General features: G+C 47.2%; 2 protein-coding genes across 2 annotated transcripts; one reads left to right on the top strand and one right to left on the bottom strand.

The window, feature by feature from the left end:
- Nucleotides 1-44293: 44293 nt before the first annotated feature.
- IGFBP5 (insulin like growth factor binding protein 5) lies at nt 44294-64958 on the top strand. The gene is made up of 4 exons (XM_009557713.2): nt 44294-45602; nt 63687-63913; nt 64093-64212; nt 64626-64958. Exons 1-4 carry the CDS (start codon nt 45272-45274, stop codon nt 64755-64757), a joined length of 810 nt encoding a protein of 269 aa, XP_009556008.2. The 5' UTR covers nt 44294-45271; the 3' UTR covers nt 64758-64958.
- A 6801-nt stretch (nt 64959-71759) lies between these two features.
- Nucleotides 71760-134192, bottom strand: IGFBP2 (insulin like growth factor binding protein 2). The gene is made up of 4 exons (XM_054069866.1): nt 133775-134192; nt 77618-77841; nt 76030-76170; nt 71760-74792 (listed from the first exon to the last, which is right to left on the bottom strand). The coding sequence occupies exons 1-4, from the start codon at nt 134175-134177 to the stop codon at nt 74625-74627; spliced, it is 936 nt and encodes a 311-aa protein (XP_053925841.1). The 5' UTR covers nt 134178-134192; the 3' UTR covers nt 71760-74624.
- Between the last annotated feature and the right edge of the window lie 9487 nt (nt 134193-143679).

Genomic DNA, 143679 nt, shown 5'->3' with positions numbered 1-143679 from the left:
TTTCCTTTAGCACTATAAGTAACAACCTAAAGGAAGGTCGTTACTTACTGGTGCTTAAGGAAATTGCATCACAATACAGACAATGAAATGACACAGTGCAGGTGTAATTGTAAACAGCCATAGAAAATATTCTCTTGTGAAGAATTCCCAGGGCACTGCCTTCATTTGTCAGTTCCCAAGCTTACCTGGAATACAGGTAAGTAAATCAAGGAAGGATCACTTACTACTAAAGCTTTCCTCAATGTTTCCTCTCACTCCCATGGCCTGCTCATTCCCATTGGACATGTTCACTCACTTAGCCAACTTGTCTCTATCGTCTGTCTATTGTTTAGCTAATTCACTGAAGAAAATAGGAGGTATCAGATGCTGTCCAACCGAAACTTGAAACCAAGAGTAAGTGCAAGGGGGATATAGTATCTCTTTGCAACTTACAGACACAAATCAGTCTCCCTTCCTTTCTCTCCTGGTCACTCTTGCCTTGCTGAGGACTTGCAGGATTAACTGTTCATGCTCAAGACATGCTTAGTCCTTGAAACAGATAATTTAACAAGGACTTTTTGTGGCAAGAGAGAGGAGAAAGTCCCTCAGAGACAACAGGATATAAGATTATGAATTATTCTAATATGAAGTCACACACTATCACGTTCTTCATGCTGGGCTTTCGCAGAACCACCATACATATCTGCCTTAAACACAAATATATTGATTTGTCCACTGTAAGTTTTTGGCTATCCCAGCCTTACGTGGTTTGACATTGCTTGATACTTGGCAATCCAGTCCAAGCCTGAACCACACACAGATGGGCTTCCCTGACCTCTCCTGTGGTCCTAGTCTAATGGTCTGATTAGTCACCAGCAACATGTGGTTCCCACCCTCGTTTTCTGTGGGTCCTGGATGATCCCTCTTAATAGATACTCAGTCTTTGGGGTTTCTCAAACCCTGATTGGATAAAGCTGAGCTGAAAATTTTTTTTGTTGTTGTTGTCTTGTTGCTTTCTTTTCCTATGAAAAAAGGTTGAGATTTCACCAAACAATGAAAATGTTTCTTCAAGAGCCCTTCATTTTAGTTCAGAAATGGTTCCCCTATGGGAGCTGTAGCTGGTATGCTTTGTGTCCCTGTCCTTCTCTGTAAGCTGACATTCCTGGCTTGCCCACATCTCTCATGGTGCAGCATGGTTCCCGCTCTTGCTGAGACAATGCCGTGCACCATGGAAGTTGTATCAACATGGTGCTTTGTGAGAAACACATTTCACATGGCAAGCCCAGCTGCTAGAGCAGGATGGGGTCACAAAGCTGTGCAGTCACAGCCTCTAGGAGAGACTGTCTGAAGATCTCCCAGATGAATCTCAAGGCTTCCTGCCACACTCTGAAGCCTTGTTGAGAGATTGGTCATAACTTACACCAAACCATTTTGCTCTTATTGAAAGGCAAATTTTCCACTGAAAAATATTCTGATGGAAAATTTCAAGCAGCTCAGAGAAAGTTCTTTCCAATGCCATTTGCATTGTAGTTTACCAACTTAATCTCACTTTTGTTGGATTTCTTCTCTGTTGTGCTTGCTTAGTCTCTGATAATGGAGGGAAAGCTCCCCTTCAAATGAATGTGAGATCAGGGAAAGCTGACACATGTTACTAACAACATATGGAAGTGTTTGTACCTTTCTGAACAGACAGATTTACAAGGTGAGCTCTCATAAGTCCCTGAAGAGAGGAAGATATTCCCTGTCTTTTGTATGTATTAACAACGAAACATAAACCCTTTCAGATCTAAATCCAGCCAATAAAGATCCTTTCTTTTTTATATTTCCTTGCAAATGGTTTTGAACCACAGTATCCCAGTAAACTTGACGTTTTTCTTTCTTTTTAACTCATTTCAGACTGGTGAAATGTGCCAAACTGTCTAAGCTAGAGATCTCAGTCACTCTTTTTCCTTTTTTTTTTTTTAGACAGAAGCAACAGAAAAGTCCCATACTGTAGATGAAGACCTCCGAAGGACTGGACATCTTAGGTGCTTTCAAAGAGCTTACTTTTACAACCAACAACTACCAAACTACCTTAGTGAGGTAGTAAGCCTGTCCACCTAGGCTAGTAAGACCTTCCTTCTTCCCAGACTACCAAACAGCAGGTTCTGCTCACTCTCCTTCTTTCTAAGAAGGATGAAAGAGGTGATTGAGAGTTTAAGAACCATGTATTCCTTAGCATGGCATTGAGCTATATGGCATGCCACAAACTTTTCTTTAAGAGTTATGCTCTTTTTGCTCTTTTTCTTCCTTAAGTCCCTAACTTACGTATATTCCTGTCTGAAGTGATGCTGCAGCAGCTGCTAATTGCTTAGTAGCGTTTTTGCTGTGGATGCCCTCTAGATCAGCTGCATTTCAGCCTGGAAAGGGGGGTAGGGAGTATGTTTATATACTTGCGGGTGGGAAAATGCAGTAGACAGCATATTCTGTTCCAGGCTAGTTGCACAGTTCATCTCCAGATCCCAGGTTCCCCCATTAAAACCTACCCTCTGCCCCAGGGAACAGCCTGGCAAGCTCTTCTGACCCAACAGCACTGGCAGCTGTTTGGCAGCTTCTGAAGTGGATCCAATCTGGTATGAGTTTGCTACACTTTCATTTTGTCTAAATCTTCTAAACAAATAACTGAGTCCAGAATCCCAAGCTGTGTTTTACACTGGAATTGTTTCAATGTCTGAGAATTGCTTCTGCTGCAGGGAAGATAGAGAGTGTTGTTAACTGTTTAAATGGTCAGTGAAGAAAGGAAGGCAGTTCCACGTTTATGGGGCAAACACTTGTTTTCAGGGCTTCCTAATGAATGCCATGTGGTTAGGGAAGCTGGTGAAATCAAGGGAGCCTGGAGATGTCTGTCTCTCTGAGTCAGTGCCCTCAAAATTCTTGGATCAGCATTTTTCTGTTAATTTCCCATCTCTTCCATGAATCTTCTTTTACTATCAGACCTCTTAATTGGAAACACTATACCTTTACTGTTCCAGTGCAGCTCCACTGTATAACTGAGAGTCCCATTGCACAGCCTTGTAGATGACCAATACAAGTTGGGAGTTATCTTGGTTTTTAGACTGACATAACTCCTCAAGTTTAACATCACTGATCTTGAGCAGCAGAAAGGAGAACTCGGCAGTGTTCAAGATCGCATTGCTCAGTGATGTACCCACTTGTCTTTCTGTACCTGACATTTCTGTATAAACTAAGGCAAAAGAGTAAATCAAATAACAACTGATGCAAACTTTCACTTAAAGCTGGAAAACACCGGGGTAAATGTGGCTGTAGGAGGGTTAGGTTTTCATTCTTGCTTGTGCAGTGCTTGGAAGAAGAAAATTTAGGAGAGAAGAAATTCTTATCTTCTATCCAGAGGTCTCTAGAACTTTTGATGCCCTTTGCAATAACCCCAGAGCATCCACATGACTTGGTTTAATGGATTAGCTCAATTATATTACTGTATATATATGAAAGGATACTCTCAAAACTTCTCCAAGAAAATACGGTTGCCTTCTTTTACAGCTGGAGCATGGGAAAGGGAAGAGACTGGGCATTTTTCCCCAATCCACCTAAAAAATCAGCAATGACACCAGACATGAAATCCATGCACTTGCTTTATTCCCACTACTGCTCCTCCAGTCACATCTCTCCTTAACAGAACACTGCTTTTTAAAACCTAATTAAAAGAAAGAAGGTTAAATTATTTTCTTTTACAACTTCTCTTTAGAATTTCTTTTACCTCCCAATGAGAAATACTAACTGGATAGTTAAAAACCAAATCTATCCAGATTTCTGCTTTATTAATTAACATATGTTTTTATCACAGAACCAATCACAGTTCATTTCATCCCCCAATCTTTCCTTATGTTACCCCAGTGCAGCAACAGAAGGGCTGATCCAAAGCCACACAATTCCCTGTGGAAGGCATGTCAGTTCAAGACAAGTGTATCTTTAAACCAAAATTTGCCCAAATACAGAAGGATGACAGATCAACTCAATGCAGCATCTCTTCTTTTCCTGCCAGATTAAGTTTTATTCAACTTTCCAGCTGCTCTGACTCAGGTCAATGGTTTGCCAAAGGTCAAAAGCTGAGTCAGGAGTTTGGAAAACCCACAGTTCTGCTTGCTCCTAGCTCAGCTTAGACCATACAAGCCCTCTAGCTCAAACCCCTTCTCACTGCCATCAATCTCCTCTATCCCAGAACAAATGGTTTTCTTTTTGGAGGAGGTAATAACCCTTTCAAGCCCTTAACTGAGCAGAATAGGCACAGCTGCACTGGAACACACCTGTAGTTTTTCTAGCCAAGCACCTTGTGAGTATCTTGAGGGTGGCTGATGTCAGGTAAGCTCAGAAGAAAAAAATTATCTTAACAAGCTCATTTGCAAGACACCTAATCCCTAAACCATAACCAGCTTGATTCTCCTTTCATTCACAGCTCATCCCATAATGCTGCCTGCCCCAAGCTACATCCAGCCCCCAGAAATTCCTTCTGGCTCAGAATCACAACACTTCTCTGAAGACAGTGCTGGCAGGCAGAGGCCTGAGTTGTGTTTACCTCCTTTTTTGGGCATACCTCTCTCCCTCCATCCCTGCTGGAGCTCTGCCCTGATCACAGTGCAGGGCTTCCTGCAGCTCCATCACAGTCCTGGCCTAAGCTGCAATCCCAGCTGGTGGTGGGATGGCACTGGCTCACAGCCCAAGGATTGACAGAATTTGCATGGGACTCATCTGACATAGTGCTGACAGCCCCATCTCAATTAATAACGTTAAGCATTCTTTGCAGCCCATTGGGATGTAATCAGTGGAGTTAGTGGAGACTTAGGCAGGGATCACTACACCCAAAAGTAACTGTCTACATTCATACAGATTAATTGTATCCAAAAGTGACCATGTCTCCTCCCTAAATCTGGCTGGAGAGACTAGTTTGGATTGCAACCTCAACATCAGAGACATTTAAGTTCTTTATTGTATCCAATTGAACCAAGGGATAGGCAGATTTGTTTCACCATGCAAAATTCTTTTCTTCCTCAGCTTTCTCTGCGTTTACCTCTTCATTGCATCAGAGCAAAGAAAAAATAGATTTTCTCTATCACATGCTGTCCACAGAGCTTAGTCAATACTTACAGCTCTCACCTCACAGCCACTGCCATGTTTTTTCACAGAATAACTACCATATTATCTTAAAGTTCTTCACTTAGAAGATCGTTATTCTAGAACCTGTGTAAGCCATCTCAAATTCAGAGGTGAGACCACCCCTCTCAGCAACAGACTTGCATTAGATTGGGTTGTCCCATACACAAACCCCACTCAAGTAATCTTGGATTCACACACAGTTTCATTGAACCCTTTGGTAGAAGGAGGAAGATATACTTATGGAAGCCTCAGCCAAACTCAAAGCTATATTATGGTGATGATTCAGCAGGAGGCAATGGGAGTCTTTGCTCCCAAATTGCTATCATTTGATTTTGAAACAACGTTTTGATAGTGAAGAATGACATAAAACAGAAGAAAAAGGAGGGAAAGAAAACAACCCACATGGTATAATTTGTTTGGTTTGTGTTATGCCAAGTCACTGGAGAATGATTTGGTTTGGACTTGATTTGGGGAAACTTTTGCATTTCTTAAACAGAGGCATACAATCATCACTCCTCAATGGGTGCATTTGTACTGACTGATATCTTTGCAAAGTCTTTGGGATTATTAGATCAGAGGGTGATTCTTCTCAAGCAAAGAATTTCACAAAGGAGGATCCAAACACTATTTAGTTATTTTAACATATTCAAAATTATATCTTTTCTACTTCTGTGTTTGTTCTCCCTATAGAGCACTCAGAACAGCTGACAAAGTGTATCAAGAGCATTAATGTCAGTGGAGAGTCTTGGTGGGGAAACTGAGGCATAAGCTTACGCAGGCATGTTCTACCCTGTAGGTTGGTTTCAGATCTGAGAAGAGACTCCAGCTCCTCCTACCTTTGTGGATAGTGATAGCCAATATTTCCTCAGAGTTTCCTCCATGGCATGCCTCCAAACGGAGTCCTCACACCAAAGCTGGACTCATATCCCAAAATAAGTGCTGATACCCTCAACGGAATCTGTAATTATTCTCTTTGCTGCCTGGCTGCCCTCTCCTCTGTCTTCCCTCTGGGCCTGGACACCTGTGTTGCACTGTGATTGCCTCCTCATTTATGGCAAACAAGTCTGGATTCTCCCACTGTATATTTTTAAGACATTATGAAATAATCTATTTTCTTTTTTCTTTCTTTTCTTGCCTTGGTCTGTGTTTTTAATTTGATCCACTGCTGTTCTTCCCCTGCTTGCTAATGTATTTCTTTGGGGAAGCACAAGTTTTTAACAGCTCTGCAAATACTCACTCCTCTTTGCCAAGCCAAGTCCATTTCTTGGGGATAACCTGGCTCTAACTTACTTGTCAGTTATACAACAAATACTCTGCTTTCACATCGGCCTACTACTGTTCAAATCCATACCACTCAGCCACCTCTTGTACACCTGCAGAAGAGCAAATGAAAGTCACACTTGGCAGCTGGTTTCTTCATGAAGGCTGGGTGCTTACCCTGAGGGAAATCACCCACCTATCCCAACAGTTCTGACATTCGGAGACGCCCCTCATTGATGCTTGGCTCTCCTTTCAGCCCCCCTTGCAATGCCTCTTCTGCAGCACCTCAAGCCTGAGCTGCTGTCAAGAATTTCATCTTTTTCAGTTTCCCCGTGGTACTGTTTGCTTCGAGGAACATTCCTGTGGTTCCTGCCAGGCTTCTTTCCGGGGAAAAGATTCAGGTGGCTTCATTTCCTTTGTCTTTGCCAAACGTTTACATTCCTGCTGATGCCACAGGATAGCAGTGTCGTATGCAGAAGCACTGGCAGGAGAGCCTGGCTTCTGCTCCCTGGCCTGAGTTACATGGCACAGGGCATGGAGCAACTGAGAAAGAACCAATTCACACGGCTTCCACTAGGAGACCCATCAAGCACATTTTATACCAATGACTGCCTGCTAATTAACAACACCGCCCAGCCCAAAGGTAGAGGATTCTTTGACTCATTAACAATCGTAGTGATTAACTAAATTCCCTATCTATCTTCTCGTCAGAGCTTTGAGATCTTTCCTTCACTTCTGATTGCAGTGAAGGCACTCGAGGAAAAGTCTTTTGGCTCTCTCCATGTTGTTCCAAGAAAGAATTGCTGGAGCAGCACAAGCAGCACCTTCTACCTCATACCCTTGCTCAGCAGGCCTCCTTTGGATAGCTTCACTGTCTTACCACAGGAACAGAAGAGCAAATTTCTGTCCACATCCCCTAAATGGTTCTGGTCTGGGGAGCTGCAATGTCTTTCCATTTTCCAGGGCTGTGACAGAGATCCAAGCTAGGCATCTTGGAATTTTCAAGAGCAGGTTTAATTGTTTAATGTAAACTTAGGAACTAACCCACTGCCACAAGTACAGTGATTTAAGGCACTGTAGAGTGGGAGATAGCAAGCCAGAAAAAAAAATTCACAGGTTATACGTGTGATCAGTAGCCTCAGGAGCTTTCTATCCCTTGCAACCAGTTCTGCAAGGAGCATTTCCAGGCCTCCATAACCGTGCTTTGCCTGTCAGATCAAGAAAAAGTTGTTGCTATGACACCACAAACCATATTTCTCAGGCTGAAATGTGCCAGAATGTCAAACAGATGTGGCAGTGCAAACAAGAAGCCCCCCTGGGAGTGTGCCAGGAGGCTCAGACAATGCAACAGCATCCAAACGTGGTTAGAAGCCTTTCAGAGCCAACCCAGCAATAATGGCCCGTACATGTACTTTCTGGCCTGCCTTGCAGCCGAGCCCAGAGCAACTCAGCAAACAGTGGTACTGGAAAGCTTTGAAAGAAAGTTGCTGAGTCGGGAACTCTGCTGAAATAGCACCTGCCTTTTTTTTTTCAATCTGCCTTCTTTTCCTTTCTTTTTTCCTTTTTTTTTTTTTTTTTTTTTAACTTTTAGGGCCACATTAATAGCTTTTTTTTGCTACTTGGAAAAGCTAAACCCAGGTCTGTTTGGCATTTGCTCTTGGCCTGAGCCTTCACATGAAGATCCTCTGTAAATAGGCTAATGTTGGTTTCATTTCCACTCTGAAAGCAAGAAGAGATCCTTCTGTTTCACTAATGCTTTCTTCTCCAGCTGTAACAGAGAGGTCTGGAGCAGTGCAGGAGGGGGGTTTTGGCTGGAAACAACACCGGCCAGACTGAAGAGGTTCTGCGGGAACAGGTTGACTTTGTCAAACTGTTTGCCTGAAAGCAAGGTTTCCCAGGGAAGTGTGCCAGCTCATCTTTCACGTCAAAAGGTCAGAAACCCACTCACAGCAAATTTGGACATTTTGAGGTTTCATTGAGAGGTGGAATGAATTATTTTTATTAGAAGTGGGTTTTTCAAAGAGAAAGAATATCTCTCCTTAGCCTAACTAGGAGAGTTAGAAAAACAGATGCACTTTCAGGCTCACTAGCTCTTCTTCAGACCTGAAACTGGAGTGCACCATCTTCAGCTGCACACAGGTGGGAAACACTTGTTCTTGGTTTAAAGTCTCCATGTCAGCTGTTTAGACAATCCAAGGAAAGAGCAATCAGCTTCTCAGGGATTAGGGGAAGAGATACTAGCAAAGAGAGAGAGGTCAAGGTAATAGTGTGAGACAAAGAGAGGTACAGGTACAGAAGCTGCATCTCTGTTTAATCCATGTTTTTTACCTCCAGTTTTAGTGTCCAATATTTTTTGCATTTTTTTAATTACTTTTTTTCCTCTTGCAGCAGTTGTGGAACATTCCCAGGTGCAGAAATCACGGGCTTTACATCCTATCCTAATTGGGATTAAAGATCAACAAGTCTGCTGCTCTGGGAGAAGGCAGGAAAATGCTGGCATAAGAACAGACAGTAGAGAAATTTTTTTTCTCCTTTCTCTGAGGGCTAGGGAAGCCTGTGTGTTCCCCACAAGAGGTGTTAAAGCAACTAGAGCTACCCTCAGTTTTATTCCAGCTGCTGTTTGCTGTCAGTCGTTGCATTAAACTGAACTAGCTGGTACATGGAAATCTCCTGACCCTGAGTCTTCTGCATCTCCAGCTTTTGTCTTACCTCCTATGGAAATCGAATAGCAGGACCAGGATGAATTTAGCTCTATCAAAACATCACTCAAGCAACCCGTGTAACAAAGTGAAAAACAACTGTTCCCTTAGATGGTTTAGTTCTGCTGCTGGTGGTGCACAGAGGAAAAGGGCATTTGTATTTTAATATAGGGAGAGTTGGACACCTGGGGAGAGCACTAAAAGAAACAGCCTCTTTGCTGTCATGCATTTGGGTCTCCTGTGATTCTGGACACTGAGCTCCCTCTTGAATTCCCAGGAGTAGATGGGCTAATAAAATTGTTAGATCTCTGCTTATTTTATTGAGAGAGACTTCATGAGAACAGATCATGGATTACAGATCTGTTCTCTGCATTTTTGCAGGTGTGTCAGCAGCTAAGGACATGCCAGAGGAGGAAGGAATGGTGCATGGTTGTGGGACACCAGCTCCCAAACAGGAGGGTCGGTCTGGGGAAGCTTGAAGGAGCTGCTTGGAAGCATTGTGATATTTTTTTACTTTATGTGCACTTTATGTGCATGAGAAGTTCCCTTGCCACTGAATGCTGAGATGCTAGAAGCAGGAAAGAGGAGGATTCATTGAGGATGGTGTCTACTAAACACAATGGTCTACAGGGTAGCCTTCTCAGCAAGTCCTTTAAGGAGCTGATTCATAGGAGTTGGGAGGTCCCAGCTAGTGAATGGATAGTGCTGCAACTTTCTTTCTCATGCTCTTTCCCCAGGCAATTTGCAACTGACTATAGTAGAAGAGCCTACTCAGCTGGGTGGATATTCAGTCTGACATTTGCAGAGAACATTTGACAAAACACTTGGGAACTGGAGTGTCACTGGTACAGACAAATGGGGAAGCATAATGTCTGCCAGTGGGTTGCATTCAGCCAGGGGATAGCTTTCTGCAGTGAATCTGAACCCCTGCAGGAACAAACTCACCAAAATGAGAACTAAAATACTGGAGAAACTCATGCTGGACCTACCCAGTGCTGTCTGACCCTTCTGAGTTCATGCAGCAGAGAGATTTCACTAGCAAGAACAGGAGACAGTGACTGACTGGTCTCACAAAGAGCAGTCCAAATTCTTTCCTAGGGAATAAATATCATGTTTACCAGTGCTGTCAGCACCCAATGCCCAGCTCTGCACACCTGCAGATGACTTCCTCCTGAACTTAATTCCAGTCCCTCTCTCTTTCTTTAGCTAGGAAAGGTAGGAAGGGTGTCATTTTATTTATTTAATTTTTTATTTATCTATGTATTTGACTCTCTGCATGTAAATCAATTCCTCCTTTGCCATTCTGGCAGGGTTTCAGTGAGCAGGAGGTTGCGTGGGAGCGGAGGCTCCTGACTGGTTGCACACAACTCCCTGCCTCCTCCCTGGCACGGAAAAACGGTTTCCCAGCACTGGGTTTCCATATTGCTCTGCTGGAAGAAACAGAGCCAGGCATGCTCTCTCTGGGCCTGATCTTATCTAAAAATGCTCCCATCACTGTATTGCGTAGGTATGGGATGGCTGCGGAGAACCCTATTTTGGCAGTCTTCAGCAAGCTGTATGGGAGCTCTGATTTTCACATACCCTGCAGCACGTTTTGGATCCTTTACATCTCAACTTTTTTTTTTTCTCCCTTTGATCTAAGAGAGACAGAGCTTCTTCCATTATTCCCTTGTTAAGTTTCAGGCCTTGGAGTATTTATGATCATTGAGTCATGATCATACAGAATCTGATTCAAAGTCAGAGAGACTTCTTCTATCTGCCCTCTCAAAGAAATGAGTTTCCAACCTGAACCTGACCCAGGAGAGGGAGGAAAACTTACACAATCAGTATCGGGACAGAATCTGAAATTGCTCAGCAGGGAAGAAGATAATTTGCGTGAGAATAACCTGTTGGTATCTAACCCCAGCTGTCAATTAGTCAACAGAGACTCACAGTGGACGAGAGCCACAGAATCTGGACTCAGAGCTAGATCAGAACTCACCTCTTCCTTCACCAAAGTGAAACCACTGATATTTCTAAGGCTAGGCTCCCACTGGCAGTGGACCTGAGTCAGTTTTGCAGCAGTGTTCAATGTGGGAAACCTTTATCTGGACTCGTATACTTCTTCCTTTGAGATCAAGCAATTAGGACATGCCATTTAAAATAGATTTACTTTGCTCTCTTTTGCCTCCTCATGGCAAGGGGCAGGTGTCAGCAGTGTCACTCAAGAAAGCCAGAGGTCTGGGAGACACAGAAGAGTGGAAAGAAACTGCCTGAGACACGTGTCCTCCTTTTATCCTTGCCTTCATACAGATTTCTTCTGTTTCCTTCTGCTCCTGCATGTCTTCCTCACCCTCAGGCTACACCAGTGAACCTACCATTGGCTTAGCAGCCTGGAGAGGAACTCATCAGAATGGCTTTCTGATCAGCTGGAGTAAGGATGGTAGGATTTTCCTCAGATCCTTCTATACACTGCTTTAGAGCAGCTGAGCAAAATACCAGATCGGTAGGCATCCAGCAAAGCAGTGCTGGCACAGCCAGGTAACCACTGGTCTTTTTGCAATAAGGGTCTTGTGGCTTAGCTGAAGCAATGACAGGTTTTAGCCATGATCCTGCCCCTTCCTAGCAAACCTGCCTTCTGAATAGTAAATTGGCAGACACAGCAGGTTGGCTGGACACCAGGCCTTCCTGGATCCCTTCCCTGACTTCTCATCATGCGTGTTTTAAATTACTGTTTAAATCAAGGATGTCGATGATTCAGGCCAAAGGGTTTTGCTGAGAGGTAATCTCATACTTTTTCTCTGGCATCCTTCCTTGTGCTGATCCTAGCACTGAAAGCCTGGGGATCACAACGGGGCTGGAGGGGCTGCCTTTCCATGTTGCATGGAGTATGGCCCACTTCTTTAGAGAACCAGAGCATTTCATCTAACATTTCATTCTATAGGAAGGACATGGGGCAAAAATTATGTGCAGATCTCTCCTGGTTTTTGACACATCGCAAGCTGTAGCTTTCAGCTTTGCTTGCGATTTTTTTTCTTTGCGAAAGAGTCACATTTATTCCACGGGCTTGGAGAGAGTTCAGGGCGGGTGTACACAATGGTCTGAATGCTGTATGGACTGTTACAAGAGCAAAGTCGGTTTTGCAGGGTTCGACTTCGGTGACTCCGCTGCTTTGGTGTTCCTTTCTCTGGGTACAAGGTCACCTCCTGCTGATGTGAGATGCATTTACGCCCCACTAGCAATCTCCATGTGAGCAGAAGGATACTTTCAGAGTCACTGCAAGCTAGAAGTGTTTTAGAGAACTGCTCAGCTCCTCTGAATTTGGACTATAGGACCTCAAAACAGGGAGAAGAGCATCTGCTATCAAACTCTGCAGGAGAGTGGAAACTCCTCTATAAGCATAGTGGATATTAATATACATTCCCTTCCCTGATACCCTGACAAGGTATCATGCTAGTGACACTACCTATACCATTAGTGATGTCTGAATGCACAGGAATAACCTCTACTGTTTTGGAAGATGTTTCAGTAATTATCTGCAGTACCGAATTCCCTAGGTTGGATAGAAAGGGAAATGCATTTCCTTCCCTCCCACCTCTAATTGCATTGCACCTCCTCCTCATTTCTTAGCCACAGCAATGCTAATAAGGTGCCTCTGGTGGGATGGCTGGCATGGTGGATTGGTATTGCACCGTGCTCCAAGTCCAAGCAGAGCTAGCTGAGTAGGACCTGGGGGCTTTAATCAAGGTATAAATTTGCCTTTATTCTGGTAGAGAAATTAAAGTGTCTAAACCAGATACTTGCTTTGACACAGCTCTGCCTTGCCTTCAGTTCTGCCCAAGAAGTTCTATATGTGGCCTTATTTTTGCTTTACCCTAAGCTTGCTCTTCTCTTTTTACTAGTCTCTCTCAAGCTCCTTCTCTTGTCTCTCCTTTCTTGCACGTCTCTCTATCTCAGCCTCTTCCGTTAACCTGGAATTTTGCTAGACCAAAGTGGCCTTTTTATAAAAGCCCAATAAAATATGATCGTAGCTTTATAAAATGCATGAACATGAAAAACTCAAAGTTGTAAATGGGACTCCAGTTGAAAAATCTCAGCACACAGACTAATGCTTTCAAGCAAGAGTGAGGCTCCTGGAATAAGTCTGAGAGGCACAAACCCCTCTTATTTCCACCCCTGGCAAAATCTTCAATCTCAGCACCTCAGTAGTGATCTCTGGATCCCTTCCATAGGGGATGTTTCCCCCAGCACCAGACTTGGCTACAGTGCATCTGTGCTATTCTCCAGACTTCTATCCTCACCAGCCCCTGCCAGGGATTTGTATACAGATCAATCTTTTCTGGCAGTCTCTTTTTTTCTTCTGTCCTAAGGCCTGAACAGCTGCATCTCATTCTAAGAAGCAAAGAAGTCCCCAGTGAGTGAGAAGAATTTCTCCTCATTGTCATCTAACCTACTGTTGTCTTTTGACACCTTATTGCTTCTCTTCTGCTCTCTAAATGCAGAATCTAAATGGACCTGGACCTGACCCTGTATAGCCAGTCATGTCCTGTTTTTACACTGTTTTATAGACTGGACAACATTCAGCTTTAAAAAAATAATAATGTAAATATAGATATGTTAGTGTAGTTCACAGTAGGTTTGTTTTCCGTGAAAAAAAAAAAAAAAAGATAAATGCAGTAATGTACTTGTCTCATATCTGCCTTCTGTGGTCAGTCAACACTTTCCCTGGTATCCTAGGAACTTTCATGGAAATACTCTGGTGAACATTAAAACTACTGTGATTCCATGAGATTTCCACAGATAGATACAATCCAAGGTTTCTTGTAAGTCCTATTTTTAATGTTGTCTATTCAGACATGCAGCTGGGACATAAGCAATACTGAAAAACAACATAGAGATTTTCTCCTTCAGCCAGAAGTGCAACAGGAGGGGACACGCACCTCATGGGGATATCTGCCTTTTCTGGATTTCTAAATCAGTTGCTCCAATCAAAAATGACATCACAGAAACCCCCACACTCCAACAAAGTTTTAGCAAAGAAGTACTACTAGTCACATGCAGAGGATAAACCCTATTACTAAGGGTTTATCTGCATAACAAAACAGGCATTACCTGTCATTCTCTGGAATTTATTAAACTTAAGAATTAGGCCCAACTTTACATAACTTTTGAAGATTTCAAACCAGAGATCTAAGCAAAACTAGAGCATCAATCTCAAAAATCTTCCAGTTTGAGAGAAGGCTGAAAAGAGATATGAACCCATTGTCACAGATGATGTTTAATGAATTTGTCCCAGGTAAGGATTAACACTGTCTCCTTTGTGAAGCAGCATCTGGGCAGTTTGGGAGGCCAAATTAAGTTTATACACTTTTTTTCTCACAATGTTTCTGAAATTAGATTGTTGGTGCTGTCTTCCTTCTAGAGTTAGAGTGTCCATGCAAAGCCTTCCTAGCACTTATATGTAAAAGAGGAGAGCCTGCTTTCAGTTTTAAGTTCAGAAGGAAGCCAGAATACCAAACCAATATAAATATGGTGAGAAAACACTGCTCCTTAGATCTGACACCTGACTAAAGAACACCAAAACAACAGGGGGGATCTTGCTCCTCTCCCATTTATTTTGCCCTACCAGTTATTCTTAATTTTCTTGGAATGGGTAATTCTAATATTTGAGAGAGGTATAGACTCCCTACTTAGTCCTTGTCATCTGTACTGGGTTGGACAGTAAGTGTCAATGGCCAAAGGGCAACATATTCCATTTTCTGTTCCCATAGGGTATCCATTCCCTGAGAGAAAAGAAATAGCCAAGAGAAAACCATGGACACCTTGTATAGGCTAGAAGTTTATTTCCAGGATTCACAGCAATTCAATCAGCTGCATATGTGACGAACTCCATCCTGGGAGGAGATCTCTGGAGAAATGTCTTTGTATATGGAGAATATTGTGGTCTACAGTTTCTGCCTGATGCCTTTTTTTCCTGGATGACCAGAGACCTTCAGTTCCCTGTGCCACCAGTCTTTGGACCCATCTCACATCTCCCTCTCCAATGAAAGAAGTGAACTAATGATATTATAAGTAATGAAACTGGAGATGATAACTAAGGAAAGAGCAGAAATTAAATTTGTGTGAGGAAATTAAGGTCTAAAGGAACATTAGCTCTACAGTCCAGATGTGACCTCAGAGCTTCTGTACCAACTTTTTTTGCAAAACAACAGACTTGAAAACTATATTGGCAGGGGTTAGTCCCTGTTTTGAGGCCCCTCCTCTCCCTTCAAAAATATAAACACTCCACACCTCCATACCTTAATGAGTTGAGTTAGTGGAGAAGTTCAGGTTTTATTTCGTACCATCTCTGTTTGAAGGGTTCAGCCATGGGCTAACCCCAATGTCCTGTAACATTTCAGAGCAATCAGGGAAGACAGACAGATGGAAACTCAAGGGGATGGAGGGAAGCTGATTTATATGCAGCTGAAACACAGCCGTGGGGCCTCTGCCAAGCTATATAGATGTGGTGGCAACACAAACAGAGACATGCAGAACAGCCTGTGCAAATATAAACACCACCACACGTGATGAGGGTTCACTAAGTTCATGCAAACATCAGGGAAGGAAAAGAAAAGAGAGACTTAACTGGGGAGGCAAGTGTAAAGATTATGTCAGGCACAGGAGCTCTGTTAAACAAGAAAACAAAAAGAAAGTGCCTCTTTCTTGTTCTGCAGAAAAGCAGGCTTAGATGACAGGAATCTGCAACAGATTTAAAGGACACAGACCCGTCTTCTTGTGTCACCAGCAGATACTCTTAACAATCCCGTGCAGTTCTTAGCAGTGATCAGATTTCCTCTCCTGTCTAGATCTTGTGGGTGCTAGTTCATTAAATCATATGTCTCAGATCAATCGTTGTATTTGTTTCTCTGTCAGTTCAGGACTGTTTCCAAATGTAAAAGGCTTATTACCGAAAGTTGGCCTGGCACTGCCCACTCCCGTGGACTGGCATTTCTTCTCTAGCTTTCCCATGTGAATCTACAGCAAGTTCAGCAGAGACTAGAAGTCATCATCCTGCTAGAAGGGGTTCGCATGGAATGAATTTGTGGAGCTGTGTATAGTCCCTAGAGGTTACGAATTGCAGGGTAGAAACCACTGAAGTAATTATTGCTGACTGCCATCCTAGGACAGAAGGGACATGGAAACTAAACACTCAGCCATAGCTGAGGACATGTCCTCCACCACCACGAAGTCCTACTGGCCACAGATGTAATAACAAACCATGTTCTTGCTTTTGAGTATCGTGTTGCAAAGATGCCAGTGCAGCATATTTTAGCAGCACCAAACTGTAGAAAATATTGCATCCCAGATAGTTTGTTTTCCAGGATGGTATGCTTTTCTTTCACAGAAAAAGCAATTCCAGCACTTTGTCTATTGCACATACCCCCTCTACTCACATCCTGGTGTCCCTCAAACGTCTGCCTCTTTGCTGCCATCCTTTGGCAGCCTCCAGGTAGAAAATGGGAAGAGAGTCTCTGACTGCCATGAAACCTTCAAATATCCCCATCAAAAGCTAAGCACTTAACAAACAAAGCTGTGGTGTCTTACCAAGGGCCCACAGGGACACCACAATTTCCTTTGGGCTGGGAGATTAGATGGTTAGAGTGCAAGACTATAAGCCAGAAGGCTCCCATCCAAGCCCAGCCACTGACTCAAAGTCCATAACCACCTACAGGCCTTTGCCAAATATAGCTGTAAGCAGAAATTTATATCCATGAGATTGATGAAACACAGCGTCCTCTTGTTTATTGCCATCCATAATATTGGCCTGAGTAGGCCACGTTGGTTAGCTGGAATTGGTTCAGATATCCTTGAACAACAGGTCTTGCCATTTCAATACCCTTAGCTAAAGAGACACTCCTGGCTGTTTGCACGTCCTTTCTCCCCCCCACAGAAGTCAGCTCCACAGATGCCAACAATATTCCAGCTTTTTAATGCTCCAGCCTTACCTTTTTCATGGAGTGGTTCCCCCATGCAGGAAAGGAGGGATGATACCAGCAAGCCGAAGTTCCACCTATTCTGTATCCTATATTTTCTCGTTTCTGCTGAATCTTTTTACCCATACTGGTTTAGTTGGATACTCATCATTTGCATTCTCTCTTCCAGCTGGATGAGGCTGTGCTGGAATCTCTCATGTACTAATCAACCTGCCTGCAATAATAAACAAAAATACACACTATTCCAATATCTCACTCTATCATAGTGACTTCCTTCAGACTCTTATTTTCTTGATGATTTTTTCCTTTTTCTTCAATGTCTTAATCTCTCCAAGTCTTTCCCAACACTTATTAGGCACTGCTGTTAACTCATCTACTAGATGACTGTGTCTTTTGCTTTCCAGAAAGACTGAAATGAAATGAAATGAAATGAAATGAAATGAAATGAAATGAAATGAAAATGAAGTGACTATTGCTTTTTGCATCCTATTTTTGATAAGGAGATGGAGTGAACTCTAAAGTACAGCAGCACAAAACTAAGTTTTCTTTTTAGAAATGCATCAAAATATCTCCACATCTGTTTACATTCTCCAGTTCTACATCTCATCTCCACAGGGACTGAGCAACTCTGACTGGTCTCGCACTGAAGTCTGGATATTTGTTCTGACTCCTTGTGAAGGCTGTACAACCCAAAGTACAGTTCTTTTGGATACATCCCCATTCCAGCAAGATCACATTTCACAGGGTTTTTTGCATTTATGAAGTGCTCTCTGTAGTGTGAAGGAGGTTCAGTTGACAGCCCTGGAAATGGAGGTCCTCTGCTTAGCCGCAGAAGATACAAAATGACTTTCATCACTCCACCCACTGGCAAAAAGACCTTAACTTGGAACCTCAGCAAAAACAAGAGCAGTTAGAGCTCACTCTCCACGAACAAAAGTTAGCCCTTCTGCTGTTTCAATCAACAGAAATGGCAGTTTTGAAGCAAAGGCAGATCCAGGCAAGTCTTGTTAACCCTCTTTGGATTAAATACCATTTGTTCTTTCTCTTCTATTAATAATCAGTTCCAAACATTGAAGTTTCACCAACTTTTCTTAGTTCCAGGAACTCTCCTAGCCATGGTTCAGAGTTGCTCCCAAGCCAAACACTAACACCAACTTCAGTTCATGCAGTACTTTGGAGATCCAGAAGGCCAATAAGAAACCATATTTCTCTTAGTTACTCTATGAACATCACGCAGCTCTCACCATTTCCCAGCTCAGCTGAAATGCATGGGCAAGCCAAGACTGTTATGACACATAGGGCAAGTGGGAGGGCCAGTAGTGAGCATGACAGCAACCAGGGCTTCAAATTAATAACCTCTCCCCCATTAAAATTTAAAAACTAAATATCAAAAGAGGATCATCTTCTATATAAAACTTTTCCCTTTGGGATTTCCTCTGCCAAGAAATATCTTTGCATTTTAATACTATTATGCCCGTTACAGAGAAAGAATTCAGTAGAACAGAGAGGATTTGGTTAGGATGAAGCAGTGAAACATTAAAATGTAAGTAATCTGCTCGAAGCCAGAAACCTTGGAAATTATCTTGCAAGTCTCTGCTCCTTGACCCATGTAAAAACACTAGAATCTCAGACTAAATTTGACTGGGCTAGTGCCTCCATCAGCATTACTACCATAGCTGATACCATTTTGGGGCACTTGATACCCCACAGACAAAACTGGACAAGTGTTAGGAAAGTAGGAAATTGTTCTCAGGATTTCATAACCCATTTTTTACATTTTCAGACAACTCCTTTCATATTTCGTCCACACCACATCCCTTAGAGGAGGTCTCTATGAATATCTACAAAGTTACCGCGCTATCTTCTTTGAAATCCATCTTTAAAACTTCCCTTCGTCATAGAGTAGAAAGCAGCCTCAGCACTCAATAGACGTGTGATATTCTGAGACATGTGATCATTATGTTCCAGTCCCCATTATTCAGCATCTCTTTATCCATTTTTCTGTCCCCTCTCTTACAGAGGGCTCTTTTTTTTACATATAGTTCATAGAACACTCCAGTGCTGGCTTACGAATGAACACCAATGAGTATAAATAAACCCTATTTGTAACATTAATATTACATGTTTTGCATTTATTGTGTTCCTCACTGACAAAGACAGAACTATATTTTGTGGAAAAGCCTAGGTCTGGAAAATGTCCCTTAAGATGGGGAAGAGCAGAGTGGGAAACACTTAGAATCGATTCCTTCTTTCCTGAAATGACCCTTTAAAACCATTAGTGTTGGCACTGGAGCTACAGTTCAATAAAAGGAGGCCTTTGATTGTCTACATCACCACTCTTTTCAGTAGATTTGTGTCACGTAGATAAAGTATTAAAGGAAATGAAATCTGAAGGAGGACTCTGAACTGTTCTCCTGCTATATAGCCTCAGATCAATTCTGTCCAGACTAATTAAAACCCATAGGACCTATGCATCCCTCCCACCTAGAATCATTGTTTCAGTAATCAGAAAAGTGTGAGGACTGTTGTATGGTATTTACAGCTGGCAGTGATTTCATGAGCTGTTGTAAACACCCCTGCCAATTAAAGATCATGAGGCAAACTGAGAATATATTGACCATGTACTGTCACGGTCGGTGCCTTTTTAGTAGAAATGAAAATGCATCTAAGACTTTATGGCTGACTGTGATGGATTGGTTTCCACCATAAAAAGTGAAATGCTTTAATGAGAACATGTTTTATGAGTCTAACTGTTAGACATGAGGGTGTCATCACACTGTAACCTTCCAATTCTTTCCCTCTGGGATGAAATGAAGGCCACTGGACACTAATTTGTTACAAAGACAGTCACTAGAGACAGCAGAAAAGAAGAAAGCAAGCAAGCAAGAAAGAAAGAGTGAAAGAGAAAGCAAGCAAGCAAGAGAAAGAAAAAGCAAATAAGCAAGATGGAGAAACTGACAAACTTAACTACAAGATAGAATTTGCCTGGGCTGCAATTTGTTTGCACACCAGATGTCTGCATGGGTCAGGTTGACAGAATTGCAGAGGGTGGGAAGTTCAGAAGCCAAAAAGAAGGGTAGTAACAAAAATAAAAATTACTTTGCTGTTTAGTTCCTTCAGCAATGAAAACTGTGTCCCCCTGGTCACATAGTTGTCTATACCATGAGCTAACACTTTATACCATGCACTAACACTTTCTCTTGCAAACGTGGTTGGAGTCCTCCTCAGAATTTGGCCAGACCAGCTGAAAACATAGATTTTAATGCTCTGAGAGAGTTGTAAAATGTATCTCTCTAATTAGTCACTTTGAGAGTGAAGGATTTGGGTGAAAAAATGTAAATTATGTCAGTTCTGTGACATTTGAACAGACTTATTTACATTCCTCACCTTATATCTTTTCCTTTTCCATGCATCTTCCTCACTTCATGTCTGCACCCCGCCTCCCCCTCCACCATTCTTCTTTCTTGCTTCCTTCTTACCAAGTCCATTACGTACCTGCAGTCAATCAGACAGTTCTGCAGGTGGGTTGATGATACTGCAGAACACTCAGTATGAGACGTTTCTGTCTGGCCTACAGATGGGAGACTCATAAACACTTGATACACCCAGTCCCCCATTACTGGTTTAACAGCTTTTCTACTGGAAAGCCAAGAATTTCCCCAGGCAATGGAAGGAGTTGCCATATGTTCAGGATACTAATAGTCCCTCTAAAAACTCGTGTTTTCAGGCTAACAGAAGAAGTGAAATTATTTTCTTCTTAATATGTTTTCAGTGGTTGAGAAAGAGTCCAACTCTATGGGCTGTTCTGTGGGTATTGACAGGCTTTGCCAATTGGATGTGTGCAAGTGTGAATGATGCTTTTTGTCTTAAGTCATACAGACTGATTGCATTCAAAACATACTGCGTCAGTATCTTCTGTCCCTGATCATACCTCATCTCAGATCCTCAGAGAGACCACCACTTAATCTGCCCGAGTCAGAGCACAGTGTTTCTGAACAGTTGCATATATCCCTATAAAAACTAAGTGGGAAGAAAGAGGCTGCTCCAAACCTCCAGAGCTCTACTCCACCCTGCACAGAGCAATGAACCTCTTTGAAGCCTTACTGTACTGGAGTGGGAGATAATTAGGAGCGTCCTTTTCCCCAGTGAGATTCCAAATGTGAGCTTAGGACATCCACATCTGCCAGATGAACAAGTCCCAGGATATTCTTTCATCTGTGGGACCTAAAAGCGTTCAAGTATCCAACTGCAACAATCAGTTTTCTTTAATTCCTTTGGCTAACCTGAAATGGAGATGGTTAAATGATCAGGCACTGTAAGGAGCAGTGAACATGATAAAATACTGAAATATTTTTTCATGGAGTGCTAGGAAGTGAACACTCTGCCTCTGTCTGATGGTACCCCAAGGACAGAGGACTTAAGCAAAGACCACATTGGTTTGCAGTAGTGGAGGATTCCAGCCTGCATTTAGTAGGAAAAAGCTCACTGGCCTTGGTTTTCCAGCTGAGTTGCTGCAGAGAAATTGCATTCTTATTCCTGAATCCCTTTTGTGGTTTGAGATTGACAGAGCATCCTTCTTTCCACACCAGAAATACTTGAATGGTGTTGTTCTGTGCCACCTTCTGTCCTATCTATAGTCATATTTTTAATATTATATACATAAATCCCTAAGGAAACTCTAAAAAGTTCTGCAGACCTTGGTGAAAGCAAACTAGCTTTTCAGTGAGACAGAAATGAGGTGTGCTGAGAAAAGAACATCTCTGAAGGGAAATTTGGAGAGTTGTTCCCCGAGTCTTGTGCCAAATTCCTTTGTAGCCTCAAGGTCTTGAAGGCCAGCAGATACTACATCACTCTGTTAGGAAGAAGCTAGAAAACATGACTGAAAGTGCTAAAATGCCATTGTATACACAGCATCCCTGACCTCAAATATAGTTTGGATCACCAGCCCTCAGAAAATGTATAACAAAAGAGATCTAGAGCAGAAACATGGAAAGACTCCCACATAGAAAAGATTTAAGAAGGAACACTCTGATGTAGATCATTAGCAAATAAAATGTAAGAGAGGAATACAAAACTATGATTGAAATATGGCAATCCCTAATGCCCTTATCATACTTCCAGAATGAGGGACATTCACCTCTTTCCGAAGCATGTGCCTAGTTTGAAATAAGTGAGATGTTCTTGTAACATCTTCACGGGAGCAACTTGGATTACTCATAAGGTTTACATTTTGGCACCTGCCTCAGGACACTGCTGAGTCAATACCCGAGTCTGAAGAAGAGCCAGTGGACAGGACTGCCCCATCCACCGCACTGGGGCTCTGTGGACAGCAAAGCAGCACTTGTGACTTCCAGTCCCAGACCAACAAAAACATGAAATAAACATCTTGGCTTACCACCAAGTAACACTTCTCCCCTCATTCTGTTAATGATGACCAAGAGGCAAGGATTTTGTATATTCTATGAACAATCATGGCAGTTTCAGGAAGGGCATACTTGGGGTCTGTGGTCCATCCCACACAACATTCAGCTTAAGGCAGCTGCCAAGGAGGTAGAAGTCTATAAAGACATGAGGGAAGCTGAGCTAGGTCACACATGTACACGTACACACGTACATCTACCCTGCAGCCTGGGGAATTTATGCTGTTTACCTCAGGTTTGGCTAAACACGTTTAGTCACAGCATATCCATTAATCCTCAGTGCATTTCTTCTTCATTAACTCATCCAGTCTTCCCTGGAAGGTTTTCTTTATCTATGACATCCTCTGGCCTTTCATCTGACAGATCGACTACATGTCGTAGGAAGAACTGCCTCCTTTGGCTGGTTCTGACCCGGCCCCACCAGCTCCATCTGGTGCCCACCCCACAGGTGCCCACCTTGGTCCTTGTGCATCCTCACAGACAGCTCCACATCCCTCTGCACCAGTACTGTGGTGGTCAGTGAGCAGGGACCTTTGCAGTGAAAGAGATAAAGCTCAGCCATCCTGCTCCAGTGCTGCAGCCCCTCTTTTGCAGAGTTAATACTCCGCACATGGTCTGGACTAGGCAGGTATGCAAGACAAGATAGAGATCAGCTGACATGTTTTTGAGTTACAAACCAGGTGGGAGTGCTGTTCTCTGAAACCTCCTTCTGTGCACCAGGAGAAAAGCCACTGATCATGAAGGAAGGAGACAGCTCAGCATGTCAGAGCATGATGCCTGGTCCTGCTTCTACTCAGCACGAGTCAGGAGGAAGCAAGAACACTTTCTTCACGTTTTCCTAAATCAAAGTATGTGGACAGCTGAGGTTGGGCAAGAAGTTGCCCCTTGCCAACACACACAGATACAGAATTGTTTCTTCTATCCCTGACTCCTTGAGGCAACTGAGTTTCTGGTTAACGCCAGTGCTGAGTCACTGAGGTATAAATTTAACCAATATAAAAACCTTCCTTCTTGATAGCAATCCAAAAGAGAACAAATAAGCAGAAGAGATGGAAGGGGAAAAAAAGCTAGGAATGCATCAGGGCTGACAGCCCCAGAGAAGGTCCTACAGGAGGTAACTCAGCACTTTCTCTCTTCAACAGCCTGCCCTGGCAAAACTAGAGCCATCCCTTTCCTGACACTCCACAACAACAAATCCAAAAGGATTAATGCTTGTTCTTGAGAGATGCCAAGCAACCCCCTACTCCTGCTTAAATGAGGAGATTGCAGACAGCTTTACACCCAGTAGGATGAGGTCTTTTGGGTCTTGGAAGGAAGATCCCACTTTATGGCAGAAGAGGAATGACAGCCATCTGAGCCTTTGTCCCACGCTGTGACGGGTGGCAAGGCTGCTGTCTGAGTTGCTCTGGACAGTTTTTACAATGGTGCCATTATCCATCAGCCATCTGGCAGGCGTAGCCTCTATTTTTACTGTGTCCAGCCCTGTGTTGGCAGATGTTATGTGGAAAGTGAGGTTGGCTGGGAGAAAACGGAGATTTGATATCTCATCCCTTCTCCCCTTTGCTAACATTCCTTTGGCTTGTAAATCTGACAGACTAGCAATGAGAGAATATTGTTATCAGGTAAGCTCTTTGCAAGGACATGGGGTCATGTGTTTTTCAGCCATTTCTTTTAAGACTTCAATGGCAACATACAAGCACATTTCCCAGAAGACAGCAAGGAAAAGCCTGTTTGGTAAAGCAACTAGGGGAAACTCTAGGTTTCGTTTTGTTGTTTGTAAGAAGATAGTAATGATGCATCCTTCAAAACATCCTTGAGGTTCACTGGTACTCGTGGTTATTAGAAAACCTCTCATGAGTGTCAAGGGCAACGCAGCAGGGCTACTGCAGGGGAAAGGCAGAGGGGGAATGAAGGTCTTCAATGAATTATTGTGACACAGGTTTCATATTCAGGCTGCCGACAAGGACTGAGCTTCTCCACAGGCTCATTTCCTGGAAGGAAAGGGTGCATCCTTCCCAAATATGGCCTGGTTGCCTCAGTTGATGATGCTGTTATTCATTATTTTAAAACCCAAAGCAGGGATTGAGGTGCCATTGTTCTCAGCGCTGTATCAACAGAATAAGGACAAGACAAGCTCTGGTAATCAAATCCAGCAGGAGAGGGGCTCCCTTGCACCCAGCCCCTCCGCTAGGTGGTCTCGGCAGAGCTTGGGCTCTTCTGAGGAGACTGGGCTTGAGTGGCCAGCATTTCTCCAAGTGCAGTAGGAAAAGCAAGCAAGAGGAGATACCCAAGGCACTCACCCACACTGTGAAGTAGTGCTCCTCTCCAAATGGGTTCAGTGGCTTCTGCCAAGGGCAGACTCATCGAGAAGCTTGTCCAAAGACAGCATGTCTTGCTCTCTGAGTTTAACGTGACGCCTTTTTTGGTCTCCGCAATTCCCCTAGTACCTCTCAAAGGCGCATGGATTTGATTTTGGCAGCTGTTCAGTGGGCCACATGTTCGGCTGATCTGGATGATGTGATTGTTTTTGGGAGGACTTTCCAGGAACATTAAAATTGCCTGGAGGATGCGTGTAGCTGGCTGGAGCAGGCTGGTCTGAAAGCAGAAACCCATCCAGCTGTGATTAGTTATGGTCCCAGGTGCAGCCCATTGGTCATATCGTTGTCTTCAGCAGGGTGTGCCTCCGCATCCAGCCAGGACAGATACCCTGAACATAAACCCATTCCAGGAATGGCAGCTGAAAGGAGACACTGCAGCCCCGTATGAGGTGTGTAAGTCCTGATTTTGCTGTGTATTATCTCTGGCAAAAAAGAAAGAAAGGGAGGGAGACATGAAAGAGCAGCCTGGATCTGAATTCCCAAGACTGAAGATAGGCCTGCAGCAGCATTTTTTAAGTTCGCTTGCAGCACTCATGTGCACAGCAGTGCTAGGATGCTGGTCCTGTCGTCTGCCCACATAGCTTTCCTCCTCCAGTGGGGCTTGGCTTTTGGACCTAGGAAGCGAAGGCAGGCTGTGTCCCAGCCACAGCCAGTTCAGAGAGGTGGTTCAGAGCTGCACAGCCCAGCACTCACAAGAGACCAAAGGGAGGATTTTTTTGAGTTAGCTAGTGGTGAGGAAAATCAGGCAATGGTCTTTGGAGTGAGATGCAGGGCTCTTTTCCAGCAGAACAATCTCTAGCCTGAACATCAGCCCAAGGAGCTGTCATGAGCAATGGCTGTGTCTCACAGTGGCTACCTGCAGCCAGAGACACCGAGTCCCCTGGTCTGGCAGTAGCGCACGCAGATCACAGACTGCTCCTTGTAGGCGAGGAGTAAAGTGGATAATGAAACATACAGATTTCCACTGTCATGCCTGTCTGGTAACATGCCAGAAATAGGTCTCAGTATTAGGACATTTTCTTCTGTCCTTGGGGAAATAGAAGGCAGGAAGTACAATGCATGCTTCTAAAATATTATGGAAAGACTATTTTTAAAAAACTTATTTTTGACTAGCAAGATTTAAAACTACCAACAAGAGGAGGATTTCTAAGTGGGGACATTAGACTAAAATGAGCATAGTCCTTGCTCTGATTGCCTGAACCTGCATCCTGGAGTCAGTCCATTCTTCAGGAATTGTCTTCTTAGCCAGCTCCCTCCTGACCATGTCTCAGCATCTACTATGGACGCGGTCAGCTGACCGCCTCACAGGAAGGGCACGGACAAACCTTTCAACAGAGAAATCCTGAGCTCACATGGGGATACCTTTTACAGAAGTCATTTGTAATACAAACCTTCTCACACAAACACTTAACACTTCCTTGGAGCCTCATCACATTTTTTCCTTATTTGTAATAGGCTTCAGCTAAACTCATTGTATATCAGCTCTGTGTGTCCAAGACATAGTAGGAATCCTGAGGCATGTGTGTAAGCAACTGCATTTTGCTGTTGGACGTCTTAGCTAAAATGCAAATTATCTGTCACTCCTGGGTAAATTATATGGTACTAAGCTTTACTATGCTCCCTTCTTTTCCTTTGTGTTACAAATAAACATGCAGGAAGGATGGTCTCTCCTACACATCTAGAGATACTGATAGCTCACTTAGGCAGCAAGATTTGGCTGGCCCTTTCTATTTATAATGGCTTATAAATCTTCCAACTTAAAAACTACAAACCACACACACACATGCTGCTAAATCACTCAGCTCTGCAAGGTTGGGGGAACCCATCAAGCCCATGCAAAGCACAGAAACACAATAGAAAAATGAACATTGGATGGGGTATGAAAAGAGGACTTATAGTCGGGGAGGAGTTGGTCCACATACAGCTAGAAATCTGTTAGAAATTGCCTCAGGTAGCAACTGTGGCTCACTTCCTTACAAGTCTTTACTAGAGAGCTGTCAACTCCCATCTTTATATGCTGTCATGTGCTAGTTTTGGCTCCATCCTGGAGCACTTCAAGTCTCAAGCACTAGTCATCCTCAGATGGCCTGCCTCTTGCACCATCAAGACCCTCTGATGGGTGGAAGTATTGTTTTATTACTAGCAATTACAGCAAGACATAATAAATTACTTTCTGCAAGTTTGGGTTACAATAAAGCAGCTGATGCTGGGTCTCTCGAGACATTAATACAGTTCAGCTTGGAGAACCATATGACTGTGAGAGCTAACAGCCAGTTGGAAGACTGCAAACAGCCTAGTAAAATGGCAAAGTCATCAGTTACTACCTTTTCCCTGCTGGTTGCGTAGCTCATATCAAAGGGAGAAGACACCTTTGGTCACTTTACAGACTTTAATAGCAAACAGTGCATTCAGTAAGAGAACCCAACCCCTCACAGCTTTGTGTACTCTGATGCAGTCCCATAAAGCATCCCATGGCACCACATGCAGCTAAACACAGATTGCCTGCCAGCACCCTCAGCTGCACGATGTGGATGTCTCACAAATCAGCACAACAGTGTTTCTGTGCATAGTAGGACATTCATCCCCAGGTTCAGCCACCTGTAGAGTTAGATACAGTCCTTGAAAAACATATGAATGTGGTATTATTGCCCAGGCCCGAGGAAAAGGAGATCTTATTGCTGGAAGAAAGATTTTGAAGCCAGCACCAAAATCACCGTGTGCTCAGTGATCAAGGTGTGTGCAGATGGGCCAAAACTCCACACACTGCTGGAAACAAAAAGCATCAAAATCTGTGGTTGTTTCATGCAGTTATCTGGAACCTGATGGAGGAAAGCATCGTTTTCCAAGGCTGCTGTTCTCTCTCAGTCCCTCTGTCTAAGTGTGCTGTTTGCTGAGGAGCTCTGCTTTGCACCACTGCAGTCAAAACCTGAGAGATAATGCAAGACAGAAATATAACACATTGTACAACTGTCTACCAGGCATGTCTGGATGCAGTGTAAACCTCACTTCTTCATCAACATAATAGTATGCATTTATTTCCCCCTTTGGGGAAAGCAGGAACAGTTCAGGTTTGTGCAACAACAAAAAATCAAACCCAAACCGTGATTAGTCAGGTGGAAATGCTGCTACGGGAGGAGACTCTGTAAAACTTGGACCAGCTAAGATAAAGCAGGTGAAGTATCCAGCTTCATCCAAAACAGAAGCCAAAGCTCCCTTCATATAGGTTTTCCTTTCCCTAGGGGAAGGAAGAGAGAAGCTCTGAACTGCAAGACTGCTTACGATGGAGATTACCCCCACCTGCTCCCTCCTGGATATAACCTTGAGAATTACTGTATTCCATAGTTTCAATGAACTTCCCATTTCCCACTCTCTGATCCTAGTCACCTGCAATGTAACAAATGTGACAGCTTCTTTAGTTCTCAGCTGAATAAATATCCCAGCCACAATCATGACCATACTGATAAACCTCCTAAATTTCCCCACCATCTTCTTCCCAGCAACCCTTCCTGCTCTGCCTGTTCCACGTTGCCCACGTGGAACTGGCCACCCTCATCCTGCCATAAGCATTCCAAACATTTTTCCTACTGTCCTGCCATCACAGTAGGTTTCACATGAAGCTGACACCAGGCTCTCCTCTCTTCACATGGTCCACATCCAGGGGATTATGTATAAGCACAGATGGCTCTGCACCATGTGCTAACTGGGGATTGTTCCTTTTTATCTAGTCACTGGGGCTTGTCCTGGGCAGGGGTGGCCTGATTTCTTTCTCTTTGATTTCAGAGGGTTTTGTAAGAAGTTACCATGCAGAACTGAAGGGCTGGTGGACGAAGCTTTCATGAATGCCTTGATTTGTGTGGCTTTCCAGGTGGTCTGTAACTGTGTAGTCACACACACCAGTGGGGTTTCAAGGATCTTACCTTATCTGCCCTGAGCGGCGGGGTTACACAAGATGTACAGAAATGTACCCAACAAGTCACCAATGCCCAGGACAAGGATGAAAGTGGATTTAGAGTAGGGATGGCTCTGTTTGTCCTACCAGCTTATCCCCTCTGTCCAATCCCTGAGTACCAGGGGTGACTAAGCCCAGCATATGCCATAGGCCAGTGCGTAATTAGCCATTTTTATCACCCACTTCTCAGAGCTACCTATCATCCACGTACAGCCCTGCTCTGCTCTCCTGAGGATGATGCATGGGAAAGCTTCAGCTCAGAGCAGCTTATGCCTCCCTGCAGGCATTTCTCCTGTAAAGCAAGGGCTGGGGTGTTGTATGCAGAGAAGCAACCCCTTTGGATGCCTTTTAACAACCTTTCCAGGCCTCTACAACTCCTATCTCCCTGCTGCTTCCCTTCCAACCCAACCCATCTTAGCCTCTCTGGTTGAGGCAGCCTGGAGCACAGTGATGGAGCAGTACTCCCCACAGCAAGGGAGGAGGAGGAGAAGACATCAAAACCACAGTGAGGAGCTCCAGCTCTGCAGGAAGATCAGCTACAGCAGTCCCCTCGCATGTGCCAAACCCATAGCAAGGTACAGTCTTCACAAACTCCTCAGCACATCTGGCCACGCTCCACAGTCTAGCATGGCTCATCATACCATCTCCATTCCTCTTGTGAACACAGTTCATGAGAAGGCTGAGCTGATGATGAGATTCTTTCCTACGTTAACCTTTAAGATGGAGCATAACCTTCAAACAGGACTGAAAATCACCATAAAGAGAATTCTGACAATTTTCCCTAGACCTCACATTTTAGTTAAAAGTAGACACCAAACCTTCTGGTGGCAAGGGCAATTCTTATGCAGGCGAGGCTATTTGTGAGCATTTCCCAATGTGAGAACACCTTTGGCAGAGAAACGAACTGTCAGGTTTCAAAATATCATGCAGGTATTCCTTATATGACTGTGACCAAACCTACACTAACTTGTAACAAGCAATACAAGCAAATAGACCTCCAACTCTGCTGTCAAGAAGCATCTCAGCAGGGGAGTGCTCCTTTGCCCTTCTTGCAAGCATCCAGGCATCATTAGCATCCCTGGCTGTGGAAATCCTCATCGAGGACATGACCTCATTTTTTCAGTGGCTGCACAAATGCAGCTAAAAGATGGTCTCTTCCCCCAAAGAGCCCATAATCACGTGCAAAAAGCTGCATGGGGAACACAGCTTGATTGAAGGAGAGTGTAGAGGAATAATAAGATAATACTGTAATATGTCATTGGCCTGTCTCCCTTTCCTCAGTGTGTTACTCTCAGACCTAATGATGTGATGTCTCATTTACAGTTCTGGAAATGCAGACCATATATATCCTTGTAACTAAGAGATCAGGAATCATACTCTGAAGTCTGCCTGGCACAAATCAGCTCAGCTGGGCTTATAAATAAATTCTCTTCCCTCTTCCATGCTATGGTAGCCACCTCCACAGTCCTTACTGGAAATGGCTCTGGGTCATGCTATTCCCTAGGCTAAGCCCAGGAAACACAGGTATGAACTGGCCTACTAAAAGGAAATGTTTATTATGCGCACTGTATGAGGCTGAGAAATTGAGGCTAAGACTTGCCTATGGTCATGGAGAAAGTCAATGTTAGAGACCAGGCTTTCACTTCCAAGGGTCAGATCAAGAGACAAAGAAAAGCATTTTTCAGGTTGGGATTAGCCCTCGTTACATATCTGTTGCCTTTTTAACACATCATTCAGAATTGGTTGTGAGCTAAGGCTCAACTTTCTAAGAGTATGCAGGCACATAAATACTAATGCCCTCTGCTGCGTGCAGTTGTGGGTCGTGCCAAGCTGCAAGGCGTACTGGCTGCATATGCAAACAACTACTGCCATGCACTGTGAAGTCTTTTCGGCAAACACAAATGCTGTTTCACAACCTGTACATGGCTGGTACTGCATACAGTGCCCTGGCAAAAATAACCTGCAGCAAGTTCTTGCAATGTTCAGCAGAGGCCTTCTGGCATAGGGTGCTTGAGAAGGCTCAAGCTAGCTCCAGCTGATCCCCACATGTTCAGCCACAGCTTCTGATCCTGCACTCACTACTGAACTGGAGAGCAGTCATTATCAAATCTTCACCACTGGTGTCTTTGGCCACTTTTGAGTTATGGCTTGAAGTTAATCCACTGGAAGTGTTTAGCTACAGCGCATGGCTTGTAGTATAAGGAACTTGGATCTGGGAGCCCTGGATAGCACAGGGTTTCCATGAATCACTGCTTCTTTGAATCAGGAGGCAGCATTTGTTACACCTCCATTAAGCAATTATAATTAGCAACTTTAAGCTACAATATCACATTGCTGAGACATAAGGCTTTACTGTGTGTGGCTCCAACCGCAGAAACGTCACACTGTCTGCTTGCACTTCTGTCCTTCCTCTCTGCTGCTGTGCAGTATCTGCAGTGAGAGAGCGGGTAAGGGATTTATTTTTTGGGGTGATATAAAATGAGCGGGGAACAGTGAGAAGAGAACTGCTGATTTGACCTTGAGCGCTGAGCGAGCATAACACGCAGTCTGTATAAAGTTTCCTCTTGAAGAAAAATAATAACAATAATAAAAATCTTTTTTGTTCCTCTACCAGAGAAGACTATAAAAATCTGCTCCTGCAAAGCTGGATTTCACAGCCAAAGCAAGGTCGTTCAGAAACTGTTGCCAGGTCAAGTTTTCACTTTGAACATTTTCACAGTTAAAGGAGGATCCAGAACATGTAAGAAAACACAGCCCCAGACTTTCCACTTTAAACAGCTTCTTGTTTGAACTATAAGGTGCAAAGAAGAGAGGAGGACTGGGGGGGCTGGAGTGGTAGGGTTTGGGTGATTTGTTTATCTAGAAAATCTTTGCATCTGCTCTTTTGAGTGAAGTTCCTCTTGCTTTTTTTCCACTCCACTTTCCAGCTGTGTAGCACAAAGCACAGGCAGGTCAACGGCCTTGCTGAAGATCAGAGAGTGAGTCAGTGGCTCTGGAGAGATCAGAGCCAGGACCCCACTGTGTGCCAGCTCTTTGTGCTTCCCTCTGGTTTTAAAATTCATTTCAAGTGCAGGTGCTAAAACAAGGTGAAACAGGACAAATTCCAGACTGTGACTTTGGCAGAGGCTGACAAAGGACACTGTGAAAATGCCACCACAATGCTGTGACACCAGATACCACGGACTGAATGTTGCCCGGTCATATTTATGCTTAGCAGTATGGGCATTTCTGTGTCTCTGTGACTCTGCAATAGCTTTTCAACCCACTGGTCCGTTTCAACCCAATCTGACAGCACTGCAGGGTCCTCTGAGATGTAACATTTCTACAGTTTTCATAAAAACTGTCAAACAGATAAAGGAGAGATCTGGAAATTAAGTGCCCACTATAGGAAAACATGACTCAGCCACAGCATTAGTCACCACCAAATCCACCCAAAAAAGGGGGTGGAGGGGACACACAAACCAAAGGCAGTGGCTGCACTTGCACAAGCAAGTTAGAGAGGACAGGAGCTCAAGCACATCATGTGACTGTCTGCACTATTTAACTACTAGCACACTCCTCATCACAGCTGTCACAGCATCTTCTAAGCGTTAACAATAATTTTATTTATAGAGCTGTTTTGAGTTATTTGCAAAAAAAAAAAAAAAACTATTTGCCAGCAATGGATCTTGGTTTGTTATTGCAGGGTCACTCAAAAGTAATGGCTAGCAAGGGTGAAAGTAATTTGCAAGCCCTGAGGTACGTTGATTAATTGTGGTCAAGTTGCGCAGCAATAGTGGGGTCTTTTACCAGGAGGTCACCAAAGGGTACAGGGCTGAACAGAATGGATCATTACTGGAGGGCTTCTGGTTAACAGAAACTACAGAGCTGTTTATGAACAGGGGGGCTAAACTGATCTGAACAGCATATTCATGACAACTGTGCTACAAAATGGTTCGTTGTTGTGGTCATGCGCTCTGGGCTGCTAACATTCGTGGGTGCACTTGTGTGGGCATGTTCAGTTTATTTAGAAAATAAGGGCATTGAAGCACTTGTTTTCTGAGGGAGAAAAAAAAAAGCACAGAGTAAGAATTACTCCAACTGTACAAATATTGCTAAGAAAGAAAGGAGAATGTTTCATTCTCCATTTTGCAAGTTTTTAAATGACAAATGGAAAGATATGAAATGCTGGGCAGGGCTGTGCTTGCCATCGCCTGGGGTCCACAGCACAGCAGAAGGCCGTTAAACCAATAATCTTGCTTTCCTGACCTTGCAGCCTCGTAACAAATCCTTTCTACTTTAGCAGGATTTGTTTCAGAGAACTAGGCTGTGTAATCTGGTATTCTGGTAATGTCCTCATTTAACAGATACAAGGCTAAATCCTGCTTATACCTCCACTGGTGCACTCCGATCACTTTTGGTGCAACTGCTCTGTCCGAGAGTAGACCGTGTCATTTTTCCCCATTAATCTCATTCCCACTTCCTATTGTGTTTCATTTTAAGGTGCCCTGGAAACTGGGAAACCTGTATGTCTTCAGCCATTTTATGTACAGGAAATGTAGGCGCTTGAGTAATCTTCTCCCTCAACAAGGGGGGAGGTTTGTTTGGATTTTGGTTTTGTTTTTGTTTTTTCCCAGAGTTGGCCTCACAAATCTTATGGAAACTGGTTACAGTAGAGGAGAAAAAGATTAGAGATGGTAACTCAGCAGCCACATGCATCGTGCTCTGTTAAAACTGTATCCAGACAGCTCTAGGAACAGAAGTCCTGAGTCCAAACTTTTTCTAAGGCCGCTCTCCAGCTACCCTTTCGGCTAAAAGAGGAGCCTTTCTGGCTCATCCACCAGCTGGAACGGATGCAGGCATGACTGAGCCTAAGACATCCCGTGCAGGCTGCAGCTGTACCAGTGTGACTGCAGCCGTCCACCCCTGCCTGGTCCTGGAAGCTGAGTGGCTGTCAGCCAAAGGGCTCCTGAGCCTGCTGGAAAAGCAGAGGAGTCTGAGGCACAAAAGCTGAGCCTCCTTCTTTTTCCTTCTTTTTCCTTCTTTTTCCTTCTTTTTCCTTCTTTTTCCTTCTTTTTCCTTCTTTTTCCTTCTTTTTCCTTCTTTTTCCTTCTTTTGAAGGAAAGACTGAAGGCACTAGCCTGGTTAGCACTCGAGAAACTCTCAGTCAAGCAAGCCCAGAAAGAACAGAATTTCTCAACGTCCACTAAAACTCTCTGGTTTGTGGACATCTCAGATCCACTACACCCATCTTTAAGCATGAAAGAGCTCAACAACTACCTTCAACCAGATAACCAACTTTCAGATATGTAAAGAGAGGTGGGATGGAGTCCGTGAGCATAATTAGTTGGGGTACACAGGGTACTACATTGATTTGGAAGAGTGTGAGTGAAGTTGAGGATCAGATAGTGAAAGGATGGAGACGAAAGTTTTACAGGACTCTCACTGTGACCCCTCCACGATCTTGCAACACTGCACTTGAAATATGGTCAGATTCAGGAAGGTTTCAGTGGACAGTGAGACATACAGTGCGAGTTCTGAAAACTTTGCCCACTCTTTGAAGAGATGAGATTTTTAAGAGGCAGACAAAAAGGTCTTCAAGGAAGAGATGGGAAAACACGCAAAGTGATGTTCACAGACTTGGAGACCTCAGAAAAGCATCAAGGACCTGGCAACAACTAGTGGCTTTGGGCAGAGCTACAGTGGAGAGAATAGCTACAGGAGCCAGTCACCTGGGAAAGCTGCTACAGTAAAGTTTATATTGGATCAGGCTGTCCTGAGGGATTTCTGCAGGGAGATTGAAGAGACTGATGAAAACTCCAGGGAAAAGAGTGCAAATGGACATAAAAATCAAGGCAAGTGGGAGGCAGGATTTCTTTTTCCTTTGGCCTAAATTTGTACACAAGCTTTTATTGATAGATGAAGTTCATGTCCTGAGCTCCAATCTATCACTCCAGTACATGAATGTCCACAGAGTTTCATCATTGCCAGGACGCTTGTTTACTGTGCTACTTTCTACCATGACATTTCAACACCAAGAAAGGGCTCTTCATCTTTCTTACACTGCAGGAGAGGGAGATCCCCGCTCCGCTTCCTAACTCAGACGAAAACTGCCTGTTTGTTCTTCATGCAATATGTCATCCAAGTCTACCCTGTCAGGGTGGTCCACATTTCTCTTGAACCCTTAATCTCCTGTTGCCCTTTTTGCACACACTGGTTCAATCCCAGGTTCCCATCTGAAAAATTAACTGACCTAGAGGAAGTCCAATATCCTAAGGCATCATTTACACCAGACTTGCTCCAGACAGACGGACGGTGACCAAGGTCCATGGATCCTAGTGGAATGTGAGACCCATAGCTATGGAGAAGCTTTCCTGGAATTTCCTTTTGTAGGAGGGCTTGGCTTCCTTGCCCTATTCTTGTTACCCTCCTCTTGCCAAGCAGAACACAGTTGGCTGGCATTTTCCTAAGACCGCTGCAAGCAATGCCTTCAAAAACACGACATCACATGTGCTGGAGCGTGCCTCCAGTCTGAGTGAGTTCCTGTCAGTCTGACGTGCAGGGGGGATACTGAATTAGTTCCTGATGCCTTCACATGCATCACAACAAAAAGATGTCACCCACTGGCGTGAGCGCATTGAGTCACTACATCTCCCAAGGCTACAAAAGCACAAGACGCATGACTGTTTCCCAACACAGATCCATGAGGGTGCTGGCTTCTGCGAAGAGACCCACGTGCTCCACTTGACCCTCCAGCATTGCAAGGCACAAGTGGGTCTGCCCTTTCCCTCTCTCTCTGCCTATCATGACATAGCTGTGAAAGGAAAATAGGAATAGTCCACCTGCCCTGGGTTGTAAAACTTGGTTCATACAAGGCTACAGAGATGACCTCCCTCCCAAAAAAAAGGAGGTGGAGAAAGAAGAAAAAATAAATGATGGTTTGGACCAAGTGCAGGCCTTTGATGTGTGCTCTGAGTCTGGTAGCCCAAGAAGCAGTTGTACGTTTAATGCCCCACTATTTCTGTACCGGGCACAGGCTCCATTTTCCATCACCACCTCCTGGACTGCATCTGATCTTATTTCAACTACCTTTTTCACACATATGCTTTAATAGGACTTTTTAATTATTTATTTTAATATTGAGTGAAACGGTGACAGATTTTAGGGGCCAGTCTCAACCCTATAGACCAGTGTGTCACAGGGCTGTTCTTCAGAGTGTGGCAAGGACACAATCCCTCTACTGGGAGGGGCGGCAGGGCAGAAATGAGAGTCAGGATGCTTCCTAGGGAAAACAAAGGACAAGGGAAAGGATGTCTTGTTCACAGGGTGAAAACACCTCGCCAACAAGGCGAGTGAGTTAGGGTAGTAGACTGGTAGCAAGGCCCTACGGCTCTTGGTCTACCTACGCTGCTAGTGCACAAGCGGGACAACAAGGGGGACTGCAAGGCATTTGTCAGGAGTGCCAGAGTGATCTGTCCCTGGCTTACAAACACCACCCATTGCTCTCTGCTGTAATGACTGTTACCGTCTACGTTAAGCAAGTTGGCAACTGGAGAGCAGAGGAGGACGATGCAAAAGAGGAGACAGGAAGGCTGTTGGGCCTGGATGGACAGACAGATGGATAATTATTGCCTTTAGGGTCCTGGGGGACAGGTAAATTGTAAGGGAAGCTGTAATACGCCATAAAATGAATATATCTTGTTGAAGCTGCGATTTGGCACAGCCAGAAGAGTTATGAATTTTAGTTCAAGAGTCGGTATTATTTTAGCTTACCCTTGAGGATCAGTATTCACAGGCTGGAGATGAAGTGGATGTTGTATGAAAATGTTACCCCACTGTTAAGTGGGTGTTTCTGCTCTTCACTGAGTAGTCTGTGTGATATTCAGTTTTAGGAAGGGCATTTTGTATAAGGCATAAAATATATCACATTACAGGTGAGAATATGTGGGATTCAAAGCTTTTGATGGGTATGAAGTGAGACAGCTTTGAAAATGCATATAGCTGGGTCAACGACAAAATGTGTAATTTTAATGCCTTTGAGGTTTTACTTCTGATGAGTATTTGGTTCACCACACCTCCAGCTTAGGATAGGTGTGGAGGTTTCGAGGAAGAAATGTCACGCACAGGCAACGAGTTGGGCTGTGGTGCAAGGGAGACACTTGTCAGAAATCTCAGCACTGCAGGACAGAGGCACCAGAAGAAGGGGCTCATTGGAGGCCAGCCAAGTGACTTCTGACATCTTTGCTCTCTTTTCTAACTGCTGCCCCTCTGGATAAATCACTAATTGTCTGACTCACAAGGGCTGCTCCAAATTGCTGTGTTTATCCATTAGACCCGTTCACACAAGGGCAAGTACGCAGGAGACCTGAATGAGGCACTGCTGAGCCTCTAGCCAGGACATGGCACCCCTTCATTCTTCTTTGCCTTGAGTAATAGCGTTAAACAGTCACCCTTAGTCCTGCATCTGCCATGCTCTGAACTGTCAGGTGATTGGGTTAACGAAACATGGCACTGAAATTCAGCCTCAGGGGAGGCAGCAAACTAGCAAGCCAAGCTAGGACCTATTCACCGGAGCAAGCTCTGCCATCAAGGCGGTGAAGCCATCCACTCTCCCTGCACATGTATTTTACCCTCTCAACTCCACTGGGGATGTAGATGTTCCAGCGGTAGCAGCAAGTCACAAAGGACTTGTTCTAGAGTAAAAGCAAGTTCACCTGTATGAGCTGATCCCCCTGCTTGTCAGCAGTGCAACCACCCGGAACAGTGTAATTATCGTAAATGTAATTAATAATGATCTGGGAAGATTATAACTTTCTCTCTCTCCTCTTCTTCCCAACTCCTCTCCAAACTTTCTGGTTGTGCTTTTTTTGGCAATCCCAAAATAGTAATTTGATGCAAACTTTGGCCACAAATCCAGTGGCGCTTGATAGGCTTTAAATGAGGGGAGGGGGGGGTTAGGCTGGGGCAATTGCCTTAGTAACTGTTCTTGGAAGAAGGCCATTGATGCGTTTTCATTACTCAGAAGAAGAAGAAAGCCAGAAAGAAAACAAGTGGCAGGACATCCATTAGAAAATAACTATGAATAATTACAGAGTTGGGGTAAGGGGAAGTCCAGGGAATTACTTCAGAGATATAATCATGAGCCCACATCCAGGACAGTTACTGGTGGCTAAGAAGAGGAGGTATCCAAGCAGTGTTTGAGGGCCCCTCTGGTTTGGGTCTGTCTCCATCCAGTCTTGCATGAGCCCGCATCCCCTCACTGAAACTGTGTGTCCCCAGTGTTGCAGCACGGCCCCAAAACATTACATGCATTCCTGACCTTACAGCACTATGCAGACCTTCAGGGATGAAGCTCCATGCATCTGTCTAGAACAGGATACAGACAGAATATTTCCCTTTCACAGCGGGGAAGCTGAGGGTCTAAGCTGTGGCCTGCACTAGTTCAGTGAGGATCTTAATTGTCCTTTGAATGACAAAACTGCTCTACTCATTGCGGGTATTTAATGAAGGAGCCTGTGCGCAGGCACCCCACCAGGAGAAAACTGCAAGAAATCAAGATGTAATAGTCAAAGGGAAGAGAAAGGAGACTTTTCCCTAGTCAAAAAGGCTACAAATGGGAAGAGCCAGTTCTTCCCAACCCCACGTCCCAGAGTAGTTTGGATGTCCCTGGGAACTTCCGTGGCATCTCAGCACTAGAGACAGACTGGTTTCTGACCACTGTTCAGAGTCAGGCTGTAGATGTCATGTCTCCTCATCTCCAGAAAGCCTCTAAACCATCCACACTCAGGCCCATCAATGCTGCCACCAGACACTCGCCTATGTGGCTCACCATGAAAATTACACCTCCCTGCCCTTTGCAGACAGGTTTTGGTGTGTTCCTGGTAGTGATATCAGTTCAGACAAGAACTTTTCCAGACAAGTATCAATGCAAAAGAAAATCAAAACCCCAAACTCATCTTGGCTCATGCACAGAGCAGGAGGGAATCCAGAGTGTATGAAAGATGAAAAAGAATTAAAAAAAAAAAAAATCAGCAGGACACAAAAGGCTGTTTTCTCACCAGCTCCTCAGGCACTATACAAAGGCTTAGGAACAGCGGCTTGGAGGGAGCTCATGCTCACAGTCTGGAGTTATCTATACCAGGTAAAGCAGTGCTTATTGCCAATTCACAGGGCTAGACAGCATGTATGTGACGACAGAGGCACAGGGCATCCCATGTCACACTCAGCACAAACAGCAAGGGAACTCTGAATTCTCAGTCAACTCCGTGTGTATTTTCTATACTAAATCATCATCCTAATGATCACAGCAGAACCTGCAAAACATTACTGGGCAGAAAGAGGCATGCTCTTGCAGACAACTGCTTCTTCCAAGAGATGCCCCTCTCCTGCCACAGCAACAATCTACTGTATTTCTGGGTCACCCACCATCACAGCACAGCAAGGTCACTAAAGCTTCTTAGTCTATGCCAGAGAGACATGGAAAGACCCTGTATTTTATTGCACTACAAGGTAAATCATTAGACAATACCTCTAGAAGACGACAGGCTGGGGCATCTGTTCAAGTTTGCCAGAGACCATCTGAATTTATACTCTTCCTTTTATTTACACCATTTTTTCTTCTGGTTATTGATGATGTTTCTAATTTGTTTTTATTAGATGCAGGTGTTTTCTGCACTTCAGCTGGGAGCACTTTCCCTTTTCAGCCAATTCCAGATCTACTTTGTGTCTCAGTCACCTTTTGACTGTGATACTGAAGAGGCAGAGAAAGGCAGAGAAAAAAAGAGAGATACCAGGTTTTGCTGCGTCAGCAGATGTATGTTAAAGTGTTTTAGTGATTCAGCCAGTGCATCTGCCTGAGGCCAAAGGAGAGGCATTGTCTGAATCTAAAACAATTAATAACAAAAAAACAATGTGGGCAGCACAGAGCAGGATGAGGTGGAGGTGGAAAGCAAGTGAATCACAGGGATATTTCCAGCTTGCAGAGCACCTCAACAGAATCTCCATTCGTTTTCAAAAACAGCCCTTTAAACCCACCTGGTCTGTCCAAGACAGACTCATGAAGCCTGTTGAGCAGACAGAGGAAACTGAAACTTCATTTGCAACTCAATCCCAGTCACCCAGAGTCTCTGGAAGAAGCCCAGTCTTCTCCCCAGAGCCAGACTGCACTTTCCCAATGCCCCAGGGAAGCATGACACCATACATAGGCCCATGCCCATGGCACACATGGCCAAGGGGTAGGGGGAATAGTTGCTGGCCCCTGCATGTGTGCTGGACGTCAAGCCACTTGCCCCACACTCAGGGACAGCCTCCAGGTCCTTTGAGAGCCACCAGCAATGCAATGACCTCTGCTCTCTGCTCTGTCTGGGAAGGTGCAAAGGGGAACCTCTCTTGTCTGCTCATGATGAAATATCTGTCTTCTTCCTGTTAGCAGAATAAACTAATTTTGTCTGCGCTCAGGCAAGAGGAATTTGTCCCCTGAGACATTTCTGCTTCTATCATTTAATCATCCAGTACAGCCTTTATGCTTCAGTCTTTGTGAAAGACTCCAAGGACCTTGTGATGCTCAGGATGTGATGGCCCTCATTTACCAAATCCCTCCACTTTGCAAGCTGACTCGGGTGGGCCACAGGGAGATGGAGGCACCCCAGTCACCAGCTGAAATCTTGGCAGCTGAGACTAGATAATGTGAAACAGAGCCAACACAGCCCCGCAGAACACCCAGGCGCTGATCTGGTGAGGGGGGACTCCGTTTCTACATGCGGTTTAAAATTGATACCCCCATGAGGCGTGTTAGAAAGCAAAACATTGATGCTGTCTTCACTGGAAGCATCGGTTGCTTTGTTTTTTTTAATGACAGAGAAAGCTGCTTGCAAAGAGATAATTTCATTCAGCCTAGCCCTTGCTGGATGTGGAAGGAAGTCCTTGGAGGTGACTCTTCAACGTATCCAGTATGCCACCTAGCCCTCACTAGCTCTACTACACCCACCGCTGCAGGACGGACTGCTCCAGCCTGATGGAAAGGAGCTCCCAGCACAGAAGCTGTGAACACTTGTTGGGGTTATCACCACAACTAAGAAGGCAATGTCCAAGGGAAGGACAAATATCTCGGGAAGAAATCACATTTCACTTCCAACAGTGAACCCAGTTTCCATCTCATCCATATCTGCACTGCCTGCTGTTGCCCGTCTTCCTTTTCTCCACTGCTGTCTCAGACTTGCCTCATCAGTTCCACTTTTGACACTTGTTTTTCCCTCCATGAAATGTTGACTTTTTTTGATAATGATGCTTCAGGCATCCGATTTCACAACCTGTTGGTGTTTTTTAACATTTGCACATGAAAAAAATTCTCATGTGTAAGCATTATTTTGCTAATGAGTTTCAGATCTACGCAAACCGGACAGAGGTTTTGGAGAGAGAAGAAGAAAAAAAAAATCTCACTCTTGTATCTGTGATTCAGCTTTTTATCTTTCTAGATTTCCTGAACTTGTTTGATGTTCTAAGTGCCTCCAAAACACACAGATTACCCCAACCTGATTAAAGCATGTTCCATCCTCTTTATCATATCCAGGAAAGTCAGTGCTTTTGCACATTACAGACAGTATTGTAATGAAGTGTGACGTATGTGAGATGTAAAGAACAGTAACTGCTTTCCAAATAATTATTTCCTTTTTTTTTTTTGCAACAGAGCCCTTTGTCACACATAGAGCCTTATAGCAACGAAGTATATTAGAAGATGCCAACAAAATCCTTGTTTTCCCTGAATATTCTCTGTTCACTCCCCCAAAATAAGAAAGCATAAAAATTGATTCAGATCTCCCTTGGAAGAGCACAAGCCAGGAGAAATGTGATCTGTGAAGGCTGCAGGCTCTCCTACAGCTCATAACCAGCCATACACTGCACACTGCCCCACTGCTGTTTGGAGTGTCAGAAAAAGATGCCAAAAATATAGCTCTTGCAAGGAGCATGGACCAGGCGTTCATCTGCAACTCCATCCTGACTGCTGGGTTCAGTGGTTCAATGAAGTAGTAGCCTCAGGAACCCAAGGCTGAGGCTACTTTCATGATGTGGGAGAACCCACCATTAGGACACATCTCATAGCTATAACTATGTTGTCTTCTGGTTGAGGATATGACTCAGTTTCCAGGTGTGCTTTCATGGATGAAGGTCCTTGCAGCACAGCGTAGGAGTGAAATAAGCGTGGCCACTAGACAACATCACAGCACCTGGACTTTGGCATCCTCTGAAAGCTCAGAACAAGCAGATCTAAATTAGAGCAGCTTCCTCAGGTATCCCTCACAGGATCTCTACCCCATGGCAATCCAGCCATGCCCAAGCCTCCTATGCCAGGGCTTGCAGCTGGGCTCGATGGAGGCAGTTCTCTACATGCCTCACCATTTTGTGTCTCGCAGGCTGGAGTGCAAACGAAACCTCTCCTCCACCCCTCTAGATACTCTCGCTGTCTCTGTGTTAGGTATTAATACACAGGACACACTATTTCTTCGGAGGTGGAGGAGAGAATGAGGAAATCAAATCCTCTCCTGCCCTAAGCCCTCTCATGACGTGCTTCCAGATCTCCAGGTGAACAGTGCTCGCTCTCCACCCAGTGCTATTTTCTGCTAAGCACCCATTCAGACTGGCAGCAGATTCTCATAAAAATGAGGGGCAGGATGCAATTAATATGGTGTAAAAGTCCCAAGTGTCCAATGGAGAAACCATTTAAAAACACTTCTAGATAATATCCTAGGGGGTGGCTTTTCTTACCTTAGGGGTGCGAATTTTTTGGTAGTTAACTGTGATCTAAGCAGAGATTCAGTAGTATTAAATAAAATCTCTGGAAAACTTCTTGGTAGAAAGGAAAGCTTTGCAATGTGGATTTCCTTTTTGAAGGGAAGACAGGAGGGAGTTAATCTTTACCACAGAGCCCACATGGGGCAGGAAGGCAGTAAAACATGGAACACCTGAGAAGTGCAACAGAAGCCTTAAGCTTGGAAATTTTGGAGAAGAAGGAGTTAACACTTTTAAGCAACCATCCTCCTCTTACCATAGATAAGGGTGCATTCTAGTGGCAAAATCCATGCAATGCAGCTGCACAGATGACTGATCTAAAAAGAAACCTGGAGAATATGAGGCTTTGGAGTAGTGCGTGCATATGTGGAAGGAGGTTGCCTGGAATCGCACATAAGCCTCACCCAGAATTGGCTGATCTCTTTTAATTTACCACTCTCCCGGTAAAGAACCCTGTGCTTGTTACCGAACTCCAGCCCCATTCCTCCCAGCTGGGTTCAGTGTACCCTCCTGCCCCAGGTGTATCACCCCTGTGCGCAGCTGTCTGGGCGGGCCACAGGGCTGCACGCTGCAATTTTGGAGATTCCCTTTCGCCGTGCTTCCAGTTTCCCTGCTCCGAGCAATGAATGGGCACTGAGGGAGGCAAGTGCGAAGGACCACGGCCTGGAGAGCTGTAACCCTTAGGAATGCAGTGGTGGAACAAAAGACAACAAACCCCAAGCTGTCCAGGGCAGAGAATAAGCATTGCAAAGCACTTTTTTTTTTTTTTTCTCCCCACTTTGTGCAGGGCAAGAGGCAGAAGAAGAATGAGCTAAAACGTGCAAATTGGACTTCACATGGCAAAATTCCCCTTGTTTTCTGGCATGCTCCACGCAACAGTGAACTTTTCCAAAAAGGAATCTAACACAGTTCCTACAAGCAGCCTAAGCCTCCCTCCTGCTCACTGTCCAGCTGCATTAACCCTTGCTGTTTGGGGGGGGGTGTCAGGGGCACACCCTGGCACTGAGCAGAGCCTCACACAATTTTTACTCCTCGCACAGGGGCAGAGAGGCAGGAGAGCAGAGCTGGGCACCCTGCACATACAAAGGCTTTCCTGGACCAGGATGAGCAAGAGGGGCTTCCTGGGATGCATCCAGCCATCTCCCTGCTTTGCTCACCTCTGGAGCTGATGGGAAGGTGCATGCACCAGCTTCCCTTCTCTCTGAGGGTTTCCAGCCCACCAGCTGCCCAGGCAGCAGATGGGGATCCATATTCCCCCAGCACAGGGTACAGCATGCAGAATCAGGCCCTGCTAACTTAATATCCTCCCCTTCCTCCCCAAACTCAGAGCCCTGACCTCTCCCTCCCAGACTCTCAGCATCCCAGGCTGATGTACAGCCCCATTGCAACCACTTCTCTCCTTATTTTTTTTTTTTTTTGGTTTAAACCATGAAGATCTGAACTTTTTTTTTTTTTTTCACTCCTTCCCCGTGCTCGGCTTCCCCTTCCCCCTCCTCCTCCCCTTGTCTCTCCTCATAATATTATCCTTGATCGCTGCCCGAGGTTTGAAGCCCAGAAGTCAGAAGCTGTGCACCCCACCCCCACCGGCTCGAGTGTGCACTGATAGGGCCCTCGCTGCTGGCACCTCGTCAAGCTGAGGTGTCATTGGGATCTCAAATTGCAGCTAGGGGCTGGCAGGCGGCCAGAGGCAGTCTATTTAAAAGACAGCCTGTTCTGCAGTATTCAGTCTCTTTAGAAACTTCTCCAGGGGAAAAGTGTTGGGAGATCTACAAAGTGGATTTTTTTTTCCTCTCTTTTCTGTTTTTTTTTCCCCCCTTTCCTCCTGTTTTTTACCGCTCCTTTGCAGACTTTGCAACAAAACACTCCAACTTTGCAGAACACTTTTTTCTTTTTTTTTTTTTGCCTTTTTTTTGGCTTTTTTTTTTCCCGACTTTTTTTGCCTTTGCAAATCTCGGAAGAGGAAAGTGGGAGGGTTGAACTGAGCCGATCGAAACACAACTTTGCTTCATACCAAGCTTCCCAGCACCTCGCTGCGTCGAGAGAGACTTTTTTTTTTTTCCCCCCTTCTCCTGCAGAAGAAGAGAGGGAAGGGGAGATTTGCATCCCCTCTTCCTTCTCCTGCATCCCTATCTCCCTCCCCTCGCCTTGACCGCTTTGATGCATTAATAGCGGGACACTGGTTTTCAAGGAACTTTTTGCTCCCTTCCCAACCTGCCTTTGGGAAGAGTGTGTGTGTGTGTGTGTGTGTCTGTGTGAGTGTGTGAACTCGCCGTCCCACCCACCCAATCCCCCCCGGCTCCCCCGCGCCTCCTCCTGCAACCTGTAGGCTCTGCAACCCCTGCAGGCTTTTCTCCCTTTCCCCCCTGCCTGCCCTCCCTCTCTCTTTTTTTTCCTGCCCTCTCGCGGATCGCGGTACGAATTCTCCCTTTCGAGGCGAGAAAAAGCTGAAAGGAGAAAAGGAAAAAAAGGAGAAAAAGAAAAAAAAAAAAAAAGCAAACCTAGACGCCCCCCCCCCAACGCAAAAGAAAAGCAGGAGGGTCTCGCACCCCCAGAATAAACCCCAGCGTGGGGCGCCTGCAAGGAGGGGCTGCGCTTCCCGAACCTCTTCCCTTTTGAAATTTTTCTTTTTTTCTATATTTTAATTTTTTTTTTGTCCCCCCCGAAGGGGTAAGCGGGACAGCAAGCACCGCCCGCCCCGTCCGGCAGCATCCCCGCCGCGATGCTGCTGCGGCTCCTGGTGCTGCTGGGCGCCTGCCCGGGGCTGTCGCGGTGCCTCGGCTCCTTCGTGCAGTGCGAGCCCTGCGACGCCAAGGCGCTGTCGCTCTGCCCGCCGCCGCCGCTGGGCTGCGAGCTGGTGAAGGAGCCGGGCTGCGGCTGCTGCCTCACCTGCGCCCTGCCCGCCGGGCAGCCCTGCGGCGTCTACACGGAGCGCTGCGCCCGCGGGCTGCGCTGCCTCCCGCGGCAGGGCGAGGAGAAGCCGCTGCACGCCCTGCTGCACGGCACGGCCGTCTGCCTCAGCGAGAAGAGCTACCGCGAGCAAGCCAAGGCCGGTGAGTGCCCACCCCACCCCCCTTCTCCCGTCCTCATCTTTCCCGGATGCTTTTCCGCCTCGCCGGCTCGTTTTCCACCTTTCCACCTGCTTTTCCCACCCCTGACTGCTTTTTCTCCCCGTCTTCCTGGGTGCTTTTCCACGCCGCTCCACTCGCTTTTCCGCCTTTCCGGCTCCTTTTCCATCTTTCCGATGGCTTTTCTATTCCCTCCCACTGGCTGCTCTTCCCTGCCCTCCCGGCTGCTTTCCCATCCTTCCGGCTGCTTTTCTATCCTCCCAGGTGCTCTTCCATGCATCTGCTTGCTTTTCCACCTTCCAGGCTACTTTTCCATCTTTCTGGCCGCTTTTCCATGCTCGCCCTCCCCAGCCGCTTTTTCATCCCCCCCCCTCCCCCACCGTGTGCTTTTCTGTCTTCCCGACTGCTCTTCCATTCCCCCTCCACCACCAGCAGCTGCTTTTCCATCTCTTTGGCAACTTTTACATCTTTCTGCCTGATTTTTCTCACGCACACGTACGCATCCCGGCTGCTTTCGTACCTTTCCAGCTATTTCCCTGTTCCTTTACCTCTCACCCTCCACCAGCGGCTTTTCCAAGCCCCCGGTTGCTTTTCCAGCTCCTTCTGCACCACCATCACTTCCCGTGGCTGCTCTGTAATGCCCCTATTGCTCTTCCACCTTTCCAGCTACTTTTCCATCTTTCCAACTGCTCTTCCACCCCCTCAGTTGCTTTTCCATCTTTCTGGCTTCTCTTCCACCCCAACCCCCAGCTGCGTTTCGATCTCTGCGGGTACTCTTCCACCCCCCTAGCTGTTCTTCCATCCCTGCTGTGGTCGACCCTCCTGTTGCATCATCTCACAGCCTCCCCCACCCCCTCTTCCATCACCACCTCTGGGGTGTCCCATCCCCAGTGGAAAGCTTTTCTCCCCCACCTCCCAGCTGCACCCTGTTAGTCACAGCTGCATCCCAGTCCTTTCCCAGTTGCATCCTTCACATCTTTACTGCATCCCTTGTCTTCACCCTCTCCGTGACCCCTTTCTCTCACCATATCCTCCTCCACCTTGGTCTGGGGCCCGAGCTGGCCTCAACAGCTTGAGATAGAGGGGAAGGCAGGGGCACCTCCTTGAAGCCATCTGTCCCATCCGTAAAGTCCTCGCCCTCCCCCCAGGTTTGTTGCTCAGCCTCTCGCTTTCTCCTTGTGATCCTTGCAGCCTGCTCCTCCTGGCTGCCCACTGCTGGGTGTCTTTGTTGAGCACTGCATTTCAGTCGAGGAAGGTGCAGGTGCATTAGGGGTAGGGAGTATGTGCAAGCAAAAAGTAATGATGGTGTGGCTAATAATCAGAAAGAAAAGGTTAAAAACAAGCGCAAGGCTAGCACGATAGCAGCAGTGCAAAGCCAAGCTTCTGAAATGTTTGCACCTTGCACGTGACAGAAGCACGAAAGAAAGCGTTCCTTCGCTTTGGCACGTGTTAAACTCCAATTTCTGGATCCCGTAGCTTGGGCAAAGATGCATTCTCTATATTCTTCCAAATACATCTGTATTGCTGTCGTGGCGTGAAGGGGAGGCAGGGAGAATATCTGCATGCTCAGTGGAGTGGGGAATCACTTGGCAAAAAAAGCAAAATAGGAACAAGACCCTCACCTTTTTTTTGGTCCATAAAAGTCATTTTTGCTTGTTAGCAAGCTTCTGCTTATACCCACACAATGGGAGTCCGTTTCTCCTTTCTAGCACCTAATAAATCTTGGAGCTTTTACTGTTTTCCCCCTTAGCTGCTTGCAGGCAGTGGTTGTGTTGCTACACTTCATCCTTTACTGAAAAGCCAAATTCTGTGTGTATAACTTCCCCTTCACTCCCAAATGACAGCTAATGTCCAGACTCCCCTAAAATTGGCCAGAAACAGCAAAGGTGAGCTTGGTTCTCCGCAGGGGAGCTGGAAGGGGCAAGGGCTGGGAAGGGGACCTGTGCAGGGAGTCGAGGATGAAGCCAGCAACCACATTCCTGCTGTGGAGCCCAGGAAGCTGGGCAATAACCCACTGTGAGCTATGTGAAGTATCCTGCAGCGCGTCATCCTTGGTGTTTATTTACCCTGCACGTGTGTGTGCAGCCAGTGGGGGTGGGCAGTGTGGTCAGGAAGGCAAAGCTATGCAGCTGAAACACAGAGTGGTTGGGAGAGTGAGGCCGAGGGTGCCCCATGCAGACCAAAGGCACCCAAAAAAAGCTTCGGCACTTGGCTCCCAACATGAATCTCCTTTTGTTCCACCTGCCTCACTCTTCCCAAGGAAAGCGGTCCTGTGGCAGGTGCTTTGCATGAAAACTTTGGCAGGTCTGCTTGTAATATCGCAGCTTTTGGCTTCCTTCGGATGGGGAGCTCCTGTTGAATGAACAAGGAGGGGGATAGGAAAGAGGTTGCAGGTTTGTTGCAAAACCAACCACCTGCACTTCCAGTTTGGACTTCCCAAGTGCCGCAGGGGGCTCTTTTTGATGGGTTTTGTTTGCAGCCAGGAGATGAGCCTGGATCGGACAGGCTGCTGCAGGAAGCCACAAGAGACCAGCACACTCCTCTTGAGATTTGTGTGATTGCAAAAAAAGAAATAAAAAATAAACCAGGAATTCCTAAGGACGGGAGAGGGAAAAACTCTCTTGGCATTCGACTGGTAGCATGTGAGAACAAAGTATATTTTCATAGGCGTGTTTCTAAGCAACGGGACAAGGAAAGAAATTAAGTTCGAGTTGAACTTTCTGGTGTCTGCCAGTTTGGCCAGGAGTGCAGGGACTACGCGCTGGGGAAGCTGGCCTGGCCCTCCGATCTATCAATGACCAAAATTGGCCCTGAACTGTGAACCGCTGAGAAAGAATCAGCACTCTGTAAAATATAGTATGTGACAGTGGCAAGCACTAGATCAAACTGCATTTCTATCTATTTCTGCTCTTGCGCTGGCCGAGTTTGAAATCACAGATGCTTTCCTCCCTATAGTAGAGGTAGAGACGCAACAAGCAGTATTGCAAGAGTGCAAGCTCGAGAGGCTGGGCTTGGCTCTTCTGTAGACCAGATGTTGTGCCTGGGGACAAGATGCTCCTGGGTACAGTGCCTCAGTTTCCTCATCTGTAAGCTGGGCATGGCAGTACTAAGAAACAATGGACCTGCTGGGCAGGATGTACTCCTGGTCAGAAATGAAGGCAAGTGTGGGATTAAAGAGCTTTGGTAAAGGCTCGTAGATGGATGTGTGGGTGCTGACAGGATGGTCCCTGTAGTCCTTCCTGGCACTGCAGTGAGACACTGTCTTTTACCAAAAGCCAAACATCACAGCTGTAATTGACTGTTCCTGTACAAAACCATGAAGGAGCTTCATTTATGGGATAGGTTGCAGGATTCTGGGCTTTCTCTGTTTTGTTTATGTTTCCTTTGAAATACACCACCTCTTCCCATTTTTCTCCCCTATGCTCCTGCCAGACTTCCTCCTGCTGACACAGCAAGGTCAGGCTGAGCGCTGGGGAGTGGAGGGCATGGACTGGAGCCTGCTGCCCTAAAAAGGCTGTGGAAAAACAAAGGTTGTCAAATATTTCCTTCTCCTCTCATTCCTGCTCTCTTTCTAGAAAGCGAGCAAGACTTGGCAAGTTTCCTCATGAAACCGTGAGCCAACGATAACCAGGAGGGGAAAGGAGGGGGAGGGGGCATTGCAGAATTAGCCCTAAGAAAATCATCTTTGCTGTGTCAGCTGAAAGTAGGCAGAAGAGGAGTGCTGCCGAGCCCAACTTTACTGCAGCTTATGTTCAGTGCAGTCCTTTATCCCTCTCAACGTATTCCCTCCTGTCCTGTTTCTCCTTCCCATGCACTTCTGCTCCTGGTTTGGGGTTGCAGGGTTTCAGGGGTAAGTGATGGGGACACAGCAGGGCAGGTGGGCAGCCCCACTCTGAGGTCCAGGGGAAGGGCGAGGGTTAGGGCAGGGGTCATAGGAGCAGGGAACTTGGGATTCACGAGTGTGCGAATGTGTGTCACTCAAAGAGGGACCCAGCTTGTGTGGAGCAGCAGGTCCTTTGTGCGAAGCAGCTCCCAAGCTGTCAAGGTGAAAGCTAGTAGCAACAGGCCTGCGAAGCTTCTGATCTGAAACAGGAAAGTCTCCATTTTTCTTTTGATCTAAAGTTTCAACAACAATAACAATATATTAAAATTAAAAAAAAAAAGCGAAATCCATAAGGTGCTGGTAAGAGAGCCAGGTTTCTGCGGTGTGTGTGTACGGGGGAGGGAGGGATGGGGTGGTTCAAACAGGAAAGGAGGGGCCTTGGCTGGAAAGATTTTTCAGCAGCCTGGTTTGTAAGGAAGGAGCAAGAATATTAAGTAGTTGATCCAAATGAAATTCCTGCTGGGTGCCAGCAGAGTTCACCGGAGAAAAGACGTGGCTCTGTGCAGGCGTGTGTGCGTGCATGAGTGACAGAGCTTCTGAGTTCCTGCACACTGCTGTCAGCCTGGACCTGCTCCAGGTGAACGAAGGGAGCCCCTCCAGAGTCTGTACTGCTGCAGCAGAGAACAGGTTCTGGCCTTAAATGGGAGCCTTGGAAAACCTGAGGGATGCTGAAGGAGGGCTGTGTGCCTCCTCCTGTCGATGCTTAAGCACTAGCATCCTGTGCCCAGATGACTGTTGCGGCTTTGGCACATCAGTGGCATGAGTACAGTTGTGTGTGTCTGGAAGCACACATGACTGCGGGGTGAGGTGTCCCATCAGGCTCAGAAGAGAGGGGAAGGAAAACTTGAGTACGTTTTGTGCCAGCTGTAGGACAGCCCCTAGTTTCTTCTGGTTGCATAGTTTGGCACATGTGTGTCAGGGCAGTCGGGGAGGAAGGAGAGGAGAAGAAGCAGCGGGTGGGTGCTGCCTTACAGGGAGTGTGGTGCTCTGCTTCCTCCTAACGTCCGCTGGAAGTTTTACTTGCACTGGGTCGAAAGACATCACAGAGCAGCTGTGGGAGCTGTTACAGCAGTGGCAGTTCCCAGTGCTCTTCACCCAAACTGGAAAGCCTGGGAGCAGTCTGGGAAGGCAGGCAGCAACCTCAGCCCCTCCAGGGTTCATCCTCTCCTACTCGGTGGGGTGAGCCACTAAGAAAAGTTGCAGCTCGTTTCAGCTGTGCTAAGTCACAGGGGAGATGAAAGAGCTCATGGCACAGCAAATCCTGCCTTTTTTTTTTTTTTTTTTTTTGTTTAACCAAGCATTTAGTAGTGTAAATTCAAAGGTCAGATATAAATAAAAGCTGAATTTTGCTGGAACACGCCTGCCCCTCAATGTGGGCTGCAGAGCAGCAGGATTAACATGCACAAGGAGAATACACATGTGAGCATACACACACGTGTATCTGTGTTCACACGCCCACACACGCCTGTACAAACATTTAATGTGTGCAAACACACAGAGCATTTTTGTCTCTGGGGGCAGAATGGTTTCCAGGCAGCACACAGAAACCTCTCTTTGGTGTAGTGGTTCTGCTTATGACTGGTACATTGGTATTTTGCCATCAAGATCAGATACTGGCATACAGACCGTCCTACCTCATCATCCCACAGAAGGCTAAGAAATGAACTGCAGCAGGTGAGCATATCAAACAAGGGGAGGCAGAGAAGGAGAGAGAGGGAAGATATTCCTCCCAGCCATCTGCATGGATCTGAACTCGCCCCCCGTGTTTGGAAGTGGGTTGTATTTTCTGGATGGGCTGAGTCTATATTAGCTAAATACCTTGAGAGATGTTCTAGTGAAGGTGCAGATAGGTTGTAGCTTGAGGAGGGCAGCTGATCCTCCTGCTGGATGTGCCAGGGCAGTGATGCCTGGTGGCATCAGTAGAGGAGAGAGCATCAGGGGCACTGAGTGCACTGGGACCCTGCAAACTTCTCTTTGCCCAGGCAGCAACAACCACCCTTTGGGAAAGCATGAAAGAAGAAGTGAATTGGGGAAAGGTGGCGAATTTGCTGAAATGTGGTAAGCTGAGGGCAGGAGGAACAGCCTCCAGCATTGAGGAGGAGGAAGCAGCAGGGCTTGAAGACATGGTACATGCAGAGGTCAAAGGTGATGCAAAGATTTTGGCCTGGGTAAACTCACTGGCAGCCAGCACAATGATCACCTAGTCATTTGTAAGGAGATTTTTTTTAAGGTAAAAAGGGAGGTATTATCTGTTTATCCTCAGGACAGGTATAGCCACCAAAAGCACAAGGAGGCTCTGTTGTTGAAGAGGAGAGGGAACACTGAGAGTCCTTGAAGACCTGCTGGGCCTCCTCAAAGACCTGGACACCCCAGGGCCACTTAGCGAGAGCCTTCATGCCAGATCTCCCTGAAGCAATGTGCAGAGCTGACCACATGTCATAGAGTAGGGTTGTGGCTGTGCCAGCACTTCCAGACCCCAGGGCTGCCCATTTGAGATCATTGGCCACAGGTCATGCTTGACGCCTCCATCCATCCAGGAAGGGTCACACCTCAGCTCTCACAAGACACTCGCTGTTCTTTCAGCTGTGTAGCCAAGGCAACTCTCAGCAAGATGTTGTGTTTGAGGTGGCTCTTTGATGTTAGTGATCTGAGGAGACCCCTTAGTGTTTATGTCAATCCACGGCTTGCAGATAATCCCAGTAGAAACCAGTGTAATGTTTCTGCAGAAATTTGGGACTCTTGGTGGTTTGATGTGGGCAAATTTACCCTCAAGGAAGCCATTTCTCAGCATGCTTTGGTGGATCTCCTGTCTGTTTATGATGTTGCCAGGACAAACGCACTAACTGCCCATCAGTTTATATCTTTTAACCATGAGCTTCTGTCTGGGAGACCACAGATGCCTTAAGCTATGCCTGCAGGAAGGTCCAAGCTTCCCTGGCTGCAGAGAGATTCAATGCACTGAACTTTGAGGATGCATCTTAAACTTATTCCTGTGGTGTCAGTGGGAACTTCTTGTGTGCATTTGCATAAAGCCTTGCTCTCATATTGCCCTCATTCTCCAGACACCTCTGATGTTCCCATAATTTTTCCATGTGACTCCACTGTTTTGGTACTGCTTCTTTCACATGGAATGTGGAAATGAGGTGTAAATACTGCCCACAGCAAACTGGTACATTGTTCCCTATTAGCCTGGCTTGATCCTGCAAGATGCTGTACATCTTCTCACTAGACCCAGAGCATCACATGCTTTCAGGTACCTAATCCCCTTCGTGGAAGCCAGTTACCTCAGTCCTTGAAGGACTGTGAGGCTAAAGCTCAAGATGCTTTTGGCTTCAGAAGGATTGGAAAGCTCTTAGCAGCTGCCTGCCTTGAGGGCTGTTATTGCAGTTTGGTTTGTTTGTGTGTTGGATGGACACAGCTGGCTCACTGATGGAAATAATTGTTATGTTGATGGAGATAACTGGTCTGCTTGCTATTTAAGGGCAAGAAGGTAATCCTGACAGATACTTAAGGAAATGATCCCCTAGATAAAAAGAGGGATTGTATCTTAAAGGTGACTTTGGATACAAAGTAAGCCAGTAGTCATAATTCTTTTTTTGTAGAAAACCAGTAGAAATACTTTCTTTTTCCAAATTCATATGGGATTCATCCTCAGAAGACAATTAAATCAACAGATCCATTTATTATTCATGCTTAAGAAATCAGATGTTGTGCATTGTAGTAATTATGAAAATCTAGTAAATAAGCCAGTGAACAACTACAGAACACAGCTTTCACTTTTTAATTTAAAGGATATGCCAGAAAAGAAAAAAAGCTTTATTAGGGACTGTGTGTAAGACCTGTCGAGCAGTCAAATATGGTGCTGCCATAGCCACATGTATGTCTTAATAGATCTTAATAATGTTTCACTTGTGACTCCTGCTTTCCTGAAGAAATAGCAGAAGCAGGTGAAATTTTGCCACATCATTTCATAATCATTTCAGTGTTCAGTTACTTGGTTTTGTAATAGAAGAGGCAGCTTGAGGTTGCAGGAAAACCAGCTAAGTCCAACAGCAATTTTATCATTCCAGAAAGGGTCTGGACCTGTGGGAAAGGGTGATTAGTTGTCTTCCTTGGAGTCTCAAACCCCAAAATAGAGGTCTGCACCCTTTGCTCCATCAAAGGATACGCGATATTTTTTTAACATTGAAAAGCATCTTTGCATCATGTTGGATCAAAGGGAATTGGTTAGTGTATGATACAGTGCAGAGAGGAAAATGGCTAGGAGAGACAAGAGTCATCCATTAGAATCAAGCTTGGGCAAGTTTCTGCTTATTAATATTGTTGGAATGTGAACATCGATACTTTTCTGTGGTGGACTCGGGGATTAAATAATAGCCAATAATACTCCAGGTGAAGGCTTTCTGAGAGAAGGAGCCATTAAGAATTTAAAAGGGAGTCCTAAGGGCAGAGGTGGCAATCTCATCACTTGGAGGTTGTAAAAGTCAGGTTGGACAGTACATGTGATTATGTGTCATCTGGTGCTAACACAGAGATGAGCAATGGATGATCTCACAGATCTTTTCCATCTGGTTTAAGGCAGAACTGTGAAAGTCAAGCTGAAGGCCTAGAAATTACTCTAGGCTAGGCTGGAGGTTGCAAACACAGCTGCATGCCTGAAATAATTGTGGTGTTGGACCAGTTCTCATCCAGCACCTGACACAGATGCATCTCCAGACTGTACCTGATGTGCCTTTACCTCTCTGTGGGGAGGGCAAAGGGTTTGGCTTTCTTGGTTCTTCCAGTTAGTGGCTGCTGCTAAGACTGGCAGAGACCCTCAATAATATAAGTGAGGATAGAACTTGTGATGGGGACCACGAGCCTCCAGTGGGAGCGACCTCTTGCAGATTCAGTTCCAGTAGGCCAGTTGTGAAAAGCTTCTGTTTGGTGTGAAACTAAATTGGATTCAAAACCCTACTAAAAGGCAAAAGCTACCTTCATCCATGAGAAGGCCAGAGAGCTTAGCATAAACTGTAGTGGCTAATCTCTAGTAGGATGTCATCTTCTTGGGATCATCTCTATTAATATAGATGTCTTCTCTTAATTGCATTGTTCTCATGGTAAAATGCTACAACACCCACAGTGACATTCCAGCTTTTGATGGCTACAAACAACACTCTTCCTGGTTCTCTTTCTAAGGCTTTCTTAGCACCTGGCTGTACTATGATTTGTCATGTTTGCATTTCAGTGATCAAAATAATATCAACACCCTGGCTGTATCCTCCTTTCAAGTGCAGGTTTCTTGACATCTTGTGTATATTGATGCCCACCTTCAGCTGAATTTTGGAGATGGGCCCCACATAGTTTAAGCCACCTACTTTTCCTCCCTAGGGACATTTCCTTCACCATGCTGTTGAGTTACCTCCATAAGAAAAAGTCCTCATTGTCATCTTCTCTCTCATACAGTAATGATAGTTGATGGATGCTATTAGGCTTCTTTTCCAATCCATCACACCTCCTTCATTCCTAAAGATATAGTGACGTTTTTTTCAGGTGATCCCTTCCCATCTGGTGGCCAGATAAGCAGTTCACACACTCTCATTTTCATTCAGAAGACCTGAAAATAAATTTGTTTTCTAGGAAGGGTTTGCCCATCTTTTTGCTACAGGTAAACCCAACTGAGAAACTGCTGGTAAAAAATAATGCTTGTCAGGAGCTACTTGAGATTTTCCTCACTTTTACTGTCAGTTATGCAGACTGTCATGCAATCTTTTTCTTGAGTTTTTTTTCTCTTTGTTCTTTAATGCTTTCAGTCATGGCAGCTTGGTGGCTTTTTTGCTGCCTTTATTACAATCAATGGAATCTGCCACTAGGGTTGCTTTGTTGGAAAAAATGCAAAAGACTGAATGATTTCATCGTTTCCGCGAAGGAAAGATATGTCTTGGTCACTATGATATTGAAAGATAATTTACTTAGATTTCACTGTGTCATTCTTTAGTTTAGTTCTCAGCGTCTCATGCAGTTTCAGCGTATGGAATGAGGAACGTCTGTAGTCTCTAGATGATCTGAATGACATATGTTTTATCTTCCTATCATCAGTGCATCAGCAACAGGAGCTTCTCAATGTAAATTTAACCCTGAAGTATTTCCTTTCCCTCCACTTGCTAGTTCAGTTCCATGGAAGATAACTTTGTTCAGGAAATTTCAGGCTAATACAAGCAGCTATTTAGAAACAGAGTGCCTGCAGTTTTGCAAGATGGCGCATGTTGGTTTAATTTAATTGTAATGGATGGATGTTTGTTCATCATCTTACTGGAGGGAGAAGATCTGGAAAGTTTCCCAGCTCTTTTACTGGTTAGGCATTTTGCATTCCCACTGCACCAGAATGGTTTTTGCTGGGAGCCCCAAGTCTCTGGCTATACTGCATGTCCACCACAGGCTCAGACCTTCACTGGATTTGGTGTGTCTTGTCCATGCATTGATAGCTCCCAAGCCTCTGTTGAGAACTGATCATAGTCAGATTTAGGAGCTCTCTGGAGAGAAAGAGACAGGTCAAAGACAACAGTGAGCCCCAGTCCTGCGTGTACATCCCAGGTCAGAACAAGCCCGGTGCTGCAGCTGATGCCCAATCTTGGCTCTTCCAGTACAGTGTAGATGCTTGGAGCCTGCTGAACTAACAACCAGCAACATGTAGGGAAGGAGACCATCTCTAAATCTGCTTTTCTCCTTGCATTAGAGAGTTGCTCCCAGGGAGTTTTATTTTGTAGCTGCAGCAAGGAATGGCAGCTCAAGAAGGTATCATTTGGCATACAGAAACGCAGATCCTTCCTTGCGGTTCAAGTTCCCATAGCTGTACCTCTCTCACCTCCGCAGCACTTGCTGGCACTGCGGAGAAGTGATGCTGACCCAGAGATCCGTTCCCACAGATAGGCCCTGTGCTTCCAGAGCAGACCAAAACATGAGCTGGTTCCCTTGAGAGCTTTTTCCCCACATGCTGAGCTGCATTTCTCCCCTATCCAGCTCTGTATGAGGACACTGAGGTCATCAGGATGATGATCTCCTGTTCCCATGAATCCTGTGTGAACCTGGGGGCAGCCCAGGCACTTGATATTCACGCTCTGCAGGTGAGCCCTGGCTGATGCAGCAGAATCTGCATCCGCAGGTTTCTGCTGAGGAGACAAAAATCTTCTGAGAAAGAACTGGTCTTCCAGGCTAGTTCAGCAAAGCCCAAAACAATAACTTTTAAAAAAGCACCATAGAATAGCACATCCATCCCTGCTCTCCAAGGTTCTTCAGGTGTTCCTGAGCTATTCGCAAGCATCCTACTGGGCTTTGGCTTAATAAAATGGAGATAAGTCTTAACCTAGGGTTGAGTCCATCCAGCCCTCTGTTAGCTTTTCTGTCTTTTCTCTGAGCTTAGTTCCACTGGTCCTTATCCTTCTCTTTAAAGATGCCTTCGTGGGAGAAGAGAGTGAGGTGCCAGCAACTTTTATCATGCTGTCACAGGGATTTAAGGTTCTGGGATGCCCCAGAACTCTCTTCCAAAAGCTTGTGTTGCTTTTGGACTGTGGACTGTTTGGACTTTGATCTTTGGTATGGGGCTGGGCATGGTGGGGGCAAAGTGCGTGTTTCTGTGGGTGTTCCACGATGCTTTGACTTCTAAAGACTTCCTTCCATACTCTGCAGATCACGAAGCTGATATGCTGCCTTTGTCAGCTGTTGAGGTACCTAATTCCCAGTGGAAGAAATAGGGTCTGGGATTTTTTACCACTTCTCCTGTGCCTGTAAAAAAGTTTGGCACTGCTGCTCAGGAGAGCTACACCACAGTCTGCAAGGGGACCAGTACTGAAAAGGTAGTGGGATTTATTTTTCCTAACTTCAGACCTTTGGAGGCCTAAGTGAGACCACTGGAGTTACAGGAGGAAAGGCTGGAGGCTCCAGAGATATGTCGTTCCACCCTTAAACAGGCCCTCAAGCCAAGTGATGGGCCTGGTCACAATTCAGAGGGTGCAGCATCTCTGCAATGACTTAGACATGGAGTTGAGCCATCAAGTGAAACCCCAGCACCTCTGTGTTAGCAGATGGGCGTTACTCGATACAGATCTGTCATAAACGCCTGTTGCACATTGCTGAGACTTGGGGCATGTGGAGTGACAGTCCAAGCAGCGATGCTGTTTTTATGTCCTTCTCAGTGTGTGGTGTCTCCTCCCAGTCTCTCATCGCCTGTGAGCATCACCAGCATTCTCTCTTGCCAGTCCCCACCAGACCGGCCGTGCTGGCCTGCTGTCGATTCCCCACCAAAGCACAAAAGTTCGTCAAAAGTCCAAGGCACATTGCAGCTGGCTCTCTAGCAGCCAACGCCCTGGGCTAGTGGAGGGACTGGCTGGAGTCTGCATCCCCAGCCCTGGCTGCCTCTTCTCCAGTGGGTGCCAGACGGCCTCGGGCTGGGCGGCCGCCTGAGATCACCGTCTGACTTCACCAGGGCGGTGGTCTGGAGCAGTGACCCCAGTCCCAGGCATCACGCCTGAGATGGCTTTGCTGCTCACCCCTGGGGGACTGTGATGAGGGGCTGAGGACCATTCTCCGCCATACTGGGGGTTGTGCCTCTGATGGGAACATAAACGAGCTGTTCTTTGTTAGGGCGGTGAAAGCCCTAACTAGGCTGATCCCAGCATCCTCCAGGGAGCTCAGGAATGCTTTTGCTCAGTTGTGCTCTCTAGCTGCCAAAGGGCGTGAGGTTAGAAGACCCTCCTCGGTCTGCATCCTTTCCCTGTCTCTGTTATCCCTTCCCTGCGTGCATTTTGGGAACGTATTTCAGGAATGCAAACACAGCGGTGTGCTGATGAGGAGGGAGGGATTTTGATTTTCTTGTCATGGTCACAGGTGCATCTCCAGGCTGGGGGAGGAATTTGCCTGCCCATCTAAGGAGGTTTTGGCATAGGTCAGGCACATCCTCTCTGGAGTAGAGACAAGTGGGGAAGGCAGTGGAGGGAAATGTACTGTGGGGGGTTTTTACCAGCCAGGGACCTGAGCACAGATTTCTTGTATAAGACCCAATCTGAAGAAAAATAGTACATCTCTACTATGATTTGCAAGTGCAAAATCTGTTTTCAGGGACAGCACTGATGTTCCTCATCTCCCAGCCACAGGGAGCCCAGGGAAGCTGCTTTACATTGCCCAGCAAGAACCAGTACCATAAAAGATAGAGGTGGAAGGAGAAATGGGAGGACCTCATCCCTCCAGCAGGTACAGGGAAGAAGACAAACATTGATTTCAACAATCATTGCCTCTGCCTGTGTGTGCATGTTAAGTCCAGCAGGAACACATAAGGACCCAATGTGGGTCTTAACAGATAATGGAGCGGCCATAGATAGGAATCTGCAGCTCTTTGTGTCAGGGAGCTGTTGTTATGGGTGGAGCTCAGAGAGAGTGTCTAGATCTGGCTTCAGGGTCCCAGTCAATGAGAACTGCAGAAAAAGATCTCGCACTCTCCCTCAGCCTCTCCCATAATTTTTTTTCCCTTCTCCATTGCCAGCCCAGGTATCTGATCCCAAAACATTGTCCCTCCTCCCAAAGAGAAAAACAAGGTGTCAGAGATCACCCAGCTAGGTTTGGAAAATGCCACCTTGGTGTGAATGGTGATGTGACAGAAACCGGGGGTACTCCAAAGACAGCTGCTACCAAGGCCCAAAAATCACAAGGAGCCCATAGGAAAAGCAGGGTTGGGATCACTCATGAAGTCTAGCAGCTGAGGATATTCCTTCATGTGCATACTGGGAGGGGTGCACTTCATCCTGGGGGTAAATACTCCTCTGGTGGATAGCGGAGAGTTGTGCACTGTGCTGTTTAGTGGGAGACACTTGCTGCTCTATAACTAGCGACATTTCACCCTAATGTAAGCCTTAATTTCCATCTTGCAATGGGCACCTCTGAACAGAGATTGTCCAGTTTGGGGGCAGAGGAAGGACTGGGCAACTTTTTAAGGTCTCCACCAGTGGTATTTGCTGTCATTCCTATGCTAAAGGTTTAACCAAGGTGCCCGCTACGTCTTTCTCGAACACCTTTATGCTTAAGTGGTGTATTAAAATAGTGCTCATGCTGAAAATAATAAGACTTAATAATCAAGAGAGCTGTTTAGCAAGATTGTGCTATGGTTGTGCTTGTCCTTAGGTGCATGTGGCTTTTGGGGTTTTTTTTGAACAGGACAGCAAGTCCTCTAGCAGTGGGCTGTGGATGCAAGAGTACGGATCACTTGCAGCAGCGGTCACTTGCAGCAGCGGTGAATAGATAATTTTCCTACCTTTCTGCCAGAAAGGGATGAGGGATGAAAATGTGTGACAAAAATTCAAGCCCTTTTGCAAAATCTTCCTGCTGTACTCTGCAATGTCAGCAAACAGGAAGGCGGTGTTCCCACATGTCCCGCACCCAGGTGTGTACACACACACACCCCCTCCCCACACACACACGTGTGGGGACCTCACACATGTCCAAAACCTCTGGAGCACTGAAGCATCAGGCTGGGTGTTGGCCCAGGTGCAGGAAGGCGCACAGGCTGTTCTGGGTGATGTCTGTCAAGGACAACAGACAGCCAGACAGCAGCAATTTACAGATTCCCAGAAACAGTGACTGGTGTTTTTCTACTCTGTGTCCCTTCTGTAGGGGCAGGGTGAAAGGGCTGGAAATGGCTTCTTCTACGGAGCTCCTTCACTCCAGCCTGGAGTGGGGAGCAGGCACTAAGACCTCAGCCCCAGGGCAGAGGACAGTCCAAGCTCTGCAATGGGTATTTTCTGTCTCCTAGATTTCATGGGAGCCTGCCATGGATTAGGACATCAACAGCACGCTCCTTCTGGCCTGACCTGTGTCAGGAGCATCTCCAGATGCTCGCTGCTCTTTCCCAAGTCTTGTGTGGGCAATGCAACATCGGAACCAGACACAAAGCCATGGGGTGGCTTTGAGTTAAGTCTCCTGCCTTGGCTGTAGGGCTTACATCTCCTTGAGGTGGCTACAGCCCAAGTCTCACCTCCAGGCTAGCCAGGCATCCTTGACTTGGCCAGCAATGCCATTCTTCTGTGTGGCCAGTGAGCTGAGAGGTCACCTCCTCCTGAGGAGTGGCGAAAAGAAATGAAGAACTGAGAGCCACCCACCCCCTGCTTCCCCCTATCCCCCATCTGAAGAGAGAGTGAGTATGGTCTCTCTGCCTATACCTTGTGCCTACAGCTGAAACATGGAGGGTTAGCCTGCTTTGCCTCTGCAAACAGCTGCCTGAAATCCTATCGTTGGGTTGGCGAGGCGGATGGGAGTAGGCGGTAAGGGGCTGTGCAGCAGACTAGATCCTGACAGCGAGGGACGAGGAATTCCAGCCTCTTTCCTGAGTCTCAGACAGGCACAATTAGGGCTCATTCGGGGAAATTGGGCGTTGTTCCTGCTGGCGTCTCCTCTGGAGCAGAGGCACAGCGGTGCCAATGCTGCCTGCCACAAGTCAGCCGGGGTGCCAGACAGAGGTTAACGAACGAGCTGTTGGGTGAGGATGGGCAGACGGTTGCAGGGACTCTGGAGATGCTGACGTGGGTTTCTGGTCCAGGCTGCAGTGGACGGCTGCAGGTTGATGTGGATGAGCCAGCCAGGAGGCAAAGCAGGGCATTGAGTGATGCTTGCCCCAGCTCTGGCTTTCCCTCTCCAGTTGGCACTGGGAAGGTCCCTCACCAGCTGCCTAGAGTTTGTGTGTCAGAGACCTTTACCCTTTAGTTTGTCAAAATCGTCTTCTTAGTATCAAAGTAGGGAACAGATTTCCTAGTGTTCATGAGCAGGGACTGCTTCAGCCTTTTTGCTCAAGGAAATAAGGCTATAAAAAAATCAGAGGGTGGAGTACAGAGATCCCTCCAAGGCATCTGTGGGATTCTCTCTGGGAAATAAAGATCCAAACTAGACATCAGTGCTGAGCAAGCAGCAGACAGAGGAGTCCCACTTGTCGTATCGCTGCTTGAGGAGGCACCTGTGCGTGCTGAGGGGCACAAAGAGGGTCAGTTTCAGGTGCTTTTTCAGCCATGCAAGAAAAGCTGGACTCAGGCTGACAGCCGGACAGCTTTTGGTGCATGCTGGCCCTCGGCTCCTTCTGCAGAACAGTGGGCTCCTGTGGCTCCCATCTCCCCTTGCTGAAAGGGTTCCATGTTAGCATCCAGCTCTCAGCCCACTCTGGCTTGCTGACAGGAAGCGGAGAAGTAAGGTGTTTGCAGAGGCCGAAGCTGCTGACTGTGTGAGCAGGCTGAGCCACTGCAAACATCCATTGCACTGTGAGTCCTGGGGACTGGACATCCCATGCTCAATCCTCACTCCTTGTCCCACTTTCTTGTTATTTTAGGTTTGCCCAGGTAACCATGCCTCTCATGTTTGTTATTACAGAGGTAATGAGGTGTGCCCCTCTAGAGTAATTGCAGGGTTGCCTGCACCGGTGTGAATCCTCCCCTTAATTACCATGGGGCAGCCCAGGGAAATGCCCTGGCTCTGCCTTGTCCAGCCCTGGCAGTCAATGCCAGAGGGGATTCCTGGGACAGATCACAGCGTGTTTCATAGCCCTGGAAGAGCTTAGTCATTCAGATGTCTCCAGTCTCCTTTCAGACCTCAGACTGCCACAACATTATTGTGGCAAAGGTTGTGCTTCTACTACACTTTGGACAGTGTAATTTTGTCAGGCACAAGATGATGCCCAATTTCATCAATCTCTTCTGTATCCTTTGTCTGTCATCCCCCTATAATAGAAGCGTCCCAGCCTAGGGGAACCTTTGAATCCTGCAGCAATAAAAAATGAACACAAGCATAAGAGCATCCTGGGGCAAAATGGCAAGAGGATTCCATCATGGGGATAGGTGTAAGTCCCAGGGATGGTGCATGGGGCCATTTATGTTGTTGCAAGCAGTTCAGAGAGTGCAGAGTCTGGGATGCTGACCCAGCTCCGTTTTGTGGAAAGAGAACAAAAAAAAAAAAAGGCTGCTTTCATAAATAAAAGGGGAAGAGGGCTTATCAGCTCTTATTTTCATCCTGAACTTTTTCTTTTGTCCCAGCAATGATGTTGCAAGGAGGAGCAAAATTGGTGCTTCACTATCTTTACTGTAGTGTCGCAAGAGGGAATGAGCTGAGTTCACTGGCATCACAGTTACAGGGAAGGATTTCAGCCATCCTGATGTTTTCACTCTCACTGTGGTGGGTTCCCCTTTGCCTGCCTGCTGGCCACAGCCAAACCTGGCGTCAGCACAGGGATGCTGGGAACCAGAAACTGGGAGACCGTGGAGCCTCAGAAGCCTTATACTCTGTTCAAATTTAGTCCAGAAATAACCCTTTTCGCTCCAGTGGCTGTACTAAATGTCACAAGTCATCTAAGATTAGACTGTTACTAGTTTTCTCCTATATATAACTGTGCAGAACTCCTGACTGCATCCTGCTGGTGCAGGTCATGCTGGGGCGATCCAGGGGCTGTATAGGAAGGTGACTGCCATGTGCAGAGCCTAAACACGCTCCTCCCTTGCTATTGGTACCACTGGTGGCAGCTACGGTCAGGCAGCATTGCTTGGCAGCGTTACCCCAGGCTTTGCTGGCTGCTCAGTAGGTGCCAGCAGATGGGGCATGGTTCAGTCCCATGAGCACAGGGCTGTGCACTGAGCAGCCTGGAGCATTGCTGCCTAAGTGTCTGCCAACCGCTTGATGGCCTTGCTGTGTGACTGACCTTGACTTCAGAGTTGTCTCATCTTTGAGAATGGCTGGTTTTTTGCTCTTGCATCTGCAAGCCGGGCTTGGGTGTGAATTTTTCACTTAGTCATCTCACTATGGCTAAAGAGCGACTTCTCTGCCACACTTTGTGTGTCATCTAGTCCTTTCTCGGTGTGGATAACACTCCCACTACTCCTTCTCCACTGACACACTGCAGACAACAGTGGCCTTGTATGTAGGAGCCCATCCTGAGTCCCAAATTCTCCATGCTCTTAGACACTTTCCTGCCTGAGCTCAAGGGTCACATGCAAGCCATGCGAAGTCCAACACAGTGGGATAAAGCCAGTGCTGTAGGGAGCAGCTGGGAAAGGGGTTCCTTTGGTCATTTGTTCCTGTCCTGTGTGGTGCAAAGATGTCCTCTGGGGTTGAGCAGGAAGCTCCCTATGCAAAAGCAAACCCCAGTCACCTCATGGAGACCTGATGGTTTGGTACCGCTTCTCTTCCAGAACGGGAGTCTCGAGAGCATGAGGAGCCGACCACATCAGAGATGACAGAGGAGACCTACCCACCCAAAGCCTACCGGCCCAAGCATGGACGCCTCTCTGAGCTCAAGGCTGAGGCCTTGAAGAAGGACCGCCGGAAGAAGCTGACCCTGGCCAAGTTTGTGGGCATGGCTGAGAACACGGCACACCCCCGTGTCATCATCCCCGAACTCCGGCAAGAGTTTGAGTTGGTGGGTGCCTTCACCTTTCCTCCTTCTGTGGCTTCTGTGGAAAGGGGGCTCTGGGAGGGCTTTGTCCCCCTGGGGAATGGGTGCCGGTGGCAGGGGACAGGGGACCTGGGGGCATTTGCAGCTGGAGGCTTGCTTCGAGGTGCTCCCCTTCTCATGCTCCATCTTCTCCCTGCTTGCAGGGCCCATGCCGCAGGCACATGGAGGCATCCCTGCAGGAGCTCAAGAGCAGCCAGAGGATGGTCCCCCGTGCTGTTCACCTCCCCAACTGTGACCGAAAGGGCTTCTACAAGAGGAAGCAGGTAAGAAAGAGCCCCAAGGAGGGATGCTTCCCACCCAAGGAGGGTCTGCTGCCCTGGATGGAAAGGACAGAGGTTTTTCCTCTGCTGGGCTGGTGGGAAGATTGTTGTGAGCATCTTCCAGGCATGGTTGGTGGTGGGTGGTCTTGCTGATGGCTCCGAGTGCCATCTGGCCTGAGGCAAGCATCCTGAAGGAGCTGGTGTGGGAGCAGGAAAAGTCAGAGAGCTCTGGGCTGGGGTAGCAGTGGGGGTGGAGATGTGTTGAAAGCAGAGAGCAAGAGCTTGGTCCTACCCAGGGGATTGCATCACTGGGGAAAAAGAGGCAAACAGCAGGGCTGATCCTCATGCCCAGTGCAAGGGAGTCATGCAGTGGCTGGTGGCCATCTCCTGATCTCTACCCTTGCATGTCTCCCCAGTGCAAGCCTTCCCGAGGCCGGAAGCGTGGGTTGTGTTGGTGCGTGGACAAATACGGCATGAAGCTGCCAGGGACTGACTACCTGAGTGGGGACCTGCAGTGCCATGCATTTGACAGCAGCAATGTGGAGTGAAGTGACATCCCCTCCCTCCACCCCCATCACTACCTACCCAGGCTCCCTTCTACCCTCCCTTCTGCACCTCCCCGTACCCCGGGACTCCGACTCCTTTCATCTCATGTAAGAAGAAAAAAAGAAAGGAAAAGAAAAATGAGAAAGGAAGGAAAAGAAAACAGAGAAAGGAAAAATATTGAGAGAGAAAGAAAGAAGTAAAGAGGAGAGAAAAGAAAAGAAAAGAAAAGAAAAGAAAAGAAAAGAAAAGAAAAGAAAAGAAAAGAAAAGAAAAGAAAAGAAAAGAAAAGAAAAGAAAAGAAAAGAAAAGAAAAGAAAAGAAAAGAAAAGAAAAGAAAAGAAAAGAAAAGAAAAGAAAAACTGAGGACTCGGAATCTACAGCAGCCTCTTGACAACAAGGACTCAGCAAGGAAAGGACAGAGCCAGAGACAAACCAGCCATGGCCGCTTCACCATCCCACACCTCTTCATGCCTCTCCCCAGCATCGCCCATACTCCCCTGCTGCGAGCAGAGGCCACCTCAATGTAGGAAGCTCTCCAAGTTGGTGACTTTCCAGTATGGGGTTTGGGCAGGTTTTTTGTTTGTTTGTTTTTTCTAGTGAGCTAGATGTTTTCTAAAGGGTCTGGAAGAGAAAACTTTGCAGCCACCATATTCCTCCTCCGTGCTTCAGTCCTCCAGAGTCTCCTCTCCACATCACTGAGACTTGATTTGATTTCCATCTCAAGTGACCACCCTGGATCCAGGCAGATTTCAGCACATGTGGAGGAGGCATGGGACTGCTGCCTTTGTGTCTGGAGATGAGCCAGGGAGAGAAACACAACTCCTGCAGCGGCACAAATACCCCCCCCCCCCCCAAAACGTATTTGTGGACTTCAAAAAGAAATCATCCAAAAAGGAAAGATATCCTTTTCCATCTGGTTCCTCTCAAATGGGAGGTCAGAAATAGTTTTTGGACAAGTGGGACTCTGACTGTTGTCCATCCAAGTGTGGAAGCATTTGTCACCTGCATGCATGTGCCTATGTGCAAGCGTGTGTGTGCACAGATGTGACGTTTCCTCCTTGCAAAACTTCACCTCAAAACCTGCAGTCTAGAGGGATAACTGTAAGCAGGGGACAGATTCTGCACCCTCCCAAAAAATGATTATAACCTGCCAGACTAAGCATAGGAGTGGAGTTACAGAGGAGCACTGATGCCTGTGGGATCAGAGCCTTGCCGACACCGAGGGCTGCACAGTCCATCACTGTCCAGACTGAAACATCCCTTTGTGGGGACAGGGGGATCGGGGCCAAAACTCTTCACCACCCTTTGCTGCCACAAGGAAGAACAATTATGGGGATGATTGTTTCTAATTTTCTCTCAATAGCCAAAAAAGTGGTTTGGTCCAGGGGAAAAAAAAAAAACGTAAACCTAAACTTTGTTTTATCTTGGATTTTTGTTAAGGCTGGTTTATAGCCTTCCCTGTGGGTAGGAAAACGCTGGTCTCCATCCTTTCACATTGAAGATACTGCTTATGTTACCATGGCTCATTCCTGCCCTGCAGTAAGATCCTGCAACAGGCCCTCGCCATTAACCTGGGATCCAGCTCCTTGTTGAGTGACAGCAGCCACCACGCCGCGGAGACCCACCGTCTCCAGTGTGCTGGGACAGCTCTCAGTTGCCATCCTTGCTTTTTGTTGGTTTTAATTTTTATATTCAATTTTGGGACTCTTGCTTCTCGCTTCCCCATGACAAGGGTCTCCAGGACATTGGTGCTGGGAAGAAGTCTCACAATGAAGGGAAGGAAAAGAAAATGTGCTGTGGGGTCTGGGTGCTGTGGTCCCAGTGTGCAAACATGCACCCCATGGAGAACACAACCCACTGCCATGCATGGAGCCAGCAGCTGGCGCTGGCCAAAGGACACAGCTAATCTCAGGGGGAAGGTTTCTGCACCCCTGAAGCTCCTTTGCACGTCACAGACCTGGGCAGAGAGGAAAGGGGATCTGCAGCATCGCTGCGTCCATGCCAGCAGCAATAAGACAAGGAGGATTCACCGCCAAGGTGGTCTGACGAAGGCTCCTCTCCATCACGAGTCAGGTGTCCTCATAGCCTCCCAAGGCATGGCATCACCCCCCTGAGCACCCCACAGGCCCCCCACCAGGACACTTGACCTGACTGAGGGAAGAACTGGATGCCCTGCAGTTATTTCTGTCGGAGTTAATGGCAGGGATGAGTTTTGCCGATGGACTTCCACAGAGACCAGTGGAGTGTGTTTGGAACTGGCAGTCAGGCCTCTTCCCTTGCTGAAAAGAAGGAAGTGTGCCACCAAATGCAGAACTGCCTCCCCAAAAATCCTGTCAGAGTTGGGGTGACCCCTGCGTTGCTGGAGAGGAGCATGGTGGGTGCTAAAATCAGGGGAAGGCTTTGCAGGGCTGATGGAGCAGGGTCATTTTGACCAGGGTGGTGGGTTAATGGTGCGGTGAAGGTGGGGTGAAGACAGCAGGAGGAGGAGGAGGAGCTCTTTGCTAATCCCAAGGGCCACTGGTCACCATTCTTGATACCGTCCCTGTGCAAAACCTCCTGACTGTTATAGGCCAGTACCACCTTCCCCAAGATTCTTCCCTCTGTTTCCCACTTTCTTGCTTTTTTGTTCAATTGTTGTATGTTTTGTTGTTTGATTTCCCAAAACTTGAAAGCCTTTGGCTGCAGAGAAAGGAGATGGGTCGTCAGGGAGGGATGGGAGCGGGCAGAGAGGCTCCCCATAGACCTTGCAGGGTGAGGGTCAGCTCATGGGGCCTGGTGGTGGTTTCATGATGTGGCCACCTCAATGACACTGGGAGGGGGACACAAGGTGCGTCCTGACCTCTCCCTACAAAGTGAGTATCAGCTGTGGCCCTGGAAGCCCAGAGCACCTGTACAGCCTCCCTCCCCACTGCACATCCTGCCTGTCCTGAGTCCTCCGGCCTGGTGGGAGGAGGATGCAAGGAGGAGACTGCTCCACCCTCACCCCTCCAAGCCACCTCACTTCCTGGGATGTGGCACCAAGTGACCCCCTGGCCGCCCACTCTCGAAGATCCCCAGCAGGACGAGGCTGTGCAGCAGCTGCACTAATGTTTAGGACTGGGGTTGGAGCCTGGGGGCAAAAAGCAGCTTCAGGATGGGTTACCCGCTGCTCAGGGGCGGCAGTGATGTGCTCCCATTCTCAGCGTCCTTTGCATTTGGGGCGAGAAAAACAAAAGGGGCGGATTTGGGAGCTGGGGAGGGCTGGGCAAGCAGCCCGAGGTGAATCCAGGCACATGGGTAAGTGGTGGCAATTTGTGCATCAGGGGGAAGCACAAGGCTCAGGAGTCTTCAGCCACAGGGTTTGCACCAAGCCCATGTTGGTACCCAGGGTGCTGGCTGGGAAGGAGAGGACAAGGATGGGGCAGGGGTCAGGACAGCCCTTCCACCACATCTCCCCAAGGAGTGGCACTCCGTGGCTGGGCTGCCCCTTGTCTGTACTGCAGTGGACTTTGAAAACCACTAGTACAAGAGCATTTTGCACTATTTCTCTGCTCTCTCTCCCCTTCTCTTTTTCTCCCCCTTCCCTGTGAAAACTTTCATTTTGTTGGGGTGGGTTATTTTGTTATTGTTGATTTTTTTTTTTTTCCCAAACGGAGCATTGTATATTTAACGACTGACAGTTCACCTTGCTTCCAGAGCGCTGTCCTGGCCCTGGCTAGGAGCCTTGCCTACTATGCCCCCCTCCCCAGCCCTGCCAGCCCCCCGCCACTGCCACCGGGACAGATGTCACTGCGCATGATACCCACCATTGTAACGCAGTTGTTAAAACACACCAGATTCCGAGTTTCCTGCCTGGTTTTTATCTTTAAGCAATACTCACTACACATTTTACGGTAGCTTTTTATAGCTTTACATACATACGGTAGCTCTGTTGTTTCATTTTGTTTTGTTTTTGTTGGTTTTTTTTCCAGTAAACAAGAAATATTCATAATCTTACTGGTGGGAAAAAAAGCAGTTTGTGAAAAACTGACAATGGAAGAAGAGCTTAATGCTCTGTTTAGCATTTTGTACTTAAAAAAAATCTCACATTTTATTAAAAAGTGAAGATTGCTGTATACTATTTATTCAACTTATAATTTATGTTACTCTTTGATCTTTGTCTTTTCTCATGACAAAGCATTTATTTAATAAAGTTATGCATTCAGTTAGCTTGTGCCTGACCCTCATGGAGCTTCTGCATGCCAGGGTCCGCCAGTGAGCTGCTCTGGCCCTGAGCATTCCCTGGATGGTCATGTTGTGTTCCTGGAAGGCTCAGCCAGATCCAAAGGGGTGCTGAAGGAGGTAAAGAGCATGGAGTAATGTGGTAGCAATGGTTTAGGAGAGCTTTTAATACCAGAGCAATATGCTAAAGCAGTTGTAAAATTGCAAGCCTGAATATAGAGCATCCTTAAAGTAGAGCTGCCTTATTTTATTTAGCGATTTCTTTGTATGGATGCAGCGGTGCGGCACGGCAACCACAATCAGCCAGGTTATGGGGGGTGGTGATGCTGAGCCCCCAGTTGCTACCCCAGACTGAGCCCCACAGTTCGGGTTCAGACATGCTGTTTGAGCCTCAGGGCTCACAGGGCAGCAGGGAGATTTGCTGCAGTGTGCAGGAGTATCTCTGAGCCATCCCTGCGTAGCCCAGTCAGACTGTTGCCCTCGAACACCTTGTGGTGGCCCTTCCCATGGCCCCATGTCCTCCTGGATGCCAGATCCAGCCTCCCCCTCCACCCACACAGCCATACCCCTTCATCCGCCCATACACACATTCATCCCCTGCCTCCTGCGTTCCCCATCCCCGCCCCAACTGCTAACATCACCCCACGTACTCAGAGCAGAATGGGACACAAAACCATCTCTGGCCCACACTGGAGAGCTTGGGTTGCTGGGAGAGTCCTCAAACATATCCCCCATCCTACTTGGACCACCTGGGGCTGGCTCTGCCTCCTGCTCCTTAACAGCTCCCTCAACCCACAGCATGGCTGGAGCCAAACCTGCCACCCTGAGCCAGCTAGGTGGGAGGTCTGCACCCCAAATGACACCCTACAGGCTGTGCCAGCTCCCCTGGGACCCCACGCTGACAGCACCAGGTGGCAATGTGCGCGTTGTCCGCAGGGATGATGATGCAGGGAGGCATTGCTGCTACTTTCAGGCACTGAAAATGGGCTTTCCACCTCAAAAGTCAGGGCTCCTTTCCCAGCCCCAACTAGTAAGCTGGTAAATTATACTCTTACTCACAGGCTATAGCTGTTACGCAGGTTGTAGCGAGGTGGGTGCTGATCTCTTCTCCTAAGTGATAGGACTAGAGGAAATGGCCTTAAGTTACACTGGGGAGGTTTAGATAGAATATTAGAAAAAAAATTCTTTACCAAAATAGTTGTCAAGCATTGGACAGGCTGCTCAGGCAAGTGGCAGGTCTCCTTCCTTGGAGGTGTTCAAAAAAATGTGTAGACGTGGCACTTTGGGACATGGTTTAGTAGGCACACTAGTGTTAGGCCAACAGTTGGACTGGATGATCTTAGAGGTCTTTTCCAACCTTAATGATTCTATGATTCTATATAGATAGCTATAGCTGTACACAGATACAGTCATACAGTCTTAGACTAATTATATACTTTATATTAAAGATTATTGTTTATATTATACTAGTGCATAATTTTTATGCTATACTAAAATTGTACTTTGTCAGTGTAGGCAGTCTTGTGTGTGTACACCAGAGCTGCTGGGGTTTTGGCTAGTACCCTACGTGCAGCTGGCCAGGTCCCAGTGCCCGACTGCACACTTGATTATCCAGAGCCCAGGAGGCGCAAAGCCACTCCAGACAAAACCCCAGAGGCAGGATCCAAGCAGTGACACTTATCAAATCCATGAACACACACATGCAGCCTTGAAGGCCATGTTGCAACCCTGGTGAAATCGAACCAGAAGCTCTTTGCTCTGCTTGCCCAACTGTTGTCTCTCTGAAAGGTGCTTGGCTAGCTGCAGGCTCCCGTCTCCCTCCAGCCCTTGAACCGAAGGGTGGTCCCAGGCATGGCTGGGCTCTGGGCTCAGGCATCTCTGCCACCCCCAGCCTTCCCTTTAAGTCCCAAAATGTTACTTGGCATCCCCCAGCCGGCACCTCCTGAGTCCCTTTCAGCTCCCCCTGGGGGCATAAAACAGGATGGCACCAAATAATAACTTCACTCCTTTTCCCATGTTGTCTACAACTCACATCCCACCACCCAGCCCACCTCCTACTTGTTCTCCCCCACCTCCTCTGCAGTCCCTCCCATGTCCTTGCTGCCTCCCGTCTCCATACATTTTCCTGGTGCTCCTCGCCACTGCCCAGCTCCTCAGCACATGTCAGTCCCGCTCAACGTATTGGCATGGGATAGTCAAAAACAGATGGGGAAACAGCTCGGTGGTTTTGCCTTAATTTGGGGAGGCCAAAGGCAACTACAGCCACCATGATGCTGGCGGTCAGGGCCACATGAGGCATCTCCTTCAGTGCCACAATTTTAATTGAATGCAGCAGGGGTTTTTTATTATTATTGTTATATTTGCCTCACTGTTGTACTCCAAGCAGTGATCTGTGCCATCATGCTCCCCTAGGCAGCACAGCTCACCCTGGGAGAAGGTGCAAGACCTTCAAAGGACTTGTCTCCATAGCCCAATGAATGGAGCAGCTCAGCCAAGCCCAGGTCCACGTGCAGCCCAGGGCTCCCTACACCTTCCCAGCAGCCCATTCTGGGCAAAGAAATCACATGGAAACACTATGGCTGGCTTTTTACCTGGTTCAAATTTTGCTCTCCTTGAGCAAGCAAAGGGGAAAAGCCTTTAGAAGGTCCTCCGTGGCAACCCATAGAGGGTTTCTTCACTCAAGAACTTACTCAGCCAAGGAACTCTTTCCATGGAGTGCAAAAGAGACAAAACCCATAGTGAGATGCTTCAAGGAGCCTGGATGATTCAAGGAGAAGAGGTCCATCTGCCAGGTAATAAACATCACGATTGGATGCAACCTCTGACTCAAGAATCCCCTGAAATACCAAGGTTGGGCAGCTATGGAGAGCAGAGCTCCCTTCTTCTAACAGTATCTGCCCAAGGTTCCGCCAAGGTCCCCAATGTCCCTGTGCTGGGTAGGAGAGACCTGCTAAGGAATAGGAAATCACTGCTCTCACACAACCTCTCAGCTCGGGAACCTCCACAAGCATCACTCTGGTCAGGGCATCCATATTGCCCTGCTCTCTGCCCAGCAAAGTGGGACACAACCAAATATAGCTGCTGTCAGGCAGGGAGATGGTCGATGCACGCGTGCTGGCCAAACACCAACTCAAGAGGACTCAAGGTCATGGTTGCATTTTGCAGATTCACAGGGTACCACGTGTGAAGTAGGAACATATAGCATGCAGTGGATGCGTGACATCAGTTTCTCCCCACTCATCCAACTGGAACCAGTAATAATAAAAGGCCCAACCTCCATTGCCGCTTGTCTGTCCCACTGCTTAAACACTCCCAGGACAAAAGCTGACCAGGCCCAAATTTGTGTGTGATGCATCAGGAAACATGTCCTGTGAACAGAGGGGAGTGGGGAGGGGGAAGATGACAGTTTTCTGGCATCCCATTTAATTTATTCCAACTTTATGCAGCTCAGCTTTTCCAAAAGAGAAACAGAAAAACAAAAGAAAACTTCCTGGTTCCTAAAGAAAACAAAAAGTACAAACTGCAGATGAGAGCCAGCATGTGCGGGGTTTACATGAAAAAGCAGAACACCCTCAGATGTTAACAGAAAACAGGTAGTATTTTTACAGATACTTAGCTTTGCATGCAGCTATGTTTCCTTTATCTCTCATGTGCTCTCACTCCCTCTCATACACATCCACGTGCACACACCCCCACCCCGGACTTTCCAAAGGGGGTCCTTTCCCCATCTCCTACATTGCCACATCCAAACCCTTGCAAAGTCATGAGGCACTTAATTTGCAGAGACCACCTACATCCTTTGCACTCGGAATCTGAATTGCAGGGCCAAGAAGTGGGGGAAAAGCAACAAACCCTAGTGCTCCCCTTCTTCTAGAGCCCATTGGGTTTTTTGCTTTTCTTTTTTCAGATCAAAGTCCTCAGATGAGGGCGTACCAGCAGTGCGGACCCCAGTGTGGTGTTTCTTCAGCACCATTTGGTGTTTCTCGGCTGTGCCAGCATTTCCCAGGGGCTGATACCATCCCTGCAGGTTACAGCCAGGCAAAAAGCTGCCTGGCTTATGCAGTGCAGGCACAGGGTGCTCCCAGCCAGACCCCACACCTGCCAGGGAACCTCCTTCCTCCATCCTATTCAACCTAACCCATGGAGAACCTGGAATCTGAAGGCTGTTTGCTACTCAGAAGCATTTTGCCAGAGATGCTTTAATTCCACTCCTCCCCGCCCTGGATTTCATTTAAGGAAAGCCCAAGACTTCTACTGTAAGGAGGGGTCTTTCGCAAGTGCTCTGCAAATTGTATCCATATTAAAAAGGAGGGGGGGAAAAAAGAAAAAAAGTAAGAACATTTTTAAAATCTCCTTTCTTAGGTGACAGGGAAGTTATTTATTCCCAGCGTCAGTGTGTTCTGTACAGAACCAAATCAACAGGTGAAATAACAGCAGAGACAAATCTCTCCTCAGGGTGGCAGGTCCAGCGCAAAACCTCTCGGAGCGCCTGGAATCACTTGGATTTAATCTGTACCAATGGGGGGTGCATGTGTGTCACGGCCTTTACAAAGTAAGATATATACTGTAATTTACTTACCAAAAAAAAAAAAAAAAAAAAAAAAAAAAAAAAAGAAAAATTGTGTCCTGAATAGCAGATGCTCACTCCAGTCCCAAGCAAAAATGGAGGGACAAGGGCAGCTGCTTGGAAGGGCAGGTTTTAGATGGTTTTTTTTCCTATCTAGAAACAAAGAAAGAATGAATGAGAGAGCGAGAGAGAGAAAGAGAGAGACACTCCCTGGCTTGTTATCCTAAATCTACACAGGCATTCTTCTATCCAGCCTCAGCAAGTTCACTTAACCTCCCTCAGCATAAGCTGATCCTAAAAAATACTGGGCAATAGCCCTGCAAAATTCCCTGTAAAACCAAGCCTTTAGCCTTGTTGTCACTGAAAGGCCCCATCCTCCCAGAGCAGTGGCTGGAGCAGGGTCCCTATGGGGCTGGCTGTGCCCCAGCACCAGGAAGGGAAGCACCCAGGGGTGTTGTGGGGCAGGCAGGCGAGCTCATTCGCAACCCTTTCCCTCACTGATGCCTCCTTGTGGGATGTAACCTGACCACACCAGCATGTTCCAGCCTGGAAGCCAGGGGCTTTCCTCCTTCCCTCGCATATCATATCCTGTGCCAGGACCACTGGCTGAGCTGGGGCACAGGGGACTGGCAGGACACAAGAGGCAGGCAACACAGTATTTACAGTCTTTGGTCTTGGGGAAGGGAGGGAAAGAGGGGAAAAGAGTGGGTTTTTCCTTTGCTTTTTGTCCCCCTCCTGCCATGGCAAGGGGTTTTGCCCCCTGGGAGGTGTCAGGGAGCACATGGTGCTCCGTGCTGGAGGGTGCAGGAAGAAGCCGCAAAGCAATAGGGAGGGCAGGGCTGCAGGGTGAGGAGCAAAAAAAGACCGGTTCTCTGGCTTATGTTGGGTGAAAGACTATAAGAAAGCAGTCCCTTCTCCTTGCAATCCCCCCACCGCCCTTCCCCTCCCGTCATCCCTCCCATCCCCAGGAGCCGGGAAGGAGGGCAGCACACAGGACCCAACCCCAGTCTCTTCCAGAGCCTAAAGAGACATGCTGAAACCCATGTAAAATCCAACACTGGGGCCATGGCAAGCTGCCTCCAGTGAGCAGGATCACGTCCATCTACTGGCTTCGCATGGCATGTGCTCCCCGGTCCTCCTGCTCATGGGCTGTGTAGAAGAGGTGGCACTCGGGGTCCCCACGGATGGTGGGTGCGCCCTGGATCACCTTCCCATGGATGGGGTCCACGCACCAACACTCGCCCCGCTGCCCATTCACCGACATCTTGCACTGCATGGAGAAGAGAGTGCAAGCGTCAGAGGAGGAAATAGGGGCAACAAAGCAACCCCTTTCCCACCCCAACCAGCCCAAAGCCTGAAAATAAGCAGAGCTGGGGTTTCTCCAGTGACTTGGCACCTGTTTGGACTTAGGCAAGATTCATGGATGCTGCACTTGGGAAGACCTCAGACATCACTGCTCCAGTGGTCCAGGCTGAGGGATGGATCTCTTCTCCCAGGGGCTGTGCCAGGGACCAAGGAGCCAATTTCAATGAACTACAAGGACAACTGCCCCTGAGATGAATTGCTCTCTGTCAACTATGGATGAAAGCATCCATGGAGTCAAAAATTCCTGGGGGAATAGGGATGGGACAGACTAACAGTGGAGCTGTGTAAGCTTCTTCTGACGTGCAAATAGGGCTAAACAAACTGAAACATGAGAACAAGGGCCCCACAGCCAGATGCAAGTATGTTTCTAAACATGGTTTCAGTCTGTTCCAGAACAGAGGTAGAGCCTGTGGTGTATCTGGACCTGGACTCTGCCCCGCCCCCTGCTGCTGGTCAGCCCTGGACAAATGGCTGTTTTGCTGCCCAAGAGGCTTTTCCTGGCATTTTTTTCCCCTGTGTCTCAGATACTGACACCTGCTGGTTTTGCAAGAATGAAGCCAAGAAATCAAAATTCAGACACACATTAAGTCGTTTGAGTCCTTTTAGGCCACATAAATACTTTCAAAAGGATGCTGCACTGCAACTCCTACCTCATCTGGAAGGAATCCCTATGGCAGCTGTGGGGCCAGCCTCAGGTTGTGGAGGAAAACCAGTGAAGTGTGCTAGAAACCTTCCTGACCCCAGAAATGCTTTCTGTTTCACCTGCAGGACTGGCAAGCATTCATTCCCTCTCTGCTTTCCTCCTATAGCACAGCCCAGCCAGGACAAGACATGGCTCAAAGCACATGAAAATGGGCCTGGACAGATAAGCAGCTCTCATAGGAAAGAAGGGGCTCTGAACTAAACAGATACTCCATCTCTGGGGTGCTCGCAGCCAAGCATGGACATGGGTCACCTGTGGCTGCAGATGCACCTGGGTGTTAGTAACCTGTCCACACCACATGCACTGTTTGCCATTTATCTCACTCTTTGCACCATGTGCTACATCAACCCAGCTCTGAGCTGTGATGTACATCATTTTTAGATGAGAGGCTGCTGCTGGGAGTGTGGACAACCCTGGGGCTCTGAGTGTCCCCACTTACCTGTTTGAGATTGTACAAGCCGTGCTTGTCACAGTTGGGAATGTGGAGGGAGTAGAGGTGCTCCAGGGGACCTCGCTCATCTGGCAACCGCATAGTGGAGATGCGTTCCAGGACTTGATCCAGCTCCTGCTGACAAGGGGTCTGACAAGAGCCCAGAAAGCAGAAAACAAAACCAAAAATATCAGAGCAATGGGACAATTCAATGTCAGCACTTTGCACAACAAAAACACCAGTAGGGATGAACCTGGGTGCACCTCCTCATGGCACAGGTTTGCCACTGCAGACTTCACCCGGAGGCACCCAAATTTAGACTGCTGCACTTCTGCATATGTTGATGTGTGGAGATTCACACAGAAACACGCACATCTCTCCCATGTGCCATGTGCCTCCAGTGACTAAGAGCCCACATAGCACCAGGTCACAGGCCCTGGAGGCACAGAGGAGGAAAAGCCTTAGAGGCACTCCCATGGGTTCCACTGGTGGTGACAAGTGATATGAAGCAGAACTAATCCTGACAGATCAGGAAGGTTTCCATGAGCACAGCCCAGATCCCATGCCTGTGATGTAGTTTTGGCCCAGAAGTGCAACTCAAAACATGTGAGATCCCATCGGAATAGAGGGGAAGCTCCAGAAGCAACAGCATCCAGCAGATCCAGCCTCTGGAGGCACCTATCTTGGTCCACAGCAGCCCCAAGCCGGTGCTCCCAGCAAAGGCAGCCTGGTTGAACTATGCCTGATGTGAGCCAGAGTGAGTCCACATCTCCCTGCTTTTGCAGTTGCTGAGTTTTTTTCCAAAGGAACAGCAGCAGCGTGGGAGCTCTCTAAGCTGATGGTGCCTGCACCTTATTTTGAACCGCTGTTTTGCCTCTTCCTTGGAGGAGGCGAGGGCTGTCTTTTAAAGCCCTTTTCTGTCACTGAGCTCCCCAGATATAAATAGTCTATGTTTACAGATATATGTAGGATGGACCTTTTGGGGTGGCTTTCTGTTCTCATCGCGTCTCGTTGCCTTGACCAAGCTACCCACTAGAGGGAAACCACAGCCAAGGAGTGGAGAGCAGAGAAACGGAGAGGGAAAAAGGGGACAGGGATGACTTTGAGCACTCTCCCTGCTGCGTAAGGGCCATGCAGCCCCTGCCTGGGGGCTTTGCATCCCTGCCTCAACCTGGACTGGAGCTGCCCTGCATCAGCCATACAGCTTTCCACCTCCAATCCCTGGCACTTACATAGGGAAAAAGGGTGTGAAAAAACCAGTCCATGGGCAAAGGGCACTTACACCCCTGTGGAGGTAGGTGTTCAGCCAGCGGGACCCCCATTCCCTGGCTCTGCTGTCACAAGGTGAAGCTGCAATGAAAATAATGCCTCCTTGCCAGCACATCAAAGTTCATCAGATGGTGTGCTTGGCCTCAGCTTTCAGGCCAAAACAAACGTTTGCTTTTCTTTTTTTCTAGCCCTCCCTTTTCTCTTTCTCTTTTTTTTTTTTCTTTTTAAGACAGTTTGTGGCAGACGTCACCAAGGCTTTTGCATTCAGCATTTCCCCAGCGAGCTCACAGCTGCCTCCGTTAGCTTCCCATGCCTCCTGCCCTCTCACCCTGCCTGTTGACAGCCGCGACTTCTTCGAGTCCTCGTGGTTGTGATGGGGCTTGCCAACTTTGCCCATCTGCCGCTGCTGCTCGTTCACCTTCTCCCTCATAACCGCCAGCTCCTTCATGCCCGTCTTCATGGGCTTCCTCCCACTGGCTCCGCTCAGGATCCCCGTGGTGCCGTCCACGTGGTTCTCAGCAAAGATGTTCTCGGACCGGTCATCACCATTATCTGCAGGACACAGGGCAGCCAAGGAAAGGGTCAATCTCAGTCAAGCACTCCCTCACGTGTTCATCCCATCCTGGATTGCTTTCAAGTGTGGTTAGTTACCAAGCCGTAAAATCTTTGCATGCAAGAATTTTAAATTGCATTAGCCCTTTCATCTGGAAGGTGAGAATACATCCTTTCATTCTGGAGCTATTACCACACTAAAATACAGTTTAGAGAGCAGGGGAAATCGTTGCCGGAGAAGTTCTTTCTGGTTTTTCTTTGACCTTCTAAATTACTTCCCAAAGAATGTAATTTTCCCATAAGAAGTTCAGTTGAGTTAGGGATGCCAAGTATACTTAGGTTCCAAAATTTAAAACCACAGTGATTAGTAACAATACCTTGAGTCAATCTATCATCCCCCAGAGTATCTCCAGGAATACTTACTCAATATTAATGTGCTAAAATAAATTCTCAGGCCTGCTTTCAAAAATACCTTGCTTCTGCTTTATGGCTACTCTCATTTTCATCGAAGATCCTGCCATTTCAGTGATCGACCTTGCCATATTATCTTTCACATCATTTGTCATACAGTGCATTACTCGTTTAGCATCTATCTGCTTCTGCATTTGGCCAATTCTGCTGACCATGGCACAGCTCCATGTGTTCTGGGCCCAACTCTGCCACAGCTGCAAGCCACAAGACCCCCAGCTAATTCAGTCACTTCAAAATCAGTTAGCAGAAATCCTGGGACAAACACTGGACTTTTTCCACCACCTCCACCCTTTGCTTTGTGAATTATTCCTGTTCACTGGGCGCAGTTTCTGAGAGCAATCCTTGTCAAAGTAGGACACAACGGTCACAATGCTACAGCTACCAGTCCCTTTGCATTTTGCAGTAGCAATGAGAATAGATCTCAATTCCTCCTGTTTGCTCCAGAAGCCCAGAAGGTGACAGCTGACCCTTCCTTGGTGCCTGGTCGGATCTGGCTGAGCAAGCACATCTAACGCTGTAGCTGGATTTAGCATTGAAGTTGGCCCTGCTTTAAGCAGAAGGCTGCACCAAGACCTCCAGAGGTCCTTTCCATCCCAAATTATGATTCAACCCATGCATTCACACCACTTCTCACCGCAATAACCAAGGCTAAGTACATCTCTGCATATATCTCTGTCTATGGAAGCTCTTCAGCAGCTCCACAGGTCTCACACCAGTGACAAACCAGGCCTTTCTGGTCCTACACAGGTGACAAACACCAAGTGTTTTTTAGCACACTGCAAGGAGGAACCGCAGCACCCAGCCTCCCAACTTGAGTGTTGCTTCCGGCACCTCCAATTTCAGCTTTCTAGCACTACAGAACTCAAGCAGTTATGTAGAAGTATAGAGGTCACATCAAACTGCACAACAGAGGGTGAGCAATGTTAAAGCTTGTGTAACAACGCCTAATAATGGATCTCTCCTGCTTCTTGGAAGACTAAGCATGCAGAGCATTTACAGATTTAAATGTTTCATTTTTTCAAAAGCTGCATCATGATATTTTGTCAGAGCATAGCTCTACTGTCATGAAAGAGAGTGAAAAATCATAATAGAAGTGTTTTATTTCTGCCACAGCTTTCCAAGCTCTTTTCAGGTGTTACACACAAGGGAAGCTGCAAGAAGAGTTATATCTGAACTTATTCAGCAAATGTGTGGCTGCCTGCAGGCTGATGGCAAGAAAATGACCCAAGTGGACTGGACCAAAAGTCACTACAGCCCAGCAACCCATTCACAAGACACCATCAGCAGCTGTTTGGGGACACATCAGAAGGACTATTCCCAATCTGTGCTGCACACCAGGAGCAAAAGAACTTTCATGGTTAAAGACTGCATATTTAAAATATGAATTTAAAAGCCACTAACAGACCATTAACCCAATGGGTTTGTCCAACACTCTTTTGAACTTCCTCACCATTTTGGCCTCACATCTCCCACTACTGGGATCATATCACTTCCCAGAAATACTAAACGTGTTTGGTCGGCAGGTTTTTAGCTGCTTAGGTAGCAACTGAAAAGCAAGCACGGGGCAAAAACAATCTAACAAAGTCCATGACTTTCTTCAATACTGGTTCCAGATGAGAACTCGGACCAGGTTTCATAGCCAGATGGGCGAGCTCAAAGTCTGAGCTGCTGCCTGGCTATTGCCATCTGGCTGTCGTCCTAGAAGCTGGACAAGGAATATTTTGGGCAGGAATCTTCTGTTTATACACCAGTCTCCCTGTTAATTAGAAACACATAGTGAGAAGAGAGAAGGCCACGAGGCCGCCCTTCAGACAGGATCAAATGAAAAAGCACTGTGCAAGAGACGGGCAAGGCTGGCCAGGCTCTGATCCTCAACAAACTACTTAGGAGTGTTTTAGCCTTATGATGTCTTTTGTGCTCTACTCCTTGCTGATCCACCAAGCTGTCAACAGCTGCAGAACAAGCACAGCAGCAGGGCAGCATCTCAAGACATGCTGCAGTCTCCTGCTTCATTCAGAAAACCAATGGTACAAACTGATGGAAAAGAAGCAAATTGAAAGCGGTGCCTTCCCCCATCGATTCTTGCTCTTTCCTGCCTCCAACTAAAATATATAAACATCTGCCCAAATAAGCACTGTGCTAGTAAATGAAGGCGAGCTGGTAAGCCTCATCGGCTGATTCATTCACAAAACCTGCTTCTGATAATATTTTCTCTCATTTTTCTCACTTTCCAGTGCTAACAAATATCAGCCCAAAGAAAACCACCGATGGGAGCAGACCATGCAGGCTCATGTGCATGAACACACCCAGGGACAGGAGAGATTTGTCTTGGCTCACCGAGTGCCATCACAGAAGCAGAGACAAGAAAGGTCTAGCTGCAATCAACTGCAAGCTTTCCTTTCCAAAGCCAAGCCAACCACAGTAAGCCATAACTTCACTCTGGTGCCAAGCTGGACTGATCCATCTGGGGCTGATGCTGGAGCCCCATCACAGCTCTTCTCTCTTCTAAACCCAGTGCCATTCTTAGGAGGAGCTCTCCTGACCTGGGGCTTGCAGGGATGGGTCAGTCACGGGGGAAGGGAGATGGGACAGACAAAGCACCAGCATTTCCTTCACAGACGACCTGCATGCACAGAAGGAGGCTGAACATCAGGTGCAAAGATCACATTTCAAAGAGCAAATGGGCTGGGTAGCAATGCCAATAGTGGAGACATTAAGAGTCAAGGTCAGGAGAACACAGAGCAGCATGCCTGAGCCAAACAATGTATTTTACAGCCAGACAATGCTTTGTAATGTTGCCCAAAAGAAGTGAATTGTGCATGCTTGCATATGACTGTCCACGAACCAATTAAGTCACCCACCTACTCTATCGGTATGGGATGGGCAGGTATGCAATTGCCTCAGACATACAACTCTAAACCATTTATCATTCTGGCAAATGCCATTTTGCTGACCAATTCCAATTTACACTAAATATCTGTGAATGGAGTGGTACCATACTCCCAAACAATTATGTTTTGGAGTTCTGTTTTCCTATGGCATGTGGAAAACATCTCCTGTGCTATTTTAGATCAAAACGTAGAGAGCTTTGTGCAAGCTGGGATAAGCGCAGCAGTAATCAAAGCAGATAGCTGAAGTTCTCCTGAACACTGATGTGAAGCCCATGAAACACACCCCTCCACGCCAAGAAAATTATTTCTTTATGGCCTTTTTCAAGGAAAATTCCCATTGGCTTCAATGGGGCAAGAATTTGGCTGAGGTGAAAGCATGTTCAAATTGCCACCAGCTAACATCTGTAGGGAGCTGCGCTGTCTCGCCAACATTTTCAAAAGCGGCTACCAGTTTCCAGAGCTGACATTTTCAGGAATCTAGTTTGAGATCTCTAGTCATCTCCGCCAAGATGGCTGAGAAACAAAGGGGCTTAAAAACAACCTGCCACTTTCAGAGTTACAAGAACTAAAAAGCACCACACAAAAAAAAAAAGGCAGCTGCCTAAAGCTATAAATACATTTTTATCCCTTTGAAGAGCCCCGAAGTGTATCTGGGCTGTGGGACAGGATTGAGCTAGTAGCACTCACTTAGCACAGGAGAGCCAATCTGTATCACAGGGAACATACACCATGCCAAGTACTGCAGCCACCCTTTCTGATGCTTCTCTCCCTCTGTACTTGCTTTCCTTCAACGACAGCTCGCCTACAGTGTTTCACATGCACTTGCTGATCTGCCCACGGTGTTTGCATAGTGTTTAAGTACTGATTAAGGTCTCAGACCCACAGAAAGTTTCACCCAACTGGCTTTCGAAAACCCGCCTGGAGCCCCGCTGTATCCCATGCTGGATGAGGCTTACATCTCCATTCCACAGCAATCACAGCCTCCACTGGCCAGCACCTCCCCTCTCTAGACATCAAAGTGCTTTACATTTTATTAATTATCCTGGAGAGAGAGGTGTCCATCCTGCATTGCACACAGTAAAAACCAAAGCCAGACGAGGAACTGATGACTGAACCCAGGAGCCTGTGCTCCTGCCCTGGCACCACACCATGCACAGGAGTGACAGCACTTGAAGCTCTGGGAATGCAGCATCGAGAGAGTGATTTTTCACTCTGAGCAAACCTCTAATTTAAGTGCCTCTTCTGGGTTTTGCTTGCCACTTTATATTTTAAGGAGCAGAGCTGCCTGTCCCAGGCTGCCATGAGCAGAGAAGAGACAGGGTCTTTAAACCTGACCTTTAACATGCACAACAGCCACGGCTGGGGAATTTCTTGCAGGAAGGTGAGGAGGGAGCAGACAAACCCCAACCGTAGCCCTGATGACCTCTGCCTCGGCACTCTGTGAAGTATTTCTAGGAGAGCCCTGGGCAAAGGTTCCTCTGCAATAGCTCTGGTGTAGGTGTTGTTGATCTGGAGCTTGGGTACCTTAGAAAACGTTAGCCAGCAGAGATTGCAATTTCCTTGCAGCAGGAGCTGCCAAGAGTCCCCCCAGGCCCTCTGGCCCATCCTGCCCCAAGAAGGACCCAGGGTTTGCTGATTACCTGTGCCAAGCTGCAAAGCACTGAGCAATGGCACAGCAACCACTAGCACTCAGCTGGCAGCAGAGGAGAAATGAGAGGGCACCAGTATGCGGCCTGGCCCCAGGCATAATAGAGCCAGGCTGGATACAGCTCTCCAGAGGCAGATGAAACCAAAGCAGCCACTCAAGTTTCACTCTTCACTTTACACAAAAAAAAACCCACAACTGGAAAATGCCACAGAAGGAGCACAAGCAACAGGCCATGTAGGAGAGGAGACAATGGGAGGAGAAAGAATGAAGAAGGGACGTAGGGCAGAGAAGCAGCCCCCCTATGCTAAAATAATCTCTCTCATGGAGGCTGGCTGTGGATGCTGAGGGAAGGAGCAGAAGAAAGGACACAATTACAGATCAATTCCTCCACAGCTGTCCTCCCAACAATCAGCAGTTCAGGAGTCAAAGGCTGCATGTAGGGCCCAAGGTCCTGTACCTACGTCAGGCCAATCCCAGGCACAAGTACAGGCTGGGTGCACAATGGATTGAGAACAGCCCTGAAGAGGACTTGGAGATACTGGTGGATGAGAAGCTCAACATGAGCCAGCAATGTCTGCTCATAGCCCAGGCAGCCAACCATACCGGGGCTGCATCAAAAGAAGCGTGACCAGCAGGTCAAGGGAGCATTCCTGGGCAGCCTAAGGATGTCTATGCAAACTAAGCTTTTGGGAGGACTGGCAGGAACGCTGGTCTCCCAAATCTCTCAAAGCCATGGGCTTCCCATGAGACACAGAGACAGAGGCCAGCTCAGAATATCTCTCCATCTGCCAAGGAGCTCCTCAGGGCGGGTTCCCAGGATCCTCTGCCTGCCCGCACTCCCCAGGGTTATTTCATCATGCCAGCTTGCTAAGTAACAGCAAGGCAATTCCACAGCCAGAAAATTCCTGCATCAGTCTCCAAGGGCTTGTTTTACCTCTGTGATAAGCTGTCCACAAAGCATTCTGAGATCCCCTAGGGCCAAGAGCCCTGGGGCTCTGCAAACACCCTTTATTTTGCTGTGAGATCTTTTCAGCCCATCTCTCCTAGCAGGGAGGGCAGGACCGGGGAGGGAACGGCATGTTCTGGCCAGGGGTTGCTTAGCAAGCTTCTCTTCCTACCCCAAGCGGCTGGCACGGAGGGGTGATCCAAGGGGCACCCAGTGCCTTCATTTGGCTCGGGCATCCTGCAGGAAATGCTTTATGCTCCTCCAAAGTGCCAGTGACATTGACTCAGGCGGCACAGCTTTCAGCAGCCTGCTTCACTGTCTTTTCTCTGCCCATTCCCGGTGTCTGGAAAGAGCAATTTTCCCTCCGCCATCCACCTATCTTCAGAGTCAGGGAAAAAACCTCATACCCATGAATAGTGCCCTATAACGCACCTGTGCCACATCCCACACAGACTCCTCTGACGCCTCGGAGCAAGCCCAGAAGTGATACTGAAATGGAGCTGATGTCAGATGAGGGAAGAAGAGAGACTGAGATGTTCCTTCTCCCAGGCTTTGCTTCAGTCTTTTTTATTTTTTTTTAAAAACAAAACAAAACAAAACAAAACACCCATGTTTGTAGACTGGTTTCCCAAGGATACAGGACTTGTGCAATAAAACAGCCTGCCTCTCTGTGTTTCTGCATGTGCATGTGTTTGCATGACTGCCTGCCTCTCTATTAGTCCTCCTCCCCCTCCACCTCCCAATACAACTACAAACATGTCAGCAAATGCCAACTACCTCTCAAACAGGAACACAATTCTCAAAAATAGTTAAGTTTCATGGAAATGTGCAGCCAGGCTGAAGAGAGATAAAATAGCATGGGGTTTTTATTAGTTTTTTCCCCAAATGATTCAACTGATGAGCCACGTAGCACATCACCAGCCCACTCCATATGAACCCAGCAGAGCACAAAACACTGCTGGGGCAGGTCTTCTCCAGCTTTCCTCCTGCCAACAGCAAGCCTGCAAGTGTTGCATGCAACATCCTGTTCCCTTCCACACCAGCTGTTTCCTGCGTGCCAAGAACGATATGGGAAAACACCGTTCAAGTCCCTCAAAAATGCAGGTAAACCCTTTAAGTCCCCTCATTCATCCAACTTCCATTTATAATCCTGCTTTTCTTTCACTCACTTCTTCCCCCAAAAGTGGGTTTGCTGAACAGCCAGATATGCACCTACAGCACAGACCCTACAGACTAACCAAAAAGCCCAGGAGCCATAAAGTCTCATTTGGAGGCTGATGACAGTGGTTTTGAGCATGTGCTTAACTTCCACAGGTGTGAAAGCAGCTTGCTCAGGGGAAAGACCTTAACATGTTTAGAAGGTTTTGCTGAGTGAGGCTCTCCTAGCTCCCTGCCACCATAAAAGCATTCCCCCTTGCTAGTGAACCATATCTCAGCCCTTTCAACACACTTCTCTGATTAGCCCTCCGCAAAGCTGCAACCTCCCCATTAGAAGCAAATGAATTAACTTGAAAATACTTCCAAGCTTCAATTAATTGCACTGCAGCTTCCTGAGCTGACCTTGACCCCCTCTGTAAAATCCCCAGAGTAGCTGTTACTTAGTCATTAGGGGCTTCTGCCTGAATGAAATGAGCCATTAACCTCACCAGACCAAGAGCCTGCTTTTCTTACTCGATAACTCCTGTGTTTCTGTGTGGTCTTCAGTGTCCCATCCACCTCAAGAAGCCTACACAAACTTCTAGCACAAGCTCACCTCCTAAATCCTCAGTTCCTATGAATTTCTAAAATGAAACTAGAACATAAACCCCCCTCACTCATTTCCTACAGGTTTTACTGCTGTGTTTGAATTATTTTTATCTCCCCAGTTTGCTTTTGGAAACACAGGCTCACCTCTGACCCTAAGCCCATACCCACTGAGGCTCCTGCATCCCACAGTCCAGACTATCCAAGTACAGAAGAGCTTTCCATACAGCCCCCCTGAGGAGGCCTGTATGTTAGTTATCATCCAGATGATCCCTCCTCGGCACTGGGATGCCGCACGTTTCTTCCCTGCAGGAGAGTCAGAGGCTGGCAGTTACAGGAACTGCGTATCTTAACAAGGCTGATTCCCAAGTAAGATGTTCTGCAGCCCACCAGAAAAGGTTGATGAAAGACTGACAGTCTGGTGGACACAAACAAATTTACAATAAACACTCCTGCCTCCCTCACCCATGTTTGGAAAACGTGTATTATACAGGACCTGTTCAGACTCTTCTATTTTAAGATTATTACCTTTCTAGGTGCAGGTTGTGTCAAGAAAAGGTGTCCTCTGGCTCTGGAAGCCCAACTGTGCCCCCTTTGGTGCCTGATCATGACTCCCACTGATATCAACGGCTGACGGGAAAGTTCTAGACAGGGTATGACCAGAGGAGCCTACAGCAGAGTATTTCTGAACGCCTTCTGGGAAGGCTGTGTGCAGAGTGGCCAAAAGTCTAACCTTCCACCCTGCAGAAAAGTGGAAAAGCTTCAAAATCAGGAGGAAAAAAATACTACAAGTAAAGCAAAAAAAACTTTAAACCCCCAAAAGGTCAGAGCAGTGCCCCACCCTGCCTGCAAGAGCCGTCTCTAGCCTATCTCTGGTATTGCTCCACTCCCTTCCCAGCCACATTGGCTTCTCCAGTTATTATGACTGTTGCGTGCAAACAGAATGAACTTCAGCCATTTGTATTACTAGTTTTTAAATAACATCTCACTTTTCCACAGTCAATTTTCCAGACAGCAGCTCAGTCCAGGGCTCCCTTCACCACCTACCCAAATCTAACTGCACATTTCCTCAAAGTCTGCCTTTTCCAAAACGCACTAATATTACAGTAATTCGTTCCTACCTTCTCCTCAGAAGCCCTGCCAGAGCCCAAGAGCAATTACCGCCAGTGTGACCTCAAGGGTCTTCTGCAGCTACTGTCCCCATGCAGCCCCTTAGCAAGCAAAAGCCCTCAAATCCAACCCTGTGACAACTTTTTCCCCAGGGACAGAGCATGAGTGCCTCCGAATAAAACCAGGGCATTGAACCGTAGGCAGAAAGAGCCAGTAACTACTGTAACTCAGTTTTGAGTTTCTCCTGCCCACTAGCATCTCCCAGCTACCTTCAGCACCCACAGACAATATCCTTCCCTTCTTATAGGGGTTATTACTGACTTACCATATCCCACATATAAGCACTGAGTTGGGCTGTTCGCAGATTGTGTTTTTTTCTCATTTGATGGTCAAGCTCAACAACACTGCAATTTCAGATTATGTCAAAACACTTTGTTCATCTATTCTTGGGGCAATATTTCACTCAGTTTTGCAGTCACTTTGCTGGATTTCTTTAACCTTTGTTTTATCCTTCTCCCAGGCAGGGGCAGAACTGAATTTGAACCCTCATGTTAGAGTACACCATGTGAAGGGACTGAATCTGGTCTTGCATGTGTATTTATTATGCACATTTACTATATCTTACTACGTTTATTGATTGAACTAAGGCAACTGCTACTCTCTAGGTGTAAAATCTTTATTTCAGTCACAGTGTTGTATCAAAAACCAGGAGTTTTGCCAAAAGTAAGACTTGCAGATCTGTCCCACTACTGAATGACACATGGACACTTGCAATAACACCATGAAGCGCTCAGACTCATGGACAGGCTACCAGAAGGCAGCAATTTACTGCAGATGGTTTGATCTGCAACAACTGCTTATGGCATACAACAGCCATGCACATTCAAGTAATGCAAGTTAACTTTACGGTCCTTCAGTGACTTCCAACCTCCAGAGCCTACAGCGTGGCTGGATCAATGTCACTTGGCTTTCAGAAGGAGAAGTTTCCTCCCACAGAGGTGAAAGGGAAGCATTGCAAGGCAGCCTGCTGCTTTGCGCTGCTGCGTCACTGCTTTGGTCTCTTGCCTTTACAGAGAGAGGGGCTGGACCTCACTTTGTTTCCAAATGAATCTGTATTTGGGGCCACCCATGAAGCTGCCCAAGCTCCAGCTTCAGGAGTACACAGACTCCCACTGAGCAAAAGGCAGGAAGAGAGTAATAAAACTGTGGTAGAGGAAGGAAGAAAAGAAAGGGGAAGATCGGTCGGCTGCATTCCCAAGGAGGAGGGAGGCATTGCAAAGTTTGAAAAACAGACCACCACAAAACACAGGGCGATGGAGATGGATGTGATAAGCCAGCTGAACAACTGGAGGGGAAACTTGTGTGTGCAGTCAGCTTTCTGCACAAAACAGCTCCAGAAAACACTTCATGTACACCCCACCAGCACGCTGAGTACCAAGTGCCCTTGTGTGCTTGCTGTGCACCTGATCTACACAGCACCCCTCTCCCGGTGGGAGGATCTGGCTACCATCTAGAGGCTTGGAAGATACCCAGGCTTGCAGAAAAGAGCCCTTTAAAGGGAAAACCACCCATACTTGTATTAACAAGCCAAATAGTTAAAATACTAAGCTTCTCCAAGAAAACACCTGGCTTCAACAAAGATGGGTGTTTGCATGGAGTTCACCCCAAATCACTGGACAGCTTCAGCTACTTGTGGCACACTGATAAGTTTATGTACCCCTCCAAACCAAGCTTGCATGTGGTCTAAGCATGGTCTGGGAAGCCTTCCCCGCCAATACCCAGGCAACTGCTCTGTTGCATGTATCACTCACTCACCCTTGTGTGTTGCAGGTATTGCACAGCACATCAGTAACACATTTTACCTGGCCTTTATCCATCTCCTTACAGCTAAAAGCATTTCACAGTTTTCTGCTACATTTTTTAACCCCTAGATTTTCAAAACGAGATGTAGCAGTCATTTAAGAGCACATATCTCCCCAAGCACAGGGTGTGAGGAAGGAGCACATCAAGGAGGCCACTGGATCTGCTAGGAGCACTAAGGTGGGAGGCTGTCATTGGATAAATTGCCCTGCAGTACCATAATTAACCCATCCTCACTGCTCTCAGACAGACCACCACAACAGAAAAGTACCATAACCCAGGTGCAAGGATCCAGGAGCCAAGGGGAGAGTGGGAAACCTCAGCCCTGAGCACCCACATACCATTTCAGTGCTTTCATCAGCACTCAGAACAGAAGTGTTGCTGCACCATTCTTTGTCGGGAAGGTACCCGCTTCCATCACACTCCATCCGTAAAACTCCACTTGATTAGAGCCACTGTTGCCACATCTGTTAGTGCTTTAAAGCACATACATCTGGCTTAACTGAGCACTTGACTTTATTGCTGCTTTATCTCTCTTTGCTGAACAGGCCTTGGGGAGAGGGTTTTGTGCATTTTGGGATTGGTTTATTTTCCTTCTCAGTTTCTTTTTTTTTTTCTCCACTGAAATACCACCTGAAGCAAGAACAAAATCCCCTGTGACAGCTTCTTACATGCTGGGGGCTGCTTTTAGGAAAGTCTCCCCTCTAGACAGTAAAGCCCATCCTAAGTATCCTGGTTTACGTGCTCCAAAGCTGCAGAGCCTCGACACACCAATCCTCCTCCCACTCTCCCTCTGTCTCCCCTGGAAAGAAAATCAGAGTTACTGGCAGACAGTGTCGCAGTACATGCCAGGCAGAAAAGAAAGAAAAGAAAAAGGTTCTTGCTGCCCCTGCAGTCTCTGAAACTTTACCTCTGCCAAGTTACAACAAACAGGAAAAGCAGAATCAAAACACAGCCCCCACGTCCCCCTCCATCCACCCCGCACAAGCTGCGCTAGTGCCAGCTACCGCTCACAAACAATCACACTGCGAGCCTCCACTGGCACATCCTTCCAGGTGGCCTGAGCAAGAGAAAAGCCCAGCTCAGGAAGCCTGCATCCGATGCATGGGGTGCTTGAAATCCCTTCCAGGAAGCGCAAAGGTCCTTCATGCCCCCAGACAGAGGAAAGGTTAGCCTCAAGACCCTTTGCCAGCTCCTACGCTGGAAGATGCTTGTGTTTCCCTGTGAAAGGAGAAGCCAGGCACACAGTAGCTGGGAACAGAGAGGCGTACTAGCTGCAAAGTTGGCTGTTTTCCAAGTAAGCCACCCCAAGTGCTTCCTAGCCATTGGGAGAACAACAGAAGTGGTCTCTCCTGCAGGAAAGATTTGGGGCACCATTGCTGGGCTGCAGCATCCTCCCAGGGATCCATGCCCAACATCATTCCACAGCTTTCAGGCCATGATCTGGCATGGGCAAGTACTAGCAGTGTCTCCAAAGCCTGACTTTAAAACATTGCCCCAGATAGTGTTTCTCTTGCCACAGACTGAGGCTGGGACCACTCAGCAGGCAGCCTGGCTTTCACCGAGCACCAAATGCCCAGGAGATGCATTATGCTAGTTGACGCTAACACAGGATGCAACCCACACACAGCCCAGGAGCTTTATACCTGCTAAAAGCAGGACAATCTGCTGAAAGGAAAACTACTGCAGCTTTCAGATGAAAAATAATGCCTCATCACACCACCACACATTATGGCTGTGATGCAGAAATACCCACAATCTGTTTTGGACACTGAGAAGCAAGATCCTTAGTGACACTTCTTGCTTTTCATGCCCATCAGGTACTTTCCTCATCCTCAGCAGTCACCTCCCAAAAAGTGCTGCCCTAAATGTCAGCTACAAGTTCCCCTGCCCTCCCACCCACAAGGGAGCCCTGTTCAGCCAGTGCCACATCTTATAAGCTCTGGCTTTCAACTCTTCCAATGGAAGCAGGCGTTGATGTCCTGGTTGTCCCTCTTCCTACGAGAGTAAGATATTCAAAGCACTGACAGCTTTCCCAATGCTGTGTTCCAGTTTGATTTCATGCTGTGGTGCCGAGTCCAACCATCTTTTATCCCTGCTGCCTGGTATCTTTTCTCAGATGTCTAAACACAAAAGCCACCCCTGAAGCGAGCAAAAAGCAAGGCGTACTAGCAGCAGCCGAATGAGTTCCCCTGGTCTTTCCTGTCCCAGTCCAACAAGACTTCAAGCCCAGGAGAAGAAACGTCTGAATAGTGAAGTGAAAGAGGGTCAAAATGTAATTAAGCTCTGTACTTCCTATCCCAAACTGTTCGTCAGTGTTGCTGTGGGTCTGAGAGTTACTCAGGCACTCTTGTTTCACCAGAGAGGAAAATAGTCCTGTCTTCAATAAGACAAGCTCTTCTGGATTCCTTGGGAAAAAGGCAGTAAGCAAATTACAATTTCTAAACGTCTCCCTGTCCTCTTCCCTTCCTCCAGCAAGGCTCATATGCACAAAGCAGAGATATCTTTCCTATCAAAAAAAATCCCTCTTTCGGCTTTCCAGCTGAACCCAGCTGGACTCTACCCCCAGGAAGAGCAACCAAAGTCATCCTCACAAGGACACCCCATCCTCCAAAGTTTGGGAAGGCAGAGAACTTAGATAATGCAGTACCTTAAAAGCAAAACCTGCAACTGGAGCCTTTGACTGCACATCCTCTGCTCAGTGTCCCATGAACTGAGTATGGCTTACGTGCAACCCATGTTAACCTCCCTTCAACCAAGAGCCATGGAGAGCAGACAGTGGAGGGCATCTGCAGCCACGCTCACCAGTGAGAGAGGGAGCAGGCTGTGGTGTTTCTTTGTGCAGAGATCAAACTGGTCACGAGTCCGAAACACAAGCGGATCATGATGCAGAAGCTCATCCGTGCAGAGTTTGAGGGAGGAGTACAGCAGACACATCCAGCTACACGCAGCTTGTTTGAGGCCATAGCACATGACTCTTCTTCCTGTCTCCTTGCCAAGGCACCAGTGTACTCTTCCAGCACTGGATTGTAATCTCAGTCATCAACCAGCAGCTACAGAGCTTTCTGAGCCACAGGCTGCGCATAGATCTTCATATTTCATAGCCAGCCATCCCTCTATGAATCTCTATACTTCCTTCTAGAAGCCATTTATATTATGGACATTCCCAGATTCCTACAACAATGATTTTCATGGTTTAATTCTGTGTCCTGCTCCCTCAGATGTGTTGCTTGATCTTTTCATGGGATGCCAAATGAAACTGAAAAATAGTGATCTTTTTGTTCCTCCTCATATTCACAATTTCATAGCTTTCCATCTCAGCCCACAGGAACAAGTTAGCAGAAAGACCTAAAGACCAAAGTGCAAGTCTTCATACTTTGGTGAGACAGGTTTTGAAGACTGCTTAATCAAAGGCTGACCTTCAGAAAGCTATGTGCATCTGCTGTGTGCCACACACACCTCCATCACACCTCCGAAATCAACTGCAGCCCTCACGAGGGGCTAGGAGCCAGGACACCTCTTCTCCGAAGAGAAAGAAAAAATGCCCAGCCTTTTCACAAATACAGGAGGCCTTGGCACAAGCCAAGGGCACAGGAACAGAGCCAAAGCACATGGAAAACAGCAGCAGCAGCAGTTCTTACTGCTGCCTGTCTAATTGGAGAGCTGGGATGCAACCCCAGAGTGAGGGATTCGTTGCAAGCTCCTGACAAGCTGCACATGACACCCCAACACAGGGCAAGAGCCCTCCAGTGCCACTCCCATTGCTGCCCCAACAGCCCCAGCCCATCAGCAGTCGCTCTCAGCACAGGCTGCTCTTTCTCAAAAGCCTGCAAAGCGTGTTGGCTGGGTCCCAATGAAAGCACCTTCTAATGGGATTTTTCAGGTTTCAAGGATATCAGTGTCTGGCACAGGCTGAAGTAATTAAGAGGACGTCCAGCAGACAATCTGGCATTGATTAACTGGCTATTTACCACTGAACATTACAAGTCCCACTCTAAAATTCTGCACCAAAACACTTGCTTTTTTCTGTTGGGTTTTTTTTTTTGGGGTTTTTTTTTTTTACTCCATTGCCCCTTCCCTACCTTTCACAAAGCCCAATTGTGGCCCACCTCACACCACCCCCTCGGCCTCACTTAATAAACCATGATGGTGTCAGCTGGGCTAAAGCTGGAAGGCTTGCTGAGGGTTACAGTGGGGAAAAAAAGTGTGTTGTTCTTGGCAAACAGATAAACTCTGATAAAGTCACTGAACAAGCCTCAAGATGGACAGCCACATGCACTTGCAATCATCATGTTGCATTTGACTCTTCCTATTGAATGCCAAGGTAAGAAAATCCTTGGGCTGCTCTCATTTCTACCAGCTTCACTGGGGTAGCCCCTACACAACCACAGATCTGTTCCTCATCAAGTTCTTCCAGATCAGAGACATCCCTAAAGCTTCAACAGCTGAGTTATAGACTCATTTCACTACATCTCCTTCCTGCATCACATAGAAAGCGTGCCTGGAAGAGCAGCAAAGAGGTAACTATGGAGGGAAGGTTTGTAGCCAGCAGTGAAGAGTAATCGGTGACATTTAACACCTCACAGGCGCAGTAATGCAAATTCTGTGGGGAGAGGGCATTCAAAGATGGGATTTGTTACAGCAGCTGAGACAGTTGGCAGGTCCAGTTTCACTGGAAGCAGTCTGGGTCCACTGCCCCAGCGGAGGATGCCATGCAGCGGGCTGAGCAAGCCCTGTAAAGTTCAGCAGTGGCTCTCATGCAACAGCCAAACATGCAGAAAACAAAAGGACAGTGGGTTTTTAAAAGCAATAGCTGTTTCCATACAAAGACCAGACTGCATGATGCACCACGTGGGCCACCTCTTTCAGATACACCAAGCTAATTATTAGAGTACTTCCACACTCTCTACATGAAATATGACCAGCAGATGTGTCCTCCCCTCTCTTTAAAGAAGTAGGAAGTCCTTCCATTCTCTAAGCTCTAAAGGAACGAAATGAGCGAAATGCACTCAGCACCTCCAGTATTTGGGTCCTCCCCAGCAAAACTATCATCTCTGATTCCAGTGCATCCCCAGCAGCACGGCTGATGCATGAGAAGGCCAGAGATCAGTAGGGCAGGACTCTACCTCTTCTGGTGTCTGCAGAATACGAAGTAAATTGACGGGCAGCACAAATATTTATTATTAAGGAAGCATAAGAGAAGAAGAGAATGGAAACTGCTAATCAGTACTGAAAAGTAAAAGTGAATAGAACCTGCAGAGAAAATTCCCCACAAGCTTCTTATTCATCCCTAAAATACAACTGTAATGGAGCACCAGAGAAGCACGCAGGATAAATCAGTCAGATAAGATATCAGGAAGGAAAAAGAGCAACCAGGGAAAAATTGACCTCATCTATAGTTAAATATTTAAAGACTAAAAAGGAATTAATGACACTTGCAAATTGTCAACTGTTACTGAGATGAAGACTTTACTGGATGAGACAGACATGAATGACCCAACTAATGAGCCACTGGCACAGCTTACAAAAGGCTTGTGATGGTGGTTGTGAGTGATTTCATAGTCAAAATTTAATGTCTTGTGTAATGCTGTAGTTAAAACAGCAATTCATGCAGCAAAAATATGTGGTCTGAACCAGACCAAGAGTCAGGCTTAAGGACAGGGGACACACATTCTGGCCTTAAAGCTGTCAAAAATGAACCCAAATGTACCAGAGATGGATGCACCTATGAGAAGACATCTCATGAGCTGACCCCTAAACGGAGTAACTTGGCCAAAGAGAAGAGCAGTGCTTAGATCAGACCTGCTACTGTGCAGCTGGTGAGAGTGAGACGGAGGTCTCTAGATGATGATTCCTTATAAAAGCAATGTTGATCACTTGCCACAATTGATAAGGTTAGCATAAATCCTTTAATTAGACAGGAAAGAAGGCAATGTCTATATAATGAAACAACCCCAGAGACTGACAAAGGAACAAACTCTTAATAGAGCACCAGGTGGTGGAAGATACGAGGAGTCATTGGAGAAGTCATCCAGACAAATTAACTGAAAATGGCAGAAGGCTGATGAATATTTGGCCCTGAAACAGCCACCAGCCTCCCTGGGATGTTCCCAGAATGAAATTGTAGAATGAGCCATAAATAGTCTGAAGTGCATCTTGCTCCTTTGCCCCAAAGACAGCATGCCTACAGTTAGGGAACTTAGAGGTGGGGAGAAGAAAATGCCTAAAATTCAGCCTTTACTGAGTCACGGGAATAAAATACTTTACAGCAATCTACAAAGGACCACTGTAAGATGGTGTGAAGAGCCTTCTAGAAACCTTAAAACCATGTGACACCACTCAGTTTCTCTCCTGCCAGCTGCTGTTTCATTTGCAATTAAAGTATCAGAGATGCCAACTATCCTTCTCCCCATTTGTGTTGGTGCTGTTGGCCTCAGGCAATGCACCTGCTACCTTCTCTTGAGCAACTGATTGTCTATCAAGGGCTTCCTAACTTTACCATATTATGTAGTTATTGGCGTTGTATGAGGGCTTGGTTTTAAACCACTACTCATTACCTCCACTGCAAATACTTTCTGAGCACTTGCCATTTCTCCATTCCCCATATCCTCTTCCATTGAAAGTTTAAGGTCACAAAGTACAGATTTCCTCACTTCAGTTCCCCTCAAAACTAGAATAATTTGGCTTGGCTGCAGGGCAAACTCTACAGCCTAGAGAAAACAAACACATAGGACCCTTCTGTTACCCTGAAATGCTGAGCAATAAAATTTCAGTAAATAAATAAATACAAGGAAAGTTGCTTTAGGTCAGAGTATGTCATGCTGCTTGGTTTGCTACAATTAAAAATAAAATCTATTTAACAAAAGAAAACAGATAAGAAGACTAGGGTCCTGCACCTAGAAAACAGTATTAACAAAAGATAGCAAAAAATCTCTACATCTCCATTGCCTTTGAATATTCAGTACAGTAACTTATTGTGAAAGAGGAACACTGCTTCAGCCTAGATCCAACTGCACTTTGAACGGGACTCCAAATTTTGAGAGCACAATTTATTTTTAATTTGGTAGATAAATATTGGTCTTTAACAACCACTCTCTCATGACAGAAGTTCCCTTTTGCCAAGCCAAAGGAACATTAGTAAGGCAAGGTTGGCCCTACGTTTCCCTGTGCACTGACAAAACCTGCTCATCCCAAGAACAGAACTAAAAAAAATTTAAAAAATAAAAATAAAATCTTGTTTAAGGGAAAACCCAAAATCTTCCCTGTTATTAGTGCAAGGATGCCCTGAGCCACTGGATGTGGGGACTTGCCAACAGCCACATGGCACCACCCTCCTTGGGGACAGCAAAGCATCTGCACTTTTCTGAAGGTTTCACCTGGAGAAGGTGTCCTAGGACAGTGCTCTAGCCAGCAGAAGATACTGGATATTACCAGGGCCGCGTTACGGTGTGCTGTTCTCAAGCCAGCACTCTTTTCTAACCCATGGCACTATTTCCCTTCCCCATCTTTGTTACCCTCCTGTATCTCAAGGGAGCAGCCAAGCCCTCCCTGTGGCACATGCTCCTGCTCCCCTGGAGCTCATCCCTGCATCTGTGCCTGCCCACATCAGGTTTTTCAAGCTCAGGACTTTGGCCAAGGGTTTGCCAGCTGCTTTCAGAGAGGTGAACACTTCTCCCCGCCCCCTGCAGGACAGTTCTCTCTGCATATAGGGTGAGCCTGGATGGTTTTGCAAAGCAAGACACGAGTGGCAGTCTGCCCTCACTCTGGGATCAATTAGAACATACAGGTGATAGTTGTCCACTGATAGATTTTGCTAGCAGAACTCTCATTCATCAAAGTTTCCACTCTGTGCTATTCGGTTTATCCCATTCCTGACCCTGTCATCCCTTCACAACATTTAGGATAAAGTGTTTTTGTGAGCCTTCTCTCTCCATGACAATGAACCTATCTCAGCACAATCACAAGGGTTCAACACCTACAATTTTAACCAGGGCCATGATTGCAAACCCATCGGCAGGTACACCTCACTTCTTACTCCTGGGGTCCTCTACAGACAAATTCCACCATTTCCACACAAACCTTTGTCACTCCCTCGCCACTTCTCTGACTCCCCTTGTCCCTATTTAAGGAATATTTCCTCACATTCATTTGCATCTACTGCTCCATGGGAGATCACACAGACCAGATCACTGATTTTTTCAGAAAAGCGCAATATATCAGAGAAAAGAATCAGCACAGCTTGGCATGATCCACCTTTGCTTCATCTGCTTGGCATTTACCTTCAAGTCCTTTATTACTCTGTGCTCCAGATCTGCCAGTGTCATCCACAGCTGGAGCTGGATGAATGGGTCTGTATTTGTTTCAAACACTCCCCCACCTTTGGTCATCTGAAATACTCTGTCCCTGTCTCCCATTTACCACTATGACCTAAAAATCTTCATACACGAATACAGTAATTCTTTTTCTGCTGCTGTTCTGGTTACTTCTGAAAGTGAGGCCAGTGTTCCTGCCTTCTGCTCTCAGACCAAATTAAATCAATTTAATTCAACTTTTGTTTTTCCCCTCAGTTTTCAAGGTTTCCACATCCTCATCCCATCAAAGTGTACCGAACACTGAAGCAAAGTTTGGTTAATACTGGAGCCATACCTAGATCATCTTTAATCTCCAGTTGGTCCTCACTGCACAGCGGCTTCAAGTCTCTTTTTATTTATATAGCTGAGAAACCTGTTGCTATTTGTTTTAATTTCCTTTGCCAGGCCTAACACAGCTTGACTTTTGGCTATTCTCATTTTATCCCTACCCCTCCTGACCTCTAAGACAATGCTTTTTTGCCAATTAGTCTTTTTTTCCACTCCTTACAGACTCTCTGTTTAATCCCAACTATCGTTTTTAAGGTGGCTATTCAGCAGCTTCAGCCTGGAGCCCTTTCCTGCCGTGTTTTCCCCCTTCGCTTGGGATCTCTGGTCCAGATAGTTTCTGGACCTCTGAATTAGAGAGAGGCTCTGCATGATCTGCATTCAAGTTCTTATGCTTCTCTGCCCAGATGACTTCACCCACCAGGTTTTTTCATTTTTCAAAGTTTGCCCTTTCAAAAAGACAAGTACCCTAGTTCCAGACCTACTTTTGTTTAGGCTTCCATTTAATTTAAAAGGAATCCGTTTTATGAACACTAAGCCCAAAATTCCTCTGTACAACCAGGCTCTCCTGTAACATCAACACTAGTTACCAAAACAAAGCCTAAAATAGCACCTCCATTTGCTAGTGCTGTTACTATTTAATGAAAAAAATCTGGGCTATCCCTTCCAGGAATATCTGTGTTTTACCTTATTAATACAATGTGTTTGCCAACATGTATTCCTAGATATTAAGATACATTCCTAAGTTCCCACAGCAATATTATTTTGGTAACATTTATCTTTCTAATAACATTAGAGAGAGATCTATACACACAACCCCTGCCATCCTTCATTTCACAGTCTGCAGCTCTTATCTGTCTATCCTCCCATGGCTATTTTCCAAGGTACTTAGATGAACTGCAGTCTCCTCAGGTATTTTGTAAATACCTTCAAGTGGTCCTATCACCAGGATATCTCTCAAAACAACCAGCCTATCAAAGGAACAACCCTACCAGCTCAGACCACAGAGCTACATAGTCTCATCTCCTGCAGCAGGCAAAAAAAAGCAGGTGGAGATCGAAGACTGACTGATAGAATTCTAACCCTCATTAACTGCCACAGTCTCCCCTTGAGCTGTTAGAAATTTTAAGCATTCACAGCATCGTCTGGAAAGCAGTCCCACAACTCAGCTACTGATTCTATGAAAAGGCATTGACACAAAGGCACATCCCTTTATTTGGGCAGCATCTGACCTCCCAGAGAGGTCAAAAAAGACACATAAAACACCTTCAAAAGGCAAGCCTGGAAACAAGCTTTTACAACTCTGCTAGATACTAGAAATCCTGGTTTCAATGGGGAATTTGGCTTTATTGTCTGCTGTAGTTCTCTCCTGCCTCCTCCCAGCTAATTCCATGTTCAACAGATGGTACATTTTCCTTCATTTCCCTGTAGAAGATAACTTCCTTAATTTCACTTTTTTTTTTTTTTTTTTTTTTGCTAACACACCTCTCATATGCAGGTATCAAATTACATTTCTCTCCAACAACCTATCTGATAACCTGCCTCATTAAGCTTGGAGTAGTTGTTCTCAAAATGAAGGTAGCTTTGAAGATTGCTGTCTCTGTTCCGGACTTCAACTCACGTACCTGAAAGTTTGGCCACCAGCCTAATAGTAGAGGTTACCTTTCCCCACAAACCTTGTCTTGTCTATGCCTTTAGACTACTACACCTAGGACAACAACATTATCAGTCCACATAGCCTACAAGCTAGTGTTTGTTGTGCCACCAGTTCTGGGGCCTCTGACTTCTGATTGCAGCCAACCAGCCCCTCCTCCTTTCCAAGGATACTATTAAAGAAAACAAAAACAAACCGCCACACAAAAATATCCCCACAAAAACCCTTCACAGAAGATCATTTAAGTATTTGCTACTGGTATCCTCATCTTGGGTCTGTTTGAGATGGAGTCAGTAGTATTGTCTCAGTGTGAGGGACTGTGAATGGACTTGCCATGGAAGTCACAGGCTCTGGCATGTTTCTTCATCAAAACCAATGTTATCCAAAAAAAGAGACAATGCAAATGAAAGAGGACGAATTAGACTGAAACAAAAATGGATTCTCGTGAACTAATAAAGTCCCGGTGTCCATTCTGTTACTAACTGTGGGGCCAAAGAACTTCGCTTTCAGTATTGTATTTGTTCAAGCTCCCACTCCAGTTTTAGTGCACTGTGTTTCACAGTGAAGTCCTTGAAAGCAGCTAATATGGCCCTGGCCATAATCTGTCTAAGGTAGTTTATGCTGATTCAATATAGCTGACTTCAGGGAAGTCAGTCCTGACACCAGAAAGGTCCCATAAATAGGCTCAAGGCGAAGTTCATAGCCTGGGATTGAAGAGAATTGGATTCAAGCCCTCCTACTCTGCTTCTCCCTTCTTAAGAGACCTTGAGGAAGTAATTTGATCGCTCTGCCCAGCAGTACACATCTATTAAAAAAGGGATCATAAAAATCCCATCCTTGACAGAAGGACTGTTAGCATCAAGCCAGAAGATAGAAGGAAGTCTTTGTAACTGTGGCAAGGACAGCCATATAGCCATACTGAACAAATATTTAGGTGCAAGTCCCTTGCTCTGACACTGACCATGCTTTTAGTGCCACATAAATAATTCCACTTTATCTTGGCATGCTATTATGCCCATATATACAGGTTAAAGTGAAAAGAGGGGTGGGGATGAGGGTAAAAAGGCAGGTTTCATTCTTCAGCCCTGCAAAGGCTGGAGCTGTTTAGTGAAATCTGAGAGGAAAAGGATTGTGGTAATTACCTCACCTGCCTCACTCAAAAGACTGCCTCTTCACAAAAAAAACCTCATGCATGGCAACTGCCCAAACTGAGACAACCTCAGGCATTAACCCTGAGCTGTGCATCTGACTTGCTTTTTATCTCAGAGTATGCAGATTAAGCAAAGCTGACCCCAAGGAGAAACCCAGGAGAGAAAGCTGCCTCTGGATGCTTGCCCTGACATGGTTTCCACCCAAAGCCACCCAGAAGGGTGGGGGAAATGCAGCTGTTTCCCCACAGCACCAAACACACACAATCCACCTAACCATATCACCTTCTTACCTGCTGAAAAAAACCTTTATCTTGCTTGGCACCAGGCACTGTGATTACAGAGCGTGGCAAAGGCTGGACACTCCTCAAACTTAGGACTTTCAGGAAAGATTTGGGTGCATCTCTTTTTTTCCTCCCATACAACAAGAGTCAGCAGTTTTGCAGAAACACTTTACATTTTTTCAACCCAGTCATTTTTCATATCAAAGAAACGTACGTGCCAAAACACACGTGAGCCTAGACACATAAAAGGCAACAGTAGTCTCCAACTTGCCCTTGAGAAAAGTCAAGCAATAATGAGCTATTTACTCATGAGAAGAAACTTGCTCCCAGTCAGCTAACATCTTCCGAGGGACCAAGGTTTGGTCATGAAAGAACCATAAGACCCAGGAACAAAGATCAGACTCTGCCTCCTCCTCAAAGTGATAAATCTAATTCTACACCTGAGCCACTATGTCAAATGCTATTGTTATCACTTAAGATGAATATGTTGACCTGAGGTCCCTTCAGGACAACAGTCCCAGCATACAATTTGCTGAACAAACCCATTTAGAGATAATCTTGTCTCCTTAAGACTTCTTCATCAAAAGAAAAACATTCAGGCTTTAAGTGAAGAGATGAGCACCCCTAATCTCATTGCTTCACAACTAGATTAGCTAATATGGATCTTTGAGTTCAGGTCATGAAGCTGAGCTGTCTTAAACCCATCTGCTCATGCTGAACCTCCTGGGGCCTGGCTGATTCAAAGGCTGCAGTAACCAGTCACATTATGGAGAAGTCCTTCAGCCTACAGCCTTCACTCTCCTTGAACATATCAAAGCTTGTAAATTCTACAAAATCAACACTGCACCACTGCAATGCTTACATACAGCAGACAGGCAAACTGGAGCAACTGAGGATCATCTGCTCAATATCATGCAGGCATCACTGGCAGAGCTGGGAACAGAGTCCTGGACTCCGGGCTCCAGCCCTTGTTTTTTCCACAATGGGTAGCGTAACTCCAGGGTTAGGCAACTTGACTTCTCCAAGTCAGGACTGGCTGCTCTTCCCACCATAAAGAATGTTCTTGCCTGCTCTCCATTGTATAGTCTCGATGGCCATGGGTTTGGAAGAAGGACAAGTCAAAGACAAAGGAACAATACAGCAGTATAAGACAGCACTGGCCTCTCATGTTGCCCATCTCCTCAGCTGCTTATAATCCCTTCCACAAAACGAAATACCAAGAGGATGACTAATGACTGGAAGACAACAGCGCCTTGCTGAAGCAACACAACAGGGTAAAGGACCCTTGCCAAGGGCAGTGGAGAATCTTTTTTCATTGCTTCCATGAATAGTGCAGCTATTTACCTATCTTGCCAGATCCGATCTTGCCTTCAGTAGGCTGCTGCAATTAAAAGAAAAAACCCACCCCTTGCCTTCCACTCTTTACTGTCCCCAAATCACCTTAGTTGCTCTGAACCCATTTTCCCTTCGTGAGCCAGGCCAGGCCAGGTCTACGCTCTTTCACCACAGCTGTTCCCAAGCACCTACTGGAGATATCTCAAGCACCCAGAGAAAGCAGAAGGCACAGGATCAGCCAGGAAATCCCCAGATGGCCTAAGGGAAGGGAAAAAAAGGCTACATGATGCAACCTTGTGCTGAAGTAAGCCTGCTCTAACCAGTTCTCATCCAGAGTAATTTCTTCCCAGGCAAATGAATTTCTTCCTGAGACAGCTGATCATACATACACAGATGTCCAGAGGCAGCAACCTCCATGCTTCTGTTGCCTTGTCTCCAACACTTGTGCCACAAGATCAATTATATCTAATGTTATTTCACTCCTTGCTTTAAGCAACAGCAGCTTTTATTTCAGAGGAGGACACTCTCTCCTTTTCTCTTTGCTTCCCCTCTATATCTTGGGCCAAGCCTTCACTGTCTCTCTTCTGAGAGCAACTCTTCTGAGTTTGTGACCTTGCCCTTCCTTCTGCTCCAATACCAAATAAGCACTACTTCAAACCCATTCCATAATGAGGAACTCCACCTGGATGAAAATCTGGGGACTATAACAGTTTCTGTAGAATCTTATGTGAGGATTGTGCTGTGCTGTATGATGAAGTAACACTTGGAGAAAGGGAACTGAGCTCAGGAACTGACCAGGAAAGCCTGACAGTTGTCAGCCTGCCATCAGGAGGGGTGGAAACAGCAGCAGCAGCTCTCAGAAAATGCAAAGAATAGGAAAGAAAAGGTTTGGCGAGCCAGAAACAAACAATTGCCTTAAAATGGACAGATTTCTACTTCAATACTCTTGGGCTGGGGGAGGATGAGGCCAGTTTCAGCATGCCTTCTGCCCAAAATGACAATGAACTAGTAGGTTCTCCAGGGAACAGAACCAAGCAGGCTGGCTGTCCAGGGGACCCGCATGGATGAATGGTTTCCATGCAGTTCTCTGACACTAAATTGAAAGCATTAAAAGGGTGTCATCTCTGCCAGTTTTCACAAAATTAGTAACAAATAGTTTAAATGGCTTCAAAGATTATTACCACGGGCATGCAATGGAACAACTGAAACATGGGGAACGTCACTACTTATGCTTGTTTAAAAACAGGCTGAAAAGTCACCCATAGTTAGTCTAGAAAGACTAAGAGACTATAAATTTGCTTACCATCAAATCTTTCCTCCCTGAGCAATGCCCACCCTCAAAGTCCAGCCTAGCATAGAAGCACCCAGAATGAAGCTGGAGCTAGAAAAACTCCTGATGCCAGACAGCAGCTGTGTGCCACTGCAGCTGGACAAGGCAGACAAAGAAAAAGGACTTGGCATATCCAACTGATGGTGCAAATCAAGCCACTAAGTCTCCAAATAACATCTCCATTTTAAGAGACCTAACACCCACAGGAAATGTGATAACACAAGGTGGTCTATGAGGTTCCTCATTGCATGACCTTCACAAGAGCAGCAGCTTAGCCCAGGAAAATCTCCAGAGAATCCCTATGACAGGAGCCTCAGCAAATCATCTCCCAGAGCCAGAAACACTGACTAATTAGAAACATCTTTAAATCCCCAGCTGGGGAGGTGCCTGAAAAAAGCCAAAACATCATAATGATGATAATGATATTGGTAACTGCCGTTACTTGTTATCTTCTCCAAATGTTGACAGCAGCTCTTAGCAAGCACACACCATTGAATAGCTTACGTACAGTAATTCTCTCTTAAAAAGCACATGTTTAACCATCATCAGAGAGAGCACTTCTCCATCCCACATGCAACCTTAGGGATTGCCAAAATGATTTAAAACCATAGCAAATGAGCTCTTGGAAGTGATAATCAACCCCCTCTTACCCACACGTGGCTCTCAAAGTCTGTTTCTCATGCTCTACAGTTTCCAGCTGGGACACATCAGCAACTATCAATTGCTCCTTACATACAGATGAACAGGTAATTAGTAAAATGACCTAATTAATATTAATACACTGGAGTGAGAGAACTGACAGTGCTTGATTTTTAAGGAGTTTTTTATGTATCTCTTTCCTAAGACTGAGTTTGGAGTTGGCTGTTGGTTCTCTGGTGTCTAATACTGCCTGAGTTTCTGCCACAACCCACCAGGAGACATGAACAAGGTACACTCCCATCACCCAGCAACAATTTTCATAAAAGCTGTAGGAAACCAGTATCTTAGAACTCAATCCTTCCCGTGAATTTTCTGGTTCAAAAGTTTTCAGGGTAGCCATAGAGACAAAGATAATCCACACGTGCCCACACGCAAGGCTCACTTGGAAGAAAGCCAGGCTCAAAATGGGACAGCCAGTACGTTGCTTTAAAAGAAGAAAGAGAAGTCTTTACTGAGTGCAAGAGCTAAACAAGAACCATGTTTGCACTTTATCGCCCAGGTGCCCTCCCGACACAGTTAATATGGCATGGCATACCACAGAGATGTTAAGGGGGAGGGATCTGCACTTTGGTTGTAATCAGATGCTTAGAGCACTCTGGATACACAGTGCATGCATACACATGATGGGGATCAAAAACATAAGATTTGGGAATTTTAAGGGGTGAGGGAGAGGCAAAGAATGGGCACAGTGAACCCAGCCTCACAGAACACATGCACACACTCGCCTGTGCTAAAAGATGCTAAAAGATGCTCAACATCAGGCCCTGGGGCAGCACCGGGGATCCCACCCGCCCTCCCCAACCCTGGGGCTCAGGCGGTGGCACGAACAAGTGGGGACAGTCATGTTATGGAGCAGCCCACAAGGAAGCAAAAGCCAGTTGCTCACCTTGTAAAGCCTGCAGGGAAGGCTTTTGCTCACTGCCTGCCCCCAGCTGCCGCAGCAAGGGGATGTGACCCCTGCACGCACGATGCCAGTGGGGCAGCACCCCAGGAAAGGGGCAGAGGTGAGCAGCCCCCCAAGAGGAATGGCAGGTTTTACAGCAAACACCATCTAGACCTGGGGTTATTCCCATATTTCTGACTCCAGCACATCACATGATGAGGAAAGCAGGGGACAGGGTTGGATCAAGCATGAGGAATCAAGTCTGACTTCATTTAAAGCAACTTTAGGACACAAACAAAATACAGCAGGTCAGGAAGACCCTGCTGGCTGGGCTGGCCACACTGCAGCTGAAGAACTTTCAGGCACCTTCTGCAGGCAAGAGACCTCCCAACGGCAATGTCTGCAAGGAGCAGTATTTGCCCCTGTGCCACATTACCCAAGAAGCCATCGAACTAGTCAACAATTAAAACATTCTCGCACGTTTTCTCCTCTCCTCAGATTGGGACAGTTTTCAAGGAACACTGTCAAGGCTGACATACCCCTAGAAAACCCAACCACACATCGCATCCCCCGCCTGAACCCTTCAAAACTTAAGACAGGCAGAGGGAGAGGAGAGAGAAAGGAAAAAGCTGTGTCAGGATGGAGGACACAGCACAAAGGATGCAAGCACAGGCACGTCGACAGCCCCTAGGAAAGGGGGGGAGGTTGAAACTCAGCCCAGGCCTGCTGCTTAGCAGCTGGGATTTTAACACTTGTTGAAGCAAGAGAAATTAGTAACAGAAGCCAGCACAGGGAAAGATGGGGGTGTCAGGTTCAAGGTCTGTGTTGCACTAAGGGAGAGCAGCAACAGTGGTCGTTAGGGAAGGCCGATTTGCTTTGTTTTCTATTTTTTTTTTTTAAACAATTTTCAGACTCCTGACCACAGTGCCAGGAAGTGTGTGCCCTCCTTCAGATCTTCCTATTCCACCATCTCCGTGCATCTCAGTGCAAGCCTTAAACACCCTGGAAAGGAGAACAGCAAACGAATTTTTATTATTTTCTCTTCTGGAGATTTCAGTGAGTTGAAAGAAAATGCTTTTGTGAAAGGCAACAGCTAGCTTTGTTATCGGTAGTCCCTTGCACTGATCTTTGCAAAGAAGGAATAAAATGAAAAAAATTATACATATTACTCTGCAACCATTGGGCCCTGCAGCAAGAGCAAGGGGACAGAAGGAGCTTAACTTGCCATCCCACCTGGATCCTCCTGACTGAAGAGCAGCATTGGTACAAGTACCTGTGGGCAGCACCAGGCACTCATACAGCGCTCAGAGCGGCCTCCTGGGCCACCAGCTAAACCACAGCAGCCACCTGCATGCAGTGATCCCCAGGAGACCAAATGCTTCCACTCTAGTCAGTTCGTAGGAAACTCAAGCATCTGGGGTGATTTAGGCTAAGCCATTTTGTTTCTCAACTGAAGTGGAGGGAGAGCAGGCTTGTGCTCAATGGCCCTGATTCCACCAACGGGAGAAGCCTCTACCATGCAAGATGCTGATGCTCATGCCTACACAGACTCAAACACCACACAGGCTTCCTGGAAGCAGATTATTTTTACACAGAACTAATGAAGCAACGATCTGTGCCAAACTACTATTTTAAACTGATGTGTAGCACAGGTAGGCTCCTATTTGAGATTTAACAGGCGCCAGCAGCAGCTCAGGTTCCTGTTGCAAATGGCAGAGCTCTCCTGCATCAGGATAAGCAGTGAACACCTCCATGTCACATCTGAAATTGTTTGAGCAAAATAAAACCCTGAGCTCAGCTACCACCCATCGGAGTCAGTGTTACCAAAATGAAGGCCCCTGAGCTTTTCTCAATACTTTTGCACTGGGACAATGTCAGGTTATGGCTGCAGAGGATCATGTAGTCCTCTGCTTCTGAGATTTCTTCCTGTAAGGAATGTGAACTGCTTGGAAATGCTAGTGGCTTTCCCACACAGATGCAGGGAGGGAAGTCGGGACACCAGGCAACCACAGCCTCTCAGAAAAGAATTTGTGATGAAAAATGATGGTTTTCCCTCCTGGCAGGGGTAACCTTAAACTGGGAGAGACTCTAGTCCCACATTCTGCAATGTAGCCACTTGCTCCAAGCAGAGATCTCAGAGCATGGAGTGTTGCCGGATCAGGACTGCACCTACACATTAGAACTCTTTCTAAAGGATGTTAGTTAATGAAGAGACTCAACAGGAGCCGAGTTGGGCTGGTGGACAAGAGGAAGGGGGCAGGGGAAAACTGTGACAAATTGAAAATTCAACATGGATTGTGTAACAGCATGAATAATTCCTTTCAAGCCAAAAGGGATTCCTGCAAAAGAAGTATTCTGCTGCAGTCCATCAGCTCCACTTAATGAAAGAACCTGCAGACAGCTTTGCTTATAACACTGGTACAAGCTGTAAGATACAATTGATCTTCTATTGGCAGAGAAGAGCTGGGGGAACCAAACAGGCAGTGCTGGAGACAGATTTCTCCACCCTGGCTGTACAAGAAATTTGCTCAAAATGGCAAAGACGCTCATTCCCTTTTGGTAAAAACAATTTTTCATTAATGAAAACAATGTAAGAAACATTCATGGTGGGGGGAAGTCTGCTGACAAGCATTTTCTTTACAGCACTGAGATTTATTAAAGCCATCTCAAACCCCTGGGCCTGGCAGTATCCTCTCAGCAACAGCCAAAACGACCCTTCCTCAAATGCAGCAGTACCCAAAAGAGGAAGAGGGACGTGTCCAAAAAGTTTCACCTGGTAAGAACAGGAAACTGGGTGGTAGAAAAAGGGGGCAGAGGCCATCCCTGAACAGAGAGGAGACCTTATCACTCTAAAACTGCCTGAAAGGAGGTTGTAGTGAGACAGGTGTGTTACTTCTTACTTGGGAGAAGAGACTGATAGGATGAGAGGAAATGGCCTCAGGTTGCACCAGCAGACATTTAGATTGGATATTAGGAAAAGTATTAGGCACTGGAACAGGCTGCCCAGGGAAGTGGCTGAGTCACCATCCCTGGAGGTATTTAAAAGATGTGCAGATGGCACACTCAGGGACATGGTTTAGTAGTGAACTTGGCAGTGTTAGGTTTACAGTTGAACTCAATGATCCTAAAGGTCTTTTCTAACCTAAATCATTCTATGATTTTGGTGCAGAGAGTGCATTGTTTCCCAAAGGGAGAGTCAGCCAACTCGGGAGCAGTGCTACCCATGAGTGCACCTCAGGCACTAGTATCCATGTAGGTCTCCTGATGTCTAAATATGATGGTTGAACATACATTACAGCCTTCCAACCAGGCACTAGCATGGACTTCCCTCCTCTACCTGGCCAGTGATCTTCACCAAACTTTCAGGAAGGAGATTATTAGTCAGACCTCTGCACCACCTCACCTGCAGGGAGTTGGTCAATGGATCCAAAAACTGCTGGGAAAGAGAGAACCTTTACAGAAATCAGACTAAAATGCATTCTTCTTCAGTGGGATCTCTAGGAGCCAAACCAACTGGCTTTGGAGCTCCCTTCATGAATTCCACACCATATTTTGCACTGTTTGCCAAATACCAGATCCCTAACTCGCTGCCAAACCCTCCTAACCAACTGGCTTTGAGGCCAGGACTGCAGCCCACTCCATGAGTTCCTCCTCCCCTCTCCTGGGGAGCATCAGCTTCTCCTCCTTTTCCCAAGCAGTAGCCCCACAACTGCTTATTCACCATCTTCCACCATCTCCCTAGTTCCCTTCTCTCCCTTTTCTTCCCACATGAACATCATGAGTCCTAACTCCCCTTGCAGCCAAACAGGCCCCATTTCATTCAGGAGAGCTTGCATGTCTGTCATGAGCTCCAGGGACTGGAGGCAAAAAGACCAGAGAAAGACAAGAGATGGCAGGTTAGGTGGTTTGGAGGCTACTGCTCATTGAGAGAGTGGGAGAGCACCAATCCCTTTGTCCCTGCTTGTGTCCCTGTTTGGTGTTAGAAATGTACGAAAGAGGTTCAGGATTGCCCCTTGGTTGGCAGAGGCAGTTTGCAGCTCAGTGCTTCAGATCTTTCGCTCAGGATGTCTCCGAACACCCACAAAGGTACATTTCTACCAGGGGATACCACTCCCCATGTTCCCAAACCATCCCACTTAGGACCGTGCTCACATGGCAGAACTAAGCCTCTCCATCCTCTCATCTGGCTCAGCAAAACCCACGGCCTGAGCCCCAGCTCAGGAGCAGCTGTGCTGCACAAGTGCTGACTCAGGCATGAGTAATGCTGGCACAAGGGTATTGCCTGCCCTCGGCATCCAGGGCCCAGACAGCCTGCAGCTTCAGCCCAGAACACGCTCTGCCCCAGTGAATCACGTACCAACCCCGGCAAGTCCTTTCAAGACCCATCAGTCACCAGAGGGGAAAAAAAAAAAAAAAATTACATGCACACAAAGTAATTAGAGGTGTAACCCTCTCCCCTCCCTCTGTGCAGGCTTAATGCTCCCTTTGTCCGGGCATGTTTGCCTTCCTAACGTGCCTCGGGACAGCTTTCTTGACAGAAAACAAAGGTTAATTAATAAAAAAAGAAAAATCACAAAGAGAAATCCCTCATTAAAATGGCCACCCTCTCACAGCTCTCTACCCAGATTGGTCCTTCCTGGAAACAGAGCACTGACCCATGGCTGTGACCCCTATGAAAAAACCACATTACACACAGCCAACTCAGGGCCATCCCCAGCAGAGCACACCCAAGACACAGCCAGATGCAAACCTGATTGTTGTTATCCACCTCATTCACTGAAATCCCAGCCTTACTGACCATTTGTGTCCAGTTAAATTAAAACCTTCCCCAGTAGCTCAGTGGCACACGTCCAGTGACCTACTGTAACTCTGCTACCGCCCTGCACCAACGGCCCTTGGGAGTGCATTACGTAGGATAGGATATCAGCTACCAAAGATGCTTTGCTCTTCACCTAAGCAGCTGAAACCACAGCAAACCTCACTTCCAGTATCCATTTGCAATATGAAATGCTTCACCCCCACAACGGAGGTCTCTCATTACAGCACAGACATGAAAAGTTAGGTAGAGTCTGCTTAAAACCTGCACACCACAAGTGCAAACACACCTCTCCCATGTACTCATCCAGTTTGCCTCGGACACACATGAGCACTTCTGATCCTGTTAGCTACAGAGAGGTGGTGAAAGCACACACGCACGTGCATGCTCACCAGCTAGCTCATTAAATCTAATTAGACAGTCTTCCATGGGGAATTTTGAAATACATATCCAACAATTGCCGTGCACTACTTTTTCCTCAGCCCTCTGGATGTGTGAGCATGATTACTCACCACATGAAAAATAAAACTAATATTAACTTAAGGGAGCCTCCATACTCACACATTAACAAAGGTGCACTGTACTTGAATCAGTCTTCGTGCTTAGAGACAAATGTGGTAGCAGCAGTACAGGGAAAGAAGAACACCCAAGCCTCAGATTGGAATCCAAACCTCTCCAAGAAACTGTCAATCCAGAATACCATACATTTTCCCCCACTAATTTTATAAAAAATTTACCCTGTTGACATTCTGATTTGTAAGGTTTGGAGCCAACACACATGTGCACATGTGCACAACATCACCAGCACCATGAAGACAACATGAAGCAAAAACTACAAGGGCCTGAATTCTGAGGGACTCAAGGAAAAAGAAAAAAAACCTCTCCATGACCTTCCAGTATAGGAAAATTGTAGCTTCAGATCCAATATATCATGTATAAGTTATATGAAGGCTAAGCACTGAAATGGAGGGTCTAATGCATTCCCTGAAGTATTGCTCATCCCCAGCCAGAGGCAGTTAACATCAGGTCCAGGGACACTTCCTGTGCTCAGAACAGATGTCCTTTACAAATGTCACTTCACTGCATCAGTTCAGCGGACAACAAAATCCCTCACCTGGCTTGTTTACACAGGCGAAGCTTAATCTGAATTCACTTTCAGAGCAGAGTAGGTAAACTACGATAAACAGGCCAACTCAATACAGAGCATGCTTCTTGGAGTTTGCCTCTTATTTGCAGGGAGAAGTCAGCTTACTTTGAACAAGGAGCATTTCAACTCTTCTTCAAGCGTATTGCATAGATAGAACTAATCCAGACTGTATACAGATCATTAATTCCTGGGAGGCCCTGGCCATCCACACTCAGGAGCCTTCCATCATGTTCAGCAGATCCCAGATGAGTTTGAGAAACTCTCAGGTTCCTTGCTGATTTGAAAACATCCCAGCAGGTTTGACCAGGAGTTCAGTACAAGGTCCTGGACCAGAAGGTACAGATCTCAACTGCTGTTCCTCTTTGAAAGAGGCTGAAAAGGTCTCCCTTGCTGTATCATGAGTGGTCTGCCTCCAGCTCTCCACTACCTGGTGATTTTGGATGAAGACAACCCACAGACTCAGCACCTCAAGACTGCATCACATCATCTGTCTGCCCAAAGAGCAGCACTGGGAAACGCACAATCAGGACAGGCTCCAGTCCTCCTCTACAAAGCCTTGTACAGACTCAGCCCTTAGAGCAGAGGACTGCGACACCTTGGCCATGCTCAAGGAGCAGCAGCTATAGTTGATGGCAACCAGAAAGCAATCACCCTTGGGATTCCCAGGGAAACACTGCTCTTTAGGGCACCAAACAGCACAGCCCTTCTGCCATGATGCAATGGAATTATCCCAAATCCAGCCTCATCCACGCACAGAGACATCTCAGTGCACACATGGGTATAGGTGGCTGTGTCTATCTGGGGACATGGCAATGGCAATTTCATGACAGACACTCTGAAAACAGGAACATATGACAGAGAAAGAAAGTCATATATCACAACTAACAAAGAAACTTCTCTAATCTTTCTCAGATATACTTGGAGTCAAATCAAACTGCAGGCAAAGATGATGGAAAGGCTCCTACTAACCTTCTGTGCGTTGGATATGTTCCTCACATAGATGCAGTCATTTGGAGCACAGCTAGTTAAGCGTAAGACTAGTATGTTCAGTGAATTTGCAAGCTTGGCCAATGAGGCCGACGGGCTTGCAATTTCAAGCTGCTCCCAGTTTTTCACCCTTGCTTTTTCAGGTCTTAAAGACAAAAAAAGAAAAGAAACCAGACACAGACAAAAAGCTCCTACACGAAAGTGGGGAAAATCATGGAATACAATGCACTAAAACAACCATCACTCATTTGTACTGGTGACATATCGTTACTATTTGCCTTTGTTTTTCTGGCTGGTTAAGTATCTAATTTATATTCCTACTGTTGACAGTAATAAATGCAGGTCCTAAAATATGCAGAACGACAAGTATCCAGGGTCAGTGCACATAGATGCACTGACTGAGCTGTTCAAATTTTATGATTATTTCAATGAAACAATTTTGTCATAGACACTAGAGTTTCAATTTAAAAGACATCAGAAATTAACAGTGACCTACACATATAAAGCTAGAGAATTGCCACCTGTCAAAACAAGACAAAAAACCCAACATTCACCAATAAAACCTTTTAGGAAAAGGCCAAGATTTCAGCAAAGTGGTACAGACAGTAAGTGACCAAAGGAAACTACTTAAAAAACCTCCAGAAACTAAACCCAACAGTCATCCATAGTTTCTGTGACTCTGCATTAGGTGACTCTTCATTATGGCTCATGATCAGAGACAGCAGTGACATATATTCAACTTTTTTTTTTACATTTTGGTCTGAAAATATTGCAGCATAGCAAAAACTTCAAATAAAAAGAGAACCTGTAAAAATTGAGACACAACACAACCAAAGGCTCAGCTGTACTACAAAGTTGGCTTTGCTCTGTAGAAGTGTTGCATCAGCAAGAAAACAAAAAGATAAATAGACATTTGTTCTGACTACTGGAAAATACAGATGTTAGATTATATCCTGTTAAAAACAAAAGCTATGGGAGGAGAAAAACTCTTTTAAAGTGTTGGAGTCACAACAGTTTTTTCACAGAGACAGAGAGAAGCAACTAGAATATAAATAAGTGTCCGAAATAGGTCAGCACTCTTTTCTTGGCCACTGAAGTTTGATACTTTTCACTTGAGGTTAGCCGGGACGATGGTGGCCCACACACTGCAGGGACAGAGGCTGAGGCCAAGGGCAGCTCCTAGCTCAGTGTCAGCCCCAGCACGCCAAGCACAGCCCCTGGTGATGGGTTGGAGCTCACACACCAAGCATCACCAGGCATGCCCAAGGCAATGGCCACACACTTCACAGCAGTACCAACATTTCCCCCAGTTGTATGCGTTTCTGATAAAACTCAAATCCCAGGAGGGTTCTGATGTTGTGTTACGTCCATGTAGGAGTCGGTTTTGAGGTTATCAGCACGAAGCGCAATAAGAAATACTGGGTCTCCACAGCCCACACCAAGATCCGCTAGCTCCACACATTTAGCCCTGAGTTCCCAGCCTCTGCCTGGAAGGGAGGAGCACTTTGTACTTGGGCAGGACAGTGCCCCGCACGATCCAGCTATGTTGGGCGAAGCCACTACCTCCCTACTAGGGGTTACAGCCCCTTAAACCAAACCAGAAAGCAGATTTAGACCTAAAAATAAGGCCATGAGGTGCAGAGCACACACCTCAGCTGCTCTGCAGCTGCTTCCATAGGGGAAGGCTAGTGGCAGCAACAACATCAGGCTGCAGAAGAGCCGGAGGTTCTCTTTTTTTTTTTTTTAAGGAAAAAAGTGAGCAAGTTATTTCTACAACACTAAGAGGCAAGTCTGCCAGTCCAGCTTCAGCAGCATTCTTGCCTAGCTCGGCTGTTTACCACCAATAAAAAGCCCATTAGTTGCACAATGTGCCTGTTAAAAATAACTCCGAAAAAATAATCATTGGCAAATTAGTAAGACATCAGGACGCACAGACACCTCAGTGTGGTGTTATGGAAACCACAAAGGAGTCAGACTTCCCTCAGGAGCTTTTCCCAAGGAAGATGAGCCCAAAGATTTCTCTCCCTTTGAGTGGACACAGCTAATTTGTAGGGCTCAGGACCAAAATACAGCAGACACCCTGCCAACCAGCCCAGGGTTTCCGATCAAGTGACTTCCAGAGAAAGTAAACTTAGCAGGCTCAAATGCCGCCAGTTTGTGCCAGCACAACTGAGAGCGCAAGGCCCCCCTTCCATAGGGGTGGCCAGTGGAGGAGGCTGCGATGCTCCAGAGCTTCCCCAAACCTTCACAATCCCGCCCAAGGTCTGATGCGGTGGCAGTAACAAATTCTGACTCACACCCTCCCTGGCCACCAAGGACCCTGCTTTGAAATCATTGCAGGAACGGGATGAATCATAAGCTGCCCTTCTTTGGGGACCAGACACTCCTTATCGGACTCCTACAGGCACTCCTGGTACAAGGAGAAAAATCTACATTTTCCACATACATTTTAAGCTAACTGCTGTAAAAAAAAATAATAAATACCCATCTCCCAGCCCAGACCCTGACCAAATTACAAAACTTAGCCTTGCCACCTGCCATGTACACCATAACTTTCCAGGTGAGGAGCTCATAGCAGCATGGCTCATACCTCGCTTGCAGGGCTTAGAGTGCCTTTTCTGATCACTGCCTCCAAATCCATGCAATTCAGTGGTCACTCCAAAGTTGACCCAGGGGTTGACACAGGCAGTGGTGAGAGTGGAGCCACTGCCTGGCTTTCCACAACCCTCCTTGAGTACACAAAGCCATGGACATAAGAATAGGAGTAGAGTAAGTTTGGAAAGACGTTACCCTGTGGGTTGTGGGCAGAAGAGCTGAGGGTTTTTTCAATACTGTCCCTCTTATCATGCCTCCCTCAGAGACGGAGCAACTCTGGGAGCTGCTCTAAACTCCAGACTAATATTGCTTTTCCTTTTGAGCCCAACTGAAGAGCCCAAACCCCTAGCATCATCTCTAACACCACCACTAACAAGTCAGGGAAAACCTGAAGATACCACTTTGCAAGGATGCAACCTAGTTCTATTCACTGCGTTTCCCTCAACAGCAAGGTGACTGTGACTCATTGCAATTACAGTATTTCTACCTTTCCTATTCCATGAGTTCAGCCATTGGTTTTCCCAGCCCCTTGAGAAGAAGCTCTTTGGGGCACAAACCAAGCAATGCTACAGCGCTGAGAACACTGCATTTGTGAAATAGGATGAAGATTCCTTCTGCTCAGAAGGTCATAAGAGAGGACTTCAAAAGCAGCTGCAAATATCCAAGGCAGTGATTTAGACTGACCTTTTCACAAGAAGAAACTTTCTCTTCCCATGTCCACACAGGGCAGTAAATGTATTTTTCAGACACGCACCACATCCTCTAGATTTTTAAGAGGGAAAGTGAGGTCACACAAGCAGGTGAGCAAGGATTGTGCTGAATCTTAACTGAAAATATAATCTCTGGATATAGGAAATAAAATCATCCATCAGCACAGAGAGTTCACAAGATCTGTGTTACTGTTGTTACTAACAATTATTCTACAGAGCCCTGAATACTGAAAACCCCCAAGCAGGACTCAAATGCCAAGTAAGGACACCCATCATCCTCATACCAAAAGACAACAGTTGGTAAACCACATCTGACAGACCTGCATACAGGGGAAGAACAACTCCTCTACAGCCTCTCAGCCTGTGAAGAAGAAAGAAAGAGCCAGCCTCCCTGGGTACCCCCTCTAACATTTAAATTCAAGCGGAACCTGATGGAAACAACAAGAGGATAAGAGATGGAACCAGATGAGTAGCCAGTGTTTGGAGCGGGATGATGAAGATGCTCAGCTGCTTCAACCATGATCGTCTCCAGCTAGAAACAGGTGAGAGCCACTCCTCTTGCAGGTTCTCTATTTCTCAAACCACCATTATTTGTTTTAAAGCTACACTCGGGAACAGGTTTCCCACTGCCAATGAGCCCCTTCCACAAGTACATCAGTAACATCAGTGAGGTTACAATGAGGAAGAGTTTGGCCTGTTCGGGTCCCTACCAGATATGTTTTCTAATAAATGGCAAAGGAGCTTCTTCAAACTGAACCACCAAACTACAGTGTGCTTTGAACACCTGGCAGAGATGGAGGTGGATGTGGCCACATCAGAACAAGCCATAGCAGAGGTTTGCTAGACCATTCTCTGCATGGAGACCTCATAGGCCATGGCTTGTACTGGAGTGCCATCACCCTCAGCCCCAACAGAGTTATATATTTCCGCATCATTTTAATCAAATAGCTTATATCAGGGTTCCTTGAGATGCTATCTCCATTCTGAGGATGCTTAAAATCAGATTCAAACTATGATGGCCAGTGACCCACTCCACACTCATCCCTGCTGCATCTAATCCGTCCAAAGTAATTTTAGGGGAGAAGGCAGAAGCGTGAGTCTGTTCCAGAAGATTTCATGCTGGATAGAGTATCGCATCATCTGCACCACTGAAATGTGATGCCAGCAAGGTACTGCCAGCGCTGCCGCTGCAAGGCAGTGTGCCAGCACAAACACTGTCAGGTGCTCTGTCTGGTTTGACAGTAATGCAACCATGTCCTCCGGCTAGATCTAGACCTGGCCTGCCAACCAAGCTGGATACGCGCATCTCTGATGCCAATGGCCACAGGAATCGAGCTTTGGCTTGTCCTTGTTCAGCTATTTGAGTGCAGGGCTGCCCTCTGAGGAAGTGCAGGAGAGGTGGGGGTGCAAGCCCCAGGAGTGTGCAATAAAAGAGATCTGTGAGGCTGGTGAGTGCGAGGTCTCCTGGGAACAGCCCTTTTACTGGGCTCCAGATGCTGTGGAATGATTGCTTATACGAAGGCAGGAGAGGCCTCTTTACTGTTTCTCATTTCCTCCTTTTTTGCTTCCCCCCCCCCCCCCCCCCCCCCCCGATTTCCTGGTTTTGTTCAGAAGCACAAGAGAGTCATTCATCATTTTCCTTCCAGCACAAGGAGCGCTCTCACCTCCCCCTCATGCCTAAATCCCTCCCCACCAGAAAAGGGCACACGTTCACCAGCCAAAAAGGCTCACAGCAGGGGAAGGCAAAGCTCCTCGGTTCCTCCAAGCAGCTCCAGCACAAAGGGCCACATTCTCAGCCGAGTTCAGTGGGTGCCAGCCCCCAAAAGGTGAAAGCCAAAACTCAGTGACAGCAGAGATGCTAAGTCAGAAAACGGAGATGAGCACTGGAGGAATGCAACTTGCACCGGTTTGAATTACGGGCAATGTGAAGTAGGGAGGAATTTGCATGCTGAGGAGACAGACAGTGCCTCAGGTAACTGGGAAAAAAAGAGCTAAGAGATGAAGGCCTGTATCAGTCTCAGCCCACGTGCCCTGATGGTCAATCGACTTGCTGAAACCTGGGAACACATTTCTTCTGGGATTGCCCTCCAGCCATCTGGAAACTGGATGGGCACCAGTCCAAGTGCAGTCCTGGGACTGGCTTTGCACCACTCTACGTGACAGCAAACCACACTAGCCCCAGCTCTGGATTAGGCTCCCCGTTCAGTTTGCAGAAGGGAGGAAAAAGGGTGACTAGAGATGCAGACATTTAACCCATCCAGAAGGTTCAATTACTCCCCCAAGAAAACCTCATTGTAGGACTTTGCTCCATTGACTTCAAAGGCCACTTGTCTTCACAGTCATGCTGCCGTCTTCACAGCTTCTTGATGGCTTCTTGAGCCAGCACTAAAACATGTCAGTACTGCTGCAACAGAGAAGAGGAGCTCTCTCCAAATGCCCTTGAGAAAGACAGCAAGTAGGAAAACCCCACAGTAATTCAAAGTCTTGCTCATGTTTTTATAAAGCAACTGTGCATTTGTGTGAAAACCAGGATTGTGCAAGCACCTGGGGTCTGTTTGGGGCCTTTTGGTTTGGCTAATGACCTGGAAAAATGAAATACAACCGGACATACAGAAAATGTTCCAATGAAATACAAATGGACATATAGAACATGTTCCAGGTTTTGGTTTTGTTTTGTTTTAATCACAGCAACCAAGTCAAAAAGGTCTGCTTATGGTCAAGCCCAAGGCTTCCTTTTGGTCCTTTAAAAAAGGAAAAGAAGCAGAAGATTGTGGCCAGTACTGGGGCTGGTTAGATGGAGAGGAACCTGCATATCAGTAGCTCTGTTGAGGAGGTACGCTTATGGTACTATTTCAGCAAGAACTGGAAGAGCAATGAAAACACAAGCCACTGGAAGCCTGGCCATTTGGGACTAAACTGTTCCACATCCAGTGAGCCAGAGATCCTAAGTATCCTCCAGCTGCTGATCAGGAGGATCACCAAGTCAAGCAGGATCGCTGTAGTCCTCCAGTCTCTTTCCCAAGCACCATCAGCAGCTTATGTGAACCAAAATGCCATTGTTTGGAAAGACCCAGGTGTTACAGTGTGGAAGCCTGTGTTCGTGTGTCAGGCAAAGAAAGACTCTGGGCCCACTTTTCATACATCCTGGTGGCATGCTGTTTGGGGCCACTTTTGAGAGTCTGGCTGTTCATTCCCTTTGCATTCTTTAAAGGTGCTCAAATGGGAAACTTTTTGTTGTTGGTCTCCCTCAACATCTTTGCAAGCTTGGCTTGAGGTTCCTTTGTGCTCCCATAAAAAAAAAATGCCAATATTTCAATGTTACCCGAATAAAACCTTAGATTTTGCTCTTTTTTTCTTTAAAAAAAGGTTTGGCAGACAAAACAAAATTATCAGCACCAAGCAGGAACCAACATGTGGACTCCATCACACTCAAAACCCAGAGTGTGTCACCTCCACAGCTCCCAAATTTGCTCACACAGAGGTCTCCATGTGACCCTCCCAACCCAGCGGGATAGCCCCTGACAGCTGCTCTCTCTGGAGCAATGGCAGGTTTCAGCAGGTCTTCACCGATCCAGACAGGTCAAAATAAGCCTGCTAGCACCCCTCTGAAAATATGCGAAGTAAATCTGAGAGCAGGCATGGAGAGAGGAGGTGAGGCTTGCAGAAATGCAGCAAGAGAAAACAAGAGGAAGAAAGAGAGTGCAGCACTTCACAGCATAAAAAAAATGAACCCGCTGGCCCAAAAAATGCAATGGGAAAATTGTACGGGGTTCTAGTGAAAAAAAGAGCAACAAAGGAAAAAGGCAAGAGGGGCTGATATGAACTTCCTGACCTGAATGCATCTGGTCAGCATGGGTAAAATGGTGCGTATATTCTTCTCTGCACCAAGGAAATCCCAGAGGGCCCCCAAAAGCTTTTTGCAAATCAGGACCAAGCCCTTGACTTCTACTGGTTCTGGCAGCTGCTGGATCATTCTTTATCCATCAGACTCTCATAGCATATAAGTCTAAGCTTCTGCTGTTGGAAGGAGTGTAAAAATAAGCTCTAAAACATCCCATGGGATTTTGTATTGGACCTTTTTCAATGTTTTCCTCAACCTGTAATCTTCAAATTAGGCGGCATAGGGTACCATCATGGTTTCTGTAGTGTTCATCACTGGAGCAACTAGCAGGCTGCTCAGTCTAATAAACTTGTTCTCCTGAGATACAATCCCACCACTGGATTTTCCAAGACCAAAAGATGAGTATCCCCAAGATATATCCAAGATACCTGCCTCAGTGGTACCTGCCTCAGCTTCCCGGACTTCCAGGTGGGGCTTTCATAGTTCAGCAGAGGCCAAATGCAGGTGCCCACAGCCAGTCTATGCTTCGGGGCAGTAGAACCACAGTCGGGGAGGGGTGAGATTAATTACACAAATGACAAAAAGCCAGATGCCAGCCCCCACCCCACAGAGCAGCACAGATGGATGCGGGAGGGAAGCGAGCAGCTCAAAACCCAGACAATCTCCCAAATGAGGCCAGTCTTATCCTATTCTAGCTACAGACCCGCATCTTGGCCTTCACTAGGGCCAGGAAAAGTCCTGCACATTTTCTTTAGAAAGGAACACAACAGTGAAAAGCCCCCAGTAGGAGAGTTTTCCTTTCAGCCTGACCTGGACCATCCTGTGTATCCGCCGCAAGGGCACAACCGCCGGGAGCCAACTCGCCTGCTCAGGGAGGAGAAAAGGGAAGTTAATTTTCTCAGCCAAAAGAAAATAGGGAGTTCTTTTTAGATGGCAGGAATGTAACCGTGACATTTAGTCACTTGCTATTTCTGCTTCCCGGGTATGTCTCTCTACAGGAAAGCCCCTGGACAGAAGTCTCTCCAGGAAGCATTGCAAGTTTGCCCAGACTTTGGTATCTGAACCTGCTCTGAGGTCCCTGTGTTGGCTCCATGGGGAGCTGCAGGGGTTTTAGAGATGTTCAGTCTTGCTCACTCTGTCTCAGCCTCATTGGCTGCCTTAAAACAGATGCATGTGTCTAGCTGGGAAAAGAGCAAACCTGCAGCCCTGGCCTAAGGCTGCTCAGGGTCTGACTCACCACAAGCCCCGCTCTCCCCGCAACATGCAAGCCAGGACAGGACAGCATCAAGGCACTGTGCCAAGCCCCTGCGCTGTGCAAGGATGGGTTCAGAGCGGAGGGGAACCAATGCTGCGTCTCCGACTCCAAAATGCAGCTGATCACCACTGTCATGATGGGGAAACTGTATTTGCCGCATATTGAGACGCAATGGCATTGGTCCCAAAACAAAGCTAGTGCCCCTAGCAAAACTCCCCAGCTCCATCATGGGGACAGTGTCTGATCGGCCATGTCGCAGTCCCTGCCAGGCTGTGGCTACATGCCCTCCAGGCACTTTGCTTCCACAGTGAGAGAGAGAAGAGCGCAGTGGGGCTCAGGGTTACTCCAGGACAGGGCAGACTGCACACCTTTCACAACAAGCCTCAGGTACAGACGTCAAGCAGTCAGCCCAGCTCAGGTCACGCTGCTGGCACCACTCAGCCCATGATTTCAAGGATTTCCAAAGCACAGCCCGGTCTGCCAGCTGTTCACAGAGGTACCTTCCTCATTATGTTACTGCACTAATTGCAGTCTTGCATTGCAGATACTTTCTGCCATCCAGCCTGAAGTCCCACCCACTCACAGCTCTTTCATGGACAAAATTTTAGTATCTCCCCACATTAAAATTTTCCTAAATCTGATGCGAGTCCACTGCTTCAAGAGAGGAACTGCAAAAGCCTACTGCACACTCTGCAGAACTTCTCAGGGTATAATTTATATGGCAGTGGGCAACCTACAGTGAGTTGTAAACACTCTCACAAGAGCGCACACACAATACTGAGCTCAATGTCAGTCTTGAACACAGGTAATGATGACAAGAGACAAGCAAGATGCATAATCTAACTACCAAAAATACAGCAGTTTTTCAGGTCAGCTGGGACATTTCAGCTCCGCTAGGGCAGATGAATTCCAGGGGACAAGGACACTGCTGACAACCACAACCAGGAGGCTGAACTCTCCTAACATGTAACTCATGGAAAAAACAGACCTGGGCAGGGCTGTGCCTCCACTGGCACAGTCCAAGTGATGGGACTTCCCTTCTCGCTGTGGCTGCTGCTCCCGGACGCATGAGGCAGCAGGAAATGGGAATGGGTAGAAAACTATATTTGGAAGAGCAACCCCAAATTGATCTTGTAGATGGAAATCCTCCTATCCCAAAGCCTCAAGACACTGCAGTGATGCCCACAGACAAGGGTTTGCTTGCCTCCCACAGCACTTGAAGCCCCACTGCTATAAGTCATAAAGCGAGCTCACACAATGAGCAAGGTATCTCTGTGAGCGGCTGGCAGACTGAGCTGTGCTTTGGAAAACCCTGAAATCGTGGGCTGAGCAGTGTCAGCACTCTGATGAGTTTCCACAGCACTGTTCCTACTACCTTGCAAGGCTCAATCCATACTCTTTTCATAAATTCCAAATTTGTGCACTGCTGGCTACCATCTAAGGCAGGATTATGGGCTTGACAGACCTTTAGCCAGGCTGGTCTGCTGCCCAGTCATATCTGCACTGCCCAAGCACTTTCAGCGTGGTCTGAATTTGCAAAGGTCAATTTTAGTATGTGCAGGACCAGCCTAATGGCCAGGGGTTAAGGCAACAAATCCTTGAAAACTGACTGATAAAAAGACAGAATAAACAGAAAAATGGAGGAAAGCAATGACTAAAATCAATAGCAACCATTACTAGAAAGACAGAAGCTTTCCAAGTGTCTGATATTAGAAGAAATCCATGTCTGCATTATCATCTACTCTTTTTTTATCAGGCATATTTTGTTAATGATGAAAAAGCTGTGTTTCAGCCCTTTGTCAGCTCAGTTGGCCTTAGTCTCTGCAGGATGAGGGTCACAGTTCCCAAAAGGGCTGAGCATGAACCAAATCACACTCTGTGCAACGGGACCTGCAGGAACTTTACCACCTCCCTGGTGAGCCATGTTGAACTCACTTCATGCAAAACAGGGGCCTAACAAGTTCTGCTCCACAAAGGCGGAACTGGCACAGAAGTATGGGTTAGACTCAAATGGAGAACCCACTGTCCAAACACAGGTCTCGGAAGCTATATTCTTAAAGCAAACACTGGAACGATCAGCAAGCAGTGAGCAGTTTGTACTCCTGTTCCTTACCAGTGCATAAACCTCAAGACATTAGTGCTTCTAAAAAGGGATTAAAGTAAAAGTACAGTGAGTCCATAGACACCTTTTTCTAAAAAGCCACATGAGGGGCAATAAGTTTCTACAGGCTAACTCCCCACAAATGTAAGCAAGGGAAAGTTTTCAGCTCTGGGCTCCCAAAATATTTACTCAATCTAATGTCATTCTGACTGCTCTTGAGTACACCTTTCCAAAGTCACATGCTGTCATTTTTATGGCATACCCTTGACCAAAATACAAATGCTGAGTACACTTTCCAACAGCTCTTTCCAAGTGCTTTACTACCACAGAAGCAAACAATGCCTTTGTAGGGTGGGATCAGCACTATGGAAACCCATCACAGAGAAAGCTGAAGGTGTGCAGCCTTCACTGCAAAACATACCAAAGTCAAATGTGAACACTGGATCAAATTGAAACTGCAGGAGAATTTAAGAAGCCTAGATGAATGGCTTAAGGTGAGCAGGGGCTCAAGAGGCTGAGAGAAGACACCCTCATTGAGCAAGCCGGGGCATTTTAGTGGCTGCATTTGATCTAAAGCATGGGTTTAGATCTCATCTGGCCAAAAGCCACAGCTTGGGAAGCACATCTGGTGGAGTATGTCGGCATACTCTGCGTGTTTCCTCACAAAGGCTTGGGATACCAGTTCTTATTTTTAGTACTATTTTTATTTTTTTGTGTAATTAGTTCAGTGTTTCAGGGAGCCCTGGAGGAGCAGGAAGGACATGTCCCATAATAAAACTAATTAATTCAAGTGGAATTTCTAGCCATTATTGTGAAAGTGGCCAAATTCCTCGCATCTGAAAAGCTGCCAGAATGGCCATTAATCTGGCTGTGGTCACAAGCAGGATTCCTGTGGCCTCCTGCAACACTTGACTGGCCCTCAAGACAGAAAAACCAACGTGGATGTTGGTTTTTCCTCACACCAAATCCCACAGCCCAAGTTTTACTAAACAAGACAGTTGCCTCCGAGGGCTCCATGCCAAATTCTTTCCAGTGCCCCCAGACCAAGCATGTACCAGTCATGTGCACAGATGTCTAGACCTCCAAAATCATCCCAAATCAGGCAGTTCAGCATTATTCAGAGCTCTGTGGACCAACTCTTACCACCTGCCCAGCTTTGGCTGTGCTTTCAGTGGCAGGTGTCCTGAAGGGAGCAGAGTACTGGATTTGTCCTGGAGATGTCAGAAGCTGTATTCCTACCACCAGGCTGGGTATGTGAGGAGGGTGAGCTTTTCAGGTCCCATCTGCAGGCAGTGGGAAACTGGGCTTCTCCACAGAGAAATTCCAGGCAAGAATTTCATTGACCTAAATCCCTCAATAATGCACAAGAATTAATGGAATCTGCCCGTGAGCTGGGGGTGACAGTATCTTCAGGGTCTGGCAGGGACAAAAAGCATGGAATAGATTTATTTTAGTCACTAAAATCAACAACAACAAAAAATACCCAGAGGGAACCAACATATTGTGTAAGAAGACACCATTCTGCCATAGTCTTGTTTTTCTCTCCCAGTTCTGGACTGCTCTTTAAATTCAGTAATGGATTAGAGAGTTAGCCTCTAAATAGTACCTCTGGTGCTGTCTCCCCATCCAGTCCCAGGAATGGTCATACTCCTTGATCACCACTAGAAATCTGGAACTCCTGCCCCAAATGTCCTCTGTCGTGGACCATCTGTAGCAACAAGGATTTCTAACAGTCTAACCAAAATCTTCCCCAAAACACCTCTAGACAAGCTGTGGAGGCAGCACTGTTCACTATGGCCAAAGGAAGAGGTGCCCTGACATGGCCACCCATTGCTTTAGGACTCCTCATCCCAGTTTCCATCATGGCAGAACTTGTCCGTTCACACCACATTAAGAACAAGATGGTAAAGCAATGATTTCCCTGCCTTTGTATCAATCCAGTTCATAGGATGTTCAGAAGAAAGGACGGTGCCCTCTGCACATCAGGGATCATATCAAACTCACAGCCCTTGTTTAGTGGTGGGTACAATGCCAGAAAAAGAACAGCTGCTGAAGCCCAGTAGTGCAGACAGGGAGAAAGTTCCACCACAGGAACTTTGGTTTTGACCAGTCAGACTAAGAGAAGCCTTACCAGAGCCTCAGATGAAGCCTGGAGCAGTTCTTCCAAACTTCAGAAAGCAGTGGTAAGGCTTGTTGCATTTTCCTCATACTGGTTCAGTTGCAAACCTAGAAGAGCAAAGCAGCTACCGTATGCAGGATGGATTGCAGCCCCCCCTGACAAGTATCCCCAAGAAGCAAGACAATTCACTAATGTAACCGGAATTTGTCTTTAGCAAAGGCACTGCAGGTTGAGTGAGGAGGACCAATAGGAACACAAACCAGCCACAGAAATACTTGGGGCTGCTAGGTTGGCCACACTGCAAACAGAAACACCACAGTGGCCAACCACTGTGACCCTACAACCTCTACACCAAACCCTCACAGTGGCCAGGAACAAGACTATGAGCCACTAGCCACCTTGAATTATTCAGTCTCACTAGCTCCACATCCCCACGAGGGCTACAGGACACAGCCTCAGCACCAAGCCTGGGGTCCCATAGCATGGGGAAACAGGAGTATCACATCAGCCACCCCTTCCACTTCTCCTCCTCATGCCATTCCTCTTTGCTAAACCTGAGCTCCTCTCCCCGTTTCTGCTTGCTTTTGAAGTGCCAGATGAAACAGCACCAGATGGAGGCGAGCCGCTCACCCGCTGAAAGCAACGGGAGACGAGCGCTTCCACATGGGCTGTGTGGGAGGGCTGCCATTGCGCTGGTCTCAAACCCTGAGTCTCCACTTGGCTCAGCTCGCAGCCGAATGGTGCGCCGAGCACCACAGACAAAACCTCCTGGATTCAAACAGAAAATGAGCCGCGAGCAACTTTCCAGAGGCAAAAGTCAGATTCTGGTGAGTTCCACTGCTTCTGCTCTTCTACCTTCACTGTGGCCACTCAGAATCTGTCCTGTTCTCCGTAAGAGCAAAATTGCAGGGCACTCTCTACCTTACAGGAGACACGTCACACTGGGGGATCTTCAGAGGTACCAAAAGGTTCCTCTTACCACCTTAGAGGTACCTATCTTAGAGGACACCCAAAACCACAAAAACACTTTCAACAACTCACTTCAACCATCAGTTCCCCAGACTGAAAAGTACTCCTGAGTCGTGGACATCCGGTGCCCACCCTTTTCTAGTTCTAAAACAGCAAGAGGAAAATATAGGAAGGTTATCAGGCAACCTCCTCTCCAAGCCAAGAGAGGTCCATTAGCATGGAATGGGTCTTCTACAACTAGCCAGAAAACAGCTGTGAACTGACTGCTCTGGATGAAGTCTGAAATGCAATATCTTCAGGGAAATCTTGCTGTGGTCTCAAGCAAAAATACTGGTTAAAGCTTCTTGAATTTTCCCAACATTACAGACTAGAAGACTTCCCCAGAGATGACATGCAAGTAACTGCAACAGCATGTCACATGTTGTAGGCATCTTCCATTACTTGGCTACAAGGACATGCGGCAAGGAGGCACAAAGACTCCTTTCTAAAATTGCCTCCAGCCAGTAAGGTGTTGGAGACATTATTAATTTCAAGGGCAGAGAATTAGAAATCCCCTCATCCCACCTGAGGTAGTTTATCTGCAGAAAATTGTAAGGAAAAGCAAGAATTTCAACACAGTCTAATTCCCACCAGTGGTTTGTGTCACTCTCAATTACAGCCCAGAATGAAATACCAAGAAATCTTTCCTTGTGGCCATCAGAATTAATGGGATCTTTGACTACAGAGAAGACCAGGCAGTGAGCTTGGTCCCTTACCAGCCGAGAAACACAGTGAAGCTTTCTTCAGAATAAAAGACGCAACGTCAAAGGATAGTTTAAGGCTTATAAAAGTGACCTGATGTTTCCCAGTATTCCAGTCCATAAGAAAGGCACATGATTACTGACCCTTTCGTTTCTAAAACAGTTTATTTCTACCATAAGCTGAAGCAGGAAAAGACTTCATCGCCCCACTGTTATCTAAGTAAACTACGTGTGGGGCAAAACACTGAACAGAAGACAATCAATAATGCTGTTACAACAAACTGTCAAATGCTGGGCTGCAGCAAAGCTCCAATAACTGGCACAAACTCATTTCTCTTAAGCCTTTAGCCAGGATAAACACCACATCATGTTTGCTTGTAATTAGATGTCAACTTGCATGTTTAATGAGGTCACACTTGGATAGTTCATGAATGAGAAACATCTCCCGGCTTGCTGTAGGTGACTGCTGAAGGTGGGCAAAGACATTTCAGTCGGTGATTCAGTCTACTGAAGGTAGACAGTCTTTATGAAAATAATAATAAAACTGCATTTGCAATCTGCAGAAAACTTATCCTTCCAGAAAAGTAAAGGTTTTGTTGGGTTAACTCCCCATCATGGCTCAGCCAGGGTCTAGACAAGAGCTGTATGACAGAGCGTGAGAATGTGCACTAGGACAGGGAGAGGGTGAGGCACAACTGCCACAAGATCAGCTCGGCAGGGATGAAAGGCAGCCAAGAATAATCTGCACGTTAGGATCCTGGCAAGGATTTTCCCATCTCTCCCGAGTCCACACCAGGAGCATGCACTATGGTTAGCCTCCAAATCCCACAGCACACTCAGCACCCATGAAGCAGCATGTTGTGGCACAGCACACAGCAAAGGGCCACCTAACACAGTTCCCTCCCCCAATCAAACACAGGGCAGTAATGCACCTTCCTTTGCAAGGCTAATGCCATCTAGCAGAGCCTTTCTCTTCCACTTGGGCCACACCTGCCTCTTCTGGCAGATGCAAACAGTCAGCAACGACATGCTGGAAAGCCAATCCAATGTGTTCGGTACATACTGCTAAAGGACACTCTGAGAAGTGTTTACACATGCACCGATCTAGGCAGCACCTCCCCAAGGAAGAGCAAGGGGTGAAGATGAGTGGAAGTGGCCGGGGGAGCACATGAAATGACAAAGAGTTTGCATCCCTGATACAGCAGGAGTCTGCTAAGCAGCCACTGTATTGAAGTTATGTATTTCACCCTGATTCAGGGAAAGAAAACAGGAATCCTTACACCTGGAAACCCAGTACGTGATCAAGCTCAGCCCTCCTGCTGTAACAGAAATGCTTTAAAAGCATATTCACATTTTACCTTGGCCTTCCTCTTACTCTGTCTGCCTAAAGCAAAAAGGAATTAGAACCCCAGCAGGAAAAGCAACTGCGACCATGCACAGAAAGCTGGAATTGCCCAATCCAAGCAGAAACACAAAAAATCCATCAGGGAAACTGCTGTTCATCCCACGTCCCTAGTGCTGAACACACAACCAGGAAAATCAGGTACAGGAGTACTGCTGGCCACTGGGATGAAACCCTGTCTTTACAAATCTAGTTGAGTTTGTGGATAACAGCAATAGCTGCTCATCAGGCAGATAAATTAGTCTCAATAATACTGCAGCCAGGTCTAGTAACGAGTCACACAGAAACACACCTCTCGCATTCCAGTTTTCACTGTTTTGCCTCCTGAATTGTTTACCACAGCTCAATTCCTGGATGTGGATAAAACAAACGACATGGACTTTCTCACAGACGAGGCTTCTTGCTGTTCCCTTGACAAACACCATGCTCAGCGAGTATGAGCCTGAAACCCAGAGGAAAGGAAACAACTGCAAAGGGCAAGAAGGAAACAGATCATTTGCCAAGGGACAGCATGAAAACACATTTCTTCTTCAGGCCAGAGCCCTGAAATCTTCCCAGGCTTCCCCTTCTCTCCAAATCACCCTTTCACAATGCCATCACCACCACTGCAGAAAACTCAGGTGGGACTGTGGCAAGGGGTAGCATTAATTTCAAGAAGCTGCTCCACCAGGTGTTATTAATTGTCTTAATACTTACAGATGACAGCCAGCCCAGGGCCCAATCAGGTCAGCTCTTGACCAGACATAGCTACTGTAAAGGAACTTGAAGACCTGGTCCACCTACTGGCAAAGCCCCATAGGCTGCAAGAATAGATGAGCTGTGTGGCTTTTTTTTTCATTTACGGATCATCCCTAGCGCTGTTATTAATTGCACTTCACTTTTAATAATTTCTTGCATGGCAAGGAGCTTTGTAGATGTTCAGTTTAGCCTGGGCAGAGCCACTGTAGTGGCTGTAGACTATTAACATGCACCTGTGGATTTGGTTCTTGCGGTTGGCTTCTCTGGTGTCTAGTAATGTCCAGGGTTGCATAAGCCAGGCTGAATGCCTGGTTGCAGCACTCATAACTCACCTCCCTCTTGCTCACGTGCTTCACCTCAAAAGGCATCTAGCACAGGACAAGGAAGACTCATAGCCTGGCTCTCCTCTACCCCTCACCCACTTTTTAGCAACGTGGTGCCTTTAGGACCTCCGCTGCTCCATTAGATCTGGCCAACTTGACTGATGGGGTCAGAAGCTGTGGGGGCAGAAGGACAGATATGCACATGCAGATCATGATGGATGCTTCCTTTCCTTATAAAAGCAGGGAAAAAAAGCAGAAGTCTTCCTGGCAATTCAGTGGACATGAAAAATGCACTCGTAGCATTACTGGCATGGTTTTCAAGTTGCTGCTAAAATTCCACTTTATTATGCTACCTCCAGCTTCAGAGTCGTCTGTATTTTGCAGCAATACATTAAACTTGTATTTTAGCAGCTGCCTAACAAGAGGAAATGGAGGTTTTGACACTTGACCCATAAGGAAGGATGTGTGGTATTTGGGGCTACCCAAATAAGGGTTTTAAGTTGGAGGGCTGCTTTTTTAACAATTAACTATTTTGACACTGATTTTGTATCATGAGAGTTCAAAGTGGAGTCCCTGACTACGTGAATGAGGCAACCTTAACCCTGCAAGTTCAGGATTGTCTGGGGCTGCATTCCTTGAATAGATATCTCTCTTTCCATTTCGAAAGGTTACTTTGCACTGGCATGGACTAAATAAAAAACCATTTATTTTAACAAAAAGTGAGATTCCAAAGCAGAACTCAATAGCTAGCAGTGTATTCAGAAGTAGATCCCACTAAATAAGTACAAATATCCCACAACAAAATAAAGCAATAACACAAACCCCACTGAACTGCACTAGCAAAGAGGGGAAAATCCCTTAACTGGTCAGCTTTGAACAGTGGCTTGAAAGCCTTTTTTTTTTTCAGAGTGGAACAAGTTTTATTCCTGGGATCTTGCCTCTATTAGGAGAAAATAGCTATTCTCATAATTCAGGCAAGACAATTTAGGACATTTGCTGACACTGCTAAGATCTGCCCTGCTCCATCTCCTGTACAAATTCCCATCTTCGAGCAGCACTGGCACTCTGCTGCACGTTGAGTCAGTTCAGGTCATTGATCCTACAGAAACCATTGATTTGTTTCCTGGGACTGGCTTTCGGCAAGATTAATTCCTGAACTAGCCTACTACCGTGACTCAAGGTGAGACCTATACCCAGTAGAAGGAAGAAAGGGGACAATGCAGATGAAAGCTGGACAAGATCACACAAGCCCCTGATTCCAGTTTATGATGGCCAAGACAGCAGGCAGAATTCCCGCCCCTGAGCTGAGACTAGAGAGATTGAGACACCCCAATGGTACCTGAAACGCCTCTTAAAGCATGTTCTATCCATGACCCATCCAATCCTGGGCCACCCTAGATGTTCTCGGAAAGAAGATGGACACTGGCGACTAAGACATTATCTGCCAGGACACAGACTGTGAACACGATGTACGGACAGCCCTCACACTGCTCCTTGTGTCGTGGAGGACCTCAGGCACATCATTTAGTCCATATGCAAAACAGCGTGCCGAGCTCACTGAGGTGCTGAAAGAATAAACATACTCAAGACTGGCCTGAACTCTCCGCAAGCTTCATGTGAACAATAACAACCCTCTGTCCTCAGTTCAGGCAGTTCCAGTCAGCAGTACGTGAAGTTTATTACACGATGACCTGAAATAAACTGTAAAAGAGTGTGGCCCCATGGCATCGAAACTATTTCAGAGGCTCTAATCCCTGGAGGTGCTGAGCCTCCATCTCGCTCTCAACATCGGTGGGAGTCTGTGCACTCGCTTCCCTGGGGGGACAGGAGTTCTCAGCCTGATTTCCACAGACGGCTGCTATTTTGTTCCAACATTCCCAGCATCTTTAAAATACCCAAAGCCTCTTGTGCAATGAGCAACATCCCCTGCTTCCTAGCTACGTGGTGGTTTATGTTACTTTCCGCCTACAACCATTTCAGGATTGGCTTTACAGACCTAAGTGGAAGACTAAACAATGCTGGAGCCACAGAAAGAGAATTTGCAGAGTTTTATTCCTTGTTTCACTTGGGCAATCCTTCTGCCTCTCATCAGGGACAAAAAAACCTTTGCCAATCTCTCAATTTGGGAATAGCACGAGCTCTGCATTCCAGCCCTGAATCAGCCAAAGGAGCCTTTTCAAGCTGGAAAGGGGAAAAAGGGCAAATACCTTTAAGCACATTAAAACAAAAAAAAAAAAAAAAAACCAAAAAAACCACCACCACCACCCCCCCCCAAAAAAAAAAAAAAAAACCAAAAAAAAAAAGGCCTCAACACCTGCCTTTTGCAGGCAAAAACCTGCTCTGCAGCACTCCAGAAATTAACTTGACATCAGCATTTGAAAGGGAATTCCAATCCCGGCTCTGTGGGTGCTAGAGTGCTTTCCCTGTCACTACTTTAAACAAAAAGCAAACCCTTCCCTCGTATATGTTTTGCAGTGTATATGTTTTGCAAGCTGCGCTGTGACTCTGAGCAGAGAACTATCGAGTGAAGCTGGCAAACTTGTGTCTTGTTTTTGTTGTGGGTTTGTTTTGTTTGGGTTTTTTTCTGATGGCTACAACAACCTGCTAAATGTTTTGTAACCTGAAGAGTGCAAACCCTTTTCTGGATGTCCAAGCTCCTCTGCCAAGACATGCTTGACTGTGAGTATTCTAGCTGCATGTTTCCCATCACGCTGGTTAAGGATGTGCCAATATTTTTATTATTCACCCCCTATGGACATTACAGAGCACCAAATACATTGAAATGTTCTTAAACTGTGCTGTTTATGGGTGTGTATATTACACAGTGAGATAGAGTCAAATAAATCACATCCATTGTAAAGGAATAGCGATAATAAAATCAAGCAAAATAACCAGTGAAGTAACATAAAAAATCTGAAATAAAGTCCGTAAAAACAGAAAAAGCAGCATTAACTCAGAAAAACGCTTCTCAACCCACCACTGCAATGCTGTCCCTCCTCAACAAAAAAAATCTTGTGAAAGCAAAAGCCTGGAAGTCAGTGCCAGATTCCTTGAATCTAAACGCCCTTGTCTTCTTTTGGAGAGTGTAAAATCCATGCCCTCATCACTCATATTCTGTAGTCAAACAAGGTTTCACATGGTGTTCTCCAGACTCCCGGCTCTCTACAGCCCCTCCCAGCAGGGCAGAGGAGGGAGGACAGGAGTGAGGACACCACCACTCAGAGCCTGAGTGCATAGAAGCAGAAGCTTTGCAGCACGCAAAAGTTTTCCCTGCTGTTGCTTTTCTTCACTCTCCTCTCTCCATCTTTCCTCTGCCAGTGGAGCAGAGTGCACAGGTACCCGGAGCAGTGTGCACAGATACCCGGAGCAGTGTGTGCAGGTACCTGGAGCAGTGTGTGCAGGTACCCAGAGCAGTGTGTGCAGGTACCCAGAGCAGTGTGTGCAGGTACCCGGAGCAGTGTGCACAGGTACCCAGAGCAGTGTGCGCAGGTACCCAGAGCAGTGTGTGCAGGTACCCGGAGCAGTGTGTGCAGGTACCCAGAGCAGTGTGTGCAGGTACCCAGAGCAGTGTGCACAGGTACCCAGAGCAGTGTGTGCAGGTACCCGGAGCAGTGTGCGTGGGTACCTGGAGCAGCGTGCACAGGTACCTGGCTGTGCACCCAACCTCCCGGGGAGTGAATCCGAGAAAAACGGCTCCATTCGGAGCACTTTGAAATAAAGCCTCAACAAGAGGAAAGGGAGGGAATTCAAAGTCGTGCTGCTGAACTCGTTATGCAAACAGGGTCACAGCCCCAGCAGTAGACAGGAGAGCAAAACCAGCAGGGAGGTAGAAGTCAAGAAAGTGCGATTTCAGAGTAAAGAGTGCTGGTTTCTACTCCCAGACCTGATTTGGCAATTCTCAACATCCCACAGAACGGGAAAGAGCTTGTGGCTGATCGCAGGGGAGAGGAAGCATTAATAAAACCAAGCTGTGCTGTATTGGCATCCCCAGGAGTGCTCCCTCCTGCAGCAATCGCAGCAACAGGTCAGGAGCCTGTTAGCGTCCCCATCTTCAGGGCCATGTCCTCGGAGGACTCTCCTCTTCCCCTTGGCACCCAGTGTTTGCATCAGGGATGACTGACTGGAGGCAGAACACCCAAGGGAGCCAGCAGCGGCCACCCCACCTCCAAGGTGGGCTTTGTTGAGAAGGTGGCTGTAGGGAACAAGCTGCCCACATAGCAGGGTCCCCACAGCCCCCAAGCCACCCGCTCGCCACAAGGAAGCACATGGTCTTCCCACACCGCCTCTCCCGGTGTCTTTGGGGCATCTGTCACTCTCCAGGGTACTTTTATTCTCTACCAAACCCAAATCTTAACCATCACCTCCCTCCGCTTCCCGAAGGAGTCTCCCTCAGCTACATCTCCCCAAACTTTGCCCTTATCTGACCCCATGGGTTTTCTTCTCTAGAAGACCCCAACCTCCACCCTGGCCCCCGGGCAGTCTCCGCATTCCCCCTTTCCCCCCCGCATTCCTCCCATTACACCCCGACCCTGGGGTTCCTGCCCCGTGCCAAGAAACCCTCCCTCTCTCAGCCCCAGAGCAGCTGCACTCCCAAATCCCCTTTTCTCCGCACACCCCCGGGATGCACTCACGCTCCTTTCCCCCCTCCAGCGCCCCTCTCATTCCTGCTCCTTTTGTCCCTCCCTGGACTCTCCTTCCTCTTTCGCAGGGATTCCTCTTCCTCGAGGGATCCCTCTGCCTCGGGAGGATCGCCTTTAGGATCCCTTTGTCCTCTGGACGTCCGTCCCGGTGCCGCTACCTCCAACCCACCCGCTGCCCGGTACCCAGCCCTGCGTCCCGCTGCGCACTGCTCGGTCCCCGTGCATGGTACCGGTGGGCAGTGCCTCCTCAGCGCCAGATCTCCCGGTGCCGGTGCCCGGTCCCAGTGGACAGTGCCCAGTGCCGGTAAGGCAGTGACCGGTGCCGGTAGACAGTGCCGGGTCCCGGAGGGCAGTGCCCGGTCCCGGTGCATGATGCCCGGTCGCGGTGGGCAGTGCCTGGTCCCAGTGCCCGGTCCGATGCGCGGTGCCCGGTCCCCGGCACCAGATCTCCCGGTCCCGCGGGCAGCGCCCGGTCCCGGTGCGCGGTGCTCCGTCCCGGTGCGCAGTGCCCGGCCCCGGTAGGCAGTGCCCGGTCCCAGTGCCCGGTCCCCAGCACCAGATCTCCCGGTCCCGGTAGGCAGTGCCCGGTCCCAGTGCCCGGTCCCCAGCACCAGATCTCCCGGCGCCGGTAAGCAGTGCCCGGTCCCAGTGCCCGGTCCCCAGCACCAGATCTCCCGATCCCGGTAGGCAGTGCCCGGTCCCAGTGCCCGGTCCCCAGCACCAGATCTCCCGGTCCCGGTAGGCAGTGCCCGGTCCCAGTGCCCGGTCCCCAGCACCAGATCACCCGGTCCCGGTAGGCAGTGCCCGGTCCCGGTGCACGATGCCCGGTTCCGGTGCGCGGTGCCTGCTCCGCAGCCCCAGGTCTCCGGTGCCCATCGCGCCCCGCAGTGCCCGGTGCCGGGCTGTGCTCACCTGCGGGGCGCTCGGCGCTGGCGCCGTACTCGGCGGCGTCGCGGCGGCGGGCGCAGGTGCCCTGCCCTTGCACCAGGGCTTGCAGGGGCAGCTCGGCGCCGGGGTCGGGGTAGCAGCGTAAGCCGGCGGCGCAACGCGGCGTATAGACGCCGCACGCCTCGGCCTCCAGGCGGGCGCACACAGGGCAGCAGCCGCAGCCCGGCTCCCGCACCAGCTCGGGGCAGGGCGGGCGGGCGGCCGGGGGGCAGGCGGCCAGGCGCTCCGCCGTGCAGGGCGGGCAGCGGAACAGCACCTCGGGCAGCGCCGGCCCCGCCAGCGCCAGCGCCGCCGCCGCCGCCGCCACCAGCACCCGCGGCCAGGCGGCCCGCGCCGCGCCGCCGCGACCGACCCCGCCGAGCTCCATGGCGGGACTGACGGGCGGCGGGGCCGGCAGGTGGACGCGCCGCTCGGCCCCCCGGCGGCGCGGCGCGGCACGGCGCGGAGGGGAGCGGAGCCGGGCGGCGGAGAGCGGCGGGGAGCGGCGGGGCCGGGCGCCGCGCAGGGTCCTAGAGCCGCCCCCGCCCCACAGCCCGCCCGCAGGGGTCGGGGCTACCGGCGGGGGGCAGCCCTATGAGGGGCCGGGGATGCCGAGGAGGGGGGGCCGCACCGCAGAGGGTCAGGGATGCCTTGGATGTGAGAGGAAAGGGTCAGCCCCATAGGGGATGCCTCGGAGGGAGAGGCAGGGGTCCGCACAATAGAGGGTCGGGGGTGGCGAGGCGGGGGGTGAGGGGGGTCCGCACCATAGGGGTCGGGGGTAACGAGGAGGGAGATGGGGGATGAGGTGAGCCCCACAGGGAGTTGGGGATGCCGGGGGGGGGGGAAGTCAACCCCACAGGGGATAGATGATGCCTATAGGGTCAGCCCTATAGGGGGCGAGGATGCTGGGGGGGTGGGGAAGGGGGGGCAGCCTATAGGGGATCGGGGATGCCTTGAAGGGGAGAGAAGAGGGCCAGCCCCACAGGGGATGGGGGATGCCGAGGCGGGGGGGGGTCTGCACCGCAGAGGGTCGGGGATGCCTTGATGTGAGATGAAGGGGTCAGCCCCATAGGTGCTGCCTCAGAGGGAGGGGACTGCATAACAGGGGGTCGGGGATGCTGAAGAGGGGTCAGCCCCACTGAAGAGGGTCGGAGGTGCCGAGGAGGGACAGCAGGGTCCGCACCATAGAGGTCGGGGATGCTGAGGAGGGAGAGAAGGGGGTCAGCCCCACAGGTGGGTCACGAATGCCTTGGATGTGAGAGGAAGGGTTCAGTCCCATAGCGGGTTGGGGATGACCCCCAAAGGGGAAATGGAGTTCTGACCAAAGCGGGGTAAGAGGTTGCCACAATGGGAGTCAGGGTCTGCCCCATGGGAGATGGAGGTCTTCCTGCTGGATGGAGTGGGGCCAGACCCAGAGGGAATTGAGAACTGCCCCGCAGCAGGGATTGGCGTTTGCCCCACAGAGGCATCAAGTACAGGGAAGGTTGGATCTCCTGTCCCGCAGGAGGGTTGGGGTCCTGCCCCATAGGGACACCCAGAGCCGGGAGGGAGAGACTGGGTGATTTCCACACCCCCAGAGAGAACCAAGGAGGCTGGGGAGCAGGCAGGAGCCCATCCTCACCCCACTGCAGGAGAGATTCCAGGTCAGGTACAAGCATCCACATTTCAGGCCAGGTCCTAATCTGGAGATTGGGGGCAAAACCTGGGCTTAAGGACAGTCCCACCATCAAACCCCCTCCAGATGCTGGGCCTGGGAGCCACTCTGCCTCCATGAAAGCAGCGCCCTGAGGCTGGGTGGTGCAGGGCTCCATGCCCCCTTGGAAGATGCAGGGCTCCAAGCCCATGGGGATGCCTGCAGTTCTAGTCTGGCTCCCCACAGGGCTTTTACACCCCCAGACCAGAGTCATCTGCAGCAGGCTCAGCACCTCTACCTGTGGCACCGCCCCATGACGGTGGCCAAAAGTGAGGTACAATCTAGAATGCAGAGGCAGAGCACGCTGTGCTTTGGGGTATTGGTGTGAAAAAGCCAATTCAAACCCTGTCACACTCCTCTCCCTGCTGCCTGACTGTCAAAGGCTATGCTGAGGATTTTAAGTACACAGAGTATTACATAGAGGTGATTTTTTTCACTAATAAAAAATAATAACAACAAAGCCAAGGGAATGCAACCAAGCTAATGAAGCTGGAAAACTCAGTTAATATCGTGGCGTTGCATGGTTAAAATCATGCACTGAGACAGCCTGAGTTTCCTCAGCCACGGGAATGTCAGCTTTGGGACGCTTAAAGTTAACATTCGCTGCTGTTGCTTTTTGTTGTTATAGTTTTGTTTTTTTCGAATTAAGAAAAATGTAACATGCTGCTGTTGATGACTCGACTCGTGTAGCACAACTTTCAGCACAGGATTACTCATGGCCCTGGAGTTATACAACATGTTTGTTTGTGTGATCGATGAGCACAGGATGGGACAACGGTCTGTGGCGTTCAGCACGCTCCATGAAATCCCTGTACTACGTTCTAGGACCAAGCACAACAGTCCCATCCCAGTTCCTGGGATTTCCCAAGCAATATTTTGGGTTTTACAAGAGTTTAATCAAGCATGGTTCCTTTCTCTGGCTGCCTATAGTGTTGTGGGTACCTCATCATGGAAGAGCTGCCCATTTACTTTACTTTTTTAAATGTGCCATTGCTTGTTTGCATCTCGTTCAAGCTGGGAAGTGATTTTAATCATCCTTCACTTCTGGAGTAATCCAGTCCCTGTGGTAGCAGCACTCATTGCTACTTGCAGCACTAATTGCTCTGAGTGTAGGGGACTCCAAAAATCAAAGTCAACAAAAATGTTCCCCCAAAATTAGAAACAAATAAGGAAAATATTTCTATCCCACTTCACATTACAAAATCCTCTTTTGTATTACAGAGCCTGAATTTTAGCCTGAGTGACTCGAGGAAGTCTCTTCAAGACAACAAAGAAAATACATAGAGAAAAGCCCAGCACAGGCTTTGCATTCGTTATTCCCACAAGTCACAAAGTCGAAAAATGGGATGTATAGCTCAGCACACAAGCAGCCCCTGAAAAGCCTCACTTTAAAACAGATTTGCCAGAAGATATTCAATAGAAAACAAAGCAAATTGTTTTCACCGCACACTCACAACTTCTTGGGAATGGAGGGAAGGAGGCTCTCGTACCTTTTTTATGATCTGCTGTTGACTTCTCTAATGACTCACATTTGGTTCCAATGAGATATATTCATATGACTAATGAATCTATATTTGGAGGCATAAGAGGGTTTGGCTAATTATCTGTTGCAGTCAGTTAAATATTCCAACTATTCAAAGTAGGTTTTCTTCCAGTGGCAAATGTTATGCCCTCACAATCTGTCTTCTGCTGGTGCTTTAAAAGCAACCCAGCGCTTTAACTCGTACCAAGCTGACATCTGGGTTTCTGCATGTGTAAGCACAAGAGATGGTCTGAACTTAATTATACAGCAAACCATTCCTGCATTTTTTAGGTGGTCAATAGGTCATTCCCCAAAGGGTGATTTAAACTCAATTTTTCAACACGTACTTGATGCTTGCAGTGGCCCATTTTGCTGGGGGCATTTACTGGGGTGCCATTAATAACTCCTGGCAGGGGCAAATTCCTTATGAGCACCGTTGTGTAGGCTGCTTGTGCATAAATCATTTTTCCACAGGGAGGGCTCGAAATCTGGTGAGAGAAGAGAAGGGGAAGAGGAGGGGGAGGGAAGGGGCTCCATCAGCTCCACTGACTGAATTGCAGGAGGACGTTAAATATAATGATCCTAGAGGGAAAGAAAGTGTACACAGCTCAGATGTGGGAACGAGCCAGGATTTCCTGTTCATATGCCTCTTTATGTAGGCTCACCTACATAAGCTGAGTAGGTGCTCAGGCTGTTCTGCTTTTATCACCATTATTTTCTTTGTCCGCCACCGAAGCAAGCAACGCTGGTGCAGATACAGTGGATCAGATGTTCCCCCTGCCCCGGCTGCTGCAGCCCTCAGCCAGGAGACCTCTCTGTGCTGCTTTCCAACGAGCAGAACAGTAAAGAAGATTTTACAACTGTTGTAGGGATGGGGGGAGGCAGAGAGGCAGAAGGAAAACAGCTTGAGTGCCCATGGCCAGCTATAATTTCTCCAGTGGATCTTTGCTGACAGTTTTAGGATTAACAAGTGAGCTCTGTTCCCAGGCATTTACCCCTCTGGATAAGCTGGCCTGTTTGTTCTCAAGGGTTTATTTTATGCTACAAAATATGGCATGGCGAAACAGATGTAGGCTTGTTCCTAGAAGGGCAAGTTATAGCTGAAGCTGCATCGCACAGAGGCTTTAGCCCTTGGAATTGTTTGGAAATGCTACAGTATTCCTCCGACCCTTTTCATGGCAGTTTTTTCCCACAGACGTGCTGGTCAATGCTTTTATTGCTCTGTCCTTTGTCGAGGATGAATTAGGAAAAATAAACTCACAAACAAAAAGTGGAGGCCCAGCACCGAGATTCTCTTGCTCCAAATAACTTAGAAGTATTTTACAGCTCTGGGAGTTGGTGGGAGGGGGGGAGGTAGGCAGAAAACAATGCGTCCCCCTGCGTTTTCTTTCCCTCATTTTTAGCCTGGTGGGTAATGAGGGGTGGAAGAGGGAGAGAAAAAAAACAAAAGAGGAAAGAGGAATAGAACAGTCTTATTTTTACAGGCCTCCTTTTCAATAGACTGACACAAAGTGCTTTACAGCTAATGCTGGAGAAAGCCTCCTGTGCCCCAGAGCTGGTACAGTGAGAGGCAGGTGATGAGGAAGGGAAGGCTGTGAGGAGGAAGGCTTCAAGGATGCATGCTGGGCCTGATGTGAGCCAGCGTCTCGCTTTCTCCCTAGAGATTCAGCAAACTTTGGCCATGAGTAAAGGTTTGCCATGGGGCTGGGACCTGGGAATTGCCACTGACCAACAGTGAAGCACATCAGTGCAGGACAGTGAGGGGTCTGCTCTCTCTCACCCCCATTCCTCCCTGGAGGGTACCAGGGGGACATGCCCAAGGTTAGGGTGAGTTGGCAGTAGGGGCGAAAGGAGTTTCCGGCTCCCCCTCAAAAGGAACAAAATAGCCTTAAAATCCAATTACGGAGATGCCAACCCTCTTCACAAGACATGTGCGTTCATGATCTCTGTTGATGCTGCGCCCTTGCCAGTTAGCACATCTTACCCTTAGCAGCAGGTCAAGAATGTTGCCAGAGCTTTGGGGGCTGGATCCCCTCCTTGCACACTCCTGGAGGAAAAGACCACCTTGCTCACAAGCTCAGCTCCCCTTCCCTATGCTGACATTTGGGAAATGGCTCCCCGTACCCCTGCATACGCTCCATAGGTCCCCAGTGCTCCAGCCCCACATTGCCTTGCCCCTGGCCACAGGAGCAGGGAGGGTGAAACTTAACCTGTCTCTGGACACCCCAGATCAGCAGCTTCACCCCTTGAATCAGAGTGGTAGGAGTGAGCTGAGCACGACACTGCAGGGAGGAGGAAAGCACTGCGAGACTCATTTGAGCCAGCCTGCCCACAGCACTACCTGCTCCCCAAGGCAATCATACTGGAAATTACAAGCTTTCAAGGAAATAAAAGCATGTCAAAAAAATAAGCTGTTATTTGTGTTGACACTATAGCATCACTGCTTCTTCCTCCTCAGGGTTAGGTGCCTAGAGGTTTGCTGCAAACCTTACGTGGTGCTACCAGGGTATGCAGGAGGGAGCAAAGTTTCCAGTGGTACAAGACCAGATTTTGCTCACCCACCAGGCTCAGTCAGCAGAAGCGGTTGAACATGGAAGCAAGAATGCTTCTCATCTGAAATGAACCTCCTGTTTTCTCATATGGAGGAATTAGCTGGCTCTGAGCACCAACCCCTGCTCCCAAATGAGGCAGAGCAGCACTACCTGGTTTGTTGCATGTGTCCCCTGCACACCCTCTGCCAGTCCCTACCCTCCAGCCTTCACTCCTGGTGGTGACTTGCTTTTGTTTGCCCTGCGGTTACACCTCAGCCTCTTGTCCTTCTTCCAAACCAAAACCCATTCTTCCCTTAGCACTTGCTCTCTCGAGCTTAGTTTCAGTGGGAGGAACGTGGGTACCCTGCTGGCTCCTCTGACTCGGATCCGCACCATTACCTCTGCTGCTCCACGGGTCACACTCAGAGGTAGGCCTGAATCTGCCTGACACCCCAGACCCCCTTCTCCTTCCTCAAATTGTTTTCACCAGGTGCATCAGCCAGGCTGGAACTGAGATGTCAGCAAAAGGGTCAATTATAGGCCACTTTCTTTGTATTTACCCTATCTACCTGAGATGTTTTCAGAGCAGTCCTAAACGCATTACCTGTGAGCCTGATCTAGTAATTATGAATGCTTTGGAGTGGTCGGGGGTAGTTTGTTTAGGTTTCTCCAGCACTGATTAGAGATTAGCAGAGCTAAAACCACCCATTAGCTGCAAGGCACAAAGCAGTAGTGGTTGTCAGGCTCAGGGGCCAGGTGCTTCATGCCTGCCCATCTCCCAGGCACTGCTACTCTCTGGTGAGGGTACAAGAGAGGGAGGCAGGGTGCTGCAAGTTTGTCTGGTATGCACTTACCATACATAGCAGAGGCCTGGGGATTCAGACACCCCAGTAGCCAAAGTCCTCGCACATCCCTAACCATCCCGCAAAGATGTCTTCATTAGTCTTGTGTGTACAAAGCAGTTTGAAACCAAGCAGCTGACCAGGAGGAGGTGATGCAGAAGGGGTTAAATATTGACCTAGGCTAGCCAGGTCAAAACAAGACCAGAGCATAAAACAAGAGCAGAGAGGATTTGTGCAGAGATTGTCCTTGATTCAGCAGGTACTGGGATTAATTGCTGTTGGAAGTGGACCTGGCCAGGACAAAGGAGATGTATGTGAGGGAGGGGAAGGAAGAGCCTTCAGTCCGAGGCAGCAGCACGCCTTTGTGGAGGCATTCCTACTTTAAATAAATCTCTATTCAAAGTGTGCCTTGCGTAGCTAAAGAATCTGGTACTACCCACAGCTTCTGTGTTACAGTTTCCCAGTTGCAGCCCTCAGGATATCAGCAGAAAGCAACCTCCTTGCAGAGATCCTAAAACTTCAGCACGTTTTTAGACATAACAAAATCTCAGTCCTAACATGTAGGGCTCTCTGGGTTTGATGGCTAACAACTCTAACCTGATCTGCAGTTCTGGTCTTAGACACTTTCCCTCTCTCCAGGCCACTCAGCCCTGGTCACCCTTCAGTGGTAGAAGGCTTCCACAAACTCACGGGCCTGGGCGTACAAACCACCACATTGCTTACACCTACTGAGTCTTCCAATGTGCTCCTTGGTTTCCATGGGGATTTAGATCAATTTAGACTCAAAATCCCTTTGGTTCAGTAAGTCCAGATGCTAGAGGGTCCAGACCCTGGGAGGCGGCTGGAACAGCCTCCCAGTCCCATGACACAAGGGGAGTAGGAGGTGCCCAGGATGCCCCTGGCAAATACGAGAACCCAAAGGTTCCTTTGACGTTTACATTGACAGTCTTCCCCTTGGTGTCTGGTACCCCTTGAGCAGGGCAGCGAGATGAAAGCATTTCAAAGCACACGTAGATGCTCAAGAATTTTATTAGCAGCACCAGCCAACATTTCAACTTGCTTTGTATTTGCTGTTGGAAAAGTAATAACAGCTTTGGAGAAGCTACTCAAGAGAGAAAACAGCACTTTCCTAGGCACCACACTGTGATACTGCTTTGAGTAACAACATTACATGCAGGAATGGAGTGGAAAGGGGCTGCAGCCCCAGGAGGAGCAGGGATGGCTTACATGAGCCCACGGAAAGTGGTTGGATGGAACAGGATGAAGGAAAGGAAAGTATGGTGCAACTACATATCAGTAAAAGACTCCAGCTGCTGGTCTCTAGCTGCCTGTGTCAAAGTCTCCTTGGGGAAGTAACTTTATTCATCTCATGGGACAAATAAAACATGTACTGAAAAAAAAAATACAGGGAACAGTGTTATGTTGGCAGGGCACAAGACAGACCATTCATATCTTAACATAGAGCTCTCCTAACGCAAGAGAAGTATTCAAAGGTATTTACCCCTAACACAAAGGAAACCCCAAGCCCCTGAAATCTCCTGGCTATGGGGAAACGCGAGTTACTCCAGAAGCACACAGGGCTGTGCTGCCTTGACTCCCTAACAAGTCCTAATCCAAGAATTTCTCCAGTTCTCTTTCCCTTGTTCTCTGTCTGACCCTCTCGGGTCTGACTCATTTCTAGAGATGTGGCTGACACAGAGAGAGACAGAATGAAAAGAACTGATGGGACAGAACATCTTACAGAATCAGGTCCTCACATCCCAGCTCATCTGGCCTCAGACAAGCTCTGTCCCACCTCTGTCCCTGCTTAGTGATAAAGGCAGATACCAGTTGTACAGTTTCTTGGAGTACTGCCAGCTCTGCCCTTCTGCCTCCGAACTCAACCCCTTGCCGTCCTCAGCAACAGAGGACTGAAGAGCCAACCTGGTAGAAAAATTGTCCTTTTCTGCTAGCAGCTACAGATTAACATCTTTCGTGAGAATCATGGCTGTTTGACTGATAACGGTATTTAACCAGGAAGCTGGCAGAAAAACACAAAGCCTCAACTCAGAATATTTAATCATATGCTTTAAAGCATGCTACCTGTCAAGACAGGTGTGGGAGGAGGTGATCTGGATGATCTCATTCCAAGGTAACGTGGTGAGCCCTCGTGCACCAGTGCAGCCCTGCTGACACAGCCAGGCAGCCTGGCAGGTAGGTTTACATTTGCAAGATATTCCCACAGCAGTGAAATTCTGCATTTCTTCAGCATGTTTGTATGTACCAGCCTGTGAACACAGTGACATGCAGTCTGCAAGCAAGATGTCTCCTGGGACCTCTGGCCAAGCATCACTGCTTTTTTCTGGCTTGCCCCTCTGGACTCTCACTGATTCTTGTTACACAGAAGGAGCTGAAATAATAAGTTCTCTCCCTCCTTGCTGATACAAAACACCCTACCAAAGAAAAATGCATGACAAAACTAACAAGGATGGGCCACCACTGCCCAAGGCTATATATTCTTTACACCCCAAGAAAAGGTCCCACGGTGACCTCACAAATCGGTACTTCCTTGGGCCCCCATCACAAGGAAACAGATGCCATGCGGAGTACAAGGTTGGGCCAGAGACCTTGAGAGATCCTCTTCAAAGCTGGAAAAGGTTGCTCAGGGCCTTGTCCAGTCTGGTTTTACATATCTGCAGGAATGAAGATCCCACAGCCTTTCTGGGCTAAACCACTCTCCCTGTGAACTTTCTTGGGGTTTTCTGAGTCAGAACTTCCCTTGCAGCAACTTGTACCTGTTGCTTCTCATCCTTTTGTGGTACTCTGAGAAGAGACCTGCTCTATCCCCTCTGAACCCTCCCTTTGGAGTGTCAAATAATATAGCAATTAACTCTTGCCCTCTCTTCTCCAGGTTGAACAAACCCAGCCCGCAGCCTCTCCTCATCACTTGCTATCACATGCTAGTTATTAAGAAGACCTTTTATTAAAGATTCTGGTGTCTCAGCAGTAGAGCATGAATTTAGGTTTATAGCTCTGTTTCTATTTCCAAGAATATTTTACTGGCCTGATGTACGAAGCTGTTTAAACCTTAAGATGAAGTAATCACTGCAGAATACAGCTTGTTAATTAGCCTTCACAAAAACACTACGGTTAAGGTCTCAAAGCACGAGCACCAAAACGTAGACCAATGAAACAGAGCTCTTAGGAAGATAACAGGAGGGATCCAGATCACGAGTTCACCTTTGCCTGGACATCAGAGATGCATAAGACAAGCTCTGTCACGTTGTTTTGAAAGCAAATGGACATTAAAACCAAGGACGCTC

The sequence above is a fragment of the Cuculus canorus genome, chromosome 6 (assembly GCF_017976375.1).
Source record: "Cuculus canorus isolate bCucCan1 chromosome 6, bCucCan1.pri, whole genome shotgun sequence".
Classification (NCBI taxonomy): domain Eukaryota; kingdom Metazoa; phylum Chordata; class Aves; order Cuculiformes; family Cuculidae; genus Cuculus; species Cuculus canorus.
This window is presented reverse-complemented; position numbering and strand designations above follow the sequence as displayed.

Bases quoted from the DNA above. Each gene is read 5' to 3' on its own strand.
- IGFBP5 (XM_009557713.2), top strand. From the start codon at position 45,272: ATGCTGCTGCGGCTCCTGGTGCTGCTGGGCGCCTGCCCGGGGCTGTCG. The intron at 45,603-63,686 runs GTGAGTGCCCAC...CTTCTCTTCCAG, and splicing joins CCGCGAGCAAGCCAAGGCCG to AACGGGAGTCTCGAGAGCAT. The intron at 64,213-64,625 runs GTAAGAAAGAGC...ATGTCTCCCCAG, and splicing joins GCTTCTACAAGAGGAAGCAG to TGCAAGCCTTCCCGAGGCCG.
- IGFBP2 (XM_054069866.1), bottom strand. From the start codon at position 134,177: ATGGAGCTCGGCGGGGTCGGTCGCGGCGGCGCGGCGCGGGCCGCCTGG. The intron at 77,842-133,774 runs GTGAGCACAGCC...TGTGTCCTGCAG, and splicing joins CAGCGCCGAGCGCCCCGCAG to ATAATGGTGATGACCGGTCC. The intron at 76,171-77,617 runs GTGAGAGGGCAG...GGCTCTTGTCAG, and splicing joins CGCGGCTGTCAACAGGCAGG to ACCCCTTGTCAGCAGGAGCT.